General features: G+C 52.1%; 4 protein-coding genes across 11 annotated transcripts; 1 reads left to right on the top strand and 3 right to left on the bottom strand.

The window, feature by feature from the left end:
• Nucleotides 1–40,476: 40,476 nt before the first annotated feature.
• Nucleotides 40,477–62,545, bottom strand: Jag2 (jagged canonical Notch ligand 2). Of its 2 annotated transcripts, XM_076920986.1 has the most exons (26): nt 62,422–62,545; nt 61,880–62,230; nt 55,114–55,171; nt 53,392–53,643; nt 53,234–53,294; nt 49,927–50,057; nt 49,727–49,846; nt 49,446–49,559; nt 48,972–49,085; nt 48,703–48,816; nt 48,569–48,615; nt 48,281–48,454; nt 47,415–47,565; nt 47,184–47,336; nt 46,994–47,107; nt 46,674–46,787; nt 46,461–46,574; nt 46,253–46,369; nt 45,798–45,825; nt 45,634–45,719; nt 45,034–45,147; nt 44,827–44,942; nt 44,198–44,446; nt 43,512–43,643; nt 42,174–42,330; nt 40,477–42,007 (listed from the first exon to the last, which is right to left on the bottom strand). In XM_076920986.1, the coding sequence occupies exons 1-26, from the start codon at nt 62,485–62,487 to the stop codon at nt 41,511–41,513; spliced, it is 3,744 nt and encodes a 1,247-aa protein (XP_076777101.1). In that variant the 5' UTR covers nt 62,488–62,545; the 3' UTR covers nt 40,477–41,510. The 2 variants fall into 2 exon arrangements, with proteins under 2 accessions (XP_076777101.1, XP_076777102.1); XM_076920987.1 differs by lacking the exon at nt 48,703–48,816.
• A 4,983-nt stretch (nt 62,546–67,528) lies between these two features.
• Nucleotides 67,529–83,614, bottom strand: Nudt14 (nudix hydrolase 14). Of its 2 annotated transcripts, none has more exons than XM_076920983.1 (5): nt 83,324–83,614; nt 72,078–72,121; nt 71,571–71,635; nt 71,143–71,380; nt 67,529–67,844 (listed from the first exon to the last, which is right to left on the bottom strand). In XM_076920983.1, the coding sequence occupies exons 1-5, from the start codon at nt 83,597–83,599 to the stop codon at nt 67,604–67,606; spliced, it is 864 nt and encodes a 287-aa protein (XP_076777098.1). In that variant the 5' UTR covers nt 83,600–83,614; the 3' UTR covers nt 67,529–67,603. The 2 variants fall into 2 exon arrangements, with proteins under 2 accessions (XP_076777098.1, XP_076777099.1); XM_076920984.1 differs by lacking the exon at nt 83,324–83,614 and adding an exon at nt 74,696–74,856.
• Nucleotides 83,615–86,496: 2,882 nt separating this feature from the next.
• On the bottom strand, nt 86,497–138,316 carry Brf1 (BRF1 general transcription factor IIIB subunit). 5 transcript variants are annotated; one of them, XM_076920980.1, is made up of 19 exons: nt 137,798–138,101; nt 131,170–131,315; nt 129,955–129,959; nt 126,939–127,087; nt 121,784–121,815; nt 118,155–118,227; nt 111,705–111,854; nt 110,529–110,622; nt 108,605–108,731; nt 107,778–107,817; nt 107,605–107,697; nt 103,881–104,144; nt 102,020–102,081; nt 101,346–101,427; nt 101,214–101,269; nt 99,789–100,045; nt 94,975–95,026; nt 94,358–94,529; nt 86,497–93,828 (listed from the first exon to the last, which is right to left on the bottom strand). In XM_076920980.1, the coding sequence occupies exons 1-19, from the start codon at nt 137,979–137,981 to the stop codon at nt 93,791–93,793; spliced, it is 2,076 nt and encodes a 691-aa protein (XP_076777095.1). In that variant the 5' UTR covers nt 137,982–138,101; the 3' UTR covers nt 86,497–93,790. The 5 variants fall into 5 exon arrangements, with proteins under 5 accessions (XP_076777095.1, XP_076777093.1, XP_076777092.1 ...); XM_076920978.1 differs by lacking the exon at nt 129,955–129,959 and having other exon boundaries at nt 126,914–127,087; nt 131,235–131,315; nt 137,781–138,316; XM_076920977.1 differs by lacking the exon at nt 129,955–129,959 and having other exon boundaries at nt 102,020–102,078; nt 126,914–127,087; nt 131,235–131,315; nt 137,798–138,099.
• On the top strand, nt 114,798–117,268 carry Btbd6 (BTB domain containing 6). Of its 2 annotated transcripts, XM_076920981.1 has the most exons (4): nt 114,798–115,312; nt 115,389–115,479; nt 115,583–115,701; nt 115,849–117,268. In XM_076920981.1, the coding sequence occupies exons 1-4, from the start codon at nt 114,936–114,938 to the stop codon at nt 116,879–116,881; spliced, it is 1,620 nt and encodes a 539-aa protein (XP_076777096.1). In that variant the 5' UTR covers nt 114,798–114,935; the 3' UTR covers nt 116,882–117,268. The 2 variants fall into 2 exon arrangements, with proteins under 2 accessions (XP_076777096.1, XP_076777097.1); XM_076920982.1 differs by lacking the exon at nt 115,389–115,479 and having other exon boundaries at nt 115,179–115,312.
• Nucleotides 138,317–141,041: the final 2,725 nt, after the last annotated feature.

Raw genomic sequence — 141,041 nt, 5'->3', positions numbered from 1 at the left:
GTTTTGTTGTTGTTGTTGTTGCATGTGTGTCTGCACTGATGTCTGTGTGCTGTTCTGTTGGGTGCAGCTGCAGTGCCTAGGTTTTCATTTGCTTTGGCTTGACGATAAATGATGAGTTTCTTCCGACTGTCACTTGTCCCCTGCGTCCCCTCTCTGGTGCCATGTTTGTTCATATCTTTAGCCCATTTTGAAACTGGCTTGATTACTCCTTTGCTGTTGAGTTCTGAGAGGTCTTTATGTATTCTGAATAACGCCTTGGCTGGTTAATGGCTCATCCTATCAGCTTGTGTTTTATTATCTTTGACATCTTCCATCACCATCCAGATCTCTACTATATCCTATTTCATGGAGGGTTTTTTTTTAACTGTTGATTTTTATCTTTGTTTTTCAATTCTCTTGGGAGTCAACCTACTTCTTTGCCCTATATGTGATCTTTCAAATCTGAAGTATAAATTTAAACAGTGAAGTTCAGCCCCATCCAGTGCTGAACAGATGCACCCAGGTGTGCATTCAGTTGCCACCTCTCCCCCTGTGCCAGCCCTAAGGACAGGGACCCCACACTTCCCAGTCCTGAGGCCCTGTCTTTGCTACACACAGCTTGGAGCTGTTTCCCGATGCTCCAGTCTCGCTTCGGCCGCGAGTCTGGACATGCGGTGTGTTTGCTGCGATTCTGTTTTCCATGTTTTATGTTTTTATGACCTCTGCTTTAGCTCGTGAGTTATTCAGTCCTGTGCCTGCGTTCTCGAACGTGACGTTAAAAGGATCATGCAGCATGAGCACGAGCTCCTGCCACTCATGGTCTGTAACTACCCATTTCCAGTCCCTGCCCTCTGACCTTCTTCATTTGCCAGTCCAGTCCATCCCTCTACACACCTGCCCACCGCCCCCTCCACCACCACCCCTGTCCACCAAGTCACCCTCCTAAATCTCTCTGTACTCAGCGCTCCTCCACTCCATCCGCCTGCCTACCCCCATCTCTCTATTTGTATCAAATCCTCAGGCAACCCCAGCGTCTGGAGTCAAACAAGGCCTCCAGCCTCACTCTGCCATTTTCCATGACAAGCATAACTGGGCAGAGATACTCAGGAGGAAGTTGGAGGTTTCCTAGGACATCTCCCCCTGACCTCCCTCCAAATCTCCACAGCAGCTCAGCCTTCCAAACTCTAAGACTTGATTTCCCACAGCCTTTGCCCCAAACTACCCCTGAAGACCAGCAGCAGGCAGAGGTATACCGACTGTACCCAGGGCCCTGACACAGCTGAGTGCATTCATCTGTAGAAGACTTTGCTTCTGAGAAACAGTGGGCTAGGTTTAGGGGTGCTGCCCGACTGAAGAAAAGGAAGCAGGTAGCTGGCAGCATCTCTGGTGAGAAAAGACCACTTTGACGCCAAGCTAATGGCTGCTGCTGCACCTTTAAACCAGCATAAATGAGGGGGCAATGGTATGCTTGTTTCCTACTGGGTATACTGGTAAATGGCAAGTAGCTTGGGGCAGGTTGGGAGGTCTGGTTTATTTCCTTGTTTTTTTTTTTTTTTTTTGAATAAACTTTATTTGCTGTGCATTGGTGTTTTGCTTGCCCATATGTGAGTGTGAGAGTGTCAGATCTCCTGGAATTGGAGTCACAGGCAGTTCTGAGCTGCCATGGAGGTGCTGGGAATTGAACCCAGGTCCTTCAGAAGAGCAGACAGTGCTCTTAACTGCTGAGCCAGCTCTCCAACTCCCTTATTTTCTTGTTTGAGAAAGGGCCTTGTTATACAACCCAGGGCAGGCTTTGAACTGGAACTCTCTGCTTCCACTTCCTAAGTGTTGGGATTATAGGCATTTGCCACCATGCAAAGTTAGGATAGTTCCTTGATACAGAGACCTCAGAGGCCTCAACCAGAAACTTTCTCAGACCATGGTGACAAACATTCTCCCAAACCCAAGCTGGAGTATTCCAGGCCTCTGGGGCTTGTCACAGCTCCTGGCAGGAAAGCAGCTAGAAGTGACTGAATGTCCCCTCTACAGGGAGATGGGTGCTCAGTTCCTGTGTCCTAAGCCTCCAGCCCCATCCCTCCAGGGTCACCTCTTGGTCACCTCCCTTGACAAGCCCAAGTGTCTAAACAAGGAGGCACATCCCACCCAAAGGAGTAGCAGACCAGTGTGGTTGTTTGAGCATGCTCAGTGGGGTCCCTGATGCTTCCCAGGTCCTGCTGGAGGATGTAGACTCTCAGTGTTCAGTCCCCAAAGACTCTTGACTGGCTGATACCCACAACCCCTGCTCAGATCTTGGAGCTCTGGTCTCATGTCACCTCTTCCTGGGCCAACCATGGGCCAGCTCTTCTTTGGTCCAGACCTGTCAGCTTCTTCAGATACCACCTTCTCCTGGGGACAAAATGTTGAGCAACCTGGGAACACTCACCACCCGCCCATATAGTCAGGTGTTCTTTTAAGAGCTAGAATCATCCAACTTTAATAGCGTACAGAAAAATGCTAATATATATTTATTTATCTATCAATAATGAGAGCACATGGGGTTTGTAAAAAGGGGGGGCTGTGTTTCTATAAATTGGGGAGGATTTGGGCACTTCCACACAGGCACAAAATGAAGATAACTGTGTCTGGGTTCCTAGGAGAAGAGCTGAGGAGACACCCAACCCCCAGCCCCTCCTGCACCCCAGCTGCTCACCCCCCTATCCCTCCACAGCCCACACCCTCCCCAGCTTTGGGGAAAGGGAGATATTTCCCGTTTATCTCAAATGCATCCTGTGAATAACATTTTTAAGATTTATTTATTTATTTTATTTATTTATTTATTTATTTATTTATTTTATGTATGAGTAGCTGTCTTTAGACACACCAGAAGAGGGCATCAGATCCCATTACAGATGGTTATGAGCCACCATGTGGGTTCTGGGAATAGAACTCAGGACCTCCGGAAGAGCAGTCAGTGCTCTTAATCACTAAGCCATCTCTTCAGCCCCTAAAAACTTAAAAAAATAAACCCCAAAAAAACCAAAACAGGGTCTCACTATATGGCCCTGGCTGTCCCAGAAATCAATGTATAGGCCACATTGGCCTCGAACTCACAGAGATCTACCCGCCCCTACCTCCCTAGTCCTGGGACTAAAGCCACGAATAACCACACCTGGCTTCTGGGCAACTTTCTATACACGTTCACCAAACCCTAGAGGCAGAAATCTAAAGGAAACACCAGAGAAAGAAAAGGAGGAGTGGGCCGCAGGGGGAGTGGGCCGCAGGGGGAGTGGGCCGCAGGGGGAGCGGGCCCGCAGGGGGAGCGGGCCCGCAGGGGGAGCGGGCCCGCAGGGGGAGCGGGCCGCATGGGGAGTGTCTCCAGTTTCGTAGCTTCTACTTCCCTAGAGGGGAAGATAAAAATCTGTGAAGACACCTTATCGCCTGTCCCTCTGTCATGTGACACCAGACCAGCCATACTCCTCAGTCCTTCCAAGTGGACAGGTCCAGTACTTGAGCTGGCTGAGTGGCTACACCCCTGAGCAGCCCTCGGTCACCGTCTCTTCTCCAGTATCATCTCACAGGGTGCTCCAAGTCTAACTGATGTTCCAGCCATCTGCAGCCCTGCCCACGAGTGAGCACAACTCTTGGACTGACAGCTCCTTGTCCACCAAGTCCCATTTGCTGGCCAGCACCCATACCGGGCAGGCCTCCCTGGAGGCTCTGCTGATCCAGAGTAACTTCACCTCAGCTTCCTCTAGACACTCAGTCTTCTCCGAGATCTCCACTAACAGCAGACCGTCTGTCCAGTGGGTGCAGGGGTGACGCAGAGGTCTGAGCTTCTCTTGACCCTAATATCACACACTTGAAAGGTGATTCCAAGAGACCCTGCCACGGGCGCTCTGAGCTCAGTGTTCAAGCCTTTGGTGGAAACATTCTGAGTAAACTCTGAACATGAGGCGGTGAAGGAGGAAGGTCTTTCTAGCCTAGTCCAACCCAATGACCACAACATGCAGGACCTTCCATTAGTTGCTGTCCTAGACAGCCACACAGCCTTACCAAGCCCGATAAGCTCTCTCTGCCTTCATTTGTGACTCCATGAGGCTTCTACCCTGAAGGAGTGTTGTAGTGCAGAATGACAGATAGACCTAAGATATAATCTGTTTAGGTTTCCAGCAGTGGCCAGATGGCCTGCCACCTGGTGGCTATGACAGTCCTTGCACCTGCTCATAGACTAGCCAAGGGCTCTTTGCCCGGCTCCAGCCCATTTCCCAAGTCCGCCTCGGCCTCAGGATGGATCATAGGGAGCACAAAAGTGCTCCCACACACACCTGCTCAGCCAGCTTCCAAGGCTTGCTTCTGCCCCCAGTACTGTCAGTGCTCCCCTACCAACTCTTCCGTGGGATCACAGCATCTGAAAGTTCCCACAGCGCCGCGCCCCCACCAGACACACGCAGACATGGATAGCGATTTTTCTTGCAGCTAAAAAAGATTTCCCCAGCCTCCGCGGTCCGGGAGACTTTCCTTCTCATCCAGGATCTTAAAACTTGCTGCTTCTTCTGGCCCGGATCCAGAGTGTCTTTAACCCTCAACCCCCACCCCACCCCTACGCGGCCCTTTGAACTGGAACTTACAGTCCAGTCTCTTTTCAATGGGAATGTCACAATTCGCTCCACGACCCTCCCTGCTCCACATGCCTCTGGTTCCCGAGCTGGGTACTTTCCCTCCTCCTCTGCCTCCTGGGTAGGCTTTTGGACGGCTGGCAGCCTAAGGCCAGAGTCTGCTCCCACCCATACCCTGGGGGGAGTGGAGCACGCTGGGGCCTGCCCTGGCGGCAGCGGGGGAGTCCGCAACCCCGGAGCGAGCCTCGGCAGGTAAAGGGCAGAACACCGTCTCCGCCTTCGCTGTCTGGAGCGAACCTGCGTGACCCGCTCTGACTTCCTGCGGTTCCCGCGCGCCCGCGTCTGGCAGACCAAAGCCTGATGTTCCCCGCAGAACTGGCACAAGCGCAAAGTCTTCGCCGATGTTGTATTTGCTCAATAACCCGATGAGGTACGGATTGCTATTGTTCTCACTTTGCAGATTCCGAAATCCTTTTGTAGCTCATTCTCACCCCGACGCATCCCTCCCAACATAGAGCATAGAGGTTTGCACAAAAACCAGTTATTCGTGACCCTGGAGACTTGATGAGTTGCACCGGTCTGTGGCAAGGCAAGGGGAGGGCAAGACCAAGAAGAGGTGAGATTCCGGATTGACCCGCTCTCTGTCCCTTTCCTAGGGAACATGAGCCTCCTAAGGGCTCAGGTGGAGTGAGGATAAATCTGACTCCTCTGCCCCCAACTACTTCATAGACCCAGCCCCGACGCCCTCCCTCCTGAGAGTCCAGTTCTGCCTGTCACGCCTGGGCTCATGGAGACCCTCTGAGCACATTGGCAGGGTCCTCTCAGGAGGCTTCATTGTGGTCCCCACAACCCCTACCCCGGGAAGAGATGGGCTCCGCCCCCTCCCTCCCCTCAGGAGATGCACACAAACCTCTGCCCTTCTCCTGGGCCAACCTCCTCAGAGTCCCTACACTGAGCAGGGAGGGGATCCATCTCTGCCAAAGATGCCAGGCGGGGGCTACTAAGCCTCACATTACAGCCACTAGAGAAAGACACCAGGTCAACGAATTGCAGCCACCGTGAACACTTTACCAAATGGTTTGTGCCTCGGTCTACCAATCTGTGCAAAAGGTTTTGTTTCCATATCACGATGGAACAGTGCCTGATGACTGTGTGTCATTGTCGCAGTTTCTGGGAGCAAGCCACAGGAGTCCCTACGCTGCCACCTCTCCTAAAACCCCCTCAGCAGCTGCTCAGTTGCTTTGTCATGATGCTCTGGGCTCTGGGAGTAAGAGAGTGTTGGGCTGAGGTAGATAGACAAGCACACGTGCATGCCCATTAGTCACCAAAGCCTTACCCACTTATTTATGTCCCAAACCATAGGGATGGCTATAGATGTCCAGTCCCAGAAGCCCTATGTTAGGTCCCTGTGGAGTTCCCAAATTTTGTGTCACGGCAAATGAAGCCTAGGACTAAAGACCTCAGCCCGACCCACACCTCCTTCAGCGTGGTCATCCAAAGGTTCAAGCTGGGTATGTTCTCTCAGCAGCCATGAGACCAGCTGGCCTCCTCTGGCACGTGGACATAGGCTGGGAAAGCTAGCCTAAAACCCAAGTCGCCACTATGGCCACAAGGGGGCACCCAGCTCCACAGATAAGGTTGGGGACCATGTCCCCGGAGCCAGAGAGGGCTCCCGAGGCAGAGTATTGGCTTTGACCCCACAGCGCGATCACAACTCAGGGAGGTCGTATTGTGATCCTATTCTCCCACTGAGGACACATGCCAGAGAAAGGGACATCACTGGCTCTGACACTTAGGAAGATTTGGGCCTTAGAATTTTCCAAGACTACCCTGAACCAGCTTGTGTCCAGCTTGCTGCAGTGACTCCAGGAATGTCACTTGACCTTGAGGTGATGGTGTGAGGAAGTGATAATTGGACCTTGGGACCAGGGGTCTGTCTTCAGCCAGCACAGGGGCTTCAAAGCTGCTATCTACAGGGCCTGTTAGTCAGGGGGAAGAGAGTTTGCAAAACCCCCATCTACTCCTACAAAGACCCCCTGAGGTGCTTCTAGGGGCCGTAAGGAAGCTGCCTTCATGAAGTTACCCCTCCTGGCAACAGCTTGTTGCAGGATGTTGGCGCTTCTGAGCGGGCCCTAGTGTGCCAGGGTCTTCTGCCCCGTGCAACTGTAGAACGCCCACCTAACAGTGTCCTCTCCCCACTGTGGACCTGCCAGCCCAGAGTCAGTTCAGGAGTCAGGAATGCCTACTTCTTCAGGCTCCAGAGGGCCAAATTTTCCCTATAGTGAACTGGCAGTGTGGACCCCCTTTGACGCTCCTGCCTAATGCCATCCAGGGCAGCCAGAGGGGGCAAGGCCACCGCCTGGGCCTGGCAAAGGTTGCCGTATGCCTCCCAGGCATCTGGAGCTGAGTGCTAGTAGCGCGGTCTTTCCCACGCTCCGTGATGCCAGTCTTGGCACTCCAGCTCCGCCCCACCCTTGCCTTGCTGGGCCCCGGGCACCCGGAATGTGGCTGAAGATTCTGTCCCCCGGGGCCACGGATTCCTGTCTCAGTGGGTGTGGGCGGAGGCCCGCTTTCCGCCCTTTGATCCCGGCCAACTCCAGCTAGCGGGCCACGCCCAAACCCTGCCAGCCCGGCCCAGGCGCTAGATGGGGGCGGGGCTAGTCTCGGCCCCCCAGGCTCTCGAACTCTGGCTCCTAGGCCTGCTGGTTCAGGCTCTACCCCGGAGTTCTACCACCAGCAGTGATCCACTCCTTATTACCGAATGTGCAGCCTGATGCCGGACAGGGCTGCAGCTGGACAAGCGAATTCGAGTCTGGTCTAGCATGGTTCCTCGCGTGGTCCCTGTGAGCTGGGTGGTAGTTTGCCCATCTCCAATCTCTCTCAACAACTAATCCTGGAACATGCGGTCGACTAGAGGGAAGGAGAGTCACCCTCTAAGCCCAGGAAGACAAGGGCAGCATCTCAGGACCCAAGTGGATGGGCTATTTTCGGAGTCCACCAGAGGTGATCTCCAGAGGTTATGGGAGCTCCTGAGATGCATAGCCATCTGGAGAGTTCACTTGCCTCAGTTTCCCCATTTACTGGATGGAATGACAGTAAAGAACATCCTGTTTCTACAGGATGGAGTGGGCTTTGGACTTGCTCCATCCTTCCAAGTAGCCAGTCGAGCCACGGAAGCCTTCTGGCATTGCCTAGAGCCTTGGAGGGCTGAGCCTAGGTCAACCTTGCTTCTGTGGGCTGTCTGCCTCAGGTTGGTGCCTGTCACTCCTCGTCAGTCCTTACTGCCACTATCTACCTGGCCACCGAGGGAGAGAGTCTTGCCGTGTTCGTTCAAATAGAGCGTCTGAGAATAGGAACTCCGCAGGGTCCTTTGCCTCCTAGGTTGTGGGTGAGAAGGACACAAGAAAAGAACTCTCAGCCTGGGAGAAGGGCTCCTAAAAGGGTCCACCGGCTGCAGGAAGTTTCCCAGGAAACACTGTGTGGCGGGACTCCTGATCCACTCAGGTCCCTTTTGGCCGCTGACGCCCTCGGGACAGAATGGAGTGGGGGTGAGGGGGAACGGGGCCGCAGGCAGATTCCAGCACGGGGGTCAGACAAGCCCGCGCCTGCGCGCCGCCCGCCGGGTAGGGCGCCCGAATTGGGGGTAGGGCGGGGAGGAGAGGACCCTGATCGCGACACACCCCCAGAGAGGGCGGGGAGGGACCCAGAGAGGCAGGCGGGAAGCGGACAGCGTGGGGCAGAGAGCAGGGGTGCGGCGGAATGCGCCTTTGTGCGCGGGGCCCTTGAGCTTGTTCTGGCGGGCCCAGCCGACCGCGCTCCAGCGTCCGCCCCCGGCCCGGTGCATACCTGGCGAGGCTGGGGTGCTGTTGGGCGGGGCTCATAGGCTGTCTCAGGTCTGTGCTGAGCCGCTGCGGGCTGGAGAGATAGAGGATCCCTTCAATAAGGACTGGACCCTGCCAAGAGCCCTTCCAACGGCTGTAACCCCTAAGTCGTGCTCCAGTTCCTGGCCAGCACAGGCATGGCCACCTATCGTGATGCAATGGACTGACAGGCCCTCAGAAAAGTGACTAGGCTAACCTAGGGCAGGGCTTCGGGGATTGATTCCCACAGTTATGGGTGTCTATAGCCAGGTGGCTGCTGCAGCTCGTGGCTGTAGAAGGTGACCAATTGGCCAACCGAGATCACTATCTAGGAGAGAATTTAGTGGCTTTCTCTGTAGTTCTGAGGGAAGAGGAGCTAGAGGCAGCCTGTAGATCCCAGGAACTCAGAGGTTCCTGCAACGGACACAGGCTGTGGGGAAAGAGACCAGTGCATCTAGGAGCATCTAGAAAGCTTGGGGATTGAAGAAGCCCATTTTAAGATTGTGTTTCTCACCCCCCCACACACACGTGACCATAGACCTTTCTAGAGCCTCCATCATTGACATAAGTGGTAGCAACCCTGCTGTGTCCTGAGGTAAATATACCCTCTCTGCTTCAGTGGGCTTGAGGGCTCAGCTGTAGGAAAACTGGTGGGCTAGGCTCCCAGCTGTCCTCTCCTTCCCACAAGCCAACCAGTGTATGACCCACGTGCAGACTTAGTTTAGCACTGGATGGATCAGTACCCCTCAGAGAGATCCTTTAACAGGAATTATGGGTGGCATTGTGGGTATGGTAAGGCACAGAGGAGGGAGAGGCAGGAAGTGCACATCGGGTGTGGCCTCTGGGTTGACTTAAAAGGCAGAGAGTAAAGAGTGACAAGGGTGGACCAGGAAAAAAATGTATGGAATCTTCAGGTGGAAATGGGGTGCAGGGTGGGGCCTGGGCTTTAACATCATCAGGAGGCAGCTGGGAGCCATGAGAGGCATTTGAACAGAGGAGCAAGGTCAGATCTGATGAGCAACACTCAAGCATTCCTTGTAGCCTGAACCCCTCTCCAGTCTTCAGGAGGGACCTTTGTGTATAGGAATGATCCCTGTGTACTGGACGTTTCCAGATTCAGACAGCGGTCTCTCACAAGGCTCACTGTGCATTGCACAGCAAGCCACTGAAGCCAGTCTCTAGGATAAGGATTGTCTGGTTCCAAGGCAGTCCAGACTGGCTTCAAACTCACTGTGACTTCAGGACTGACTGTGAACTTTTGATTCTGCTTCCATCTCCTGAATCCTGAGATTATGGGCGTGCAACGCCATTTCCAGTTATAGGGTTTCTTGAAGGGCATCTCCTACTGGTGGAAGGTAAACCTCTCTCTCTGTCTCTCTCTCTCTCTCTCTCTCTCTCTTCTCACTCTCTCTTGCGCGCGCGCGCTCACACACACACACACACACACACACACACACACACACACAAAACCATCACAGATACCTTCTTGGATTGTTGACTGACTTTTACATTGATGGTTTGATTTCTTTTAAAGATTTTATTTGTTTATTTATTTTATGTATGTGAGTACACTGTAGCTGTCTTCAGACACACGAGAAGAGGGCATCAGATCCCATTACAGATGGTTGTGAGCCACCATGTGGTTGCTGGGAATTGAATTTCGGACCTTTGAAAGAGAAGTCGGTGCTCTTAACCACTGAGCCATCTCTCCAGCCCCCAATGCTTTGATTTTTTTTAAACATGAATTTTCGTGGAAGAATAATAATCATCAACTCTGTCCCTCTGTGCTTCTCTGTGAATTTGCTCTGGTGCTGGTGAGCAATCCAGCCTGCTGAGCATTGAGTGTCATGGTGGTCAGCTGTGCACACGCACAGCCAGCAGCCACTAGGGCTCTCACTCACAAGCAGAGCAACAGCTTAGAGCCAGAGCCTGAGGTGTCAGGGTATTGCTGTCTCCTCCATGGTGCTTGTGACAGTTTGAGAAGGAAGAGCCCAGGGCCTCTGCAGTTAGAGTTGCTTTCTAGAAACCTGGCTCTGGACCTTCCATGGCCCCAGTAAGCCTTCACGGCGTGTTCAGACTCAGTGTCTCATAGCAGACACGTGCATGTTGCAACCCTCAACAAGCAGTGGCGTCCTCCTTGCCGAGAGCTGAGGTCCCATATGCCTTCCTCCCCGACTCTTGGCTAATCTCCCTCTCATGTCGTCTTCCACATAGATTTAAGCAGATGTGGAACCTGTAATCAGCGTGGAAGGCAGAGGCAGGTGTGGCCTGACTCTGGCCCTCACTGGCTGTGCCAGGCCTGTGGTAGCATTCGGGGCAAAGGAGAGTTGCTTAGAGAGTTTAGGGGAAGCTGGCTTGACACCACAGCTGTCCCTCTGCCTCCTCCACTACATTGGGCCTCTCTCTATCCAGCTGGCCCTATCTGGGCACAGTCCCCATCCATGTCTCCCTGGCCTTCTGATTTCCAGGGAATCTTCCTTATCCTCTGCCCCCAGACCATCCCTCTCTTCCTGCAGCTTTCTTACCAGTCACCTCCCCTAGAGGCACTGCTAGGCCTCAGCGCTGGCCCCTACATTGGTGCTAACAATGCTTACACCTTTATCCCCAGCCCTGCCTCCTTCTGACCAGTGAGTCTCTAAGTGGCTGAATCTAATCCCCATGCCCTCCAGTCCTTCCCATTTAAGGCATCCCTCCCAGGCATCAGGCTAGGGCCGTCTACCTTCCCTTCCCCATCATCACATCAGCCTCCTAGGTATATTGCCCACTGAGCACATGGCTCAGCCTTAGCCGCCACCGTCTTGCCCTGATGGACTCTAGGCTCCCACTCAGCCCTCCTGCATCCTGCTGCTGAGTATTTTTCAATACCTCTTCAGCTTTGGAGCCAGCCTCACTGGAGCATGACTACACCCTACACCACGATGTCCTCCCAGGGTCTGTCTCACACCGGAATCCAAGCCTAAGAGTCATGACATTGAGAGTCATTGAATCTGAGAGTATGACATTGACCTTCCTCCAAGGGTGCCTCAGGCCCCACACTCCAGATCCACAGCTCCTCACTGCCCCCTGGCCGGTGTGTAGACCAGCATAGCAACCCTGGCTTCTTTGTCCTGTCCTTGCTCTCCCTCCACTCCTCACTCTTGCTATGTTCTGCCTTCAAGCTCATGAAAAATCTTGTTTGTCCCCAAGTATGGCAGGGGAGGCGCTTGCTGAGGGCCTACTGGATGAGAGCCATGTCCTGTGACACCCAGTGTCCTGTGGGTGGGACACAGCACTCCCCCCACCCCAGAGGGACTGCCATGGTGTCACATAGCGTATCACACAGGGCCAGATGACTCAGTGAAAAGAAGGAACCCCCTGGAAGCTGAAGACAGGCCACTCCTTTCCTACTCAGGGAAGAGCTGGCTTTTACTGACTGTCCCCCTACACACACACACACACACACACACACACACACACACACACACGAGCTATGCACCTTGCCTGAACCAGGTAGAGGGCATGCTCCAGCATGCCTTGAATTCCCGCCTAATGGGCTGAGAAGAACTCAGGTAGGCCTGATCACCACCTGATGTCTCAGGAACTCAGGCCACAGAGGGGTGGACAGAGGCTCCAACACAGCCCATTGGCCTGTGACCCAGTACACAGCAGGGACTAGGCCAGTAGCTTAGTCTTAGTCCCAAGACCACATGCAAGGGCAGCCTAAGAAGGACCTGGGAGTGGCTAGGTCTGAGCACCTCAGTCAGGAAGGCCCTGAGCCCAACCCATAGGATCACCAGGCACGAGGACAAATCTCTCCAATGAGGCATCTTGGGTCAAAGGCAGACCCACAGGACCAGTGGTTTTCTTGTTCCCAAGCCTCCAAAGCCACAGGAATTTGGGCAGAGAAGCCAGCACACTTGGCTAAGGCACCGGTAGCCTGGAGTGCACCCTGGCAACCTGGCTCCATCCACTGAGGAGGGAGAAAGGTGCTGTCTGTTCCAGCCCTCTGCCATGGGCCTGGACAGAGATTTTTTTTTTCATTGTTTTGGTTTTACGTTAGGGGTTGTGGGGGGGGGTCTGGATTTTAAGTTTAATTCCTTAACATTTTACATTCTGTTTCTTTCTGAAAACAGTATCACTTACACGTGTATTTTAGTGCGCTAAAGTGCTGTTGACTTGTTTTTAATGGACAACCTTACTGAGACCTGATGCATTGATGGCTAATCTCCCAGCTGCTTGAGGCTTTCTGTGGAAGTTAACACATTTACTAAGAGGTCAGTAAGTATGGAGGTCAATTCTGTTTTCCTTCCTCTGATTCCTAAACTGCTGAAGTCTTTCTCGTGTCTTGCTGCATTGGCCAGGACACCCGGAAGGATGCTGAGCACTGAGTGCCAGCATCATGTACACCTGTGTGTGATGCTGGCCCAGGGTTGTTCCCATGGGAGCATTGTCTCCACTGCTGATTCTCTACAGTCCCTTTCAGAGTCCCGTCTATGGAACGTCATCAAAAGCTTTATTCTGCATTGATGAAATAGTTTTGTCACGTTTCTTCTTGAACCTGGTGAGTTGCCATGTTGTTTCTTTTAGGATTTATTTCTATTACTTTTAATTCTGCACATGTGTCTGTGTGCAGGCATGTGCACATGAATGCAGGTGCCCATGGAAACCAGAGTTGTCAGGTCCCCTGGAACTGGAGCTACAGATGGTTGTGAAGCTCCTGGTGTGGGTGCTGGGAATTGAACCCAGGTTCTCTAGAACAGCTGCAAGTGCTCCTGGCAGCTGAGCTGTCTCTCCAGCTCGACTTTGAGGTATTTTTTTAAATAATTTTTTTTACATTGTTGTTGTTTTGAGACAGAGTTTTTCTTTGTAGGCTTTGCTGTCCTGGAACTCACTCCATAGACCAGGCTGGCCTTGAACTCACAGAGATCTGCCTGCCTGCTTCTGTTAGGATTAAAGGCGTGTACCACCACTGCCCAGCACCTTTGGAGTTTTTAAAACATCACCAGGACTGGTTGACAGCTTTGCATTTCCCTCCCAGTTCTGTACTGGCTTCGTAAAGTGGGTTGGACCACTATTCTCTGTACCGGTCCCTTTTCAGGGAGCAGCCGGTGTGTATACACAGTATCCGTACACAGGGGGTTTGGTAGACGCACCTTGTAACGCCTACAGGGCTGGGGCTGTAAAACATATCTGTCTCTATGTTGTAGTAAATATTTCACCTTAATTTGAGGTTTCTACCCCACCTTTGAGCATTCAGTTCCCAGATAAAGGACACACAACTGTTATATTTTAATAAACCTTTAATGCACTAGAGCTGGGCAGATAGCTGCCCTCCAAGCTATTAGAATCTACTTCCCCATCAATAACCCTGAGTTATAACTTGCCATGTTCCATATGGGCAGCTCTTAACTCCAATTGGCCAGCCTTTATGGCCATGTTTCCAAGGCTCACCTACCCCATGGTCTCTTCTCTTCCCTCTTTTGTGGTCTCTTCTCAGACCACAAGCCCGGCATCTTTGTTCAACCAATAGTTTTAAACTAAGGAGCAAGGTCACACAGTATCACATTGTGTATGTGAGGATTCTCTCATCCCTGGGGGCAACCAGACCTTGGGGGCCAGTATTCACCATTACAGTGCATAGAAAATGACCAAAACTCAACATATGTAGGTCTGCATGTCCATAAGTATCTGTGTGTGCACATGTGTGTTATTGGGAGGGGATTCACTCCTTAAGTGAGGATTAAACCATGTATATTTAGACTTCGTTTCCTAATCTCGGCACCTTTTTTACCCTGATTTTTTTTTTTTTTTTTTTTTTTTTTTTGAGATGGGTGTTTTACAATGTAGCCTGGAAGTCATGGTGTAACCCAAGCTGGCCTTAAAACTCATGGCAGTCCTCCTGCCTTAGTCTCTCAAGTGCCAGGATTATAGGTGCGTCGACGTATCTGCACGTAGCGTTTCGAAGGAGTCACCTGCCGTCTGTGATCTCCTGGCTGTACCCGTTTCCTCTCTGCCCTGAATTTTGTTGTTTGTTTTTTCTCCTGAGACTTGAAATAAGCCTTTATGATCGTTGGTTGTACACTGTTTCTCTTTACCCCCCTTCTCCCCCTCAGTGTATATCTTTATTTTTCTTTTCTTTTCTCTCTCTCTCTCTCTCTCTCTCTCTCTCTCTCTCTCTCTCTCTCTGTGTTTGTGTGCGTGCATGTGGAGCCCAGAGGTCAACGTCAGGTGTCTTCCATCTCTCTTCACTTTACTTCTGAGGCAGGGTCTCTCACTGGACCTGGCATTCACCAGTTGGACAGCAAACTTCAGGATCCACCTGTCCCACGTCCCACTCTTGTGGGTTTGCAGATGTGTGTAATCACGTCTACCTTTTCTATGTAGGTGCTGGGGACCTGAACTCGGGTCTTTTTCCATTTTGCTGTGGTAAAAGGGGTCCTTTTTGTGTCGTCATTCTGGCTACTGAATCCTCAAGTGTGATTATTAACGTTGCTCTAGTCCTGGTGTAAAACGGAGGCCATATTTGTAATATAAATTCTTCTTGCACTTTGCACAGGTTTGATTGGGTCTTCTGAAAGAGTGATGGTGCATTTACTCCCGGTTTGTCTGTTTCTCTGTTTAACACGGGGTCTCTCTATGTAGTTCTGGTTGTCCTGGAGTTCACTATGTAAACCAGGCTGGCCTCCAATCACACAGATACTCCTGCCTCTACCTCCTGAGTTCTGAGATTAAAGGGTGGGCCAACGTGCCCAGCCTCTCTCTCTGCTATTTTGGATGTTTCATTTCTTCCCTCAGAGAAAATAGCAGATGCTCCCCACACCTCACCCCCATCCCTGTTTGGTGTCACGGTGTGAGAGAAGCAAGCTGGGCATGGTGGTACATCATGGAGGTGGAGGCTGGGGGATGGGCCTCAAATACACAGAGATTCACCTTTCTCTTCCTCCATAGTGCTGAGATTAAAGGCACCATCAGCAAGACCAGATCTAAAGACTAGATTTGTCCAATATAAATTGCTTGCGTCCATTCTGATCACAAAGCCTTGTGGGAATAGGTTGGAGAATCGGTATTTCCACAGTGTAAAAAGATCTTAACAAAATCCTGGGTGAGTAATAAGGCCGAGAGGAGAGAGTTTATCTGTGTGGGACACACGTGGCAATCACGTGTCTCATAGGAGGATATACCCAGAACCCAGCTTGCCACCAGAGATGACCTAACAAAGATGTCTGCCTTGGATCTACTGGTGAGAAAGCTTTAGACCAGGTCAAACTGTAAACAATCTAGGAAGCAACTGACACTTTCAAGTATTAAGGATATAAAAGTCAAGAAAATACACGAAAATTTGTCCTGAGGCTGGAGAGATGGCGCAGCAGATAAGAGGACTGCCTGTTCTCAAAGAGGACCCAAGTTCTATCCCAGCACCCATAATGTGGCTCGTGGCTGCCTGTAACCCCCATTTTAGGGGAATCTGATATCCTCTTCTGACCTGCACTAGGACCAGGAATATGAGCAACAGTTATGCACTCAAGGCAAAACATTCGTCATGAATGTTAATAAACATGAATAAAAATGAATAAACTATTCATTTAAATAAAGATATAAATTAAAAAAAAAAAAAAAAAAGAATTTGTCCAGATAGAGGGCAGTGGTGGGGAAGGAAGACCTGGCAGAGGCTGGATCCCAGTGGGCCCTTGCTCGTACACGGTGGCACTGGGGAATCCGATACTCCTGCGTGGGATTTGAAGACCAGAACAGCGCCAAGTTTCCGGTTTTGATAGACATTCTGATGATATGTTGAAGATTCTAACCTGGAAAGTACACCCTGAATGTTTGCCCGTGATGGGCACTGGATTGGCAGTGAACTCTCAAGCGGTTCAGGAAAACATTAAAAGCCTTTCTGACGCCATAGGAATGCTTAGACACAGTGCAGTTTGTCCGTGTGACCTTATGCAAAACTTCAGCTGAACGAAACAACACGAGGCTTTCCAGCATCCCTTCAAACGCATTCTCTCTTAGCGGATTCCAAGAGTTGCTCCCGCTGGCCACATTCTTGGGAGTGAGTTTTCTCACGTGTCGCTTGAGTACTGTTCTGCATTTTAAAAGTTTTGTTTCACATTTATTTAAGAGAAACACTCTTAAACCAGAGTGTGATGGCACACGCCTTTGATCAAGACACTATGGAGACAGAGGAAGGTGAACTCTGTGAGTTCAAAGCCAGCCTGGTCTCCATTATCAGGTCCAGGAAGGGCAATATGAGAGACTCTGTATAAACAAACAAACCTTAAAATATGCAGAGCTCCTTACTGTTTTGTATTCCGGATAGTACCACTTTATATTGTGATAATGTGACATTCTTTAAAATGTACAGTATTCTGGAGCCAGAAAGACAGCTCAGCGCTTATGAGCTGGTTCCTGTTCTTATGGAGGATACAAATTCATTTTCTATCGCTCATGTCAGACAGCTTGTGGCCACCTGTAATTACAGCTTCAGGGCATCCAATGTCTTCTTCTGGCCTCCTCAGGCACCTACACTCTCAGGCACACACCCACACGTGAAAACACACACACACACACACACACACACGCACAATTTAAAAATAAAAACAAATCTTATAAAAATATGCAACATTCACGTGAAATTGTCTGGGTCTGACGAATTTTATGGGATTGCTCTTTGCAAATGGCCTCCTTAATTGGTATGCTTGAATTTTTTAGGTATCTCCAGGCATCTGCTGTAATGTAATTATGATTTTTTAATTATAGTATGTTTCTGGAAGATCATCTGTTTGAACCAGGCTTTATTTATTTGGTTGGCATTCAAAATGTTCTCTACCAATTAACCTTCTTTCTCTTTCTCTGATCATTTTTTTCTTTTATGTGTTTTAATGTTTCTCTTTCTTTCCTTGGGTTTGGTTTCCCTCTTTTGATTTTTGTTCCAAATAATTAGCTCTTAGATTTGTTTACGAGTTCTAAGCATCTTTTTGTCTTCAGATCCATGCATTTTTCTTTTATCTCTACTATCTGACCTTTAAAAAAAACAAAAACAAAAAACTGCCCAGTATCCCCATTGCCTACTTTGGTACCAGCATCCCCTCTGTATTAGCCCAATGTCCGTGATGATAACACAGTCCCTGAGGCTGAAAGCTTTAGAAAGAAAAAAGGTTTAGTCAGCTTACATGGAGCCTGTGGTTAGTTTTTATTTGGTTTGATTTTTCAATAAATGTATGTTGTTTAACTTTTTTATTAATTTTATTTATGGGTATGGGTGTTTTGTTGGCTAGTATGCCTGTAACCATGTGTTACAAAGGCCTGAAGAGGGGTTAGATTCCCTGGGATTGGAGTTACTACTTACAGTTGTGGGGCTTGTGGGTACTAGGACTCACACCTGAGCCCTATGGAAGGGCAGCCAGTGTTGCCTGCTGAGCCATCCTTCTAGTCTCCCGAGATAGCTAATTTTAATTGTCAGAATGACAAGATCTCCAATCACCTGGGAAGAGAGTCTCAGTGAAGGGGTGTCTAGAACAGGCTCACCACAGGCATGTCTGTGAGAATTGTCTTGATTGTGTTAGTTGCTATGAGAAGAATCAGTCTGAAAGCAGGTAGCACCATTCCTGGCTTGGGTCTGGGTTGTATAACAGCAGAAAAACTGAGCTGAGAGGTAGCATGAGTGCTTGTGTTCTCTCTCTTGACTACAGATGTGACAAACTGCCTTGACTTCCCCACGACGATGGGCTGTAACAAGAGGTTATATGCTGAGTGAATAATTTCTCTCCTGAGTTACTTTTTGTCTGGGTATTTTATCACAGACATGAAATGAAGCTAGGACAGAAATAGAACGTCTAGGGCCAGGCAGTCTTATGGACTGGGCCTTTGGTGAGGGTTGGCTTGGCTCATGCCATGGTGTGCTGTGCCAGGGGGGCACTGAGAGGTGGGATGGGGCTGGAGAGATCACAGAGAGCTAGAGTGAGAGATAGGAGCCCCAGAAGAACTGTGATGGCCCCTTCAAGGGGACATACCCAAAAAGACCTAAGAGCTTCCCACTGAGCCCCACGCCTTAAAGGGTCCACAACCTCTTAACATGGCCCACTGAGACCAAGCTTTCAATCCATGAGCTTTGGAGGAAAGACCACACCCAAGCGCTAGTGATCCCTAGACCCCACCCGAGGGACCTAGGTGTCAGAATGGTCAGGTGTTCCACACCCCTCTTCTTTGTCTCCCTGGAATCCTCTTGGAGCAAAGTAGGGGGTGAATGACTCCTCTGCTTCGGGCATCCTTCTCAAATAGGCCACGGCATCCCTGGCAACTCAGCCTCAGCTCTGGAGGTCACTGGCAACCAAGAAGAAAGTGGCAACACCTCTCCTCCTCTGCTAATTCTGGCTAACAGCATGGGGTGGGGGGAGGGGGAGAGGAGAGAGACAGAGAGACGAAAACACAGAGACACAGAGACATGCACACAGAGACAGAGAAACAGACAGAGGGAGATAGAGACAGAGAGACAGGGAGACAGAAACAGAAACACAGAGAGAGAAAGAGAGACAAAGGGAGACCGGGAGACAGAAACAAAGAGACAGAGAGACAAAGGGAGACAGGGAGACAGAGAGGAAGAGAGAGAGATTGAAGGCCCCCGGCCCACGTGCCCATCTTTCTGCCCACGCAGCCCCATCTTCCAGTCCTATAAATGGCAAGCCTTGCAAAGCTTTTGATGTGGAAGCCTTCTTTCCCCAAACTCGGTCTGCACTGATCCCCGGGGACATGCTGGGATCTGATGCTAATTGCAGGTTTGCAAGCAGTGAGGGTGGCGGCGAGGAAGTGTGAGGAGGATCCGCACCTGCTTGCAGAGTAACTGCATCAGGTGAGGTCAGGGTGAGGTCGCCTGACAAGCCAGGGCAGGCTGGGGGCTGGGGACGAGGGCTCTGCTGCCTCCCTTTCTCTCTCGGATTCTGGAATCCTCTGCCAACCAATACCCGGACTCTCCCCAGGAACTAGGGAACGGGGGTGTGTGGCTCAATCTGCATCAACCTTGCATCCTTCTTGCATATGCCTCTGGAGCCTAGGGGCTCAGCAGCCTTGAGCTGCCGTGACTATAGGACCCCACCTCTACCCATCCCTGCCACTGCGTCAGTGTCCTTCCTGACACTCAGTGTGGCTGAGCACAGCAGCCCACTCCTCAGCCTGAGCGCCAGTGTCACTGACCTGGGCTCTCCTCGTGTGTCAGGTACAGTAGATGATCATTTAGGTCACTGCGTCACCACTGGCGGCTGTAGGTTCCAGGAGCACTGTCATCTGCCAGCTGGAACCAAGCTAGTGAGCGCCTGCAGTCACTTCTGACTCTGCACATGGAAAGAGGGGCTTCCCTAGGGTCTAACACCTGGCCTCCCAGCAGTCTGTGACTTCCACATAGGGCAGAAGGGTCCAGGCTAAGACAGGCATAGGGGTGGGGCAGTGAGAAGAGCACCGTGCTTTCCCCAGCTATCCCTCAGAAATGGCTAATCACAAGCCATTTCACTACCCTTGAATAGGAACCAGTCTTGTGACCAGCCTTGTGAAAAAGACACATTTGAAGGAAGGAGAAGCAGCTGCTGCTTTTGGTGCTCCCAGGGGCTGGAGGCACGTGAGCAAGCACCAGCCATCCTCAGACAGAAGTCCCAAGGCAGTCCAAAGCTAAAGCCAGGCACCTAGCCAGCAAGAACCAAACAGAGCTCCCCCCCACCCCCCCAAACATATGACAGCAGAGCCAACAGTGAGCCTCTGATGAATACCCTGTGAGCATTGGAAGGTGCCCAGCCCATGGTCCTCAATCATCATTCCTGTCTGCACTAAGGTTTCAGAGACAGGTGTGATCTCATCTTTACAATGCATGTGACCCTCTAAACAATGTGTGTTTTTACTGTCTCCCACCATCAGGTACAGCCCAGTTTCCCACTTCTTGAATCTAGTGTGTGTACCCCAGAACTTTATAACAAATTTCAGCGGTCATGTCCTATTTCCAAGCCTGGACACTTTAAGCAGAAGCACACACAGAAAATTACATGTTGATGGAAGAGGCTACTGTTGTGTAACAGTTTCCTCAGATTGAAACATTTCAGCCTGCAGGGAAGATCCTTAAGCAGGAAGGCAAACAATTCTAATAGCTTCAGGAAGTCCCTGAAACTGACCAGATTCACTAGGGACCACCCTGCCAGAGTAACCAAGAAAAGCTGAGACTCCCAGTCAGACTAGAAGCAAGAACTCTCAGACAAGTCAAGCTTCTAAAAAGATTAAGAATCCTATGAAACAGAAACCAGCTGAGCTGTCTGGAAAATGTTTAAATCAGCAGGGGCTCCCAGAAAGGACAGTCTCCAACCAGTTGAACAGCCTGCAGGCTGTACAGTATGCTTCAGGTTCCCAGATTTGTGAATTGTCACTCATGCTAGAGTGGACTTTGGTGATACAGTGTCTTTGTGTCATCTCTGCTCCTGTAAGTGACCCCTAACCCATACTCCTGAAAATAACACCAGTAAAACTCATAGTTCACCTGGTTAGGCTTTGGTTGTATCTGTACTTTGATCTGTTATGGTTCCCGATCTGGGGTGAGTAGAGTGTGTGTGGTGTTTTCCCAGGAAAGGGTTTGTCACTCAATGGCGGCAAGGGAAACTGAGTGGAAAGGGACTTGATGTTTGCAGATTGACAGCTCCATATTGATGAAGTGTCAAGAACCCCCACATTCATCTGCACTGCATCACCACGACAGCCCCAGCCCATCTGCCCTGCATCATCACGACAGCCCCAGCCCATCTGCACTGCATCACCACGACAGCCCCGGCCCATCTGTACTGCATCACCACGACAGCCCCAGCCCATCTGCACTGCATCACTACAACAGCCCCAGCCCATCTGCACTGCATCACTACAACAGCCCCAGCCCATCTGCACTGCATCACGACAGCCCCAGCTCATCTGCACTGCATCACCACGACAGCCCCAGCTCATCTGCACTGCATCACCACGACAGCCCCAGCCCATCTGCACTGCATCATCAGGACAGCCCCAGCTCATCTGCACTGCATCATCAGGACAGCCCCAGCCCATCTGCACTGCATCACCACGACAGCCCCAGCCCATCTGCACTGCATCACCACGACAGCCCCAGCCCATCTGCACTGCATCATCACGACAGCCCCAGCCCATCTGCACTGCATCATCAGGACAGCCCCAGCCCATCTGCACTGCATCATCAGGACAGCCCCAGCCCATCTGCACTGCATCACCACGACAGCCCCAGCCCATCTGCACTGCATCATCAGGACAGCCCCAGCCCATCTGCAATGTTCAATCCCAGCTGGCTTTTTTGTTCATTTGTTTTCTACAGAAATTAACAATCCTAAAATTCATCTGAACGTGCCATTATTTTTCAAAATGAAAAATAAAACAGCTTTTGACTTAAAAACTTACTACAAAGGGGCTGGGGAGACGGCTCGGTTGATAAAGTGCCTGTCATGAAGGCATGGAAACCTGAGTTTGGATATCCAACACCCGTGTAAAAATCTGAGCATGGCAGCATGAAACTGTAATCCCAATAATGGAGGGGGGCAAGTGGATCGTAGAGGTCACCGGCCGAGCCTAGCCAACCTGACAGCTCCACATTCAATTAGAGATTTGTCTTAAACAGTGGTGGAGAGCAATTGAAGAGGACACAAAGTGTCTTACTCTGCCCTCCATATGGATGTGCAAACCTGTGCACACACACATGAACATATAGATTCAGACCACACACAAAAATTTTACTATAGTAAAGTTACAGTAATAGACACAGTGTGATCCCTCCCCCACCCTTCCCAAGTGATATACAGATCAATGGAATGGAACTGGGAGTCTGAAAATAATTTTACATTTATGGTCAGTTGATTTTCACGGAAGAATACCAACACACAAAAATGTAGAACTCAGTGATAAAAATCAAAGGCCAGGAGCTGGAGAAAAGGTTCAGCAGAGCATGTGCTGTTCTTACAGAGGATCTGAGTTCAGTCCTCAGTACCTACATTCACAACCATATATAATTCCAGTTTGATGGGATCCAACATCCTCTTCTGGCCTCCTTGGACACCTATACTCTCAGGCACACACATGTACACACACACATGTACACACACACATGTACACACACACACACACACACACACACACACACACCGAACATGTACACACACATACATGCAGGCAAGCATTTGTATACATCAGATAAAAATAAATAATCTTGCTTTCAAATGGCTAAGCTGGGTGTGGTGGTGTAGCTTTTAATGCCAGCACTTGGGAGGCAGAGGCAAGTGGATCTCTGTAAGTTCAAGGCCAGCTTGGTCTACATAGTGACTCTGGACCAGTCGGGACTACTTAGTGGGATTTGAACACACATGCAGATACTTTTAAATAGCAACATTAATAGAGAAATGCAGATCAAAGCACTATGAGATGCCACATCACCCTCCGGGGGTGGGTTTGGGAAGAGGCTGACGGTGAGTCTCAGGAGGCCGTACAGAGGCATTTGTGCTGGTGGAGGGGAAGCAATGACACAGAAGCCACTCTGAAGCCGTTTGCAGATCCTTCCAACGGGAAGCACAGATTTCCCACATGACCCAGCAATTATACTCCTAGATATTGAGAAAGGTGAGGTGAACATCTAGGCCTACATAGTCTCGTTCATGAACATTCTTAACTGTGTTATCAATGATCACCCAAGCTGGAAATTCCTCAAGTGTGCTTCTCCTGGTGATGGACAATGTCTGGTCTGCCACACAACGACATCCAACAAGATTCTGGTCCTGGTACCACATATCATTATCCCAAATGAAATATAAACAGCTCCCATAGGAAGAATAACAATGTCAACCAACAGACCCTCAAAACTCCCAGGGACTAAACCACCAACCAAAGAGTACACATGGGGAGACCCATGGCTCCAGCTGCATATGTAGCAGAGGATGGCCTTATCTGGGATCAACGGGAGGAGAGCCCCTTGGTCCTGTGGAGGCTTGATGACCCAGGGTATGGGAATGCTAGGGCGATGAGGCAGGAGTGGGTGAGTGGGTGGGGGAGCACCCTCATAGAAGCAGGGGGAGGGAGGATGGGATTGGGGGTTTGTGGAGGGGAAACTGGGAAGGGGGTAACATTTGAAATGTAAATAAATAAAATAACCAATAAAAATTTTAAAAAAGAAATATAAAAGACAATGATTCTGTTTATACAAAATGTCCAGAAAAGGCACATCCAGAGCCAGGAAAGCTGTTTGGTGCTTCTGGATCTGAAGGTGGGCACAGGAGTGATGGCCCGTGAACAGGCATTGCCTCTGGCTTGTGGAGAAGATCTGAGGTTAGAGGTCAGATTGTTGTTACCATGTACAACCCTAAATGGATGAAAGGTAATTTAATAATTGGATACCTCAAAATGATTAATTTTATGGTATGTGAAATATAGTTTGGTAAAACTGAGGAGGTAAGTGAGGAAAGAAGAAAAAGAGAGTGGAGGGGAGGGAGGGAATAAAGAAGTGCCTAGCAACCCTGACCTCTTCCCTCTCCTTGCTTAGCTCATGAGGACAAACCCAAGCCAATCTTCTGGAGGGTGGTTGAGGCATACCTGCTACCCAGCTCAAGGTCAACCAACTCCCTGAATTGAGGTGAGGTCATCCTCAATTCAAGAAGGTAGCAAGGGCCAGCCAGGCCTGTAGACAGCACAGCCCGAGCTAAGGCATACGGAATGCTTAGGCATACGCGCTCATCTATCGGGCCATGGTGAGGCCGTATGTTAGTGACACAGCACCAGATGCCTGACGCAGCCCCTGACAGTTGACTGCGTCTCTTTACTCCTGACACATGCAGATGACAGCTTTGGGGACTGTTCCCATCGTGATACAGGTAATCGAGGCTGTTCCTACACGTAAGTCTGATTGATGAGAACCACTCCAAGCAGAACAAAGTCTGGCTCCATTTCCGAAGTTTCTGACCACATCTGGTCCCTCTCTTCCTCTTTTGGTCTGGAACCTGAGTAAGCTAATGAAAAAAATCCCAACTGCTGGGCCCTCGGCAGGAAGTTAGAGCCATAGGAACTCCAATCTGAGAGAACTCACTCTATTCCATCAACAACTCCCTACCCCACCCCCAGTAAACATCACTCACCTCTCTACTGGAGCCATTCTGGACTTGGGTCTCCCTGCTCCCCCAGTAAAAGGCATCATGAAGGTAACCAACCACTGCATATATCTTGTCATGTACTGATGCCATTGCCAGGTTGGGCAGCAATGGTGCCAGGTGGATTCTGTTCCATAGACAACGCTGCTCCTCCTTACTCTGCCTGGTGCAGAGGAGTCAGTAATGGCTGGTTCTGAGGAGTTTGACACCAAGTTTTTATAGAGCTCAGGAGGCCTGGACATGCTGCCCTGGGACTTTCAACTGTTGGTAGCCACAAGGCCTACAGGAACTGAGCTGATCATGCCCACCCTGTTGCCCGGCGTTTGCAGGGGGAGGGGAGTCATGACACCTTTCCCTGTGAAAGGTCAGTCAGAATCTGGCCCCCAGATTCTCAATTCTAGTGCCACAGCCTGCCTCTGCGTGCAGAGGCCAGTGGGGCCGTGTGGTGAGGAGCACTTGGGTGTAACTTGCAGATTCCCAGACACTGGGTGCAGGTGAGTGAACAGAAACTTGTGCAGGCTGAGCAGAGATGTGTCTGGAATAAACCCGGAAGCCACACAGGCAGAGGAGAGAGGACACCTGATCCCAGACTTCTCCGAGGCTATCAATACTCAGGGCTCAAGCCCTTGCTGCAAGCCTTACGTCACTCTTCTTACACAGGCGATGATTGGCAGCAGGGGTGGGGTGGGGGCCCTACATATAAACTTAACAGCAAAGCCTAGTCCAACCCTGTGAAATCCCCGATTGCTCTCACCATGTCCTTAGGACACACACAGGGCTGACCAAGCTATGTTGGACAGTTACTCTTTTTGCATATGTGTGAGAGTACATTCTGGGAGTCTGGGCCAACTTCTCACCTGAACATGCAAACCCAGCCTGGCTCTACAGTCTGGACCAGGATTCCAGAAAGAGGGAGGTCCACAGGAAGCGACAGCAAGCCTTGGAGCCCCTTGGCTATGACAGGCAGCCGGTGAGGGAAGGTGAGGAATGAAGGTGGTGTTGAGTTGCCTTTTCATGGCCTGGGTCAGGCGATGCCAGAAGCTTCAGGGGCTAGGGAGAGCAGAGGTAAGATCCTCAGGCTAACACAGGACTTCCGGAGGACTTGTAATAGGGTGGAAAGCCACTGAAGAACTTCATTATTTCTGGAAGAGGTGAAGAGGTAAGGGTAGGGGGAGAGGAGGAGGAGTGGGGAGAGGAAAGAACGGTGTCATCAAACCAGAATAGACATCCTGAGGGCAGGGTCAGGCTAATTCCCGGGCCATGCTGACTGTCTAAGTGGTAGGTAGGCCAACCTCTTTCCTTCTTTGTACCCCTAGGGGCTGAGGGGAACTGGGGGCATCCCAGACTATGCTGGCTGAATCCCAGTTATGCCTAAGTAGAAGGAATCACACAGAATTGTCACTGCGGGGCTGTTTAGACTGGGGGGAAAAAAAGCAGTTTCACATGGTTCATCCTGACCACTTCTCGCCATTCCTCCACAAGTGAAAGGAAGCTGTTGGTCAGGCAATCCCAGTGCTCTTGTGACCCCCTAGATTCAGGCCATGCAGGTGGGGACTCTCTCCTGGCACTTCTCAGTCCTGCTGATGCTTAGGCACCCCACAGGGCTGCTGGGATGGGGGTGCGGAGGGCCTGTGACAGGCTCCAACTGGTTGGCTTAAGAGCTGGACTCTACTGTGTGCAAATCAGAAAACAATTTTGGAAGCGGTTTGGCAGCACGGATTCTAAACGCTCTGTGACCTGCAACCCAGCAATTTAGTGTCTAGGAATTTAAACAGCAAATTGGCCAGATGACTCAGTCTCCACCTCCACCAATGAAGCTCGCGCTGTTTCTCAAAAGCAGAGACAAACAAGAGAAGCTAGCAAGGCTGCAGGAGACAAGGTTAGTGGAGGTGACCCGGCCAATGGGTGGGAAAGAAGTGGCATTGGGGAGAGATTCTATGCCAGTAGTAGCAGGGGGACCCAACATGCCCAGGATGTTGTGACATGCTCTGCTTGTCAGTGGGAAAACAACAAAGTGTGAGCTGAGTATGACGAAAGGTGAGACTGTGTGACCTATGCCATGTAACCTTACATGGTAACAAACATGTGAAGAGAACAGAGAACCGAGCATGGGGGAAGCCCGTGCCCACGACCCTTGTTTCTGCATGGTGGCATGAGGTTCCCACCCCCGACACTCACACAGTCTCTGCACTTCTTTTCTGTCCGTTCACAATTCTCCCCAAATGAGCGAGTGTTGCTTTATAATTGGAAATGAGTGAGCTAATTTTAAAAATCAACAACAACGAGGCATTGCTGGGAGAAAGCCACAGACAGAGCCGGAGTGAGAGAGGACCAGGGCTTGCTGGAAGCTCAGAAGACTAGGCTTGTTACAGTGCCAGCTCAGAAGTTGATCTGTACAGAACACCAGCCCAGCAAGATCCCAGCAGGGGCTGCAGCCACTCAGGAAATCAACCAGACACTTCTCATAAAGCCAAACAGGAACTTCCTCCGACCAGCAGCAAGGCACTGACCAGGAAGAAGCAAAACCACTGTCCTGGAGCTGGGGAGAAGAACCCTGAAAATCAGGACTTCTCAGAGCTTCAGAACGTGGGAGTGGGGAAGCAGTTGTTGTTGGCTCCTCGGCCAGGACTCTGGCGCCTGTTGGGAGGATACCCCTCTTTCATGAACCTTTTTCTTTTTTTAAAAGATTTATTTATTTTATGTATATGAGTACAGTGTCGCTGTTTTCAGACACACCAGAAGAGGGCATCGTATCCCATTATAGATGGTTGTGAGCCACCATGTCGTTGCTGGGAATTGAACCCAGGACCTCTGGAAGAGTAGTCAGTGTGCTTAACCTCTGAGCCATCTCTCCAGCCCCTCATGAACTTTTTTCATCCAAGATTCACCAGGTTATGACAGCTTGTGATGGTAGGGGCTTGGGTTCATCACATCATAGACGCCCTGGGGGAGAGGGAAAGGCCATTCACAAAGTCCAGAGCATTGGGTCTTCCTGGGAATCTGCCCTCAGGAAGCAATCGCCAATCAGAGAAGTGCCCAATTCCACCCCCTGTCAAGAATTATAGGCTAAAATGATTCACCAAGGCCAAGGCCACTTGCTGGGCATCAGGACATGTCTTCTGCACCACGTGTCACCACCACAGCACTGATGGCTTGTTAACTTGCCTGTTCATCATGGCCAAGGTGAGCAAGACTGACAAGCCCGTCAAAAGGCAACACAAAGTCTACAGACGCAGAGGCAGCCTCAGAGCTAAGGAGAACAGAAGTGCCAGAGAACCAGAGAGGAGCTCCTGCGGTTGGAACCCAGCTGGGACACAGGCACTAAGGTCTCTTCCAATAGAGGAAGTGGTGAATGAGCCCAGCAGGCAATCAAAGTGTAGAGGCAGAATCCTAGGAAAGGGTCCAACAGAACACAAAGACCCAAACCATCCCAGAAGAAGTAAGGAATACCCATGACTGGCTGTGCAGTAACTGCACACAGCTGAGGAAAAGCTCTCTGAGCTCAGGGTCGTGACAATAGAAACTGAAAAGAAGCACCATGTTTGGTGGTGCCAGTCATCCTAGTGCTTGAGACACTGAGGCGGGGTGGGGGGGATCCTGAGTTCTGGCAACCCTGGGCAGGATGGGAAGGCTGGAGGAGGGAAAGGGGAAGATAAGCAAAGAGAAGAGAAGAGGAGAGGAGAGGAGAGGAGAGGAGAGGAGAGGAGAGGAGAGGAGAGGAGAGGAGAGGAGAGGAGATCCCATGGTATGGCTGATTGAAGGAGTGAACCACCTTTTTTTTTTTTTTTTTTTTTGGTTCGCCCGGCAAACCACCAATTTTGATGACCTAAGTTCCATCCCTGGGACCCACAGAGTAGAGAGAAGAAAATGATTTCCACAAGTTTCCTCTGACTTCCTCACATGTACCATGGTGTTCACATGTGTGCACGCACACACACACACACACACACACACAGAGAGAGAGAGAGAGAGAGAGAGAGAGAGAGAGAGAGAGAGAGAGAGAGAGAGAGAGAACCCTTAATAAAACAGTTGATCCAGGAACTCTAGCCACTTCCAAAAGTGTAACACCCACTCATGAGAGACAGAACAGAGGAATAAAGAAATGAGTAAGGGCCAGGCAGTGGTGGCGCACGCCTTTAATCCCAGCACTTGGGAGGCAGAGGCAGGCGGATTTCTGAGTTGGAGGCCAGCCTGGTCTACAGAGTGAGTTCTAGGACAGCCAGGGCTACACAGAGAAACCCTGTCTCGAAAAACAAACAAACAAAAAAAGAAACAAACAAACAAACAGAAGTGAGTAAGGAACTGTCTGATGCAGAAGCAGCTGAGAGTCCTCCATAATTATGTCAAACGATAAGCCATACCATCAGGAAGCTCAGAAAACTCCAAACAGAACCAGTGCTGTCTCAGTCACATTTCTATTGCTGTGACAAAACACCACAACTAACACAGTGTATAGAGGGGAGCATTTAATTGGCTTCAGAAGGTTAGAATCCATGATGATCTAGCAAAAGCGCTGCAGGAACAACTGAAGGAACACATCCTGATCTGTAAGTAGGAGGCACACAGGGAATGACCTGAGTCTTTGAAACTTCGAAGCTCATCCCAAGACACACCTCCTAATCCTTTCCAAACAGTTCCACCAACTGGAGACCAAGTATTCAAACCTAGGAGCCTACAAGGGCCATTCTCATTCACACTGCCAAGAAAAACACCTTCATTCAACTTAGAGCCTCCCGCTCTGGGAAAGAACGCCAAGAGTGTGGGGAGACAAGGCAGACTGCAAGATGCAAAAGCCATGCCTGCTGAAGGAGAGTTACCTGAAATATATAAAGAACTCCCACACACAACACTAACAGTTAGCAAGAAAGAAACTGTCCAAAGATCTGGACAGACGCCTTGACGAAGAGGACAGATTGCAAGCAGCATGCAGAGGGTGCGGGTTTCCATCACTGCTGCTAGTGAAAACTGGGGGACAAGAATATTTGTAGCTGCTGGGTTTATAATTCTAGAACCTGAAAGCAACTGGGGTCTTCTTAAAATACCCCAGAGTAATGGATGAGTAGGTGTGGTCCGTGCAGGGGGTAGACCACTACTCCTTAGTAGGAAGGAGTGAGCCATTATTCCTGGAAAACATGGAGGAACTGAAACGTATGTGACTACGTAGGAAGCCAGTCTGAAGAGACTAGACCCTGTGTGATCCCAGCACTAGAATATTCTTGTAAAGCTAGAAAACCTTCACAAGATCAGTGACTTCTGAGGGCTCAGCAAAGGTGGGGTAACTAGGGGATCCCAAGGGACTCGATACAGCGCTGGTCTACAAACGTGGTAGAGCAGCCACAGCAAAGGAGCCTCTGGGCGTGGACTTGCCAGAGGTTGAGGGGTCAGAGGTCCGTGGGAACTCTACTTTCAGTCTAGTTTTTCTGTAAATCTGAAAGTATCCTACAAATGAAATTTACTAATTTAAAGAAAAACTTAAAAATCCACTTAGCCTACAGCCCAGTGTTTATTCCAGAACAGTGAGAAAATACCGTCTCACAGACATGTGCACAGTAATATAGACAGGTGTTTTATTGGTAATTGTCTGGAAGAGGAAATAATTCATGTCCTTTAATTGCTGAACGAACCTCAGTAAGTCCACATAATGGCATAATACTCAGATGTAGAAAAGGGACACGCTGTCCACGTGTGCAGTAATCTGTGTTATTATTAATGACTCGAGGAAGAGAGCCAGCCTCAAAGGTTATTTATTGTATAATTCAACATATCTCTAGACTGACAGGATCATAGAAACAGCGGGTCAGCTTTCTGTCACTGTGACTTATAGAAGGAATCTGACTCAGGACTCCAGAGGTTCCATTGTTTTTAAGCTGTGACAAAGCAAGGACATGTGGCAGAAGAAAACCACTTCTCTCATGTCAGCCAGGAAGCTGAGGGGGCGGGAAGGGATGAGGCTGTCCTCTAAGATGCACACCCCTGTGACTCACGTCCTCCAGCCCAGCCCCAGCTTCTGATGACTCCTCCTCCATGACCTCTTCAGTTCACTAGCTCACTGATGAAGTTGCTGCCCTGTGAGCCAGTCAGCTTCACAGCTGCACCCTCCACCTCCTGCTGGAGATGAAGTCTTCCCCACAGGGGCTTTGTGTGTGACACTTTTGCCCAACCCACAGCGGCTGTCAGTGCCTGATGAAGGGGTGGAGAGTGTGCCCTGTGACTGTAAAGGACAACAATGACAGTCTCCTGTCAGTGGCTGTGATCACATCCTGACACAGGGTTGGCTGTCTGACTGACTCTACGCTCATGATAAAATGTCACAGAAACCTGTTAGTCTGAGAACTGGAGGATAGTGACAGGTAGTTTGTAATAGTGTCCCTTTCTAAGGAGGGAAAAGCCAAGGGTGAACCCAAGGTTGCAGACGGGCTAGAACAGGTTTCTAGGAACAATTGTTTGCCTGTGCCATGAGCAAAGCCTTCCTACCCTTTCTCATTGGATACTACCCACTAGGAAAGTACTCATTTGATTCTGAGCAGCTTCAGCTCTGGCCGCCACACTGTCTTCTAGTTTTTTAAATAAAATCCTTTTATCTATTCCCAATGTAAAAAAAAAAAAAAAAACAAAAAACAACAACAACAACAAAAAAAAAAAAAAAAAAAAAAAAAAAAAAAACCGACATAGAAATACACAAATACAGGCCAGGAGACAAATTGTGAGGCCCCGGGGAAGCCTGAGAGCAGGGTGGGATGTGTCCACAGAGGATGGCAGGTGTATGCGTTGCTGCAACTTCTTATGAGGCATAATTATGTAAAAACTGAAAGACAGGGTGCTGGAACAATGGCTCAGTGGTTAAGAGCACTTCCTGCTCTTGCAGAGGACCAGGGTTCAATCCCAACACCTACATGGTGGTTCACAACCATGCATAGCTGCAGTTCCAGGCGATGCGATGCTCTCTTTTGACCTCAGCATATATGTGGTGTGCATACATTCATGCAGACAGAGCACTCTGTGCTTTTCGGGCATAGAAATTGGGAATTTGGCCGGAAAAGTCATACAGAGATGTAAATCTTCTAGAATGGCCAAAACAACTGTAACAGCAAAACAGAACAAAAAGCCCAAAACCCAGTTCCAATTTACCAACTTATGGTAAAGCTGTGGTCATCGAAACCACGTGGTTCGTCACAAGGATTCGTGACTGGTGAGTGAAGTCAATTTGAAGGAAAAGATTTTCAACAAATTACACAGTGATAGCCGTAGCCAAGCAGCTGTTTGTCACAGACAACAGCTAACTAACCTAACAACTAACTAACAACAACTAACAACTAACTAACAACAGCTAATCTAACTCACATGGGTGGTCAACTTAGGGGTTAACTAAAAACGGCCCCCCCAATCTAATTATAAAAAGGGGGGAAGCTGGGAATGGTGATGCACACCTTTAATTGCAACCTAAGGAGGCAGAGGCAGGAGGATCTCTGAGTTCTAGGCCAGCCTGGTCTACAGAGCTCCAGGAGAGCCAGATCTATGTAGAGAAACCCTGTCTCAAAACAGTAAATAAACAAAATAAAGTAAGAAGTGGGGCAGTGACGTGGCTCGGTGGGTAAAGGTGACCACCAGGCCTGGCAACCTGAGTTCAATCCCTGGGACATACATGGAAGAAGAAGACAACTGACCACTCACCTTATCCTTTGACACTTCTATATATACGCTGGTGTGTGTGTGTGTGTGTGTGTGTGTGTGTGTGTGTGTGTGTGTGTAAGCATACTTACATAAATAAGCATAATTTTTGAATTATAATTCAGGGTTGGAGAGGAAACTCTGTGGTTAAGAGCAGCAGCTGCTCTTCCAGGAGACTTGGTTACAACTCCCAGCACCCACAGGGAGCCCACAGTCACCTGTAACTTCAGTCCTAGGGGACTCAGTGTCCTCTTCTGGCCTCTGCAGCCGCCTGCTTGGTGCGTAGACATACAAACAGGCAAGACATACGTTAAAAGCCATACTAGTTCTAGAAAAAAGAACTGGTGATGGCGATTTGTGTGTGTGTGTGTGTGTGTGTGTGTGTGTGTGTGTGTGTGTGTGTATGTGTGCACATACAAATGTCTCCATAGATGAAACCTGGCTTCTGACAGCAGGAACACACCAGAGGCTTTGTGTTCCCAGACCCATAGACTCTTGGTGGTTGCTTTCAGGTTACACAGCTACACACAGCTCACTCTTTATTGGCTGAATGGTGTGAGAAAGGGTTCCTTCACCACCCAGCACAGTGAGAAGTGTCACTGTCTTAGGGACCTGCAGGCTGTTCAGAAAAATATCAAACAGCGGGTGCGGAGGGGGGTGGGGTTGCTGACTCCAGAGTCCCAGGGACACACACACACACACACACACACACACACGAGCACCTCTAGGCTGCGATGTGGCACTTGGGGACCTCAAAGCTCTGGCCCCTCAAGATACGTGCGCCTCTTTGGACATTGGTATCCCTATTCTTTGTCTGAAAGTAATGACATGACGCTCTCTGTGTGATTAAAGTGTCCCTGCTTTTGCTGGATGACTTAAGCCTGGAACTGTAACAAAATGATGTGCAGGTAGTTTGTGAAAAGAAAATAATTTTAATGGTCTAAATGTGGTTTTCTATATTTCAGGTTTCATCTTCATATAAAACGTATGGAAGTCAGCACCATGATCAAATCGCTTGTTTTTGTTGTTTGGAGCCAGGTTGGGCGTGGGGTGTTTGTTTGGGCCTGAAATTCACTATGTAGCTCATGCTGGCCTTGAGTTTGCAGCCATCCTCCTGCCTACGCATCCAGAGTGCTGAGATCACAGGTGTGAGCCAGCAGCACCCAGCTCGGATAGCTTCGCGGGAAGCTGTGCTGTGAGTTCACGCGTAACAGCTTTGGGGATATGCATATGTCAGCCTTTTGCCTGTCTAAAGTGAAAACTGGCTAGGTTTGTCATGCATTCATAGAGTTGAGCGATGCTCTCGAATGTAGAAGAGCTCTCTCCACCCCTCGCCTGAGAAGGAAATCTGGTACTCAGTCACTAAGCCTGCCGCTGACTGGACCCTCGCCACCTGCTAGCTACTCTCTGCTTCCTCTCTTTGCACATCCCCTCCCAACTGCTCTTGAAGGATGGTGTAGTTTGCTTCTGTTGCTGTGAGAAGACGTTGACTAAACCAACCAGCGGGAGGAAAGGGTTTATTTGGCTTACAGATTGTAGTCTCTCATCAGGGAAGGACAGAACAAAGACTCAAGACCGTGGAGGCAGGAACTGAAGGAGAGAGCACAGAGGAAGGCTCCTCATGGTTTGAGCAGCCTGCTTTCTTATACAGGACAAGACAACCTACCCAGGGGCAGCAGTGTCCACACTGGCCCGAGTCCTCCCACATCAATCAAGAAAATGCCCCACCTACATCCCCACAGGCCAATCTGATGGAGGCAGTTCCCCAACCTGATGGAGATTGATTCTATTTTGTGTGAGTCCATTTCGCGTCAAGTGCAGTGGCCTTCAGCTCTGGGGGCTCTCCCCAAGCACAGTTTTCCTCCCCTGCAGTGTGCTCACATCTGTTCCTTCCTCCTTTCTTATTCCGTTTCTGGATACACAGTACCCTCCTCATTTGCAGCAACATCTTCCAAGACACCTGCAACTGTAGACAGTATGGATTCCAGATGTTTTTACACCCCTGCGTCTGGGATAAAGTTGAATCTTTCAGGCACAGTGGAGATTTAGCAAGAGCAAACAGTAACACTGAACCACTGTAACAACGCACCGTAATAAAGGCTATTTAAAACTTATCAATTGTTTATTCTGGAGCTTTCCACATACTGTTTTCAGGCCACAGTGGACCATGCGTAACAGGAACTATACATGGATGAGAGGGTTTGAGTCATTATCTGAAACAGGGCAACGCGGCACTGCTTACATAATTGGCACCAACCAGGGATGCACACGTAGGCACCCATTTTCCTTATGGATTATCACCTAGGCTCTTCCAGACTACCTAGTGTGCCTTGTGTGTGCATCAGTTGAAGAATTGTTTCCTTGTCTTTTAAATATCACTTTACCACCAGCTGTGGTTGGTGCACACCTTTAATCCCAGCACTCTGGAGCCAGAGACAAGTGGATCTCTATGAGTTCGAGACTAGCCTGGTCTACATAGTAAGTTCCAGGCCAGCCAAGGCTGCATAGCAAGACCCTGTCTCTCTCTCTCCCCCCCCCCACTCTCTTTCTCTAATCTAATCTATCATCTATCTATATTATAGAGAAATATGACATAAATATATATATATATATGTGTGTGTGTGTATCACTTTACCAAACCCTTCTCCATTCTGCATAGATGTGGGTCCCTGAACCCCAGCTGGGAGCATCTGTAGGGAGGTGAGGTAAGTCTCTGCCTAGCCATCGGGTTCCTCCTTCTTGCTTGGTGGGATATCAGCTGCCGAGGCTGCTCATTGGCTTTTCCACTGTGTATTTCTTTGATAATTTGGTTGGATGGTCCTCTCCTCTGCAGATCTGTCACCTGCAGTAGTCATCATGCCTCCTGACCCAGTCACTCTCTGGCCAAGCACCTAAAGACTTTTGTCATCTCGCTCTAACTTTGAGGAGCCTGGAGACTGCAGAGGTGAGAAATGCACCATCCCCCTGAAGGTGATGAGGAACCAGGAAGAGTCAGGGAGGGTTGTTGAGCTCCCGAGAGCCTGAGGGTCATGGTGACTGAGATTTGTGTGTTAAGATGAAACAGTGGCTTGAGACTCTTCCTGGCGGGCCATGGGTGAGTGTGTGGCCTTCATGGGACTCTCCATGAATCCGCCCACCTAAGGACGGATCTTCCTGAGTGACCTTTAGCCCAGGTCCTTGCTCAGTCCATTTTTTCTTCTTTATCTGGACTCTGTATCCTCTGTATCCCCAGAGTGATCTGGGGACCCCAAGCCACTCAAAAACCAGAGAGTGATTTGGGTTACCTGTGACATTGGAACTAGTGACTTTGGATGGATATTGCTACTTTGGGGTTCTCTTGGTAGCCTCCAGGGCTTTATTATTTAATTTAATTTTTTGTTTATTTGTTTGTTTTTGAGATAGGGCCTCACAGTGTAGCCCTGGCTGGCCTGCAACTCAATATGTAGACCAGGCTGGCCTTGAACTCACCTGCCTCTGCTTCTCAAGAGCCAGGATTAAAGTTATGAAACGCATGCCCAGCCTCTGGCTTTGTTTTATATAAACCTTTCCATCCCGAGTTCTCTCTTCTGTGAGATAGTGTTGGGGTCCACACTAGCCCCACGTTGGGGTGGCCAAAATAATGTTGGAGCCCAGGCAAAATGTTGAGGCCCGGGCCAACCCACGTTTGGGTGGCCACTATATCCCGGCCCAAGCTGCCGCTCCGGTCTGCGGGTCGGGGTTCAGCAAGAGCGAGGGTGAGGGCAGACTCGAAGAATGGAGACAAGGTGTGATTCAATCCCGTTTATTCTTCAGTCTCTCTTCCTCTAAGTGTCTCCTGCTGTGTCTCCTCTGTCTGCTGTCTCTGATTCTCTCCTCTGTAGTCTGAATTCTGATCTGTTCTGTCTCTGCCTTTTATATGTCTCACTTCTAAGCCACGCTTCTAAGTTACACCTTTAATCATGCCCTTAGGTCTTGTCTCTAACTCTGATCTCTACACTTCTAAGTCATACTCTTAAGTCACACACCTTTAATCTCACACACCTTTAATCTCACGCACCTTTAATCTCAAGGTATCTAAACCAAGATTATCGGAGTGTGCTCAGCTGTTGTAGGCTATTGTAATCCAAGTCTCATGTCAGGGTATATGGCTCAAGATGGCTGCAAAGCTGATAGCCGCTTTCTGCTAAAAGTCGGACCCCAACAAGATAGAACTAAGCAGACACTTCTCTTCTTCGTTAACACCAGTTAAAAACCAAAACCCAGCACCTGAACAGACAAGCCCATGTGCCCAGCCCAGCCCCAGGCAGCTCCTCTCCTCTAGTGCCCCATCGTACAGAAATAGCACTGGAGCCCCTTGGAATACCCCCTGCTTAGTACTGCTCACTCCCTGCCTGCTGCTTTCCTCTGAGAACACACCCCATGGGGCATCTCTTTCCCAGGCTGTACCCTAGCCACCTCTGCCACAAGCTTCTGAGTCCTCTGGGGGTAGAAGCCAGAAAGAACATTGTAAGGCAGACCCCTTCCTCACAGGACCTCACTTTCCCCTTTGTGCACTGGTATAACCCAAACCCCAGATGCTGTCAACCTGAGATCTCCAGGCCTCACTGACCTGGACTCCTTGGATCACCAAGGCCAGGGTCTGGTGGAGAAAGGTGAGCCCAGCTGCATTTGGGAGAGGTGAAGTCCATCCTGAAGCCACTGTAGAGCCAAGCTAGCTGCCTACAGCTTAGCCTGCAGGGGTTAATGGGCCCAGCTACCCTGGGACCAGGTTCCCATGTAGACTTTCCTCACTGCTCCCTGAGGCTGGTTTCTTCGGAGATACAGCAGTCAGAGCTGTCGCCAAGCAGAATCAACTGGTGCGGTCCCTTGGGCCAAGTGCCAAAGCAGCCAGGATGGGGCCCTCCTGCTGCTCATGGCAATGTGAGAGTAAGTAAGAGAAGCATAGATTAATGACCTCAGACCTGTCCCATATCCACATCAGGCCTCCAATCAGGACTTGGTTCCCTGGGTCAGGATGGCAGCTGGGATACACCCCCAGGATCCAGACTGTGCAAACTCCAGATACGTGGGAGAGTAAGGGCAATCTGACCTCAGCTCTGAGGAGGGCTATGTTTCAGGTGCTGGGCTAGAGGCTTTACCCTGCTGTCTAGACTGCAGTGCCAGCCACAGAGTACAGGTCACCCTACCTAGAAACAGTCGTGGGAAAGCATGTATGTTTTGCTGGAGGAGTACCCACTGTCTACACCCTCGTCAGGCACCCCTTAGAATCCAGACCTTTAACCTTGGAGGCACACAGCCCATACCTGCTGGGATACAGGAAGTCCCCATGGGTGTAGGAAGCCAGTCAAAGTAATTCTGTTCAGTGGCCTGCCCCCCCACTGCTCTCTCCACTCTGCCTGGCTCATGTGTCCTTTCCTGGTGGCTGTTCTGAGCACAGCTATCTTCTCTTACTACACAACATATCGAATGTGATAGGATACATAGCCTCCAGACCCCAACAGGAAGCAGATCTAAAAGGCAAGGTACAGACTCTGAGTCAGTTCCAGAGGTTTACCCTGATGTGGGGACTGTGGAGCATAGCTTCCCCCCATCTTGCCCATGAATAGAAGCTATCTTTCTCAGGTTTCCGGTACTAACAAGTAAGAGGATAGGAGGGAGGAGGAGCCCATAGTTTCCCAGTGGCGCAGACCACAGTAGGTTCCTGGAAACAAGATGGCTGTAGGCAGGGAGCAGGTATGTCTGCCACTGTACCACAGTTCATTCCCAAAGGTCGTTTTTCTTCATCTGGGCAGCAGGATTTGTAGATGGGGGAATAGGAGCAGTGTCTCCAGTCAGATGGTCACCTTGGAGGCTGTGGCAGTTCCAGGGACAGACACGGATTTCTCTTCACGCAGCCAGGGAAAACCCAAGGCCGGTAACAACCTCCCGATGACAGTGTATGCAGATAGCTGAAGCTTAAGTGAGCTTTCCTCTGGTTGGCCTTCCTGAGGGATGCGCCTCTGTGGAGCTGACTGTTCAGCTCTACAGAGGGAACGGACTCCTGTAAGAACAGGATGGCCCTGGGTCAAACCCTTCCCCATGGGAAGGCTGGGATCAGCTGAATGGCCTACATTCCCCTTCAGTCGAGAGCAGGGACTTCAGATGGAGGGGACTGTGGAGTGAACTAGAGAATCTGGGCCTGTTAGTGTAGCTATCAGCACGGGCTGGCTGTAGCCAGCCTGTCCTCGTCCCTTCTGGGTAGCAGGTTACCTGAGTGGAGACCAATTCTCAGCTACTGACCAAGCCAGGTTTGAGCAGGATATAGTTTGTCAGAAAAGCCTGGAACCTAAAATGGACTTGAGACACTGGACGGTAGATGTGGTGGGAGGTGCAGGCCTGCAACGTGTGCATGTGGGCCTCCAAAGACAGCAGCTCTACTCACGCACTTGGTGTGCACACCACATGTGAGCCTCTCCCACTTCTGCCTGCAGCAGCACCTTACGTGGGCAGGCATATGGTAGACTTCATGCTACGAGCCCCACCTGGTCTATGGGGCCTTCTCTGGGACCATCTAGACAGCCATGAGCACACCACACACATCCTTTAGAAAAGCTTTAGCAGCACAGACAGACAGATATACAGACAGACACACGCATATACTCACGCCCCTCTGCTCATCCCAAGACTGTATTCTTGTGGTACCAGGACAGGCCCTCTACCCAGAACTCTTGGCTGCTGATACCGTTTTCGTCCTTTGTCCCCCAGCTGCATCTGGACTGTGGAGAGAGATGTATGGGTGTGCGTAGGTGCACACGCACTGTGAACACATATGGAAGCCAGAGGTCTACCTCACAGATCAATTCTCAGAAGCCATCCATCTTTAGTTTGAGGCAGGGTCTCTTGGTCGGTAACTGCCGGGACTGAACTCATCTCCTCTCATGCTTCTGCAGCAAGCGTGGTACCGACTGGGCTCTCTCTCTTCAAGCCCTGTCTATCTTCTGAGGATCATCTTCTAGTCCCACTGTATCTGTTGAACTTACGTGAAGTCTTCATTTGGGGCCCATTTCTTCACTGGGTCTTCATTGGGTCTTCCTTTCGGTGGGTTCTGCTCAGTTCCCGCCTGTCAGCTCTTGTGAGGCACCTGTTTTGAGCATGGCGAGTTCTATGGTTGATGATTGAGAATCCTAACGTGCACACAGGTGTCTCCACAGTCTGTCCTTCAGGCTGCCGATCACAGGCCAGGCTTCCTGTCGGTCTGAGAGTTTTGGCTGGAGTCTGCTCAATGACCTTATAAAGTCACTTATGAGACCGGTGTGTAGCATTCTAGGACTGGGGAAGGTTGATATTCATTTCTATCATGCCCTTGAGGGCCTCAAGTATTATTTAAGAAGAAACTTGAAGGCTATGGGGGTGCTTTTTAGCCAGTATAATGGTGGGAACGTAACTTTCACATCTTACTGAGCCAGGATAAAGACCATGTCTCCTCGGCAGCCTGGCATCTGGACTGCCCAGCGCCTGCATGTGTTCCTGCTGGTCTAGCTCTTCTCTGGAGAGGCTGGGAAGATAGCAGTACCGTGGAGACTCGTCATATACACTGCAGTACAGAGAACAGGGCACAGGGCATCCCCGGAAACAACCGTGGCAGGAGCCAGACGAGCTTTTTACCCAGCAAGAAATATGGTGAGAACCCCCTCCTCTCAACAGCCAAGCAATCTTTCTGCTCCTCGGAGCTATGGACTCTGGCTTTGCTCTTTGCCTTCTGCCAGTCTCTGCCCGAGGGGGCAAACAGCCTGTGCACAAGCTGGCAGGATTGGCTCTCAACACCAAGCCCCGAGGTCATCATTGCTTATTCCTTAGTTCCCACATTAGATACGAAGACAAGAGGACGCTGGCCAGAAGTCGATGGCATCCCTGGGCTTCCTTCTCTCAAACATGCGGTCCCTTAGAGTCTGCGAGTGCATCAGTGCTGAGCAGCGTCTACTTCATAAAGCCCCGTTTCTTACCTATGTTTAGAGGTAGGAGGCCAGGCACCCACAATCCCTATTCCCCAGGAAGGTTCCACTAAGCAGGTGTCATCTACTACAGGACTCCAGCAGCACCTGAGGCCCAAGTCACCCACTTCCCCAAGGTCGACAGACCCACCTGACCTCTAAGATGCCACATCAACATGGCCCCACACCCAGGCCATGTCCCACCTCTGCCTATGTCCCAACTGCACATAGAGAAAAGGAACAGCATCCAAAGAACATGGAGGCCAAAACGTTTAAGTTATTAAATCAAATATACAGAGTGATTCATTTAATATGTACATATTTACAGAAATGCACTTTCACAAGGAGGGTGGCCGGGGCCGGCAGGTGGGCAGCGGCCTGGTGCCCACGGCAAACGCTGACAGCTGGGAGGGGGTCTGTGTGAAGGCACTTGTCACAAGCTTCTATACTGCCGCCGTCCCGGGAGGGAAACCGAGCAGTTGGGAAGGGCACTTCTGAAAGCACAGTTGGAGATCTCTGGAGAGTTCTGGGCAGGAGGAAGCAAGGACGGCAGGCTGGAGGGGCTAGCTGAGGCATGGGCCAGGTTTGCTTGCCGGCCTTAGGCCACACCAGTGACCCCCGACCCCACTGACAACCACAGGCACCACCAACAGCTATGGTAACCAGCATCACACGGGCCACCATGGGTCCCACTGACAGCATGCCAGCCCAGCAGCCAGTGCCACTGACAGCCAAGCCACAAGCCAATGGCCACAGATGTTCCCAACAGCCACAGGTCCCACTGACAGCCATAGGCCAGGCCAATTGCCACAGGTCCCACTGAGAGCTACAGCTAAGACAACAGCCACAGTCCCACTGACAGCCTCAGGCCATACTGTCAGTCACAGGTCCCACTGAGAGCCACAGGCCACACTGAAAGCCACGGCCCAGCCCACGGGTCTCATGGGCTTTTGGGCCTTGAGCTAGAGAGAAACCCAAATGAGGAATAAAAAAGAAGATTCTGTAAACAGCGACAGCCTGTGGTAACAAACATTATACGATTTGGTGAGAACACAAAACACGCCCTGCTCTCCTGCCACAGTGCGTGCGGACACGGAAACTTTACAAAAATAGCAATGATCCGAGAATACTCCGCTGTTTTCCGCCCGACAGCCATTGAATAATTTATACAAGGTTAAAGAAACGTAAAAAATAAACATTTGTTTTTTGTTTTTTTTGGTTTTGTTTTTTACACAAAATAAAGAAACTATGCACACGGCCTTGGCCTCCTGTGGTCCGGCAGGCAGCGTGGTGCCGGCAGGCAAGGGTTCTGGGTGCTAGCCTGGGCTACTCCCTGCCAGCACAGCGTACATCCTTGGTGCTTCTGACGGCGCGGTTGTCCACTTTGGGCCCTGGAGCCCAGCAGGCTGGCCTTCCCAGGGAGCAGCTGGGGTCTTTGGTGAATTTGTGTGAGAGGAACTTCTCTGCCTCTGGGGAGTCCCCATCTCCACGGCTCAGCTCCTCATCCTCCTCGTCCTCCCCACCAGGCCCGTGGCCAGCTGGCCCGGGCAGTGCCTCGCCTGCCCTGCGGGGCGGCGGCGTGAAGTTCTTGCACTGATAGAGTACGTCCTTGTGGCCCCCAGTTCCCAGACCGCTGCTGCTGGGCCGCTCAATGGGGTTACGGATGGGATTGAGCGGGGCCCACTGGTTGTTGGCGCTCTCATCCCGTGGTAGCCGGCTCCTTTCACGTTCTTTCCTGCGCTTTCGTGTCCACCACACGCAGATAACCACACAGGCGAGCCACAGGACGCTGAACACGCTGCACAGCACAGGCACCAGCAGACCTGGGTAGAAGGAGAGGAGGTAAACACTTCCTGCCGTGCCCATACAGGACAAGCAGGGACTCTGGTTTCTAGAATGGAGCTAGGTGGCAGCAGACACCTCACCCCTCTGAGCAACTGCAGATTCCCACTGGTCTCGAGTCTGGGAGCCCCCACCACCCCAGCTTACCTGTGGAAGAGCCACCCATAACAACTGTTTCCACCTTGACCTCGGTGACAGCCAGCAGCAGTGAGCTATTTCCTCTCTGAGTGATGGCAGCCACGATGGCGTGGGCTGTGCTCTGGATCAGGCTGCTGTCAGGCAGGTCCCTTGCAGGGCTGAAAGACTGTGGCAGGGGATGATACTGGGGGACAGTCCAAAGGGACTCTTCCTACATCCCAGGAGCCTGTCCTAGCTACTAGCCAAACCCTGATCAGGTCCTAGCCAGATGTACAGAGGGCTGCCATGGGTAGAGCTGAATCAGGGCTGCGCTACACGTGGCAAGGACCTCAAAGGGCTTTGAGACCAAGAAATGGGGAGCTCCGGTGAAGCTAGATCTTGATGTAGCGGCATACCCACTGTCAAACCCCTGCATCCTGTATGGGGACCGCTGGCCTTTCTCAGTTCACTCAGCCCCCAGATCTGTGCCTGAAGAGCTACACAAACAATACCAGCCCCACAACTCTGTGCTGGCATCCAGCCTGCACCCAAGCCATCTTCTCTTCTCCCCTCTCTCTGAATACTGCACCCTGCCATCACCACATGTCACAAGGCTACCTTGATCTTCTGCCCTCCCCTCCCTTTTGCTAACCTCCACCCTGCCTGACCTAGGTGGTCTGCCCTCACCCTGACCTCCATGGCTACCACTTTCAGAGATCCACATCTGAGAGGTCCAGAGCATCCTCTCCTACGCTCCTTCCACACATGCCAGGCGGGGATCTCTCCAAGAGCCAATATCCACGGCTTCAGAAGCCAGGCAAAAGGAGTGACATGTGCTGTACGGCTGAGCCAGGAGTCCTGGAAGTCACTGGTTCATGCCACGTATGAAACCTATTTCCCAATAACTAGCCTGGTACCCATCCTGTCATCTCTGCCCTGGACCTGTCAATGCCTCCGTCCAACCCTACCTTCCGTAACACACAGCCAGCACTGCCTCACCACAACAATCTCCCTGTTAGTCCCACTGGGCTCTAGAACATTCCTCACGATAAAATACAAACTCACATCCTTGTTGCCTTCCCACCAAGCAGCTGACCCCATGGACTGTCAGTGACCACCTGAAAAGCGTGGTGGTCTTCTCTTACAGCTGTGGCCCTACCCTCCTGGTGCGGTCCATGTGGATACAGCTTCCCATCCAGCCCCACTCAGCTGGGAAGGTGCCCAGAGGGATGCCAAATCCCCGGGTCTGCATTTCACTGTGTAAATGCCTCCCGTCCTCAAGTCTGCCACTGTCTCGAAAGATGCTAGACTGTCACAGCCACTGAGGGTTTAGAGGCCTGTTCAGGATGGGTCCCCGCCCACACTCACCACAGCCACCTCCACGGCACTGGCCCCTGAGGATGAGCGATCACAGAGCAGCAGCAGGAGGCGGTCTCGTGCCGCTGCCCTGGTGGCAGGCAAGGCTCGGATTCCAGAGCAGATAGCGCCCACTGTGGTGCCCTGGGCAGGCAAGCAACAGGTTAGCGGGGCCGAGGGCCATGATCTGAGGCCACTCATCTCTCTGCTAATGGGGGGCTCCATCCTGGGAGCAGAAGAGGAATAGTGGGAGCCTACCCTGCTCCTGACCCAGTCTGTCTGAGGCAATGGGAGGAGCTTGGAGGAAGTAGGAGTTGGCGAACAAGCATCATGAGTTCCAAGCTCCTCTGTTCTGGGGAATGGGCAGGCTAGTTCGAAACACCCAGAGAATGAGGATGGGACACATCAGAAACTCGAACTATCCTTTAAATGGTAATCCGAAGTAGAGTGGCTGCCAGCACCCCGGCAGTATGTCAGCAGCCCAGACTGAACGATCTCTCTCTCTCTCTCTCTCTCTCTCTCTCTCTCTCTCTCTCTTTCGCCCAACAACATCTAGGCTCAGTGCTTTCTCGTGTGAGCCCACTGGTGGCCATTTCTCTCCATAACCATGGGCTTCTGGACCTACATGAGCTGAGCCATGAGCAGACTATCATTCTAGGCGTATGCCTGGGAATCCCGGGTCCCCCGGGATCACTCACCTGAGGCACTTGGTCACGATTGAAACGCAGCGTGAGACGAGCACAGTTGTTGTCCAAATGGGTGGTCCGTGGCAGGCAGGGGGTGCTGGGTGCCAGAGGTTCCTCCGCCGTACACTCCCCCCAGTTTTCACAGGGTGGCTGCAAGCACTGACCCACGGCTTTCTCCCGGCATTGCTGCCCTGGTGGGCACTGGGCACTCAGAGTGCTGGGCTGACCAGACAGCAGGCAAGGCTTCCGTCCACACCATACCTGGAAGAGACATGCCCAGGAGACACATGGGAATGAGAGGCATGGTCAGGCACAGGCAGCCCACAGAGATAAGACATGAACCAGTCAGTAAGTTTCAAGCCAGTGTCTCTACCACCTAGGGGCTTGAGGGAGGCAGGCAAAACTCCACTCCAGAAAGGACTTTCTGTCAAAATAGAAAGCTAAGCAGAGCCCGGGAATGGACCGAGAAGAGAGGCAGGCCCAAGAACCCTCCCAGTTCATTGCTCTAGGATAGCCCTCAGAAGTGGGTAGCCTTATCAACCTACACCCCCACCCCTGTACCAGTCGATAGCTGAGTAAGCCTAAAGGCTCAGATGACTCAGGGTCAGAGTGCAAGAGGGGTGGAGGAGGAGCTGCCCCACCTTGCTGCAATCCCGGTGGCCATCCAGGCAGCGGCAGCTGTTGCAGTCCTCTACCCAGGAACTCCCGTGCGGGAAGGACACGCCCCGGGACCAGCAGGGTCTTGTGAATATGACCACTGTGGTGAGAAGGAGGAGGCTCAAACAGAGTATCCAAACTCTGGAGGGTGGATGTGGTCCACGCCCTGACCACGACCACAGTCAGCCTACCTTCCTGGCATCTGGGTCCAGAACGACCTGGTGGGCAGCTACAGCGGTACCCATTGATCTCATCCACGCACGTGGCTCCATAGGCACAGGGGTTGGACTGGCACTCATCGATGTCTGCAAGGAGAGCGGCTGTGTTCTGAGGGCTGTGCACCCCACACAGGGACCAGCGTGTGAGCAAGGCGGGGGGGGGGGGGGTAGCTGGAAGGTTGTACCTCAGGCCACCTGACCCACAGCTACCTAGGTTGTCACTTTGCCAGCCTGAAGCCTTCTAACCCTCAGGCCCTTACTCTCCTCTACTGCCTCTGGGCTGTGCGCATGCAGGGAGCTCTGTGCTCTACTCTCTGAGGTGGCTACATCCACAGAGACATCCTCACAGTCAGAGTATGAGCAGTCCACCCTCTTCCCAAGATGCAACTGGCTCTTCAGGAAGGAACTAGGCGTCCATAGGACACAGACATGCAAATGGGAGGCAAGAGAGAGCTGTGGCCACCTCATTTACGAGGAGATGGATGTTTATATGCCCCAGCTCTTGACACTGAGGCTGTCAGGAGAGAGCCCTAAGCAAACCCCAGCCCCCTTCTATCCACCTAGGCTGCTTACTGATACGGCAGTCAGGACCCGCAAAGCCAGGCGCACACTCGCAGCGGAACCAGTTGACGCCGTCAACACAGATGCCTCCGTTATAGCTGCAAGGGAGAGGGTGGCCATAAGGGGTCCCCCATGATGGACCCTGCCCCCCACCAGCCTCCTGGGTCGCCACTCACCAGGGCAGAGGGTTGCAGTCGTTGGTGTCTGAAGTTAAGGGGAAAGACAGGGTGGTTATTTTCGCACACACTTGCCCAGCACACTTTGCAGCACATCTTTGTGTCTGAGGCTCGCGGGTAGACACCATCCTGTCCACCATACCAGCCTGGCACGGCCAGAGGAGAAGTGCCAGGAAGGCCTAGGACCCCAAGGGAAGCCACTGGGAGTGGGGGCTATAGTTGGAATGGGACCCGTGTCTTAGCAGCAGCCGTAGACTGCAGAGTGGTGGATCAGGGGAGGTGGAAGGACCCTGCAGGTCTGGTGTAGGGGCTGAATTAATTACAAAATGGCAGAGCAGGTCTCTGGGTGTGAGGTGGGTAGGCGAAGGAGAAGGAAGTTGGAGGAGGGGATGGGGAACCGAGTGAGGTTAAGCAGAACCCACAGGCCTCCCCCACCTGAAGCCCCTCCAGCTCACTATGTGTGCAGGTGCGGCCCTCCCAGCCATCCCGGCAGATGCAGGAGAAAGAGTCTCCGCTGCCCACACAGGTGCCTCCGTTCACACAGGGATTGGGCACACAGCTGCTGTTCTTGGCTGCAAGGAGGGAGAGAGGACTTCGTGTGATGTCTGGGTAGACCCCAACATGGCTGGGGCAGGCAGCCTAGGGCTTGGGTAGGGTGCTTACCGATGGTGCAGGTGCTGCCCTTCCAGCCTGGAGGGCACGCGCAGCGAAAGGTGTCGCCGCTGTCATAGCATGTGCCACCGTTGCTGCAGGTGTAGGCGTCACACTGGAACTCACCTGCAAGCACGCGGCCGCTCAGTGGGTGGGATGCACTGACCACAGCAGGGTCCTGGCAGGCAGCCCCTCCACTCGTTTGCAGGGACCCCAGGCACTTACGTGAGTGGCAGGTCTTGCCCTTCCAGCCATCGTTACAAGCACAGTAGAAGTCATTGACCAGGTCATAGCAGCGGCCGTGGCTGTGGCAGGGGTCGGGGAGGCAGTCGTTGGGATCTGGGGGGAGGACGCCGGTCAGCGGGGGTCACCGGCGCTGGGGAGGGCTTCACGGAGAAGAGCAAGAGCTGGGCCCAAGCACATGGGAGCCTGGGATTCCACCCCATGACTTCAGGCCCATGCACGCAGTGCTGAGTAGGACACAGGGGTGGAGCCAGGCCTTAGCCAGGGGGGCAGTCCAGGTAAGGTGGGGGGTGCAGACTCACTGATATCACAGAGCTCGCCTTCCCAGCCACTGGGGCAGAAGCAGCGGAAGGAATCCACTTCGTCAATGCACGTGCCCCCGTTGTGGCAGGGCTGGCCCATGCAGTCGTCGATGTCTGCGGAAGAGGTTAGGTGAGCTGTCGCTGTGGCTGGCCGGCTTGCCCCACCCCACCAACTCTGCACACCACTCACTCTCATGGCAGTAAGTGCCTGTGAAGCCGCTGTCACAGATGCAGGAGAAGTTTCCCCCAGGCAGGCTGACACAGTGCCCGTGAGGGCCACATATGCCAGAGGGCGCAACACCACGTGCCCTGGACCCTGCCTCGAACCCGCAGCCGTCGACCACTGTGGGAAAGAGATGGACAGGGATCGGACCCATCTCCACCTGGGTACCCACCCTGCCTGAAGGGCTGCATCCCTCACCTCTACATGCCCCTCCAGGGCACGTCTCCCTGGGCACGGAGCAATTCTTGCCACCAAAGTCTTCTGGGCAGGCGCAGTAGTAGTCACCCTCAAGGTTGTAGCAGCGAGCACCATTGAGGCAGGGGCTTGGTTCACAGAGATCTGTGTCCACCTGCAGGTTTTAAAGGGCATTTGTGAGTGTCTAGCTCTACACAGAAGCACTGTTTAGCATAGACAACCAGGCCTCTCTGCCTCAGACCCGGCAGTGCCAAGCTGAGCTTGAAGCTCCCGCCCACCCGAGAATGTCCGAGCACCATCAGCTGGACGGAAACACCTGTGGGCCACCAGCCCCCTCCTGCCGCCCTCGCCTCCACAGCAGCCAAGCTTCCTCTGGCTCCCACAGACAGCATCCGGCCTTGGCTCCTCCTGCCGGCAGGAAGGCCAGCTTCTGACCCCCATGTTGCCAGGCTGCCCTCAGAGCCAAGAGAGGTCCTTCCTACAGCCGTCACCACTGTATTCCAGGGACCCAAAGCCAGGCCTCTGCCACAGGCCACTAAGAAGTCCACAGGGCCAGAGCGAAACCATGTTTAGCTCAGGACAAGGGAGACCATCCAATAGGGGTCAGGGTAACAGCCCTGAGAAAAGTCACCTGCTTCTCCCCAGGCCCACCCTTGATCCATGATGACCCCATGTCATCAAATACATGATTCTGCCTTTAGGGGTCTTCTTGCAAGCTTCCCCTCTGTGTGGTCCCATAGAGGGAGTGAAGCATGTAAGATTGCTGAGACAAGGAGCAAGCTTGGCTTTGGAGATGCAGAGGACCCACCCAGATAGCGTTCCCAGCACAGTGTGAGGTAGCTCCCACAAAAGCCCCTCTCAGTTACTACCTCACAGTGCAGCCCAGAGAGGCCCCTCGGGCAGTGGCAGCGGAAGCCATCCACCAGGTCCTCGCAGATGCCACCCCGACTGCAGGGGCTGCTGGCACACTTGTCGTACTCCAACTCGCAGTGACGGCCTCCAAAGCCCCGTGGGCACACACACTGGTACCCATTTACCAGGTCCTAGGTGTGTGGACAGGTGGGTGGGTGAGCAAGCCTTGGACAACCCCACCCCCGATCCCCTCCAGCCACCCTCCACACTCCCAGACTTGGCGGGCCATGTGGCAGCCTCCTTACCTTGCAGGTGCCCCCGTGCTGACACTGTCCATGGCAATCGTTGATGTCTAGAGGCAGAAGGGCACGCGGGTGGGGTCAGTGGAGCCCTCTGTGCTCCCCAGCCCCACCCACCTGCGCCGCCCACCCATACTGACTGATGTGGCAGTTGCTGCCCTTCCAGCCCGGGAGGCAATCACAGTAATAGCCGCCAATCAGGTTTTTGCAAGAAAAAGCATTAAGGCACGGCTTCCCTTCACACTCATTGGCGTCTGTGAATGAGACAAGGGAGCTGTGGGGCTCGGGCCCCACTCACCCACTGGGCCCTGCACCTGGCACCCGCAGCCCCAGCAGTGCCAGCAGCAGCAGCCACAGCCGCATGCACAGCATACAACCCATGCACAGACAGCCCCCAGGGAGCCCTTACCCAGCTGGCAAGTAGCCCCCACCCACTGCTCCGGGCAGATGCACTCGAAGCCGTCCACCTGATCCACACAGGTGCCACCCGCTGCACATGGATTAGAGGCGCACTCATCGATGTCTGCGGGAGGGGGTGGGGTGTAGAGAGAGAGAGAGAGAAGGGTAAAGGTGTGGCCAGCAAATGGGAGGTCGAAGTCAACGGGTACAGGCCTTGGCCAGTCAATGTGGGATCATGTCTAGTTAGCCGAGACCCACGGACAGAGGGCATGGAACACGATGAGGGTAACTGCATAGCCGTCGAGTAGGGACACACGCAGTACACGGGGGTCTCAGTCTGCAGCAGGGAGGCACAGTCCCATGTAAAAGCAGCAAGAACCAACTGTCGTTTGGCCAGGGTGTCCGCTGTGCCGTGGATTCAACCGCTGTGTCCACACCCCAAAGTGCTGCCCACTCCTACCTTGTGAAGCCCCCAGACACTCACCGAGCGCACAGGTGGGTCCACTCCATCCCGATGGACAGTGGCACTCAAAGCCAGACGGCACTTCGTGGCAAGAGCCCCCGTTGGCACACGGGTTGGAGGCACAGGCGTGCTCAGCTGCAGAACCAGAGTATGCGTGGATTGATGCCCACAGAACTCAAGCACTCCTCCCCAAGTACACCAGACTCAGAGTTCATGGGGGTACTCAGAGTTCATGGCCCACTGTACGAGGCAGTGAAAAACGGGCTCAGCCAGGCTCCCTGAGAGACAGCATTCCAACGTACCCCGCTCGCAGTTCTTGCCCAAGTAGCCATCTGGACAGGCGCAGAGGTATTGGTCAGGCTCAGCGTTGATACAGGTACCCCCGTTGACACAGGGGTGGTGGCTGCCACAGTAGTTCAGGTCTGGGCACAAGGGTAGGGCTCTCAGGGATGGGCCCAGCTTCAGAGCTATGGCCTAGCCCTGCCCACTGACCACCATCTACCTTTGTCACAGAGCAGGCCACCCCAGTTGGTCTCACAGTCACAGTGCCAGGGCTCCACACAGCTGCCATGCACGCAGCCAGGGTAGGGGACACATTCGTCACAGAACTTGCCCTGCCAGCCGTAGTTGCACCTGGGGGACCGAGCAACGAGGTCGTGAGCTGGGCAGATGGGTAAGGGGTACAGGAGGCAGGCACAGAAGTGCAGGCCACCCCTACCGGGTCTTGGCCCTGGAGAACAGCTCTGAACTAAGCAGGGGTTATGGCTCGCTGGCCAGTCTCGCTGTCACGGGCATTCCCGGCCACTGGCCGAGATGGTCTGTCCAGCTGTCCCGTCACTCCCCCCTGAGCTATTCTAGGACTCAGCTCTGAGCCAGGCCCCACAAGCAGGCGCCTGGAAGGAAGGCCCAGCCGGGGGAGGCCCAAGGGTTTAGTGCCAGGTGCTGCTCACCAGGTGCTGCTGGGGACACAGCAGCAACCGGGATCTGAGAAGGATGAAGAGGCATCAGGAGAGATCCTGGCTACCCTGCCCGGTCCAAGGGCTCTGTGACCTTGGGTGCCGCCCATATCCTCATTGCTACTCAAGGGCAGATGCTTCTCTGACTCCTAGGAAAGTGCAACCCATGGTCTGCCTAGCCAGCCCTATGGGAGGGCCACACCGAGTGGGGCTGAGCCCAAAATGTAGATCCGAAGATCTCATCAGAGGCCATAATCTTAAACCCTGACTCTGACCACACTGTGGATTAGTGTTGCCTCTGGGGAGTCACTCTTGATCTAAGTAGGTGGCCAGCACAGAGCCAGCAGGTGAGAGAGTACAGGGCTCCAGTGAGCTGCCCTCTGGGTCCTGGACAAGACTCTGGGGGCCCCTTCCTTAAAGGCTAAGGTCCTGTGGGGCAGGAATGACGTGCAGGCCACGTCACTTCCACGCTGACACCCGCCACAGGAGTTATTTTTATAGAAGGAAAAACCACAGCCCTTCCTGAGCTGCTCTGGAGCCACGCACACAGGCAGTTATCAGCCCGGCTCACCCAGGCTCACATAGGGAAACTGAGGCTGGTTCTAGGATCCAGCCCAGAACGTCCAAGGCAGGTCTGGCCTCCCATGTCTACTTGGGTGTCTTCTCTCCAGGTGATACGGGGAGTCGAGACTGGGCAGTGACCAGCCTTGGATCACCCACCAAGGAACACCAAGGCTAGCTTTGAGCCCAGGCCCTGTGAGTCCCATGGGCAGGTTCTCCGCCCTGGGCGGGCCATCCCACACCAGACCCCACCTTGTGGCTTTCCTGCCAGCTTTCCAGGGCCTGGGGAGGGTGGCAGGAAAGCGCAGCCATCTCCGCAGTAGCATCCGGTTGGGGAGGGGTGTCCTCTGCTGAAACCTGAGCTTTGGACAGCAGGAGGCCATTTGGCCTCACCCTCCAGCTCAGGGAGAGGCGGGTGGCACTCACCTACTGCCCCCTACCCTTGCTTTCTTCCCCAGTGTTCCTGTCTGTGTGCCTACCCGCAGCCGTCCTGCACTGCAGGGAAGTCAACCCGTCTTTCATCTCCCTCCAGCAATGACCACAGTGGATGCTGGTACAGCCCACAAGATAACGTAATACACCTTGACCCACACGGTAGGCTCCTGTGTTTACCACTAGTGGGGTGCCTCTGCCCAGAAGCCACACCCAGTTCCAGCACACTGCTCAGAGCCAGGCTGTGTAAGACTATGCCGGGCAGAGAGCTATCCACATGGACAATTTCTGCTGCCTATCCCATCCCCACCCCCCTCCTAGGATGTGGCTCCTGGAGCAAGAAGCTAGCCAGGTACTCCTCCTCTCGCTACCTTGAGTCCTGCCAAGCCTGTCTGAAACCAGTGTGCAAGTGGCACCTGGGACGTCTCCACTGCACATCCATCTCTTTCTGCCCAGGGACCAGCCTAGCTGCTGAGCCTGTCACCACCCAGGGCAATGACACCATAGCCCCGCCCCCAGCACATCTCAAGACCCCACTCCCTGGCCATCCCCTCCAGACCAAACAGTACATGTGCCTCACTGTCCTCATCTGAAAACACACACGAGGCATACCCATTGCTCAGAGGGCACCTAGGGACAGCGAGAACAGGATGGCAGGAGGGGCTTGGCGGGCCTACTGCTGTGCCTCTCCCAGCCTGAGACACTCACCTCCAACCCTTTCCTCCACCCTCTACCCCCCAGGCCAACTCCCCAACTCACATACCCTGAGGTGTCAACCTTTGCCCCTCTCTGTCCTCAACCCCACTAACTTGATCTCACCTCCATAATACTTCACGAGACCCAATGGCTCCTATGCTACTCTAGGCTGCAAGATGGCCCCCTGTCCCTGACCGTGGACTGTAAACATACCTGGCTGCCACACGCTGTGTTGCCTTAAGCCAGGCCTGTCCAATGCACCCCCGTGCTGCACACACTAACTTGCCCCTCCCACAGCCATCTCTACCTCAGTCACCACAGCTCCACGGGTTAGTGAGTCAAGCTAGCAGGTTTGCTTGACCACACACTCTCACTCCTGTATCAAACTCATCATCAAATCCCTGCTCCTGAGAATGTCTGCAGGTCCAGCCCACCCTCCACCCCACTGGCCCATCGCTTTCCCATATCCCTTCTTCCTCAGAGCCACACTGTGTGTGTCCCCGCAGCCTCTCTCGAGAGGGCCCCTTTTCCCCAAAGCCTCTCTCTGCAGAATCATGTCAGTCTCTCCCACTAGCACACCACCGTGACCTACTGGGCACAGACTCCTCACATTTATATAGTGTTCATACATATATGCATGCATGCACGCCACATACACACATTACACACATGCTCACCACACACATACACACACACTTGCATGTGCACAAACACTTGTGCACACGTGCATGTACACAAATATGCACAAACGCACACACACACGGGCTTGCATGCGCACAAACGCATGTGCACACGCACCCACACGCTTGCACATGCGTGCACGCACACAAGTGTACAAATGCACGCACGTGCACACACACCCCTTAGCCTCTGCTTCTTGGTGATGTGACTACCTGGCCACCCTCCCTTGTCCCTTTCTAGCTGTCCCACGGAGAAACTGTCACGAGACATGCCACATGCTCAGGACAGCACTGCCCCCTTAGTGGCCACATGCTTTGTAAGGGCAGGGTTCCAGTCCAGCTCTCTAGCTTCTGACTTCCTGTGTGGCGGACACCTGGCATGAAGCACATACTCCATGGCCTACTAAAGCCCACAGGGTGCCCCAGCTGCTGCAGGCTTGACAGCAGCTCGGGTGAAGAAGGGAAGGGCAGGCATGGTGCTCACCTGCACTCCCCAGGCTCAGTGCATCCCCCGTGGAGCAAATTACATCCTTGTTTACACACGGCTGGAACAGAGGGGCAGAGAGAGGCACGGCTGCAGCCAGCCTGCTAGCCCTGCCCCGTGCCCATTCCCATCCCCACACTGGGAGACAGACCCCTCACCTTCTTTGCATTCCTTGCCCATCCAGCCATCTAAGCAGGCCTTATTGCCGTACTGGTCGCAGGTGTAGTGGCCGAAGAAGTCGTTCCGGGGCCGGCAGAACTTGTTGCAGGTGGCACTGTAGTAGTTCTCGTCACAGCGTACTCGGATCTGCAGCTCCAGGTGTGCCACGTGGCCGCTGAAGTGCAGGCTCTTCCAGCGGTCCTCGGGGTTGATCATGCCAGCGTGCGACACCCGCTCAATCAGCAGCTCCTCTTGGGGAGCAGCCGAGTTAGCCTAGCCGGAGGCAGCGGCTCCCCGGCAGTCCCCCAGGAGTCAGTGCCACATGGGCTCTACCAGGCAGCTTCAGGGGCAACAGGGAAGCTAGGCAGAGGAGGCTGCCACCCCTGCAGGAGCCAGGGGCAGAGGGGATGCAGTCTAGGCCCCCATGAGAAGGCTGGGCAGAAGCTCTCACTAGGACCCTGTAAGCTGCCATTCCTGCTTCCTCCTCACAAAGATGAGGTCAGGAGGGCGATACACCCTAAGCTTCCTTCCACACTCACGGGCACCACACGCTAGCCATGGACCACACCATTCTCTCCTTCCTGTTCTGCCAGGCTGGACTGTCCCATAGCTGGGCCTCCCAGTGCCCTGAAGCAGGCTAACCGAGCAGGTGCATGGCACCCGCCACTGCTGTTTGGGGTTTCCTGTGGCAGCCGGTCACAGAGTCCTCCTGCTCTACCTTTTATTCCTGTTGTATTAGTACAGGCCCAGCTGGGCACTCAGTGCCTTGGGGTGGAGCTCTCCCAGTGAGCTCTGTGCTTTTGTTAAGGCTCCTGATTGTCTTCCTTGGACCCTGGCTGGCCCCCTACTCCTGAGCTCCCTGCTCACCCATTCTTAGCGACATCACTGGGCCTGGGTTTCTGGGATTCACTGGGATGAATTCTGACGATGAAGGTCATCAGTCTCAAGGGTTACATTTGATCGGGTCTAATCCATCAGCGACCCTGTGCCTCTACCGTTCGAGATCAGCCAGAACGCCTCGCCCCTCACGCTGCCTAGTTCAGCCTCTTTGTCCTGATGCACACAGCATCCTCTTTGAGGGACTCCTTTTTGGCCTTGCAAACTCTTGTCCACACGCAGCCAGGGCAATACATGCCCTGGAAGAGGCCAGCATCCTCCCTGGCCCAGGACCTGAACTGAGCCTTACTGACTGCTTCATCCCCCAATCACAAGAACTCCACCCAGAACCTCAAATGCTAGCATTGATCCTGTCTCTGGGCCTTTGTACTCTGCTCAAGGAGCTTTCGCCATTTGTCCACAGAAAACCTCTGCCTCTCCACCCAAAGGCTGAGATAAACCCCCCCCCCCCCCCGCCACATACACAGACTGCACACAGAACAGCCAGCTTTGAAGTGGTGACCCTCAAGCTTCTAAGATAGAGAAAAACACCACAAAGCCAGAGAGCCACTTGAGGGTATCCCATTCCATGGTGTCACCAACATGGGCCTCAGAAGGCTGCACTGAAGACACCAGAAGTTAAGGAACAGAATGAGCAGCTCTGCGAAGCCACAGGTGTGGAGAGCTCCTTTCACAGAATAAGACCTTTCAGCCACATAAGCCATTGCCCTCAGCAGACAGAGGGCCTTGGACCTGGCCACAAGCACTCTGGCCCAGGGGACCAGAAATTCTTGCTGGCAGCCTCCCTCCACCCACCCACTTCCCCCAGTACAAGGCATACTCACCATCTGGAGTGGTGTCATTGTCCCAGTCCCAGGCCTCCACGATGAGGGTAAAAGAACGCTGTAGACACAGAGGAGAACAGGTCAGGTGCCTGAGGCTCCCTCCCACCTGCTGTTATTCAGGATGGGGGCAGGGTGCATGCCCCTGGCCTGTGTGGCTCCGGGCTGCTCAGGCCTAGCAGAGAGCTCTGCTCCATGGCTCTGTGGTACCCGCCCACCCCGTCCCACCCACGTCCCCAGCACTGGCCCATCTCTACAGACCCCACATATCCCAACTCGTAAGTGAAAGATTATCCCTGGCTGTTTGGCTCCTTGCTCTTGGGGTCCCCAAGGCCCAGTTCAGCTCCACCCTGTGCAAGCTCCTGAAGTCAGCAGAGGGTGAAGGGAGGGGTGCCGGCATCCGTGAGCAGAGCACTTCCACTGGGAATATATCCCTGCACTTCACTGAGGTCCGAGCTGAGGTTGAAAACTACCTGGTGCTATATACTTCCTAAGCCCACCTGAGAGGGCAGATCCTCTGGCTGCTCAACAGTCGCTCTACCAGTCTCGTGGAGGTGCTTACCCAACAGAAACAACAGCAGAGAGCACACAGTCAGTCTCCTAACTATCACCTCAGGACAGGGGTCAGGAAGGTCTCGCTGCACAGGTGGGGGATACTGAGGCTCAAGAGGTGCTGTGCTGGGCACAGCCTCAGTCCACAATCATGGCCCAGCCCTTACCATCTGTCCCTCCTGCCCCAGGCCATGGTGATGAGCGCTGCTGTGAGCTGTTACCTTGGCAACATAAGACCCGCCCCGTGAGAGGGTGGCCTGAGCCCACCATGACCTCAGGCACCCCTTCCTCTGCAGCTTGACTATGCTGAGAAAAATCTCGGGCTTTCCTGGATGGCTCAGAGTCACCGGCCATTCTTCAGCTTTCAGAACCTTGCCCCCAGACTCACTGGAGCCCCATCTAACATGGGCTAAGCCCTAGGTTTTCTAGAACTTACCACACCCCCTGCCATACCCAGCCTCACGGGCCTCGGGTTAGGAGAGCCTGTCCTTTCCCTGTCTGTTGGCACCTCAGCATGAACACTCTCACTTCCTACTCTTGTACCTCCTCTGAGCACCCATCGTCAGACATAGGCCATGCCACACGAGCAAAGCCAAAAGTAGAGGGTCATTGGTCCCCTGGTTCCATGAAGCCACTACCAGGTTTCTTTTTTTTCTTTTCTTTTTTTTTTGGGTTTTTTCGAGACAGGGTTTCTCTGTGTAGCCCTGGCTGTCCTGGTACTCACTCTGTAGACCAGGCTGGCCTTGAACTCAGAAATTCACCTGCCTCTGCCTCCCAAGTGCTGAGATTAAAGGCGTGCACCACCACCGCCCGGCTCACTACCAGGTTTCTTAAAACCATCTAAATCCTTCTTAAATCCTCACCCTGGTTCTCCTGCTCCCTGTTCCCACCCTAACTGCTCTTCTTCCCCACCCCCCTCAGCAAGCACAGCCCTATCCGCAGAAGCCTAAGAAATCCCCAGTGTGTACCTCACCTGCCTGGGTGCAGAGCCTATCCAGCGCTCCCTACACACCATCCTAACTGCGGGGTCCTCAGTCCCTTCCCTGCCCCTCCAGTCCTTTACCCGCCCACTCATTAGAGTGCAGACCTGCCTACAGTCCCTGTATCAACAGATGGAGCCAGAGAAAGTGAGGGACAGGCCTAGGTCATATAGCCCCAGGAGAAATAGGCTATAGCCCAAGGGGGGAAGCACTACAAAGAAGAGGAGGAAGAAGAAGAGGAAGAGGAGGAGGTAGAGGAAGAAGAGGAAGAGGAGGAGGAGAAGGAGGTAGAGGAAGAGGAGGAAGAGGAGGAAGAAGAAGAGGAGGAGCCAGAAAGGAGGCCAAGCGGGGCCAAGAGAGAGTGAGAAATGAGAATGGAGAGGGCCATAGCACAGGGCACGAGACCCCCAGCGTGGAATCACCACTGGTTCCCATCAAAACAAGTGGCCAGTAAGATCTGAGGCTATCAGCTGTTACACTTGCTCTGGTGCAGCACAGGAACAAGAAGCTGATGGGCTGTCAGAGAACAAGGCCAGGCTGGACCTGAGGCCACCGCCAGCACTGCTACTGGCCAAGCCCACCAGCTAGGTACAGAGGCAATGGCAGAGCCACAGGGCAGGCGTAAGATTCCCTGCACACACCTGCGCTTCGGATGATCCAGGAACACTCCCAGGAAACCCACGCCAGCCACACAGGTAGGGTTACCACCACCTCAGCCCGAGCACAGGGCTCCGGTTACCTGCTCCCGCAGGGACACGGCCCGCCTGCCGCCTGAGAGGGCCTGTCGCCCGCCAGCTGGGCTCCCTACACCTGGATGGTAGGAAGTCATCCAGGGAGAACCTGAGCCAGCAGGCAGGCGGCACCTGTGGCTTCTCCCCACCTGCCTCAGTGGCCCCCCAGCACCTCCCTTCCCCCAGCTTCCAGTGCCCTATCCCTCACTACAAATGGCCGTGTGCATCCCTGCCTGGGAAGCCAAACCCTACAGTTGACAGAGGGACGAAGGCAACTGGGCTGGATCCTTTAGGATCTCGGGGCTCTTTGGGGGGGGGGGGTGTCTGGGAGAGACAGAGAGCTACCACCTGCCCAAGGTTCCCCAGAAGCAGGGAGAAAATCCTGGCCCCTCCTCCTAGGGCAGGCCTCCTGGGCCACCTGCCTGACAGCCTCTTCCCAAAACCTGGCCCCAGACACACCCCCAGCCAAGTCCATCATCGGCTGGTCAAACTCCAAGTCTAACTGTAACCCCCTCACCTAGCGCTCAGACAGAGCTAAAAGGACAGCAGAGAAACACAGGAAAGGCAGACAGAGGACCAGGTGTGTCCCCTGGCCCCATAGCCAGGGGACTCAGCAGCTCGGCCTCAGGTATTCTAGCTGCCTGTCTTGGCCCCTGACAGCGCTAAACACTTGCTGCCAATGTCCAGAGTGCTAAGCACAAGACACATTTCCTGAAACCAGAGCTTTGGAGAAGTGTAGGCCGTAGGCCTCAGTCACCATTGTCACCCAAGGGATAACCCTCTTAGGCTCCAGGTCTCTGGACCACAGGAAGAAACAGTAGGCTAACCCATGCCCGAGCTTGGACAGGCGCACCCCACATCAGAGACTAGCCAGGGCCTAGTCTAGGTGCGCCACTCACACTGCTGTAAAACCCAGGGTCCCACTGTGAAGAGGGAAGCAGCCAGTGTGGCCCCTAACATGCCTCACGGTCTACTGCAGCTATCCCAGGATCAGGATGGATATGTGACATCCAGCTTGGGATGTAGAGACAGGGACTACGAATTCAGGCCTTTGCCTGGATCCCCGGGATCTCCCAGAGGCCTGGCCTATTTCCCATTCCGTCCAGCCACCATGACAGCACCTTTCCTGTCAACCCACACGCACAGCATCCACCCCTTCCCATCACACGACAGCTCTGTTTTCTATTCACTCCTGTGGGGCCAGGGTCAAAGGCCCCATCCACTTCCATGTCTGAATCCTCCAGGTTAGCACTTTCTGCCTCACAGGGTCCCCATGTTGCTGGCTGTGGAAAGACTATACTGCATACTATGTGGCCTTGACCAAGACACTAAACATATGAGGGAGATGGTCAGGTACAGAACAAAGTACCACCTGTCCCTAGCTCCAGCCACCAAGGACTCTTGGTCTTATAAGGATGCCGTGGGAGGCAGATGCCCTAGTGTGGGTTACGATGAAGAGGCCGGTGCCCATCCCATCCCAAAGGCACAGAGGGCAACGTGGTCCTTTGGTGTACGTGCAAGGCACACATTCTAGAACAGCCCTGTGTCGGATAGGGTCAGGCCCTCTCCTCTGTCCATGCTCCCAGATCCGTCCCAACCCTCTTCTGTGACTACTTATAACAACCTTCATCAGCTGTCTATCCCACCGGGACAGTCCTCCCCTGGCCACCTTGCCTTGCCTCCCTCAAGTACACATTTGGCTGTGTGCTGGACAGCCAGTAGGGGGAGAGGAAGGACTTATGCAGGACAAAGCTACATTGGGGACTTCATTATCAGACATGCTGGGCATCCTACAGCCTCAGCTAGCTTCAGGAGTCCCAGTGCAAAAGGCATTGCCTCCGTCTCAAAAGCGGGGAGCCAGGTTACAGAACTGCTGCCATCGGTTCTTCAAGCCTCAGAAACCAGGTCTGCCTCAGGCCCACCTCTCTCTCACTCACGACCCCAGAAGCACCCTGGAGCCCACGCTCTACCATGCCGCAAGTCTTCCAGCTCTGACGGTGGATACATCACTGGTCTGCCACCAAGGAAGGAGACTGGAAGAGGGCTGCACCCTGGGCTCAAAAGGCAAGCTGGTCAGGCAGAAGGCCTGTGGTAGAGACCTCTTCTCTTTTGGCAGCCTTTCCCAAGCTCTATCCCCTCTAGACAGGCCAGCAACCATCTTGATCACCAATTTAGCCAACGGGGACCTCCTGAATATGTCATCCACCAGACCCCAAAGGAAAGCTCCCGAGCGTCTCAGACCTCTCTGTCAACCACCTGCTCAGCCCACAGAGCTCAAGCATGCGTGGTGAACATGGCCTCCCCACTGCTGGGTATAGGCAGGCACCAGAGCCACTCCAGGGAAAACATACATCTCCTGAGGCCATCTGCCACACGCACAACCTGAGGGGGTTTGCTGAGGCTTTTCACATCGAAGAATCCACTCAGAGAGGCTCCGAGGCAGATGCAAAGCCACAGCTACCTCAGTGCAGGCCCAGGAGGAGCTGTGAGAAGCCTGTGCTTACTCTCCTCCACCTTCCACACCGACCCACGAGGCCCCCCACCAACCCAAGGAACCCAAGTCCCAGCTGGTTCTTGCTGTCCCCAGGAACCAAATGCTCCAGTGGGCACCTGGATTCCAAATGTACCCTGGCTTACGGGACAGAGATGAACTCGTGGCAAATCAAGCAGCATGGCCGCAGGGCTGTTGCCAAAGAGCGGAAATACCAGGGTACTGGCATCACAACACCAGTTCCATGCCCGGCAGCCAGGTTATACAGCAAGATGGGAGAAGGGGAACCAGAACTGCCCCCCAAAACACAAGACACCCTTTAACCTCCAAACTTTCATCCAGGCTAGTAACTTGCCTACCCCTGAGGGGTCTGAGGAAAGCAGCTGGGAACAGAAAGTTAAAACGTCCCCAAGACCAAGTACCAAGACACGAAGGAAGGCAAGGGCCTGTCCCATCCCGTTCCACACCAACCGGCTGGCCAGTGGGGCAAAGAGCCACAAGGGACACGCGTTGGCCCGCCACATTCCTCCAGGCTCTCCCTGCCCCCACACCCAGTGCTGCCAACTCGAGCAGAAAACACATCCTCAGGTAGCGATTTGGAGCCATGCTGGCTTGGACCCAAGTGCAGATGACAGGCTGTCGGCTCTGCTCAGACCTGCCTGCTGTGCTGTTGTGGGGGCGAGGGGGGGGCAGGGCCAATAGTAACTGCCTAAGGCCCCTCCCATGCCTGCCCCTGCCTTTTTTTATGGGGGGGGGGGATAAACTTCCTATCGAAAGCCCCCAGGGTCAAGGATACCTGGTTAGGTAAGGGTACCCTACATTTGGGGCAGGAGCCTAGGGAAAGGTAACGATGGAGGCGCAGGCTGGGTGGCCTTGGAAGAAATAGTTGTCTGGGGCGCAAGCAAGAGGAGAGCAGGGCAAACCCTACCCACCCGTGCCTGGCCCCCAACTGAAAGTCTCCGTCAGGACCAAGGCACCAGATAGACCCACTCCCATGGCTCTTGGTAGCTGGACCAACCGCAAATCCTCGGTCGGAAAAGCTCTTGGGTATCGCCTGATACCACACTCTACTCCCTAGTCCCAGGCCTCCAGACCCACCCTTACCAGCTGTTTTTAACCTGGTTCTCAAGGCTATGTCCATATTCACCTCTGCGCCTACCTAATTTCACACCTGCAGACAATCAGGTAAGGGTACGAGCCAGGTCCAGAAAGTGAATAAAAGCAACACCACAAGACTCCCTGCTCCCAGGCCTTTCCACCATAGGCATGAGACCTGTCTCCCGCAAAGCTGGATCCCCACCACCCTTCTTCCTAGCATGCCCAGGCTTGGGTTCCTGCCTGACCTGACCACCCCTAAACAGACAGGATGCTTCTCAATTCCAGAAACTCACAAGCAAACTAAAACATCCGCAAACAGCGGTGCCACAGAGGGTTACAACTTGGAGCCTAGTTAGTGTCTCTTCCCTTTCGGAGGGGGGTCTTTCCATCTGTAGCAGCTTCTGCCAACACACACAATCAGGCCATCCCTGCGCAGGTCCCAGGCGCCTGTCCGTGCCCCCCGGGCATCCAGGAAACTGCAGGGCAGGAGCAGGCTGGCCGCCGGCCCGGACGACTCCGCCAGGGCCTGCCCCGGACCAGCCCCAGCACGCGCAGCGCACATGCCTGCACAGCCTGCCGGGCCGCAGGCGCCTCGCACCTCCCCACGCACTGACACGCGCAGGGCGACGTAGGCACACTCCGAGGGCTCCCGTGCACGCGGACCTTGGCCACCCCGCCCCGCCGCGCCGCGACCCCAAGCCTATCGGCCCCCGGGAACCCCGCGCGCCCACGTGGCCAGGCGCGAACCTGGTCGCAAGAGCACGCGCCCCAGGCCCGCCCGCGGCGCGGCGCCCCCTGCCGGCCCCGCCCCGTCTGGGCGCGCGCGGCCCGCACCCGCGCGGCCGCAGGTGCTGAAGGGACCGCGGCGGGCGCCGAGGCGCGCAGGGAAGCTGAGTGCGGGGGAGGGGCGCACGTACCGGCCAGGCGAACTGAAAGGGAATGACGACGAGGCCCGGGTCCTGGTGGCCGCCGGTCCGAGACCGCGCGCGCGCTCGGTCCCCCGCAGCGCCCGCCGGCGGCAGGTAGAAGGAGTTGCCACCCAGCACGGGCGTGGCGCCGTAGCCGTAGCTGCAGGGCCCCGTGGGCGTCACCTTGGCCTGGTACTCCTTAAGGCACACGCGCACGTACGTGTCGCACTCGTCGCGGCCGCAGCCCCCCGCGCGCGTCGTCCGGCCGTCGCCGTCACAGCAGGCGCCGCTCAGCAGCTCCCCGTTCACGTTCCGCAGCGCGCTCAGCTGCAGCTCGAAATAGCCCATGGGCCGCGTCGCCTAAAAATAAGGCAGCGCAGAGTGCAGGGAGGCGCGGGCCGGGGTCGCCGAGCCTCCGCCCCGCCCCCACCCGCGCGCCGTTCCTAGGGCTCGGGACCGCGGCCGCTTGTGCGCCGCCTAGCCCGGAGGAGAGGAGCGGCCCGGCCCGGTGCGCCCCGTCCGCGCCCGTCGCCGCCGCGCGCCCCGCTCACCTGCACGCACAGAACCAGCAGCAGCAGCAGCCGCCGAGGCAGGCGTCCCCAGCCGCGTGCCCGCATCGCCGCCTCGACCCCGCCCGCGGCCCCGCCGCCGCCGCCGCCGCCCGCGCCCGCTATAGCCGCCGCGCCGGCCTCCAGCGCCCGCCCGCCCGCCCGCCCTCCGAGCCCGGCGGCGCACAGGCGGCGGCGGCCGCACAGGCGGCGCGGGCGGGGTCGAGCAGTGCGCGCGGGCTGCGCGGCGGGCGTGCAGGGGAGGCGGCGGCTCCGGCTTACTGCAGCCGCTCTCCGGCGGCCGGCCCGGCTCCCACCCGGCGGCGGCGGCGGCGGCGACGGCGGCGGCGGGTCCTGGCCTCGGCTCTGCGCGCCCGCGCTCCCGGCACCGCAGCCAACAAGTTCGGGACGAGACTGACAGCTCGCTCGCCCATTCGTCACCCGCGCACCTGCATATGCATGAGGGGGCGGGGCCTCGCGGTGGGGTGGGGCCGTGGGGGGGTGCTGGGGGCACCCCGAGCTTTAAAGGAGGCGAGGGTGCGGTCTGTGCGCGGGGCGGCGGGGCGCGGGGCCACCGGGCTGTGGCTTCTCCTGCGCCCAGGCTCGCTGAGGTGGGGCCTTTTCTGCTCCAGAATTCTCGCCCGGGTTAACAGTCTGGGAGTGAGTGGGGCGCCCCCTGAGGTCACTGCCTTGGTCCCCTCCCATCAGAGCGCAGCCACTCTCGCGCTGCTCTTGGTCCCAAGGGAGATGCTGCCTGCTGCACACATCAGGATTTTGCCTCCACGCAGAGCGGGTGGGGCCCTGGGACCCGAGTGAGCCCAACTCCTGGTGCGCCCCCTTCCCCCGAGGAATTTTGCCCCCAGCTCCGCAGCCTCCTGCCACTTTCACGCAGGCTACAGGGGGCGCTGCTCCCCTCCGGTGCTCAGCCCTCCCTTCCTCCAAGCGCACAGGTTGAGTAGCCAGTCAACAAACGCTCCTTCCTGCAGGCTGTTCTCAGTTCCAAACTGAGGTGGCCATCACCAGACTCTCTTATCTTCAAGGAACGTGCCGGAGAGAGGTCCAAATTTAGGGTTAAGAAAACGGGCATAAAGGATAGTGGTCCATGTCAAAAGGGCTACCCAAAGAGGGCTTTCCAACAGTCTGGGAGTCCAGGTCACAGGGCCTGGGTGTCCCAACCCTCCACTACCATTTCTTGACCCTGTTCCTAGGTGATCATTCCTCTTTCCACATTTCAATACCGAGGATTCTTTGTCTACAAGCTGCCTCTCTTCCACTCAGCAGGGCCCTTTCCGATGCCAGTGGTTACACTCAGTGATTGGTGATGTCTCCCCTTCAAAACCCCACAATAACTGGGTTGTCATGTTCCCCAAGGCTCCTCTCCCTAGTCTCCCTGACTGGACCAAGTCGCTGCCAAACAGGACTTCCTGGGGGAGGGAGAAGTTCTGACACTGGTGAATCAGAGGCACAGTAGGCACAGTAGAAGAAAAGTGGGTCAGGGGTACTACCCACTCTCCTGGGCAGTGCCAGGCAGCCTACACAGAGAGCCAGGCCATGGAAAAGCCTTGATACAGTTTCCCTGCCCTACCATTGTGTAATGGCCGTCCAGGATCTCCGGCAGGAGCGGTAGGCCTGAAAGGGTGAGCCAGCATCCCCCATATTTGCAGCGTTCCTGGCTGACTGCTTACAGTGCTCCCACTCCAACCTGAGCCCAGGGAACCCACAGGCAGGTAGGGTAGGTGACTGGGCAGACACAAGCCAGGCCTGGCTACACACAGAGTTCCCCTCCCCCACACCAAATAAGGAATTGGTGCATATTCAGAGTCTTCCTGTGGTCTGCATCCTTTAAGAGACATTCCCTTAGCAAATTCGGCTTCACCTTCCCTCTTGCCTGGAGACAGGAGGCCACAAAGGACACAGAACCTTAGTTTCCAGCTTGTCTATGTTCACCACCTCTGAGGCACTAGGCCAAGCTGTGAACTAGGCAGCCACAGTCCTGGTCCACCCGCCGGGGCCTCTGACTAAAGATGGCATAGACGTATCCTGTAGACCAGCAAACCATGAGAGTCCAAACCAGGTGGGGGCCCCCTGTGAGACCCAGCAGGTAGAGCCAGCAAGGAAAGGAGAAGGAGCAAACATGCCAAAGTTCTGGGGCTGAGAGAACCTGACAAGGGCTTGTAAGGACAAGACAGCCCAACCAAAGCGGGTGGCAATCCTGCAGTCTTCCTGCTGACATCAATGAGAAGTCACAAAGACCAGGGCTGGGACGTGCCACACCATGACTTACATTTTCACAAGGTTCCTGGCTGTGGCGTGGAGGGATGCAAGGGGAGTTCGGGGTGATGCTGCGGTGCTGTTGAGAGGCACCGGAATAGTCAGGATGATGACTAACGGGGCAGGGGCTAAGGTGAGGGAGTTTAGCATGAAGCTGCAGCCCTTCCCTGTGTACTTCTCTGTTTCCTGCTGTCAGCCAGCTGTAGGAGGACAGGCCAGCAGGCTGAGCCATGGTGTTCTGATGGGCTTCTGTGTGGCTGCCTGACTCAGCCTACCTGCCCCTCCTCCTGAGCTCAGAGCTGTGGGTGCAGTAGCCCAGGGGAGGATTCTTCCATCTGGCTAAGACACGAGATTCACCTTATACACTGGTTCAAGGCGGATATGCCACCAGCATACCTTGGAAAGCAGGGAGCTATAGTCTGCCTCTCCTAGTTATCCAGGCGCTTTGTGAGTGAGACCTGGAGCCTCTTGGCCAGAACAGCTGGCGAATATTAGGGCAGAATATTCAATATCTGGGCAACACCTGCCTTGTCCAGGTGTCATCCCCACAGTGGTAATGACAACCTCCTCTTTCTCTTCCTCTTCCTCCTCCTCCTCCTTCTGTCTCTGGGAACTACAACCTTGCCTGATGGTGACCAGAAAATGCTCAAGGTGTGAAAGGTGATCACTTGCATTGAGAGGGACCCTCCCATGGAAATCCCCTCCCCGAAAAGTTCTGCAGACTTTGGGCAGAACTGCTCTGGAAAACCTTTCAAATCCTGTGCTCTCCTTCATGCTGTTCCCAGTGTACTTGAGGACTCAGGATCCCTGACCTGACCCTACTGGGTCAGATGTTCTGCCTTCAGGAAGGCCTGCATCACCCACTGGGCACAACACCCTTTGGTCTCCCACCTGGTAGCTCTCTCTAAGACGCCTAGCACTAGGGGTCAGGGCCTTTTCTGAATGGGAGCCTAGCTTGAGCTGAACAGGCAGAGGGGCCTCGGGACCAGGCTGAGGGATGAGGCAGCCCAGGATTTGGACAGAGCTGGCTAGGCTCTGGAGTGAGCTATGCTTCCGCTCATGTCCTGTGATGCTAAATATAGCGTCCAGGGAGGGGAGTTTCCGGTTACAGCCCCCCCACCCCAAGCCGGGAAATCGATGCCAGCTCCATTAGGCCCAGGAGTGGTGCCTGCTGACCTGCCCGTCAGGCTGAAGATCTGAGTGAGGGACTGGACTCTACCCAAACCCAGGTGCCCTGACTCGCTCAACCCATCCTTCAGGCCAGTCCTCCCCCACTCAGTGCCTACTAGAAGCCCCTCTGACAGCAAACTTCCAAGAACAACCCTGAGAGCTACAGGATTCCAATGGTGGGCGTTGGGCAGCTGCAGAAAGTCAGGGAAGGGCATAGATGGTAGGGGGCTGGGTAAACTCCTGTCCCGGAAACATCAGGGTGAAGCTGGGTCACTGTGCCCCCCCCTTCCCCATATTTAGCTCCTGGATACACACTACACACCTAAGGACCCTTCACTAAATGCTGTGTTGCTTGTCTGACTGGGCCCCACCTAAAGCTACAAGCATTTGCATACAGGTGGTGCTAGGTGTGCAACCCTTGTTTCCCAGCCTCCTCAGGGTGGTGCCTCAATGTCACACCCACCTGGAGCACATAGAGAGGGTGAAGCCCGTGTCCCTCATCTTCCAGGGCAGGGCAGGGGACTATAAGAGGAGAGAGAGCACCCATCCCACCTCAGCATGCCTATCTCAGTGACTACACTTAGGACGACAACACTTCAGCTCCTGACCTCATATCCAAAGGAAGTCCTGGGACACAGAGCCTCAGGACACGCTCAGATAGCTCATCACCTGAGCTCCACTGCACTGACGGATGACGGATGACGATGACGGTAGGGAAGGATGCACCACTCCAGGCTACCTCACTGCCTGGGGAGGTGAGAGAATAGTAATCAGTGGTCCATGACCCAAGGAAGTCATACAAGATGCTGACTGGAGGGTTTGAAGCTGGGCCATTGTTCTGAAGCCTGACCTTATCCTGAGACAGGCCAACCAACAGATCCATCAGATGCTAGCCCAGCACACCGTTCACAGACGGATCCTAACTATGTGCCTGTGGCTCACGCAGCAGGGTAGGTGGGACAGGGTGCTCTTTTATCTATGCGAGGCACTCTGGGGACCTGTACAATGACTCTAAGCTATGCATGTAGCCCCACCCTCAGGCCAGAGAGCCTTAGGTCAGCAGCACTGTGAGCTGTCATATTCCTAAGGCAGTTCTGCACAAGAACCAGGCTGCCCACGCCAAGATGACTGCCCTGGATCCCCATGGTGACCTAGCCTACAGACATGACTTATTTCCTGCAGGCCAAGTGAGATCCCCTCCCAACTTCCTATGGCCCAGAAGTCATGGAGAGGGTACTAGAGACACCCGATACAGAACATCACCAGATCTGAGTTCCTGGGCAGTGGGAGTGTGGTTCTAGCCCAGCCCCAAGCATGGCAAGGACCCTGTTTCTGCCCAGATCAGGGAGTACACACTCTCCGGAATGTGCAGTAATGTGCCCATTTCCTCTCAAATGAGGCCAGCCTGTCCCCACTCTTGCAGACACAGTTCATGGTATGCATGTGAATAGTGGCCCCATTCAAGGCTGAACACCCAGCCTGGTCCACTCATGAGCTGGCTATTCTGTCTGACAATACCCCAGGCTTGTGCCAGCCTGCTGACAGCCATCTGCCTCCCAGAACATCATCCACTTGTGCCATCGGAGGACGAACAGAGGGCTTATATGGAGACCTTGCTACCCTCCGAGAGGTGTGTTCCTCACCCCAGGTCACATGTTCAAAGCCAGCGGACATGAGTAAAATTTATTGAGTGTGCAGGGCAGGAGTTTGAGTGAATGGGATAGAACTCTCTAGCCCTAGGGCCTCACTGGAGACTCAAATGGGGAACCACCTGGCTAAAGAACCAAGAGATAGCAAAGATAACACCAAGAGTCTTGGGGATGTCAGGGTTGTCTGCAAAGGCCTGGGCGTCATCCAAACTCAGATGGACCACTTCGATGAGTTCTCCCTCCTCAGCCAGGCCTCCACCAGGCCCCCCTCGCTGGGCATCTGTCACCTCTGCGTAGAACATGGTCTGCCTGGAGCCAGTCAGTCCTACTCCAGACCTGTCAGGTAGGACAGGGAATGTTGAGACACCACAGTGGCCCTGCCAGACACCCTGCTTCCATGCTTCCTTCTCTGGCTTTCTGGTGGTCAGAACCCTACTCCTGGTAGGTATGTCCAAGTAATCTGCCCCCTACCGTGGGCAAGCCTCATGCATGTTGGGTATGCCAGCTATCATGTGGCAGATGGTAGACATCAGGGGAGCTAAAATGATTTTTAAGGTGAATTTGGTAACAGGGCCGGAGAGGTGGCTCAGCCATTAAACTGTCAAGATGAATATGACAACTGACATTTAGAGGAACACAAAAATGTCAGAGGCATCTTACATATATCATGGACCCAGGACCTGTTTGGCTAGCTGACTGAATTCGTCCTGAGCGAGATACATGGATAGGCCTGGCCTGACTAGGTGAGCTCACAAGACAGCTTCATGCTCAAAATCTGAAGAGGTCTGATACTCTCTGCTAGCACAGAGACCAGACAAGCCGCTGTGCTGTAAGATGACGTGGCAAGGTACCTGCAAGCATCACTAAGATCTGAAAGTGGTTCCCAGCTAACAGCTAGTCAGGAAATGGCCTCTATCCCGTAGACCTAAGGACCTGCTACCTTTGCACCTGGATAGATTGTGAATGTGGCAGGCATCTCTGAATGTAGCTTATGAGACCCTGACAGGACGATCAGGGACCTTGGACACAGACTTCAAATATACAGAAGCCATGAGGTCACAAGCGAGTGGTATTAGAATTTGTGATAGGCCCCTGTCCAGGACTGCTGCTGCCCAACCAGGGCCTTCAACTTCCATAACTGCAAAGGCCCAAGCCAGCCCTATTCATATCAGGGTCTTCTGATTGTCTGGGGAGCCATGGATTGGATGTGGTGGTGGAAGGAGTTCATAGAGGGAAGAACAAGCTGGAACTACTCAAAGCCTCCCAACCCCCAAGAGGAGGACCCTCACCCCAGACAAACCATGACCAGCCACCTCTTTATCCCCACAGACCCCTACCTGATAACTCACTTTTCTGGTAGTCATAGCTGCACCTGTCACTGAAATCAGCCAGTCTGTGCAGCCTCTAGCCTCAGTTTCCCTAACTTACAAGGGAGACAGCTCCAGCCTGTAGTCTGGAGGCTACCTCCAGCTTAGGCTGGTTCTAATCTCATTTACATCACAAGGTAACCACAGGCACTGGGCTTCCCTGGGCCTAGCCATCTATGATTATCAAGAGAGTGGACTGGTTTACTTCTGGGTTTTAGGCAGGGACCCAGACTGCGCATATACAGAAGTCTTGAGGTCACAAGCAAATGGGTGGGCTCTGGTCTGTTCAGTCCCCATAGGGGCCACAGGGACAGGGGCTCTGATATCATTCAGCCTTACCCTAAATCATGCTTCTGCACAGCCAAACCGCCTCTTCAAAGCATAAATATGAATGGATGTTCAATGCCCAGAACACTCAGAACAGCTCTCTAGTATCTTCTTCAGTTACGACACAGCCAGAGGCCCTGCCTATGAAACCTCTCAAATGTCTGCCAGGACATCTACACAGACCTACACACACACACACACACACACACACACACACAGGCACATATACACACACATACACACAGAGACACACATACACACAGACATACACACACAGACACACATAGAGACACACACACAGACACACACAAGCAGACATACACACATATACACAGGGACACACATACAGACACACAGACAGACACACACAGGCACATACACACACATACACACAGAGACACACATACAGACACACAGACATACACACATACAAACACACAGACAGACACACACACAAACAGGCACATACACACACATACACACAGAGACACACATACAGACATACACACACACACAGAGAGACACACACAGACACACAAGCAGACATACACACATATACACAGGGACACAGATACAGACACACATACAAACACACAGATACAGACAGGCACATACACACACAGAGACAGGCACATACACACAGAGACACACATGCAGACACAGACATACACACAGAGACACACAGGCACATACACACACACACAGAGACACACAGGCAGATACATAGACATACACACACACACACGCACAGAGAGACACACATACACACAGAGATACATACAGACACACAGACATACAGAGACACACACATACACACAGAGACACACATATAGACAGACATACACAGACACACATACACAGACACACATGGAGACACACAAGCAGACACACACATATACACACACATATACACAGAAACATACATACAGACACACAGACATACACAGACACATACACACATAGACACACAAACACACACGGAGAAACACAAGCAGACAGACACATACACACACACATACAGACACACAGACATATATATACACACAGACACAGACACATACAGACTTCCCTCCTGCCTTCAATCCCTGTCTGTCCCACACACAGAACAAACTCCTATCATGGCCAGGCTCCTTAGATACCCCCCCCCGCCCTAAACACTGCCATGTTGGACCACTGGCTGTCCACATGGAGGATGCAGCATAGGGCACAGGCCAGCCTTTCAGAAGTAAGATAATGAACACTCTGGATCCAACATGGTCCAATCACAGCTTGGTGCTACAGGGTGAAGCCAGCAGGGATGAAGGCAGGAGGGCCCTGGCTGAGTTGAATGTGGCAGGGACTCTGGTCCTTTTTGGTTGGGGGTGGTCAGAAGTACACAGCCTTGTTGGGGGGTGATGGGCACCATAAGACCTTCTTTCTGCCCTCAGACCTCAGCAGGGGTCAGGAATCCACACAACATCCTGAGGCAAGGGGTGGCTTCCCATGAGGAAGGCAGCCCTGGCTGTCTGTCTGAGGGAGGCATGAGTGGCTGGCACCTGGGCTTCGGTAGGGGTAGTCCCTCCTCCTTCTCCTCCCCAGGACTTGTCCTTCCCTCATTCCTGAGCCACCGGCTGAGAATAGAGCTGTGCCTCACCCCACCCCCAGCGCCCGGTGCTTAATCCCACAGGAAGTGGGGCATCTGTCCACAGCAGCTGCCACCCGGAGCCCAACCCCACATGGCTGGGGCTGAGGGTAGGGGCACAGGGTTAGCATGCTCCAGAACCAGCCCAAGGGCCCCAGGTCTGGCCCAGTCTAGGAGCTGAGGCATGGTTCACCAACCGTCTTCCAGTCCCATGCCTGGACACCCTCGCTTGAGGACAGGGTTCTCATCCACTCCCTGACAGCCGCTCTTATCCCTTGGACCACACTTGACAGCATTCCACCCTGCCAAGCCTCCTTACATGTACGTGGCAATTCTGCGCAGATCAGTGGGGACCAGGTGATAGCCACATTCTTCCCAAGCCTCCTTGCAGGCCACTTCCTCCAGTGAGAGCTCAGGCTGGTCCACAATACCGGCACAGAGTTCCACCATCACTCCCGCTGAGCCAGGCAGTGTTTGCTGAAGTTCTTGGGGCTGGTCCTGGTTCACAGTTGTCAGAGACCCTGGGAAGTGACGCTCTACCTCGCCTGCATATACAGCTGGGATGGGGGGAAGCACAGCCACATGGTCATCACCCCGGAGTAATCTACTCTGGGCCAGGCATCTCTTGCTGAACCTCAGTTTCCCCTGCAGCCACCACTGTATCAGCATCCAGACCCTTAGGATCAAGGGCCTGAAAGCACACTACAATTCCCCACCCCCAATCCCTGTCCACCCAGCTGGTCTCACCTGGCCGGAACTGCTTCACCAACACCAGGCTTCTCTGAGAAGAGTTGAACATGAGAATAGTCACACTGTATGGGGGGAAAACAAACTCAATAAAGACACACACCCCTCTCCACAGAGCCCTGTTCTCATCCTCCTTTTCTCTCTCCCTTTCTTTGACAGGCCTTGCTCAGATGGGAAGACCACACAGTCAGGCCAGGGCCCTGACCTGTTCCAGCTCACAGGACAGGGGTAGGGGAGACAACAACTAGGCAACTGGGGAAGTGGAGGCCCCTGCTGGCCAGTTTCCCAACTGCCACACCCCCATGCTCTGTATCCTGAGGAGTAAGATCAGTAGATCTTACCAGCAGCCTGCCACCAGGGGCCTAGTGTCCCCAGCTACTACCTGACTTAGCCACCAGGTCACAGGGACATGAGGATCAGAGACAGAGCTGAGATGGAAGGTGTTTGAAGACACTAAGAAGAGCAGAAACTGGCGAGTTCCCCAGCGGCCAGGCCAGCCCCTCTCACCTGTCATGTGTCTTCATAAAGTCCCAGGACTTCTGGACACCGTCCTGAAAGAGAGACAGCGTAGCAACCAGGAAGGGTGAGCGGCGGCCAGCAACAGATGGAGGAGCACGAGCCAGACAGACCCACTGTAGCAGCTCCCAGCAGGGAGGCCTGCTACCTGCCTACACCCTTGAGGAATGGGGACTTGTAGCAGGTGGAGGTGGAGGAGACTACGCAGGAGGTCAGAACAGCCTGATGTTCTGGGAAGGGTAAGGCAGAAAACCTGGGCAAAGGGCAGGAAAGGCATTTCGTGAAGACAAAGGACTACAGAGACCTGTGCCGCCACCAAGTGTGGGAAGGAGCAAGGAGGAGTCAGGACGAGCAGATGTGCTACCCTTAGGCAAGGAGGATTCCAGGTGGGCAGAGCAGAAGTCACTGATTCAATGCTGAAGCCCCTGTGGGCCACTGGACGGCTTACACTGCAGTTGTGGATCTGCGCGTGTCAGATGGATGGTAAATACCTGCCCCACCCTGTTTCAGGCTCATGCTGTCTCTTACACATCCCACAGGCCTGCTGCTCCTGCATGTGGGATAGCACTCAAGAAATAATTAAGGTGGGCCCTGCAGTATGGAGCAGCCAGAAAGGATGTCAACAGTGCTTTGTATATACGGTTGGGAAGGTCCCACCAACCCCATCATCAAAACGCCACTTGGAAAGACAGGCTGCCTGGGGTGGGGTGGGGTGGGGTGGGGGGGTGGGGGGGGCGGAGCCAGCAGAGACATTCCTCCCTGAAGGGTCTCTGCTGGGGGTGGGGGGGCTGGACTTATCTATCCCTGCCCCCACCTGCTTAGCCTACCTCTGGGTCATTCATGAGCCCTGCCCAGCCCACAGAAGATGCCAGGGCTCCATCCAATCTGCATAAAAAGACAGGAGCCTGGGTCCCAGAGAGAGTGTGTTGCCAGGCAACAGAGAGGGAGGACACTGATAGCCACAGGGCTTCCATAGGTGGAGAAGGGTATGGAGTCTCACAGGTAAAGGTCTCAAATCAGAAAGGTTGACTTAAGCCTGCAGGCAGAGATATCCTGGGAGGGTAGCAGCAGCCTGTTTCCAGGGGGAGAAGAGAGCCAATGTCCTGGACAGGTCAGACTGCCCAGGAGGCCGCTGAAGCACCACCTCAAAAGGCGAGCCCAGGCCTGCCCGATATCCAGCCACCCAGGCAGGCTCCAAAGACGGCTACCCGCCCAGGCTGCAGTGAGCCTGTCTTGCCTACCCCCACAGTTTTCCTTCAGGTAACATCCTAGGTAACTTCCAAGGACCCTCCTGACTCAGGATCAAACACTTTGTCAGAGTTTGGGAAGGGCCAGAGAAGCTGAAACTGGCCTTGGGGGTTGAGACCGCTCTAAGAATGTAGCAGTGAGCATATGCTGTAGACGGCCACTGCCGCTCTCTACCCATGGCAAACACAGCCCAGCCCAGAATCCCTCAGCTCCTGAGGAAATGCTACCCCCACCCCCCAGCTATGACTATGGTGGGCCGCTGCCTGCTCAACTGAGCTCTGATTACCAATGCCATCAGGGGAAATGTGCTGATGAGCTGCCAGCCAAGACTGAAAAAGCCACCACACAGTAACTGCCAGGAAGTGAGGGAGTGAGGACTAGCCTGGACCATCCATCACCCACCAGAACCCCAGGTCCTGGGTATGAAAGAGCCACAGCTGGCCACCCCATGACAGCAGCCAGTGAAAGGGAAAAGGAGTGTGACCCCCCATGTCTCTACCATTGTTCTTCAAGGGACTCCAACTGCTCCCCCAAGCTTGTACTACCTCGCTGCACCCTGGGAGAATTCCCTATTCTCGGGGTCGGGGAAAGGACCTCTACACAGTAAACACACCAGAGGGGATTTTCAGGCTGGGGGCCAAAACACTGGTGAGAGTGGGATTGCTGGGCAAACGCCAAGCCCTGTGTGGTTTGATCTAAGCTGAAACCCAGTCAGGGCTACATTGCTCAGGTCAGGAAAACAGTGCATCAGACAGCACAGAGAACGGAAATGGGCAACGCAACAGGGCCTACTAGACAGGGCCATGCAGGGTAGAGGAGAGAGATCACGGGGTAAGAGGAAAGAGAAGAGGCAGCAAGTAGGTTCAACACATGTTTTCTGTGTGCCTACTATGTGCCCCGCAGTTCCATGTGAGACAGCCATGTATGGCCCTGTTGTTCTGGGAGACACCTGGGAGCTGCGAAAGGCTGAGCAGAGGCTTCTTCGTGGCAGTAGACTTGAGTAAGGCTTGAAGGAGGAGCTAGAAGGAAGGCGCAAAGGACGTATCTACAAATGTGGGGTTTCCCAAGAGTTCTTCCTGCCCTGATACCCAAAGTAATCAATGGTTCTAACTGCATAAAAGTATCGATGGGCGGTCAGAAATGGAGGGCCAGTCAAATCTTCCTTGGAGGAAAGAGAGATGCTCCTTGCGCGTCCTTCCCTGGCCATTCCGGCTTGACTGACCGGCGGTCAGGATTGCAGGAGGGCGGAGCTCAAGCTCTGAGAATCCGCTCAGGGCGGAGTCCTGTGCTCGGGGGCGGGGCCGGGGTCGCAACCTAGGGTTTGGGGGCGAGCGCGGAGACACGAGAATGGGGCAGATCACCTGGCGGTAGTGCAGCGTGAGAGGCCGCAGGTAGGGCGACTGGGTGCAGAGGCCCACGGCCACCCCCTCGATGCGCTCCATGGTGGCGCAGAGCAGAGTCTTCCGCGGACCGAGGCAGGCGGGCGCGTCTACGCACTTCTGGGCATGCCCAGTGCATGCGCGGGGCGGGCCGGAGGGCGGGGTACAGAGTCCAGGTAGCACCTGCAGAGAGCTGCTCGTGAGGGAGGCACTTTAGGCAAGTCCCCAAGTCGGCATAAAGGGGACGCGAACTGTGTAGGGTGGAGGGGGGCTTCGTGGTACATGAAGCCTCCAACGGATAGGAATCAGAGGAGAATCACCGGGGATGGTGAGCTGAGCGGGTGTCTCTGCTTGCTTGTCCCTTGTTAGTAACAACCCCACACCCTTCCCAAGTCTGGGGAGCCAGGGCGACCACTGAAGTGTACAGAAGGGGAGACTAGGAAGAAGACTTCTCTCAGAACAGGTTTGAAGAGAAAAGGCTGGTGAAGGGAGGCCCCAGCCACGTAGAGGCTGACCTGACCCTGTCTGAGAGAAAGTGCGACTTCCTGACTCTGACTGTTCTTCACAGAGGCCATGTGGCTCCTTTCCACGCTGCACACATTTCATGCCAGCTGCTCAGGGCCTCAGACCTGCTCCATCACAATGTCAATCCAGATGCATCCAAAGTCCCAGGCCACTCCAGATTCAAGGGGAGTTGACTTCATTATATGGGACACATGGTTCACAGAGCCATTCTTGAAGACTACACACACACACACACACCTCTCCTAAAATGCTGTACTTTCCAGCTTTGGCCTGGCCACCTAGTATCCTGGAGGTCAGCGTGACCACCAACCGAGAGCTCCTTTAGTCTCCCTCTCCCTAGAGTGTGTGTAGACAATAGGGAAGTCAGAGTTCTCAATGCTGTAACCAGTTGTTCAGGCAAAGGTAGAGGTTAAAGGGCCTAGTGTCACTAGCCGGGGGCTACCTGCGCTCACCCAGGAGGAAAACATGGAAGCCCCCACAACTCTACAGAAAGTCACTGTTAGTATAAGCTGAGGTGGCTAGGGTTTCTGGGATCCCTGGGTCACAGCAAAGGGCTACCTGTGTGAAGGAACAAGCAACATGTCTGTCCAAGGGGCTTTGGCCAGGGCCCAGAGTGGTGCTGTGAGGTAAGTGGTCATAGTCACCATGGGAGGGTGGTCACAGTCACCATGAGAGCAATGCAGGAGCCCGGATGGAGAGGGGTTTGTCAAAAGGGCTTGGGGTGGAGTGGGAAGGCACCATGCTGCCAGTGCCCAAGGCAAGAGAAGCCACCTCTATGCTTGGTTGGCAAGCCACTTCCCAGAGTTCCAAAGACCCCCATCGAACACACGTCCAGGACAGTGCAGACAGCACGAGACACGAGGCCACAAGTCAGCGTTATTCGCTTACACAAGACAGACTTCTGTAGAGTCAGTTCAGGATGCTGGGGCTCCAACACAATGTCCCTGTCTGGGGTTCAGGTGTCTCCAGACTTGCCCCTCAGGTCCTAGAAAGGCTGCCTCTGCTGTGTGGTCTATCCCTTACCTCAAAACCAATGTTGTTGGCTCCCTGCCCTCTGACCATTCTGCTGCTGGACTCTGGACTCTGCCTCCGTCTTCTCAGGACTATGATGCTATGATCACTAGGGCCACCCTCACCTCAGGATCCTCAAACAGTCACACCTACAACATTCTCTCTGCCTCTTTAGGCCCCGTGTAAACACAAAGCAGGCACACAGTAGGGCAGGTTCTATACCCAGAGAGCTGTTGGACACTGATGGTCTGACCTCTGCTGGCTCAGGGATGGAAGAGGCTCTTGGGCAGTGTGCAGCGTCTGGGCGTGTCTAGATGGGTGCTGGGTTCTGCCAAGGTTCTGTGTTTTTCTAGTGGGGTGAGAGGAAGCCTGTGGGTCTGGAGACTTGAGGATCCCAAGACAAACGGTGGCTGGAAGGACTGAGTCAAGAGTAGGAGACCAGGTGACTAGGGAACTCTGTCGGTTTGTAAACCGGCAGAGCTGAGGCCCTGTCCTTATCCTCCTGTGTCAGCTGTGGCAGAGCAGACACATCTGTGAGAAACAGCCACCCTCGGCTCTCTCCACACCACCCCATCCCAAACAAGTCACACCCCGCATCACTTGCTGGAGTGTGCTGTACAAGGGTGACCGGCTTGGATCGGCTTTCTCCAGCACCAGCAGGTTGCTTTGCTGTCTGTCTCCAGAGGCTATTTCCACCAACCTGTAGGCGCTGAAACCTTGACGGGACCTCACTTCTGTCTGCCACCCTTGTGCTGGACAAGGGTCTGGGTGCTGTGCTGGCTGGACCTTCCAAGTGCCTTGAGGGTGGCTGGGTTAGAGTTGCCAAGGATCTGGGGATGCAAGGCCAAAGTCAAAATGACTTCCAGGATGGAGAGAGGTGAAGTAGGGTTGGCCCCCCGGGCGTGGGTGGGGCTAAGGCTGGTGAAGCCACAAGCCTGTCCTTCCCTTCTCTCCTCTCCTCTCCTCTCCTCTCCTCTCCTCTCCTCTCCTCTCCTCTCCTCTCCTCTCCTCTCTTCTCTTTTGGTTTTTTCGAGACAGGGTTTCTCTGTATAGCCTTGTAGCCTTGTAGACTCTGTAGACCAGGCTGGCCTCGAACTCAGAAATCCACCTGCCTCTGCCTCCCAAGCGCTGGGATTAAAGGCGTGCGCCACCAGTGCCTGGCAAAACCTTTTCTTTATAATTCTGTTTTATAATATTTTATAAAACAGCTTCCACTCACTGGACCCCCTATTTTCTCAGTCTTCTCAAGGGTCCGGAACTCCTCACCCATTACCAGTCTCGCACGTGCTAGGATTACAGTTCTAAGCCACCACACTGGACGCAGAACACATTAAGGTGTTTGCTGTTTTGACGACGCAAGGCTGAGGACCTGTATTCAATCTTTGGATCCAGATAAAAGTAGGAGAGAAGTGACTCCAAAAGTTGTCCTCTGATACCCCAAGGGGCTGTGTGGCCCCACCCCACCCCCACCATCATGCACATACCTGTATGAACATGAGTGCCTCTCAGAGTTGCCGCTGTCTTCCTACATTCTATCTTCCTTGTTTATCTTCCTTCCCTCCCCAAGAGCTGCTGAGATTATAGATGTGCAACCTGGCTTCTGTGTGGCTGCTGGGATCTGAATCCAGGTCCTCATGTTTGTGTAGGGAGTGCTTTACCCACTGAGCCATCTCTTTAACCCCTCAGATTTCCAAGAGAAATGGATCTCTTACTACCAGCCTTGGCCTCAGCCATCCCGAGCACGTCTCGGGCATGCAATGCATGCGTACTCTCAGACAGGCTTGATGAAGACTTGCAGCAAGCTTCTTAGAGTTAAGAGTGAAGGACACAGAATCAGGATATTGCACAGGTTTTCTGGCCCAAACAGCTGGAAGGCAGCCAGTGGAGCAAAAGCAGGTTGTAACATTCTACTACGGGGTGGAGCCTGGGGCTTTGGCCTCTTCTGACTGTGTGGCATCTCAAGGGACATGGGTGTCTACAGCACAAGAATGGAGTTGGAGCCTTACCAGGCACCAAACACAAAATTAATTCAAACGGATCAGAGGCTTGGACAAAAGAGCTGAAATTTAAAATTCCAGGGGTGGGGGTGGGGGTAAGGAAGGATAGAGATTCATGACATTTAACTTGTTGGTGACAACCAAAAGGAAAACAGGCAGACTGGACTTCATGAAAATGTAAACTGTCTGTGCATCAGGATGTGACTGTGAATGGATGGTTGAATAGACAGTTGAGCACTGTGTGCAATGGTCGATCACTAGGCCTTCCTTATGGGGAAGGAGAGGAGACAGTGCCACACAGGAGGAGACTGGAACGAGCAGGCAACGGAGCCATGTGCTTCCATCCACGTCGGGTCCCTGGAGCAGTCAGATTGGCAGGTGCAGGAGACAATGGGGGGAGGTGGTTGGGAAGTCACAGATTGGGACGGTATTTTAGTTCGGGATGATGTCAGTGTTCTGGAAGTGAACATGTTGACACTGAGCTTAACGCCACGGAACTACACACTTGAAATTGGTTACAATACAATGCCCAGGCGTGGTGGCACACCCCTTTAGTCCCAGCCCTTGGAGGCAGAGGCAGGCAGATCTACATGAGTTCAAGGTCAGCCTGCTCTCCACATGAAATTCCAAGACAGCCAGGACTACATAGAGAAGCCCTGTCTTGAACCCTACCCCCCAAAAGGGGGATTTACAATGGAACCTATAATCCCACACAGGAGATGTGGAAGTTCAAAGCCAACATCTGCCACATGAGACACTATCTTAAAACAAACTTTAAAAATGTGATTATAATAGATGTTGGGTGTGCTTTAAAAAAATATAGTCTACAGTCCCAAGGTTACCCTTGAATTTTCAGCCATCTTCCCCGCAGACTTCCAAATTAAAGTGCTAGGATAACAGGTGTGCATCATGTAGGAACCATCAATGGTGAATGAGCTACGGAAGAAGTCACCAGCTGTGGGTTTATTATTATTATTATTATTATTGTGTACATAAAGCACGGCTTTTAATTTTGCTGTGGCATGTATTACTTTTTCAATTAGAAAGAATCACTCTAAAACACTGAAGATGAAGAGCACTGGCTTGGTGTATTTTACTGCCATGGAGACATTGGAAGAATGTGAGGAGGTCATTGTGTGGCAGGGTGGATTTTGTGTCAGAGGTGAGGCAGAAGATGGAGGGTGGGGGGAATCACAGGGAGACGTGGGATCGAGGTAGCAGGGAAGAGGTTGAGCAACACATTGCAGGAGGACCCCGGACACCTTGGTTGTGTCACTTCAGTTGTCTCCTCCATTCCCAAGAGGTAAGGTGAGGCTGCTGAGGCCTCCCCATCATACCCCCAGGGCACCATAGGTGGTCTCATCCCTCCTAGCATGTTCTAGCAGGCTCTCTTTGGGCAAGTGTCCAGCTCTGGGTCACTCTGTAGGGCCACCTCTCTTGGCGAATCTTTCCCAACATGGCTAGTCTTCTAGCCCATGCTGCTGCCCGCAGGGTCTCTTTTTAGGCCCCTTCAGTACACAGGACACGGTCCTGCTTTCCGCACTAGGACTGGGCTCCCTCCAGCTGGCCACCTGTTTCTGTGAGCTGATCTCCCCACATGTCACAGTAGACTCTGGGTCTCCAGGAGACAGCTGTGTTGTGGACTCTGGAACCAGGAGCCCCGGGTCTCCCTGCATGTTGTCTGGCTGTAGACGGTTCTCACCTGCCCTCAACAGCGCTGTTCTGTCTAAGGAAGTCTGGTGACACCAGAGGGGTCTAAGAGTGCTTGGGTGCACACCTATCACCTACACAAGTTAGGCCAAGCCTGCGAGTCTGTGTGGTGGTGAAAATGAACACAAGACCTATTTGTGCTTCTGACATCTTTAACCTGCACCTGAAGCAGGTCCAGGTTCTCCCTGACCAGGTTTGGAGACTCTCCAGGCAGACCTCGGTGGTGTGGACCCTGTAGACAGGTGGCCAGGATCTGGGCTTCACATGAAGTTTAAAGGGTAGAGCTCAGAGAGGAGAAGACAGGGGTGTCCCTTACCCTGCTGGGATGCGCAGCCAGAGGAGAGGTATTGGGGTAAGGGATCAGGCCACCTGGCTCACTAGTTACTTCTACCCTGCACTGCTCCAAGGATGTTGACAGGGGGCGCCAGCATCCCCAACTTTCTATGAGGCCTTAAGTCTTGTGCAGTCTGTAAGTCACAGGTGAGCACCTGAGGACCAGGTGACACTACTCTACTCTGCCCCTCTTCCTGTTAAGTGCCCAGCTCCATCTCACAGCCATTACAGGGTTACTCCTCGTCACAGGGCCTGGGCAGACTCGGAGCCAGAGTGAACAGAGGCTGGGGTCTGCAAGACTTCTTGCAGCAGGCAGGAGCTGCTGGACAAACTGCACAGTATGGAGGGAAGCCCCTGCTTCTCCTTCATTCCTGAGTTCCTCTCCTGTGTGTCGGCAGCGAAGTGACCTAGGCCCCCATCCCACAGGGCACCTTCCTTGTGGATGTGCTCCTGCTACCTCAAGCTAGTTGCTGGACCAAGGCCCCACATTCTTAACCTCGAGGTGCCCCTGGGTCTCAAAGGGAAGCAGTTCAGCCCAGCGCGCTAGCCTGCTGGTTTCTGCAGGAGCCCACCCGGAAAGCACTGGCCGTGAACAATGCCTGTGTGTGATGGGCTTTCCCTCAGTGAGAGAAAATAGTTCCATAGAATGGCAGTTTCCTGCATTTGTGCCTGGGCCTGAAGGAGTGACTCATGTTATGGTCCAGCAAGAGATGGCCCCAGAGCTCCTCCCCACCCCCAGCTCCTAGGCAAAGCAAAGGTTCATTTTTCCCTGTAGCCCCTGCCATCTTGGGCTTTGACTCTTATCCCAGCACCATGAATTGCCCAGGCTGGCAGATGACATAGGGGCTTCCTAGTGGAAGCCTAGATTCAAGGGCTGGGGGAGGGGGAGGTCTAGGGAGAGAGGTCTGTGGCTCCAGCTCCTGGTTCTGATATGACCACTGGTCTCTGGACAGGGCCCAGTGATGAGGACTAGCCGTGGTCTGCATAGAAGAGAACAAACAGGGCTCTTGGAGTGTGGACACCCTGTGACACAGGAAGGGTGGGCAGTGGCAGCCAATTAGGACTTCATGCGGAGTCACTCTCTTCCACAGAGTCACTCTGAGTGGCACTATTGCCCTGAGATGGTTTTCTGGAGCAGTGTGTGCCGCTTCAGGAGAGCTGACAGCTACTCCAGTTCGTGGTGATACAGGGGAGTCTTTTCAGACCAGAACTGTGAGGACACAGCATGAAAGGATACCTGGCTCTTCTATTGCCATGTGACGGTTGTCACGTGGGCAGCCACACTTTGCCTCCCAGCATACTATGTGCTCTAGGAGACCACGAGCTCTGGTTCAGTCCTCAACCCATCAGGCTGCCTTCTCAGGTCTATTGCTAGTGTGGTGTATAGTCTGTGGGAGGAGGGTAAGGGACTCGTGCTACCCACCTACTGTCCCTGCCTGGCCAGTCCCACTGGACCACCTACCTCCCAGATTCTCTGAAACCTCATCTTAGCCCTCCTTTTCTTCCAATTCTTGCCCCTCTCCTAGGGGCTCTGTAGTACTCAGAATCGATGGCTCCAATCTCTTCTAGGCTGACAGTGATCCCATGACATGCTGCCTCTCCTCTCATTTCCAAGGTCCCTTGGCTCAGGCAGGGTTCTCCCAGCTTCTCCCTAGCCCCTCCCCCTTTCTCTCTCTCTGACCTTGTGACCTCCAGCTGCTCACATTAAACGTTTCCATGCTCCATTTACGGGAGTCAGTAAGGTAGGGCTTCCGTCCATAAAGGGTCCAGGCCTTTGAGAGTACCAGCTGTTTGTGAAGGACCGCTAGACTGTTCGGTGGGATACTGTTTGTCCATGCCTTCTGTCAGCACAAACTAAGCTAGACAAGACATGCCCAAGGCGTAAGGATCTGGTTGGGGCTGGCAAGGAGCTGGTTGGATGCCCACTAGCTCACCCTGAGCATTCTCAACCCCTCTGCACTGAGTAGGAAGTCTCTTCTCATCCCAGGGAAGCCTGCCATCCCCAGCTACTTGCTGTCGTTTTGTGACATCCGGGTGTCTAAAAGAATCCAGGACGAGCACAAGTGTTCTGGCTTTCTGGACAGTCGGGCTCTGCCCACTCGCCTCAGCCCGTTGTTGCCAACTCCTTGCATAAAATCCCGACTTGAAATATTAGCGTGCGATCCTGATTTCTGAGTGGGGACTGAGGTCTGGAAGAGAAATGCTCAGAGAGGAGGGCAAGAACTGTCTTGCTCTACACTCGGTGGTCACGGGCAGCTGAGTAAGGACTACGGTGGACTGTGGACCAGAGAGCTGATGCCTCTCTTCCGCTTGCCTCATAGTCCAGGTGTGGGCCCTCAAAAGAAATGAGCTGTCTATCTGACCGGCAGGACCAAACCAGCCTAAGAATCCCCACAAGGCCCAGGAGAGGGAGCGACAAGAGGACTCCATGCCACAATCCCTTTTCTAGTTGAGTCCCAGTGTATTCTTCCTGCAGAGAAGGCAGTGGGAGTGGAGTTTCCACGCCCGGATATCTGAGTTCCACCCGAAACAGCGGCTCTTAACTTCTCTGAGCCGGTGACCCTGTGCCCTGGAAGAGCAGGAGGCAGCAGACTTGGAAGGGGCACCCCAGTCTAGGGACCTTCCTCGGCCCCTCCCCCAGCTCTGTAAGCTCTGATCTCACGAACCCAGCCCCCACTACCGCTTCTCCAGGAGGAGAAATTCCGGCTCTCCCATCCACCCAACAGGCTGCGGACGGAGCCGAGCCCCCAAGACAGGACCCCAGGCAAGGCTGGCCTCCGCATTTCGGTTTCCTGCCGCCCGCCCCTTTCTCGGTCCTGCAGGAAGTGGCCGCCTCCTGAACAAAGGGGCCGGCGGACAATGGCCATTGAATTGGGCTGGGGCGCTCGTGCGGGGACAAGCCGCCAGATGCCTGCGCTGATAAGAGCCCGCGCGCCGGGCCCAGTAAGACACGGAACCGTGCGCGCGTCCCTTCCCACCATGCGCTTCCACGACAGCCCACAGAAGCGCGGTGCGGCAGAAAAACCATGCTCACCGAGGCCTGCGCGTGGGTGGCTGGGGACCAATGGGAGGTCGGCGCGCCCCGCTTTCCGACCAATCTCGGGAGCGCGCGGAGGAGCCGCCCCGCCCAGAGCCTGGCATCGCTCGCAGCGTCGGCACCACCTCTTCTGGATCCGCCCCTAGGACCACTAGTGAACGTCTCCTCCGGTGCTGCCCGGTACCTCTGACCAACTCCTGGCTCCTGTGTGGCTCTTAATAACTGGTGTGATGTTTTGAATTTTTTTTTTTCTCCCAAAGCCTCAGACGTCATCAGTGTTGATGCTGGGAAACGTCCTCGCAGGGCTGCGCTTCTCTCATATTGTTTTGGGTGGCAGGCAGTATCATCAGGTTTTCCTCAAAGGTTGAGGAGCCAAGCTAGCGGCTAAGACTCCAGGGGTAGGCGCACAGCAGTGGCCATGCTAGAACAGCACCGGCTCCAGACACTTCCTTTCCTTGCCACCTTTTACCCTTAACGCGAAAGCAGGGCCAGCCATCAGAAGCCAGGCCAGATTCCTGCTGAGGACTATCCAAGTAGATGCTGTGAACCCTCTGGGAGCATACCTAGAAAAAACACATCCTTGGGCCTTCTGCTTTGGAGGCCTGGACAGCTCACACCAGAGCCAACTCCAGAGGGGAGGGCAGTTGAAACTGCGTTTTTCCAAGCCCCAAATCCCCACCCTAACCTGAGGCGGCTCTAAATGAGCCCACAGAGCTGTGATTACTATACGTGGCAGGCATCTGTTGTACTTGTCAGGAAGAGCTCAGCTGTCCCAGAATGACAGAGCCATGGGGGAGGGACAGAGGTGGCAGCTGTAGGGGCCAAAGCCATAAATCTGGGGAAACTGAGACAGACTTCCATTCCTGGGTAGAATTTGCAGTCTTGGCCGACCCCAGGCAGATGGGACAGAGAAGGGGCTGCTTCCCTTGGCACTGCCCAACCCACAGAATTTCCTGCTTCCCCTCCAAGAGCAAGCAGCCCCTCCCCTAACAAGTTCCCTTAAAGCTGGCTGCTTTACCCCTCCAAAGCAAAAACAAAAACACCTGGAGAGCAGGATGCAGTGGGTGGGGACATAGGGACCCTCAGAGTCTGCTGAGATCTGAGAGGGCTCTAACTCAGCTCTGATGGAAGCAAGGTGTCCTGACCACCAGATGCAGAGAAAAGATGCAGCAGCAGCAGCAGCAGCAGCAGCAGACTGGGTTCAAGGAGCCAGTGCTGGGGAAAGGGCAGCACACAGGAATGGCACAAGGGTGTTGGAGTGCTAGGGGGTCAGATGAGACAGTCTTAGCCCATCTGCTCTACTTTTTGTATTGTTTGAAGCCATTATGTTGGCAGCCCTGGGAGAAGGGCAGCCCTGGCTGGGAGCATGCCCATGTGGTGGTAATCACCTGCCTGGGACCCCAGGAGCTGGATGGGAGGGACTTAAGACATGGTGCCTGGAAGACAGTGCTGGATGTGTGGCCCTGGTGAAGCGAGGACCAGGCTCAGCAGTTCCTCTGTGGCTCTGTCAGTAGGCAGGCTGGGTGGCTGTGGCCAAAGCATGGCCACGTGCTGAGGATGCATGGGCTGCACTTGTTGGGCAGCACTGAGGCCAGCATAGGTAGGACTTTGGGTGGGGCTCAGTAGACATCATCTGCAGTCACACCAAAGACTGGGTTACTAAGCCCTTCCAGGGATCGCCGCATCTCCTAGGTACTCCTCATGTAGCCTGGTTAGTTAGATACACCTGCCATATTCTTCTTTTGCCTCCTTGGCCCAGAATTATCCACTTCAACACTGCCCCTGATTAGGACCCTTCTCCTGGATACTTTGCACCTGCTAGTTCTCTTGTCACACTATTCAAAATTATAGTCAGACAGATCGTAGAACAAATGTGTCCTATTTTACGAGACATCCAGGCCAGGCTGTAGACACCTGGATCTGCAAAAGCAGATGCCCACAGGTCTCCTGGCCCTACCACTTAGTCTGCAGGAAGTGGGAAGCCCTTGGCTTCCAACCCTGCCCTTTATCAGCCTTCATGGCTTCCTGCCATAAAAGTGGCCGGCTCCCCCACCTTGGCGCCAGGACGTCGGGTCGGTGGTGACTCACCCATTGCCCAGCATGAGGACGCCTTGGGCCCATGTCCTTCTGCCTATCTTCACAGCACTTGTGCCTGGCCATTAGGTCTCACTCACAATAGGCTGGCTTCTCCAAGGCCTTCACAGCAGGGCACACCTCTGCTTCTGGGCCATGAGCTTAGGTCTGCTGGTCTGTCCCACTCCGCACCTCCTAACCAGAGACCCTTGCCATCCCTTGTCATGGGGTCCTGCCCATACCCCCGCCCCCCCCACATACACACTGTACAGCTCCATCGGCCTCACCCTCACATGCTTTCTGTTGCCACCCGAGTCCCAAGTATGTGGAGACCTCTCTTCTAAGACTGTTGTGCCCTGTTTTGGCCTGGCTCTAGGAAGATGTCCCAGTGTAACTCCTACACACATCCCACTTCAGGGCCTCAGAAGTCTCTCCTAGCTCCTTTCCACCCTGTGTGCTCCATCCCATGGGCTTATCTCTGAGCATTAGTGCACTGTTGGTAGCACCCTGGCAAAATTGATCCTCCCTTCACTGAGCTGTAGCCTTTGGCCAGCAGAGCTCAGGACTGGAGACTGTGTAAAGATGGGAGTGACGTTGGAGAGAGAGGCCCTTGGCCCCTACATCCAGAAGGCCAGTGGCAAAGTGGGGAAAGACAGGATGTTTGAGTCGGCTTTTGCCTACAGGGGAAAGAAACATTTCTCTCCTTTGTACAGGCCTTGTGTTCACCATAGAGTTCCTTATTTGTATGAGCTGTAAACCCCTTCTCAGGTCTTCCTGCCTCTGCCTGCCAAGCTGGAGTGGAGAAGGTTTGATGGTTGCTAACTTGACACAACCAGTCACCTAGGAAGAAGCAATGTTAACAGTAATTGTCTCCACAGATTGGCCTGTAGGCTTGTCTACAGGGTATCTTCTTGACTGTTGTTTGATGTGGGAGGGCCCAGCCCACTGCAGGCCATGCCATCCCTGGGAAAGTGGTGCTGGGTTAATTAAAGAAGCAAGCTGAGCAAGCCTTGGAGAGTACAGTGGTGAGCAGTGGTCCTCCATGGTCCCTACCCTCAGTTGCTTCAACGGTCAAGTATGATCGATCGATCGGGGAATGTAAGCCAAAAGAACCTTTTTATTCCTCCCAGGGTGGATCCCCTCAGCATGTTTAAATCACAGCAACCGGCTGGAGAGATGGCTCAAGGTTGAGAGCACTTGTTCCTTTCGCAGAGGACCCAGGCTCACTGCCCTGAACCCACATGGTGGTTCACAGCGACCTGCAACTCTTGTTCCAGGGATCCGATTCCCTCTTCTGTCTCTGCAGGCACTGAGTATGCATGTGGTACACATTCATGTTTGCAGGCAAAATGTTCACATAAAATTAATAAATCTAAAAATTAAAAGTCCTGAGAAAGCGAACTATGACTAGGGGTAGAACACCCATCTTCCACCTGGCCTGAATATGGCTGTGTACAGCCTGAGCTTGTGACAATGCTCCAAGTTCTCATTCTGAGTCACGGCCAATGGGCTGGTAAACCTTGCACATTAGCAGGAACATCCCCCAGAAGCCACCATAGCCTGGTAAGCCTGATTCCACCTCATCGTCCTAGAGACTTTTTTTTTCTGTTTTATTTGTGGTTTTTTGAGACAGGGTTTCTCTGTGTAGCCCTGGCTGTCCTGAAACTCACTCTGTAGACCAGGCTGGCCTGGAACTCTAGATATTTATTTTAAGATGGTTTTTCTGTGTGGCCTTGGCTGTTCTGGAACTTGCTATGTAGACCTGGCTGGTCTTGAACTCAGGGATCCATCTGCCTTTGCCTCCTGAGTGCTGGAATTAGAGGCATGGGCCTCCATCACCCAGACATCCTGGACTTTTCTGTTCAGAGACCCCTGTCCACTTTGCAGGCCCCTAAACATAACCCTACCAGAACCCATTTCTCCACTTCCCCATAACCCCCTGTCCAGATCCTTACTTGGGAGCAGCCCTGGACTTCTCCACCCCACATCCTGTGCTTGTGCAGGGTACTGCCCAGCTCTCCGGCCCATTCTGTTACTCCCAGAGGAAGGCCAGCATTTATGTGCTGGCACTCAGGTGCTGCCTGGCTATCTAGCATGGCCTCATTTCTCCCCCGCTGGCTTCTGCAGAGCTCCCCCTTTTCTGCTCTGTTTCAAACAGTCTCACTCTACAGCCTAGGCTGGCCTTGAACTTATATTAATCCTCCTGCCTCTGCTTCTAGCATTGTCCTAGGACCACTGACATGTGCCACCATACCAGTCTGCTTGTTAGATTTCTGTGTCAATGGATACATCATGTGCTAATCTCTCCCACAAGCAGCCTGGAGGAGGGGCTGGCTGTCCTCTGCTGTATCACTGGCTTTACTCTTGAGGCATGACCAGTGTCAGCTCTGTGAGTAAGTTATAAACGACTGAGAAATGTCTATTTTTTGAGTCTTTTTTTGTGGTTGGAGGGACTCAGCTAGTGGGGGGATAAAGATGATTGGGGCCTCAGGTGACCCAAGCAGCCAATCCAGCCTCTTAGCTGGTGACGAGACTGGGATGGACTTCAGTTTTTCTATTACACTTGTCATTGAAGCCTATGTGTGTGCAGACAGGGGAGACAGGAGAAAACCCCCTGAGGCACCTGCTTTCTATTATTCATTTATTTATTTTTACTTTTTAAGACAGGATTTTTTTGTAGCCCTGGCCTTCCCGGATTTCACTCTGTAGACCAGGCTGGTCTCAAATACAGAGATTCACCTGCCTCTGTCTCCCAGGGTCTAGCTCATTACCCATTTTTTTCCCTCTAGCCAGAGTACACTGCTCTCCAGTGGAGGGCACGTCTCTGTGGGTACTGAGGGTAGTGGTGCCTCGCTCTCCAGGAATCGGGAGGTGGTGCAGACTAGTTTCTGCAATCACTAGCACGTGCTCTTTAGGTGACTGTTCATCGGTGCTGACATCTCAACAAGCCTAAGCCATTTCTCAACACAGGGCCTGAAGAGAGCAGGCGGATCCTGCTTAACCTCTGCCTCCCAGCCTGCTCTGCCATCCACTACCAACACTAGGGTGCTTCTGCAAGGGCCAGTTCAGCTCCACTGGCCAGGGAGGCTGGGCACTGCCCAAGACATTCTGTGTGACTAGGCCATAATTTCCCTAGGCTCTGCCAGGCAGATAGCTACCCACAACTTACATATTGGGGGACAGTTCTATCTGCCTTCGGCTTACCAGACTTCAACCTTGGACTAAGCTAGGGCCTCCTGGGCCTGCCAGGCCTCTACCTAAGCAGCAGGGCAAGCCTGGGGGCTCAGCTTTGCTGCCCAAGGCCAGTAACACCTTCTCCATTCCGCTGCCTTCAAGCTGAGAGGGACACGAGGTACATTCTGCACTAGAGCTCTTGGGGATGCTTGGGAGTCAGCTCCTCTATGCTCCTCCCCAGCCAGAGTGAGCAGGAAGGGGAGGATGGCAGAATGAGGCTCAGGGCAGGCTGGATCCAAGGTCAGGTTGAGGATTTTAAAAGTGGGTGATGGTTGAGATGGGTTGGGTCTCACTAGTTTGGGGCCACTGCCCTCATGGGTTATAGCCAGGCCCATTGTTTGGGGACAATGGTTCCCCTGAGCTAGGTTCCTCTCCCAACAGGAAAACCATAAAGTCTGCCCATTACCACTGCCCACAGCCACTTTGAAGGCCCGGGAAGGCCTCAGGTGCCAAGTACAGCTTGGAGCCTGGCCCCACCCATCTGTACCCCTGCCCCAGCCCAGGCACCCTAGGGACCAGTTAGCTAACCCTTCAGGCATGTAGCTCAGGGTACAGACATAGGTTCTGACCACCAAGGAAACATGGCCCACATCACTGGGTAGAGCCCGGGAACGTGTTGAGGGCTGAGATCTCTCTCCACAGAGCTTACTCTTCACTGAATGGAGACCTCCAACCACTGTACCTAAAGCTGACTTGACACCTTGGTGTCCCCTAAGACGCAAGGGCATTCTGCAGAGTGGCTGAGTCCTGTGAATAGGGTAGATAAGGGTTAGGAAACTGGTTCTCAGCCATCCTCATGATGCAACCCTGTAACACAGCTCATGTCATGCTGACCCCCAGACGTAAATCATATTCACTGATACCACATAGCGGTAACTTTGTAATTACGTAATTTTATAAATGTGAAATTTGTAACTATGAATCATAAATCTGTGTTTTCCAATGGCTATAGGTGATCCTTGTGAAAGGGTTGTTTCACCCCTGAAGTTCTGACCCACAGGTTGTGAACCACTGGGTTAGAGGGTGTTGACTGTAGGGTAAGAACCTTAGGGCTAAAGAAGCCTTGAAGCTGTGTTGCTCCAGGAGCTGTGTGCCAGCCCATACCTCTGCCAGTCCTCTCACTAAGCTTGGCTGGTTCAGGGGCACTCCTGTTTATGGGACTGCAGGGTAGGGGTGGGGCCAATCTGCTATTCCACCCAAGCAGTGAAAGCCGCCCCCCACGCCCCCATGGTCAGCTTTGACTAAGTATATGTCCAGCAAGGTCCTTCAGAAAGTAGTGCTGCACGCAGCCACCAGAGGGCGCAGCCCAAACCAACCACTCAGGCTTCTGGCCAATTACAGCAATTCACTGCACGTCACTGATGTATCAGTAAGTCCTGTACCTCTGAGGTTCAGTCCCAGTGTCTGGCTTCTCCTCCACTTCACTGTGCCCCACCTACTTCTGCTCAGCTGCCACCCCCACCCCCAGTGGGGTTTACTGCCCACGGCAGTAGAAGCTAAAGGCTTGTTGGCCGTGGGCTCTGGTCTATGACTCACAAAGCAATGGTACTGAATATTAAACTCCATCTAGGTCAAGACAGTAGAGGCTCAGGCAACTACTGTCTTAAGTGTACACTCTCACAAGTGACTAAACTCATGCTTGCCTGTCTCTAGGGTAAGGTACACACCTTATAGGTCATATGACAGCCTTAGTCCTGACAGGGATAAGCAGATTTCCAGGACCTCAGGGAGCAGGCTACCTCTTCCAGGGTGCTCCCAGGGCTGTTTTGAGTAAGCCTGTTGCCCTTGGCTGGGCCCCTGCACTCGGAGGATGCGGATATGAGTGTGAAGGGCCACACCAGCTTCCAAGGAGGCTTGAGTAAGCTACAGAGCAGGACAGGAAGGAAGCCCTAATAGGTAACCGTGGGGGCACCCTCAACAGACAGCACCACAGCCATATGCAACACTAACCTGTACTGCACGTGTATGTCACTACACCTGGGTATAGCCACCCCTCACTCATGGGGTACAGAGACTACCTTTGTGGCTTCCACCCCAGCAGTCACAGAAATGGGCTGGACTGGGGGAAAGCCAAGCAGGTGTTTTGTCTCAGTGATCACAAAGCTTCCTCTGTCAGACACTCCCCTCTACACTGACTTAGGTAGGATACTGGGGTAGGCCCAGAGCTTGTAAGGGTTGTGGAGGGGCTGTAGGTCTGCAGGGTTGGCAGCCTACAGCAGATTACAGCTCCAGCAATCCAGTGGTGTTTAGGTGAAGGATAGCTTCACTAAGTCAAGGCCTTCCAGAGGCTGGCCCACGCTTGGCTCCCTAGACTGGAAGGACTCCCAAGAAACCACCCTAGACCTAGTTCCAGTTACCGCCTAAAACCCCTTTGTCCACGGCCCCTAACTTGGCCTTGGAAAGGGAAGGAGGGAAAGGAAAGTCCATTGGATCTGTCTGGTGTGCACACGTGAGCACTCAGAGCTCCACTGCGCTCTGCTGAGAAGACAGCAATCAGAGCCCAGGTTATCCATTATGCAGGAAACAGTCTCCAGGGGTACTGAACAGTCTCCCTCAGTCCCCCTTTACCTAACTCCTGTTTTACACTCTTAGAAGGGAGACCAGAAAGAAACTGGGTCTAACAGGTATCCTAAGATGCATGTACCCCCATGTACGACTATACTCCCTCACTAACACCGTTGAGGCCTTTCTTCCCTGGTCTCTGGAGATTCTTGTAGGGTACTTGCCATCTAGAGATACTCCAAACAGAGGCAAATATATCGAGCTGGGTCCACGCCCATTCCACGTATTCTTTCCTACTGGCACGGTGTATCCGTCCCTGGTCCTAGACAGGGCAAAGGATGTGCCAAACCCCAGTCTCCATCTTCTAACTAGGTATAAAAGGAGTGCCCCTCCCCACACAGGGCTTACCTCACTTCTCAGTGCTCAGTAGTGTACACCAGGACAAAGCACCTGAATCAGAAAATCCAGGTCCAGGGTAGGCTGGACTAGCTTCTCAATGGGCACAAGAGCCTTGCATGCCTATAACCTCTCACTCTGTGGCCCAGCTCCTGAAAGCATCCCCTAGTTACCTCTAAGGACAGGCACACACTCTACCAGGCCTCACATGTCTAGGTTTATCAGGAACCTTGCTGACTGCTACTGCATTGCCCCAGTGACCACCCAGTTTGCAGAGGATGGTGGCAACCACTAAATACTAGGTTCCTCAGTTTAGGGGGCTGGCAAGAAACTTGGATGGTACGTCCTACATGTAGTATCCCTTGCACCCCCCTCCCCTGGCAGGAAGACAGAAGACAGAAGAGGCTGGGAGATGTGAGCTATCTGGTCTGTTCAGCACTCAAGTGTGCCCACCACACAGGTCTCAGTCTAGAATGCAGGATCCAATGGACCCCTCGTCCCCTCCTTCCCTTTTCTAAGGTCCAGGGTAGTGAGGATGCTTCTGCCCAGGAGGCTACCTGAGGTAATGCTCTGCACTCTGAGAAGACTCCAGGCAGGGGGATTCTGGTGTGATAATCCCAGTCAGAAAAAAAAAAAAAAAAACACACAGAAATGGACTAACTGCATTCATAGTGGGGTCACACAGACCCAGTGCCTCCTTGAGCCTCACACTGGTGCTGCTGGTAGCTCAGCCACAAGGCTATGACCTCAGCTTAGAAGCATCTTACCCATTTCACGGCTGCCCTCTACTGGGACCTTCCTTCTCAGCACCTGGTCTCTCCAACCATGTGACCAAGGATTCCACATTTCAGGACCCTCCCTCCCCCCCACTTTGCTACTCACCTAGTAGTGAGCAACTCAATTACTTTACAGGGGCGCTCTGGCTTTCCCAGCCCTTCTCATTTCCCAGCACCGGCCTCTCTTCCGGCTGTCTCTGGGGCAGACAGGCACAGCTGGGGAGCAGGCCTCAGGCCTCCTCTCAGGGTCATTGTTTCTATTTCCCAAGTTCCTACCTCCCACCCCTCACCCTGGACTCTCTCCATGCCACAGGCAAGTCCTGCTGTATAAAAACAACGTCCTAAAACTATTCTCCCCTTCCACAGTTCTGAGCTCACTTCTGGGAAGGGCCTTTGAGTATGGCTCCACATTCCCACAGAGAATCCCAAAGCATCTTGTAATATTTCACCAAAATCACTTCCTACCTGTCCGGCCCATTCACTCTCATCTGCAGCTGCCCCAACTCATCACCTCAGGCCTGGTCCCCACCTCTTGATCTGAAAGTCAAGTAGTCTGCATCCAACGCTGCATCCAGGAAACAAGGCCAGAGTTAAATGCACCAAGGGTACTCTGTGTACCTTCTCATGAAGAGGCCCAGGAGAGAGCTTGCAGGCTTCTTGGCAGAGGGCTCTGTTCAGGCATACTAAAGGTTCATTCTAACTGATGGGGCAGGGCCAGAACTCCACATAGGTTGTGCTAGACATCAACAGAAAGCTGCATACAGGTGTACATGGTTTGCTGGTCTCCACTTTCTCGCTGCTGCTGCTAAACTTGACTAATAAACTTCCTGGGTCCACAGCGTATGAGTCCTAAGCAGGAGGCTGAGGCCTAGGATGCTCCTGGTGGCTCAAGACGGTGAGTGGACACTGGAAATGGCAGGGAGCATCCTGTCTGCAGGAAGCTGGTGCTGAAGTTAAAGGCAGAGACTCCAGACTATGGTCGCCTAGTATAGAGCAATAACTGCCACATGTCTCCTGCTTAACATCTCTCTCCAGGATGGGAAGGACAGGGCAGAGAGCACTGGCAGCAGGCTAAGAGCAGGGCTCTACCTCTTGACTGAAGCCCTTGTGCTTCAATTTCCTTGTGACGGGAGGACACAGTGTCCGCCTGAGGATCCCTGGTAAATAGTGACTAGTAGGCTAGCCCATGAAGTGGGATCAGACCTGACTACTCTCTACCATGTTTCATTACACATAAACACACAGCTAGTTTCCCTTGCCGGGCAAAAATATCCCTTACATTGCTCAAAACATGATTCCCAACAGTAAGTACAATGGTCCACAGTGCGGCCATGGGAAGAGAGCTGCAAGTAAGTGGGCAGTGCTTGACTGGTCGAGTGTCAGAAACCATGCTGTGAGCCGTGGCCCCAGGGCCCATCTGACACCCATAAAACAGATACACTTGGAGTCCAGCACCAGGACGCCACCTGGTCTTGAGTTCCACTCAGTAGCCATCATCCTCGTCACCATCACAGCCGTAATCTACAAAACAGAGGACAGCGGTGGATGTTCCGCCCCCAGCTCCCAGCACCATCCTCACTGCTCACCTCACAGGCCCCACCAACTGAAAACACCATTTCAATCTATCCCAGATGCCCTTAAGGATGGTGGACTGGCATGTACCCCGTGGGGCAGCCTTGGCTCCTTGCTGGGCACTACAAATAGTATGGCTAACCCATGACACTACTACATTTCTCTACTGGCTAAGCAGCCCCCCCCCCCCCCCCGACTCCCAACAAACCCAGAAAGCATGCCTGATTCACAGCTAATGCCTCACTTCCCTGTGAGCTGGCCCCTAGCCTCTGCCTGGTTCCTCCTAGCATATTCAAGAGCCTCAGAATCAATATGGCCAATTTTCAGTGTCCTAGTTCAAATTCCTTCTTTTGCAGAGAGAAACCTTGTAGCCAATAGGCTCGTATTTGGAAATTACTCAGGTAAATGGCTATGTCTCTTTGTCTCTGGATGCCCTCACAGTTCCTCTACTGGGCCCACAACCATGTGGCCTACCCACCATCGCCACCCATCATCTGCAAGGCGCTGACACACGGCTCTCCATCCTCCTCCTCGGCCTCCTCCTCATCTGCATCCTCCTCAGGATGGTACGACACAGGGCCACTCTCCACCAAGACTGCTGATGGCTTGACAGGCTCAGCTCCCAAGGTGGGGGAACTTAAGAGCAGGGCCTGGAAGAGAGGGCAGGGCTCTGGAATGAAAGCAGAATATGTGCCACCCTCCTAACTCTAAGGGACCCTCAGGCTCTCTCAGTCTGGGCATGGACACTCCTCAGGGTTTCTGACCCACACCTGAGCTGGGCTATGAAGTCCCAGCCCTCCTTTCCCCAAAGTTATCAACTGAGGGAAGATCCTGTGGTATGGAATCTAGCCTTTGCCCACTCTAGTCCACAGTGGGAATTAGCTCACCCTCAGCCCCAGAATAGCAGCGGATAACTGGCCTTTACCACCTGCCTGCTCTACTTCTGTGACCCAGAAGCCCTCACCCTCCGAGCTTCAGGATTCTCTCCTGGAGCCCAGCCAGCACTGGAGCAGCAGCCAGCTGGGCCTCTCCCTGCCAAGCCTGACGGCAATTTGTGCTCCTAAGGCCTTGCCCTAGCTGTGCAGGACAACATACCTCTCCCACAGCTGCCTTCTTAGCCGGCGGGGCAGACACCAGAGGCCTCAATCTGAGAGAAAGTATAGAAACAGCTTCAGTTCAGTCTGGTACGGAAGTGAGAGACACGTACGTGTGTGTGTGTGTGTGTGTGTAGGCTCAGAGTCTAGCCTCAGTTGACCCCTGCTTGCTTGCTGACCATTGCTGACTGGCAGGACTGAGGGCCCTGCCCAGGCAGCTACCCGATGGGAACCACCTTTGCACTCTATAGGGTTCCCAGAGACAGGACTTTCACTGTTCTGCTAGTTTCTCATCATGGTGGGCTTGACATCCATTCAGGACACAGGAAGAACTCATAGTGTACCATCCACATACTTAAAGATGCAGCTTTGTGCAGTGTGTCTCTAGTAGCATGGCTAATCTCTCCTGACTGGGTCCTTGTCCACTCCAACACATCTACCGTGGCATCTTACCCCAGTTTCTCTTCCCACCCTCAGGCCTCCTGCTGACTTTAGGTCTCACCTGCTCCTCAGTTTGCTACCTGGACACCATTACTGCTGTGTCTTATTTGCTTCATCAATGCCTGCCATCATTCTTCCATCGACGGGAGATATATAAACAGTATAAAGGCAAGCTCTACCAGGCCGTATGCTGGGCACCCCAGGCCAAGGCTCTGCACTGTCCTCCCTCCCCCTTTACACAGATATCAGAGGCCATGGGCAGTCACCATGAGCGAAATTCCACAGGACCTCTCACTGGTCAACATTTAGACCCTGAGAAAGCTGAGGACAAGGGATACACAGTTATGAAGAGAAAAGAGGTGGACAAACCCACACCTGCCCCCGCCCTCTCCACATGGCCCCCCATTACTTTGACCAGCAGTACCTCCATCTCCTCCACATCCTCTAGGCCTTCTGAACACAAAACCACCTTAGACATCTATGTCACAAGAAATAGAAGGGAAGACAAGCCACTCATGCCAGAGGAGACAGTCACAGTGTCGTCCAGGCCAGTTTAAGTCGGCTCTGGGCATGGTGAGGGCCAACACTCTTTCCTTCTAGGGCACAAACTGTGTAAGTAGGTACTGACCTACTGCTGCTGGGTCCTCTGAGGCTCAGGCCTGCCCAGCTATGACGTGCTACGTAACCTCCGATGATACCGGGAAGGGAATCTCATAGCAGGCAGATGCCACACGACACCTTAGCTAGGGAGCTGAAGCCTTCTTAAAAGTGCTCATGGCCTTTCTAGGACCCATGTAGACCCAAGACCAGTTGGCAGGCCTCACAGAAGGTCTGTGAATGCCGAGGGATGTGTTTAGCGTGGTGTTACTCAGATCACAGCTTCCAGGATAGTCCCTACAAGCCACAGGCCCAGGGAACCTCACTGCTGCCAATCTCCCAGCCTTGACCATAAAGGCTACATGGTCACAAACATGCCATGGCCGCTGATCTCTAACCAGGACACTTCCTAAAGGACAGCCACATGGTAGGTAGGGGCTCTGTGTGGGGCCTGGGCACTGTCTCTACTGAGCTGAACTGTCTGAACCTGACCTGGGAAACCCAAGAGCCTTTGAGTAAACCTAGAGACACTGGATCCATTAGAGGTAGATGCTGAGTGCTACAGCACCCTCAACAGCCAGCCTGTGCTGAGAAGGAGCTGTCTCTGGTAGTGAGTAACATCTACTAGAAAAAGCTCAGATCCTAGAGCCATGTGGTCTTTCTCCTGTCCCTGCTGGAGCTGCCTGAACTGGCCATTCTGAGTAGGGACGTAACATGAGTGCAGGGGTAGGGGCACTCTAGCCTTGAGGCTTTATAACCCTCTCAGGATATCAGATATCAGATATAAACTCTGACCCTATCAGGGTTCCATCCAGGTGACCATGTGACTACTAAGGGTCAGCACTGACAGCACTGACCTAGTTGAGCTTCAACTTGAACCTGTGAGTGCTCAGAGCCATCACTCTCAGGGTCTGTTTCCAGCGGCAGCTAGACAGATAACGATGGGGTACAGTAAGCAGAATAATAAGCAGGACTGAGAATGCCTTCTGGAGGACGGAGGCAGGGTTAGGAGGTTAGGGAGGGCCAAGCCCTGGTTTCTGCCCCATCTCACCTACTACATGTGCAAGGAAGAGCTATGGTGGGATTCTCTCCACATCTCTCTACTTAGTAATCTCAAAGAAAGAGGTTCTATGACCACACAGGAACTGAAAGGGGAGCTGAAAAACTCAACTCCCTTCTGAGGAAGTTGCCTCATGAGGACTCTCTTCATACTTAGTACAGTCAGCATTGATGGGTGACAGAGCAGCCAACCTAGGGCAGCGAGGGGTCAAGGAAGGCCTGTAAACAAAAGGACACACCCCACTAGTTCTGGAACAATGGACAGAGGAAAATTCAGGACCTGCCCATATACAGAAGCAGCTGGAGGCAATCATAGAAAGATCCTACAGAGGAAGAGAAGACGACAACTGTCCCAGCACCTGGGGCTGGGAACCTGTAAGGACAACCCTGTGCCTATCAAGTGGTCAGAGTGACAGGTATCTCATTCTTGGTTCATGGAGAATAAGCAGGCCACATACAAAACTGTTCTCAAAAGTTTGCCCCACCAATTAGCACTGGGCTGTGCAGAGTAAAGTAAACAGCAGCTCAGTGATGGCTTAGGTTACCTGAGCCAAAACCATAGGACGGGTCTTAGAGACAGACCCTGTCCACAGTATCCACCCAGAAATTTAAACGTGGCTTTCATCTTACTCCTTTGCCAAAGTAAGTTCTAGCTGGACAAGACTTATGATATAAAAATGCAGAGGTAAAAACAGCTGGAGTAATGGGGCACACTCATGAGGTGGAGGCAGAGTTCAAACCAGCACGCATGCACACATCACTTATGGGTAGAGTCTTCTCCTTTTCTTCCTCTGTCTGTCTATCTGTCTGTCTGTCTGTCTGTCTGTCTGTCTATCTGTCTGTCTATCTATCTATCTATGGATTTTAGGCTTAAAAGTCCTGTTTCCTCCTTTCTTAAGACATGGTCTCACCACATGGCCTAACTGACCTAGAATTCACTATGTAGACAAGGCTGGCCTTGAACTCAGAGATCCATTTGTCTCTGCTTCCTAAGTGTGAAAATTAAAGGCGTGCACCACCACTCCTGGTGGTCTCTTGCTCTCACCCCGCCCCTAAGACTTACTTTTATTTGTGTGTGTGTGTCAAGCATGTGTGGGTACTTGTGGAGGTCAAAAGAGAACATCAGATCCCCTGGAGTTTACAGGAGCTGACTGACATGAGGGCTAGGAATTGAACTTGGGTATCTCTTAATTCATGGGGGTTAGGAACTGAACTTGGGTATCTTTTAATTCATGGGGAGTAGGGGCTGAACTTGGGTATCTCTTAATTCATGGGGGGTAGGAACCGAACTTGGGTACCTCTTAATTCATGGGGGGTAGGAACCAAACTTGGGTACCTCTTAATTCATGGGGGGTAAGAGCTGAACTTGGGTACCTCTTAATTCATGGGGGGCAGGAGCTGAACTTGGGTATCTTTTAATTTATGGGGGGCAGGAGCTGAACTTGGGTACCTCTTAATTCATGGGGGCAGGAGCTGAACTTGGGTACCTCTTAATTCATGGGGGGCAGGAGCTGAACTTGGGTACCTCTTAATTCATGGGGGGCAGGAGCTGAACTTGGGTATCTCTTAATTCATGGGGGGCAGGAGCTGAACTTGGGTACCTCTTAATTCATGGGGGGCAGGAGCTGAACTTGGGTATCTCTTAATTCATGGGGGGCAGGAGCTGAACTTGGGTACCTCTTAATTCATGGGGGGTAGGAGCTGAACTTGGGTATCTCTTAATTCATGGGGGGCAGGAGCTGAACTTGGGTATCTCTTAATTCATGGGGGGCAGGAGCTGAACTTGGGTACCTCTTAATTCATGGGGGGTAGGAGCTGAACTTGGGTATCTCTTAATTCATGGGGGGTAGGAGCTGAACTTGGGTATCTCTTAACCACTGAGCCATCTTCCCAGCCAGTTTGTGATTACTGGGGACTGGGTCTCACTATTAGTCACGGCTGGCCTTGGCTTCACTATCCTCCTGCAATGGCTTTATATTACTAAGAAAACAAGACCCCACCCACAGCAAAGGGAAGCAGCAATACAGAGCCATGCAGATGTCTGCTCCATTAAGATAAACTAAAGCACGTCGGGCTCCTCCATGGACAAACTATGGTTAATTCAAACATGGAGACATGGAGTAGTCAGCACCTTACAATAGGCTCAGGGCGGATGGATGCTAGCCACACTGGGTGTCCAGCTTATCTCTAGAGCTAAGAAAATGAACTCTTGAGACCTCATCGAAAGTTGGCAGCTACCACCTAAGAGTTCATAAGGAGGACCACACATAGCTGAGCAACCACAAACATCCCTTTGTCAAGCTGCAGAGCAACAGTGACCCAGCACACTGAGGCTGACCTATGCTGGCCCATATCTGGTTTCCTGACCCCAGCAGAGGGGTCATTGTGGCAGCTTCCTCCCTCCCAGCAGAGCCAATGGTACAGCACGTAGGATGTAAATGTGGCAGGACTGGAAGAGTCCATTTCCACTTAGTGTCCAACTGCTTTCTGGGGATGGAGTAGGACCTACCAAAAGCTACCAAAAGCCTTGCAATTCTGGGACCCAGAAGTGGGGGTTTGAGGGAATCAAGACACACCCACATCTGGAGATGGCTTGTTAGCATTCAGCAGACAGTGGACCAAGTGTGGCTCCTGAAGCTCTGGCTGGAAAACAACAGCCCAGATGGGAGAGCCTGGTGTTGAGCAGGCAGACGCCTAGTCCAAAGGGCAGGACAGTACCTCTTCCCCATGCTTGTGCCAGGATCAGCACTATTCTTGGTAGCTGTCCGTTTCCTCCGTGACAGCTTCTTAGTGCTTGCATTCTCTGGGGGCTGCGCATCGTCCCTGGGCGGACTGCCGCTGCCCTTGCTGTTAAGGTCCCGTAGCACACTGTAGTTGATCTTGCTGGAGATTTTCTTCTGTTCCAGCATCTTCTCAATAGCCTCCCCAGCTGTGCTGGCTAGGATTGGCTCCCGGCGTTTGCAAGACTTCTTGGGCTGAATGAAATACAAAAGTAACTCCTCCTGTCACATGCTAGCTTCACAACTGCCATTTACACTTGGGCCACAGCTGTGACTCATCAAGGGGAACAGGAAACTACTTTGGTCATCTTGGCAGCAACCAGCCATGGCACCTGCTACCCTTACTTTCTGTGAATCTACCTTTCCAGCTAAGCCTTGCTTGTGGAGAGAAAAGTGTTTCACACAACACAGAACATGATGCCTGGTCGCATGGAGTTTTAGGACCCACTTCCCTGCCCAAGTCTCAGTCCTCCTTTGAGGTAGGTACCACTTATTCTCTGAGCCTCCATCTTGGACCCCAAGAAGTTTTGCCAGCATCATATCTTCTCATCGGCTCCTGAAAGGTTCAGCCCCTTCCTAAGATAACAACTACTTGGAGGCTGAAACTCCAGAGGGAACAACTGAGCCAAGACTACTTGCCTGTTATCAAAGAATCTAGGCATGAAGACAGGGGTTTTTGTGTGTTCAACAGGACCTCAAGCACAAGGACCTGAGTCCAGCCCTGTATCTCAATTCTGTCTGCCATAATCCCTGTGCTGGATACCTCACTCCAAAGCTGGGGGCACAAACCATCTGTGAAGGAGCACGCAACCAACATACAACCTGGCAGTCAGGGATGAGGGTCCTATGGCTTCCACAGCCTGACCCAGGTGGGTGCCTACGGACTCCAGGATGTCGTGGGTAGCCCTGGCCTTGTATTTTGATGCTAATTCCACTTTCCCTGGAGGGTCTTCAGATGAGGAGTGAGTCAGTACACTGGTGACTTCTATTGAACCTTCTGTCCATCTTATAATTTGTAAAATAAAGGCTAGAGCCAATGATTCAGCTGTAGAAGGGGAGATGGAGCAAAAAGTTTGGGGGAGGACAGAGGAGAAAGACATGGAAGGACAATGGAGGAGAAGCAGGTGGCCGAAAAACTCACAAGTTATAAGGAATCTCATAGCTGGGGAATAGAACAGTGTAATGGTGAATCTGCCCAATCTAGGTCTGCAGTTTGTATTCATAATTACTGAGTTGCATTTTCTTTGACCGGGCTTATTTGGGTTGGAGATTTACTGCAACAGGGGAGAGGTGTTCCCAGGTTCTTCCTCCTGTCAGCCGACACGAAGGCTGAGCTAGGCTGTGGAGAGGCGCCCATACCTACCTTGTGCTCCTTGTAGATGCCAAGCTCCTTCTCCTTCGCTATTCTTGCTTCTTTCTCTGTAAGGTGAACAAATGGCGGGCCTCAGCAAGGGACACGTCCTGGGAGCTGGGCAGGTGGATAGATGGTACTTACCCCTCTGCTCCCGCAGGTACTCAGCATTCTCCCGCATCCACAGCTCAGCTTTTACTCGGGCTTCTGACTCGTTCAGGATGTACTGTGGGGAGCACAGAAAATGACGTCAGCACTCTGAGGTTGAGCTCTCAAGTCTCCAAGGTCTTTCAGCAACTAGCTTCCTATTTATATCCTCAAACTGCTAAGGAAAGGATGTGGGAGAGTCTCCCTTCAGCAAAGTGACCTGTCACTCCTTTGTCCCTCTCTGCCAACCTCACTCTGCAGCCTGAGCCAGTACTGATAGCTCCTAGGCCTTGTCAGGCAGATCTCCGAGACACACAGGCAGGTGTTAGTCTGATATTTGGGGATTAGAGATGGACATTTGTGACACAGCATGAACGAGAACTCAGGTGCAAGCCAGGTACAGAACTCAGGGCCTTTCCAACATGGTTCTGATGGGGTTGCTCGGGGTTTCAGAAGGTCACATGACACTGAGGCTGCCTTAGAGTGGAGTTTGGAGGAGGGAGTCCAGCAGATGTCTGCACTGCAGGAACTCACCTTGAGAGCACTCATTCGTCAGGGACGTCTAAGGGAACACAAGGTAAGTGATAGGCCTGAAGCCACGAGTCCAGCCCCACTTTAGCCTCCTTGAGTCCCAACCACCACTGGGGACAAGGAGGCCCAGGCTGACTTACTCTGTCAATCTCAAGGTCATCGATGCCACTGAGGTCCAGTTCCCCGTCCCCTGAAGACTCTTCTAGAGAGAAGAAACCCAATCTGTCACCGAGGCTGCCCTAGCAGACATTGCAATCAGTGTCACCAAGGCTGCCCCAGACGATACTGCTCACCGTGGGCATGCTTAGGGTCAAGGCTGGGGCAAAGGGGGCAGCCCACACAGCCAGGATGTCTGAGGTGTCTTCTTCAGCTCTTAAGGCTGAGGCCCTGGGGTGATCAGACCACTTCTGGAGGCTCTCTCAAGTCCGTCCCACTTTCCTTGCTTTCTGCCCTGGGCTGCCTATGCTCAGATTGCCAAGTCTCTTTGTATTGCTTTGAGTCAGTTGCTCCCTCAAAAGCAGATACCCAACTGTCCTCTATGTACTTGGCCCACAGGTGAAGCATTCTGCCTCCCAGCTGAGAGGTCTAAGCCTCACATAGGTGCCAACTTTCAACAGTTCCACCTGTAGGAGAGGACCCACCCTCTCAAAAAAGCCAAATCCTCACTGGGTCGGGGGCAGAGCCACATTACAGGAATGGGACCAGTTACCCTTCCAGAGCCATTGGTGTCTCAGCCCTTCTTCAAATTGACTTATTTATTTATTTAAATTGTGTGTGGGTGTTTTGCGTGCATATATGTCTGTGCATCAACATGTGTGCAGTGCCTCCAGAAGCCAGAAGAGGGCATCAGATCTGGAACTGGAGCCACCATGTGGGTGCTGGGAATCAAATTCTGGTCATCTGAAAGAGGACAGTCAGTTTCTTAACCTCAGAGTCATTACCCCAGCCCTCCTCCCAGTGTTTTAAAGGTGAACGGCAAGAAGCTGTAGAGATCTGGCAGGGGCAGGCAGGGTGGCAGGGGCAGGGAGGGTGGCAGGGGCAATTGTTAATCTTTATGTTCTGTCCATCTTCAGGCTCAGCAGGTGACACTGACAGTGATGATGGACAACCCAGGCTTTCCCAGCCTAGCAACAGGGAAGGATTAAGAATGGCCTGCTCCGGGCTGGAGAGATGGCTCAGTGGTTAAGAGCACTGACTGCTCCTCCAGAGGTCCTGAGTTCAGTTCCCAACAACAAAATGGTGGTTCATAACCATCTGTAATGGGATCTGATGCCTTCTTCTGGTGTGTCTGAAGACAGATAGTGTATTCACATACATAAAATAAATAATTCTTAAAACAAACAAACAAAAAGAATGGCCTGCTCCTCCTCCAACTGCATGACTCCAGGCTATGCCAGATTCCCTCTCTTAGTCATTTGGGAGCCCCTGAAGTTCAGCTATACCAGAGAGCTCACAATGATAACAGGCCAGCTGGCATCTCAGTATGCTGGTGCACACCCAACTCTTTACCTTGTATGATATGACTTAGACATCAACTTCCACAATTTACAATCATCTTCGAAGAGTCTCAATGGAATAAACATCTTTATCAGGTTTGTCTGAGGGCAAATCTGTGAGGTGCTACCTTGAATACTAGTTGATACAGAAAGACCCAGACTGTTGTGGTAGCACTGTTCCCTAGGCAGGGAGTCAGTCCTAAACTAGGTAAAACAGGACAAAGGAGCAAGTGAGCAATGATGTGTTTCTTTTCTTTTTGCTACTGTCTGTGGCTGTGAGTGATTTTAGTTGTTTGAGTTCCACCTTGTCGTCCCTGAAAGGATGAACTGTACCCTGGAATTGTGAGGCTGAGCTGCTCCCCACAGCTGCCTCTGACAAGTATTTATCACAGCACGACTATTGCACAGGGGCCTAGCAGTGCCTCACCCCAGCCCATCATATTTCTGGTCCAATCTACAGCAGGGGCCATTCAGATGTAAACTTCCCTTGTCCCAGGGCACTCACTGGGATCCCCACTTGGGGAGGAGATGCACTCTCGGATGGAGTCGGAGATGCCCAGGCTGGCTGCTGTGGGCAGGGGCCCAAGTAGGGACTCCAGGGCGAGGGGTCTGTTCCCCCCATCAGGGTCTTCTGCTGCCTCTGGGCCGCCATCCTCCCCCAGGAGCTCTCGGTAAAAGTCCTTGTTCATGTGGCTGGCAGCAGCCTCCAGCTCTTCATCTTCAGTGTCTTCCTCACAGAATGGGCTGGATGTGGCGTCCTCACCGGAGCCTAGGGACACACGATTCGCACACCACCTGTCAACCAGGCAGAAAGCCAGAGAGAACCCACTTTTGTAACAGAAACATTTTTGCAAAGCTGCAAAATAACCAAGAACACAAAACTACCAAAAAGCATGACTTTTTCTGCAGCAGAGAAAGCACAGTCCTGGCAGCAAATGGTGTTGGTTGCCCACGTGCAAGAAAAACCTGGCTTATTCCTCATGCTCTGTGCAAAACTGGCTTACATGTGGTATCTCAGAGGGTAAGAATACTCAAAGACAAAATGTCTGTGATCTAGGGTTAGGTCAAACACCTCAATAACACTAAAACAGACCCCATAAAGCACAGATATATTTTGAAAGAATCATGATTTAAAAAAAAAAAAAAAAAAAAACTATAATGCCTGCCCTGTGAAAGACACTATAAGACAAAGGTGAGTCATGGCTTCTTTCCAGGTGACGTCTGAAAGGACAGTGTGGACACAGACAGTGCCTGCACTCAGCAAACAGAACCCAAATCTAAAGAGGCAAACAGAGACCAGCACAGAGAACACCTGAAGGGCAGAGGAGAGGACAGAGCCATGGAGCCCTGACACATACTCCAAGTCAAACCAAGTCAGAGAATGAGAGCTGCTTCTACCGTCAAAAGACTGCTAGGAACTTACAGCACACACATGGGTGACATCATCAGAGAGGAAGGCAAGAAAACAGGGCGACTGGCTACATCCATACTGACAATGTTGTGAAGACTATTTGCCAACACCACCTCCACCAGGCCCAACAATTCCATCTGCCCAGTACCACAGAAGTGAGTATCAAATGAGACCGAACACAGGAGTATCTAGGACTGATGCAGGTGCATGGACAGGAGTGCTATGCTCCTCACCACACCTACACCAACTACCAACACAAAGGGCCACGCTGCCAATGGGCAGCACCAAGACCATGCTGAGGAAAGGCAAGGGAACACACTGTGTCTGTAAAAGATTTCTGCACAAAAGACTAGAAAAGACCACTAATTCTGTGACAGAAAGTGGCCAGTGGCAGCCTGGAGTGGGGAGGAAAGGTGGGTGCCATTACAAAGGACACAAAGATGGGGCAGGGACAGATCTCAGTGGCAGAACACAGTGACTGTGTGCTGGTCTCACCTGACACCAGGGCTATCCACAGTCAATGCTCAAAAGCCAAAGGTGCCTGCAGTGTGTACATCATGCCTTTCGGTGTTTGATCTGAAAGGCACATCCTGCCCCTAGCCTGGATGGACTGACCCAGAATGTCCAGCTAGTTGTTTGCTGCTGTGCTCCAAAGCCATGATATGTGGAAGAGAGACACAGGTAGGATTCAAGAAAAAGAGGAATAAAAAATTACACAAGGGATGTTAGAACAAACAGCTAAGACCAAGAGAACTCTAAAGGCTTATTAAGTAGACAAGTTTACTTCAAACCACTAAAGAAGGATGCTTCAGATCGGATCAAGACCGCAAACATGGTCTCTGCTGTGTTAGAGAAGTCCCCCAGGTGAGCATAAAATGAAAGAGAAGGACAAGCGGAGACTTACTGACACCTGGGCCCACGTGTGCCCCAAGGGATAGGCTCTTGGGGGTGGCGAAGAGCCTCCTGTAGAAGAGAAGAGAAGCCTTGGAGATCCTAACAAGGCAGTGGCTATCTCTGTGGATGAGGGGCCACTGCAGGAAGGCTCTCAATATCTATCAATAGTGACAGTGGGACAGCCTCACCTCTGTGTCAACAACACAAGGTACCCCTCTACAGTGTCCATGGAAACTGTGTGCCCCCAGGAGGGACTAATCAGCACTTGCTTCTGATCACTGTACAGCAAGGGCAGGAGTTAGTGACCGTAGCAGAACACGCCTTACCCCCAGAATTTCCATAGCTCTCTCACATGTGAAAGAGAGGAAATATCTTGAGACTAAGAAACTGCAAACAGGACAGTTCTCACAAGAAGTCCACTGCCCCAAATGCACACAGCCAGCAGACTCAGAACAGAGAAGTCAGGCAGGTAACCTGGAGGCGGAGTAAGACTGGAAGGAGGAAGCCAGGCAGAAGTGAGTGGCTAAACAGAAGGCAGCAGAGTATGAACATGCAGCAGATGCTTACTCAACAGTCAATAATCTAGGTACAAAACAAGACTATGCAAGTCAAGAAAAGATCACAAAGAAAACCACTACACAGAGAAATCAAAAGTAGCAAACCACTCTGCAAACATACAGACCTAAGCCCTGGATAGGTATGAGTAGGGCAGCTACTAAGGCCCAAATGACGCCCTCAAGGAATGAGGGAGAACCCAGTGGTGTGACTGTGAGGACACTGGCTCATATTCACCCATTGCACGATCTCCTGTGGTCTCCCGAGATACCATGGCCCTCTGAAACCCTCGTTTCCACGGAGATTAAAAAAAAAAACAACTCGACAGCAGTGCGTGGGCATTTACTCACCATGACAGTGTGCCCGGCACGTGCACTCGAGTCCATGGGAGCTCAAGTGAGGATATACGACTGTCCCAAGATCAGCAAGATGCTGCGGGGTCAGACAGACGTAGGGAAAAGGAAGAGCTGGTAGAGAAGAGCAGCAGAATCACTGTACGCAGACGACAGCATCAGATACCCAACGGCAAAATGACTGAAAACTAGTACAGGTAACGAGAGAGTTCACACTGCACAGGAGGAGGCAGTACACAGAGGTCAATGCTATTGTCAAGCTGCAAGTTGCCATGGGAACCAAAACCAAAGGAAGAAAGATGCTACTTACAACAGCCGCACAGAAGGCAGCAGCGTGGTACGAGCACGGGCGCAAAGCCTAGACAGAAGAGAAGCTAGAAGCTAGAGAAGAAGAGAAAGACAAGTTGCACAGCTTCCCCCACGCTGACACGTGAGACAGACAGTGGGCTGGAGTGGCATAGACAAGGTAATCCTAACGTGGACATGGAACATAAGCAAGTGTCGGCAAACACAAAAAGGACATTCACATTTGCCTGGCATGGCTCAGGATGTTAGCACACCACCAGTCTGACGGGCAGAGAGCACAAGAGAACAATCACAGGGATGCCCAGAGAAGCTTCCCCAGAACAGGCGCCAAGGAAGGAGCAGGAACTTAGGCTTTCAGTCTGCACAGCAGAGGAGAGCTACCCAGCAACACAAAGTTCATAGCAACTCAGAAGAGCCCACAGCAAACCACACAGGCATATGTAAGAGCACCCCACAGTCATGGCCTTGTCCTGTGAGCAGCTGGGCTGGAGAGCAGGCTCCCCAGGATGGCACAGGCAAGGCTGAAGCTCCTCTACAGCCAGTGAATGGCTGGGCGGGGAAGGGCGTCCCTGCAGTGACTCGATATGAAGTTAGTGCTTCAGTGTACGCAGTGACAGAGTAGCCAGGGGTGGGTCATGGGTCAGTGAGTAGGGAGGGTTAGGGGTGCTGGCCTAGGGCCCTCATGGCCCATAATGGCAGGGAGGACTCACCATCCTTTGACAAGTTGGCGAGAGCCCCTTTTGCTTTTGGTCGGCTGTTTTCTAGCTCAATTTCAATGGCATCCTGGTAAGTGGATATTTCACCTAAATGTGTTAAAAGCAAAAAATAAGCATGTCCATTTCCTACCAAAAAGGAAGTGTGTGTGAGAGAACTGGTTAGTTACCTTCAACTTCTTCTAGCTTTTTTGACAGGACCTGTTCCAGCTGAAAGACAAAAGGGTCTTTGGTGAGGAGTGAGTCAAATGCTCAATATGTCATTGGTGACAAGGCTGTGGGATGCCATCAGAATGGAGTTGTAGGCCTGGCCCTCTCCTTCCAAACAACATGCATGTTGGCCTGGACAGAAGCAGCCTTTCTAAATGCCCAAGAACTTAAAAGCTAAACCTCCACCAGGCAGTGGTGGCGCACGCCTTTAAGGCAGAGGCAGACAGATTTCCGAGTTCAAGGCCAGCCTGGTCTACAGAGTGAGGTCCAGGACAGCCAGTGCAGCACAGAGAAACCCTGTCTCGAAAAAACAAAACAAAACAACAACAACAACAAAAACAAAAACAAAAAGCAAGCCAACTAACTTGCCTGGGCAGGGTCAGGTTTGTCCTATCTGCAGAATGTACCCCCTATAGTCCCCCAAACTCAGCTGCAACCCACCTCTGGCCCTCTGCCTTCCCCTGCTGAGTGCAGTCCCAGCATGAGAGCAAAGTCACAAGCTCAGTGACATGAAATAAAGGCTGGCTGCAGTGGCAGCTGCCTCGATGATAAGGAACAAACCAGAAACAGAGCTTGGCTGTGAGGATGGCTCAATGGGTCAGGGGAGGAAACCCGCCATGAGCCTCAGGGTGGCCAGGAGGTTCCCTCCACATGCAGCACATTCCTAAGACTCATTCTCAAGGCCCACAGAGGAGCAAGTCAGCAGCCCAGAGAACAAGAGATATGAGGATGTCGGCGAGCAGATGCAGAAAACCAGAGTGCTAACGGGAGGCACGCATGCAGCCACCTGCTTCATGCGCAGCTTCCTCTGTCCAGCCGTGTATGAGGGGGGGTCACACTCCTCCTCCAAGTCGATCTTCATAAACTCGTCAATGGTAAGCTGACTGGTGGGAGTGTCTTCAAACTCTGTGAGCCTAGGACAGGAAAGCAGAGGAGCCATGGCACCATGCTTGACACCTCCGAGCCTCAGACATCCCACAGGGAAGGCCCAGCTCTACCCGACCAACAACTTGAGTAGGCCCTTCTGGACAGCCAACAATTTAAATCTTATCAACTTCTCTCTGTTTTCTTTAAAAAATGTAGTGCACTTATGGGAGCGGTGCTCATGTGCCTATCGTGCACGGGTGCTACAAAGCACAAGTGGCTCAGACGACTACTGTAGGCTCAGCTCTCTCCTTCTACCGTGTGGTTCTGCACATTGAACTCAGGCCGTCAGGCTTGGCAGCAAAGGCAAATGCTTTGACCTGTTGAGCCACTTTGATAGGCTAGCCTTTGACTCTTCATCTGCAGGCCTCCGCTTCACAATCACTGTGAGCATGAGCACATACTAGTGGATAACGTGTTTGCTTTGGGTTTTTTTTTCTTTTAGAATGTCATGTAGCCCAGGCTGGCTTTGAAGTTACTATGTAGCTGAGGAAGACTTGAACTCTTGATCCTCCTGCCTTGAGGTCCCTAGAGCTGGAGCACAAAAGTGCGTGGCTACAATTTTTAATAAAATAATAAAATAAAAATTTAAGTTTAATAAGATGGATCCGCAAGTAAGGGTGTTGGCTGATACCTGAGTTTGAATCCTGGCACCTGTGTAGTTAGTGAAGGGGAAGCAATCCTGGCAGGTTGTCTTTTGATCTCCATACACATATCTGCACACACCATATTTTTTAAATGTATTAATTTTAAAAAAAGGAGGGGCTAGAGATGGCTTATTAAGAACACTGGCTGCTCTTCTAGAAGACCTGGGTTCAATTCCCAGCACCACATGACAGCTCACGACTGCCTGTAACTCCAGTTCAAAGAGTCTGACACCCTCACATAGACATACGTGCAGTCAAAACACCAATGCACATAAAATAAAAATAAACAAAATTAAAAAAAAAAAAAAAAAAAAAAAAAAAGCGGCTGTGTGGTAGCACAAGCCTTTAATCCCAGCACTCAGGAGGCAAAGGCAGGAGGATCTCTGCAAGGTTAAGGTCAAGGACAACCTTGTCTACACAGCAAGCTCTAGGTTGGCCGGGACTACATAAAGTAGTGTATCTCAGAAAAGAACATCTTAAAGAAGAGCCTGTGAGACTGGCTTAGCAACGTGAAGGACCTGAGGACCACAGAGCAGAGGGAAAGAACTGGCCTCGGCACATCGTCCTCTGACCTCTACATGTGTGTGCTGTGGATGTGTGTACATGTGCATATAGACACGCAAAAAAAAAATAATGGAGTAGAAACTTTTGAAAGTACTTTTAAAGATACTAGAGGCAAAATACAATTTTCTGATTGCTTCTAGAAAGTACTATGGCAGATCCCTTCAGCAGAAACAGTCATCAAGCATTAAAGCCTGTGACACGTGTCACCTAGTGGGGTCCCAGCAAGTCCTCAGCATGTTCAGTGTGCCCAGGTTAGCCAGAAGAGCTGGGCACAGAGCCTTGGCCCATCAGAGACATAGGGAGGTTTAACCAACTCTAGCAACAAGTCACTTGGACCTTCAAGTCCAGAATGGACCACAACAAATGGGACGAGGCTGCCTCTGGTGATATTCCAAAGCAGCTTTTCTGCCTGGTTCCAGTTTGTGAGGTGGGAAGCCTCCATACATAACAATCTACTAGACTCAAGAGACACTAGGGTAATAAGCCAAGCTCTTCCCAAGGGTCAGGCAACCCAGGGCAGAAGTCGCTCCCACACACAGACGGGCAGCGGCCATCACACAGAGCCCACGCGCTCACCTCTTCCGCAGCGTGGACTCACACACTTTGACTACACTGATGACCTCTTTGACCGTTCTCCGGAAGTCATGCATTCTGGCTGCAACCAAAAGCGCTAGGAAAGAAACAAGAAAGAAAGATTACCAGACAACTCCTATAGAGATGAAAGCAAGCAAAAGTCTGCCTTAACTCTGGCCAGTGACAGCTGAACAAGTGTGTGCAGGATGTGTCTGCTGTGCCTTCCCTGAATAGACCTATGGTGTGCACAGTCCTGGGCAGTGGCAGTCCTCTTCTTATTCTGGGTTGAGGCTATACTGCATTCTACTGTTAAACATACAAGAAACTGAAACAAGAAACTCAAGAATTTCTTAAAATTCCTCAAAGCACATGAATTAACTTTGAGCTGTGTTAAAACATGAAACCTCCTGGTTATGATGGAGGAGGGGATTCTGAGGATATAGTAAAGCTGGGAAAGGCTGGTCGAGGATTCTGGCTGACAACTGTAAATTACGGCAATAGTGAGTGAAGGGGCCCTAGGATCTGCAGTGGAAATGTGGAAATCAGGTTTCAGATGCAAGCAGTCTGAGGTAGCATCACCCTACCACTGGCTGAGTGCAGATGTGGTACCAGGCTTTACAGAGAGATAGAAAGATGGATGCTACAAAAGAACAGGCCCCTGCTGGTCTGGACTCTTCCTGAGTAGGGACCTCTCAGTCTAGGACCAGGTCCTTACAGACACAACCAGAACAGCCATGCTGCTGGGCTAGCGAAGGCTCAGCGTCTCAGTGAGAGGCCATATTACTATCCATGCTCAAAGAGGCAACTTGCCATGAGTGGACGGACGCCTGGGGTGGAACTAGGGCTGCCACTGTCATCTCACCCTCTGAGGTGTTTTATCTCAGAGCCTGCAGAATCCAAAAAGGGAGGACGTGCCGGAGTCCTGAAGGAGTAAAGAAGGCCAGGCCAGCCCTGGGGTTTATGACACAGCTCTTATATAAGGAAGACTCTGCAACTACAATCTGGAACTACTCATGGGCTTGACAGCTTAAAGGCTCAAGACAGATGACTACAGTTCAACTTACCTACTATGCACTGGGCCTGAAATTTGACTGCAATCACCCTCCCACACACATGTGTGAACTTATCAAGTGTCAGGATAGAAAATGCTACCCAAGTGCCGTATGGCCCACACTGTACCTGCTCCACAGAGGCCAGAGGGACGCCGGCCCGTGTGCATCCAATCCCTTTTCATTCTCTGCAGAAGCCTCAGGGCTGTCATGGATACCTCATGGTTCTTCTCCCCAAACTCCAGGAGATGAGCAAAGCGTGGAATGTACAAGCATGGGTCTGCACAGTAGACATAACACGACAGTGTTTATAAATTGGTGTACACACAGCACTAAGCAGAAGCCCACAGTTGGGTGACTTTACCCACTTCTCCATGTACACAGGCTCTGAGGTCGCCTCCCCTGAAACACAGCCTCTGGGACCCTTAGCTGGCAGCTATGTTTACTGTGCCTGAAAAACTGCTGCCCTCACATGGTACAGTTCTGGGCATGGATAGCAGAGGTGAAGGGGAAAACGTCCGCCTTCTCTCAGAGAGTGAGGCGTGTCAGAGGACAGGACAGATACGGGCTCTTTATGCACGGCACCCTCTGAATTTCCCCAATGTCCTGGCCGCTGTCAGCTCAGCAGCTTACAAAGCTAGCACAGTGGGCACACAGGTGCAGCATGCATTCAGTTGCTTCTTCTTAGTGCCTGGCACTCTGCTGAGTACTGAAACTGTAGTCACAGGTTTATGGAGTTCACCAATGGGGCCAGCAAGAACAACCAAGTCACTTGAGGAATTCAGTTCATCGTTACCACACCATTAGTGCTGACAAACAAAGCCACCGACTAGGGATCAAGGCGCTCTCAGGCCGGAGAAGCATGCAGCTTGGAGAAGCACGCAGCTTGGAGAGCACCAGCAGATAACGGGGGGGGCGGGGGGGGGGGGGAAGGGGTCTTGGAGAAACTGGGGAAGCAATCAGTCAGTTCATCTTGTTTTTCCAGACAGAAAAAGGGAAAGAAAGGGAGGTGAGCTGAGCTGCTGACTGATAACCAGCCCTCTGCCCAGGCCAACTGACCTTTACAAAGTGACTGCATGAGACCACACATATAAGGGCCCACTCCAGCTCACACAGAGACTCAGACTCTGGCTTATAAATGTACCTGAGCTACCGGGAAGATGAAGAGGGAGGACCCTCAGGTTCTAGAATTTGAAGCCAGCCTAGACAACACGGATAGACCCCACGTCTTACAAGGGCAAGGAACTAGAGAAGGACTTAGGGAGGTTTAAGCGGACAGGGAAGATGGAGGTCCTGAAGCATCCTGCTTTATCTTCTTTAAGGAGTGGAGTCTGTCTGCACATGGGGACAGAGCTGGAGTCATGCGATGCAAGAAACACTGAAAATACAAATGTCTAAACCAAAAAAAGGTGAAAAAGAAGATAAAGTCTGGAGAACGGAGTAAGGTGGAAAGACAACACTGGACTACATTTACTAAACAGACTTTAATTCTCTGCCTCACAAAGTGATCCTTTCACACGGTCTGTGGAAGTTATGAAAATGGTATGTATATGAAAGAACAAAGAAACCAAGACGGGCCTGACGACTCCTGCGTGTAATCCCAGCACCTGGGAGGCAGAGCCACATGGATCTCTAGGACTTCAAGGCCAGCCTGGTCTACATAGTGAGTCCTAGGACAGCCAGTGCTGCATAGCAAGACCCTGTCTCAAAAAAAAAAAAAGCCAACAAACAAATGAAAGGGGAAAAAAAAGACACAAGTGTAAGGGTAGTCTCTTCAGCAAACAGGCTGGGAAACAAGGTTTACTGTCACATGTAGTACTATGACCAAAGAGACCAAAGATGTACACATTAAAAAGACAACAACAACAACAAACAACAGCAAAACCACAGGGACAGAGCAATGCTTCAACACAAGCAAAAACAGACAAACATGGTAACTTCAGATGGCAAAGAATCAACATAGCAAAGGAGTCTGTCCCCAGACAAGGCAACCACAAAAGAGGGAGAAAACATCTGTACTCAAGAGCTCAATGCAGTGAAAAAGCCAACTGATTAGAAAGTGGGCAAATGACTTGTGCAGATACTTCTTCCAAGAACATATACCAATGACCAAGAAACACGGAAGGGTGCTTGACATCAGCAATCGAGATACCACTTCATATCCACTAACACAGCCTCTACAAAACCCAGCAAATTATAACAAGGTTTAGCAGGATGAGAGGAAAGAGTCTGTGCACACTGTGGGAGACTGAAAAAAATAATACAATCACTAACAAAGGCCGCTGCAAAGTTGGCTCAAAAAGGTAAATGTATCTGTACAGTGGTAGTGCACACTTCTAATCCCAGCATGCAGGAGGCACAGGCAGGCAGATCTCCGAGTCTGAGTTCCAGCATAGCCAGAGCTACACAGAAAAACCCTGTCTCAAAAAACAAAACAAAACAAACAAACAAACAAAAACAAAAAAAAAACAAAAAAAGAGGGGAAGGACGAAGAGCTGGATATGACTGACTCAGTGGTTAAAAGTGCTTGTTGTTCTTGCAGAAGAGCCTGTACCCATCTACCCACACCTCACAGTTCACAACCATCTGTATCTCCAGTCCCAGGAGATCCAACACCCTCTTCTGGACTTTGCAAACACCAGGTACAGACAAATCATCCATATACATAAAGTAAAAACACATAGAATAAAAACGGTAAATGAAGACGACCATTTTATCCACCCATCTGACTTCTAGGTAAAGACCCAAAGAATTGCAATTAGGATCTGGAAAGGATAAAATTCCCTTTCTATGATCACAACAGCTGGGATATGGAGTCCACTTTGGAGTCCACCCTTCAGCTAGATAAACTGAAAAACAAAATGTAACACACTGGAATAGTTAACTTAAAAAAGAAAAGTCTACATAGAGAGTTTAAGGCCACCCTGAGGTACATGAGGTCCGGACTCGTGAAAGAAAAACAAATTCTGACATAATACAACGTGTACGGCCCTTGACTTTATGCTTCCTTAAAGAAGCCAGACACAAAAGGGGAGATCGATCAAGCCTTGCGTCTGAGACTCATTTCGTCCACGGAGAAATTCTTTTTCAAAACCTGAGCTGTTGACAAGGTCTCATTTCTGAGTGATAGAAGATGCAAGTACATCTCGCCCTTAAACCTGGGCACCCGGGCGGGGCTTCAGCACATACACACCCAGGGGCGGGGCTCTGGACTGAGAAGCCGCGTCTTGACGCACGGTGACGAGAGACGCCGGCGCCGCAGCAGTGGGTACGGGCGGGACGGCGCCCCCTGCGGCCGGGCCGTGGGCTCGGCGCGGGGTGCGGGGTACTGGTGGGCCGCGGGCAGGGCCGGCGTGGCCCCATGCTGCTGCCGCTCGCCTGCCTGCATGGGCGGGTGGCGCAGTGCCTAACCTCCCTGCTGGTGCTCGCAGAGCCGCTTCCCAGGCCCCGGCGCAGCGCGAAAGCGCGCGGCGCAGCACCGACCAGTGCGGAGCCCGCCCCAGCAGGAGCGAAGATGGCCGCGGAACTGTACCCGCCCGCCAATGCCTCCGCAGCTACTGCCACCGACATCGCCAACAGCAACGCGGCGGGCGCGGCCGAGAGCACGAAGGTCGGCCTTTGCTGCCCGCCCTGCCTGGCACCCGCCCCGCTGCCGCCCTTGCCTGCGCCGCCCTTGCCAGACAACAACAATCCCGAGAGCCCCAACTGGCAGTCCTTTCATCCTACGCTGCGCGAGAGGTGAGCCGCCGCCCGCCCCCGGGCTCTGGAGCCCGGGCGCGCGCCGTTCCAGCCCGTGTGCCTCTGCCCTTTGCAGGAATGCGCTCATGTTCAACAACGAGCTGATGGCCGACGTCCACTTCATCGTGGGGGCTCTGGGGGCAGCCAGGCGTGTGCCCGCCCACAAGGTGGGTAGGGGCGCAGCCCTGTCCCCTGGTGGGCCTGGCTAGGTGCGTCTCCCTGGGCCTTGTTTACTGCCCTGTAGCTCAGGTGGTTTTCTTTCCTCCACAGTATGTCCTGGCTGTTGGCAGCTCCGTCTTCTATGCCATGTTCTACGGGGATCTTGCAGAAGTCAAGTCAGAAATCCACATTCCCGATGTGGAGCCTGCTGCCTTCTTGGTCTTGCTAAAGTAAGTGCTGTGCTCTGGGTCTGGAAGGATGGGGTGGTTACCTTCCAATAGTCCCCTTCATGTTTGCTACAACCCAAGAGGTTGTGCAGGGAGCCCATGAGCTCCTCAGCCCTTGCAGCTCCCCAGGAGAGTCCCTGCCTTACCCAGGTACATGTACAGCGATGAAATAGATCTGGAGGCGGACACAGTGCTTGCCACTCTGTATGCTGCTAAGAAGTACATTGTGCCTGCCCTAGCCAAGGCCTGCGTCAACTTTCTGGAAACAAGTCTGGAAGCCAAAAATGCCTGTGTCCTGCTGTCCCAGAGCCGACTGTTTGAGGAGCCGGAACTGACCCAGCGATGCTGGGAAGTCATTGATGCACAGGCTGAAATGGCCCTGAGGTCCGAAGGCTTCTGTGAAATTGACCGGCAGACACTGGAGATCATTGTGACCAGGGAGGCCCTCAATACCAAGGAGGCTGTGGTCTTCGAGGCCGTCCTGAACTGGGCGGAGGCAGAATGCAAGAGACAGGGCCTCCCAGTCACTCCTCACAACAAGAGGCATGTTTTGGGAAGAGCCCTCTACTTGGTCCGGATTCCAACTATGACCCTGGAGGAGTTTGCCAATGGTGCTGCCCAGTCAGATATCCTGACCTTAGAAGAGACCCACAACATCTTCCTTTGGTACACTGCTGCCAAAAAGCCCCTCCTTGACTTCCCCCTGACCAAGAGGAAGGGCCTTGCTCCACAGAGGTGCCACCGCTTCCAGTCTTCTGCCTATCGAAGTAACCAGTGGAGGTACCGTGGGCGCTGTGACAGCATCCAGTTTGCGGTGGACAGAAGGGTGTTCATTGCTGGGCTGGGCTTATATGGGTCCAGTTCTGGGAAGGCGGAGTACAGCGTGAAGATTGAACTCAAACGGCTAGGGATGGTCCTGGCTCAGAACCTCACCAAGTTTGTCTCAGATGGCTCCAGCAACACATTCCCAGTCTGGTTTGAGCACCCAGTCCAGGTGGAGCAGGATACCTTCTACACTGCCAGTGCTGTCCTGGATGGCAGTGAGCTCAGCTACTTTGGGCAAGAAGGAATGACGGAAGTGCAGTGTGGAAAGGTGGCCTTCCAGTTCCAGTGCTCCTCGGACAGTACCAATGGGACTGGAGTTCAGGGTGGACAGATTCCAGAGCTCATCTTCTATGCCTGAGGTGTAAGGGTTAGAGTGGACTTGCCACCAGGCTCTTCCTCCATGGAGTCCACCCAGTAAGTGCAGTGGAGGTGCGGGACACTGCCAGCTGCCTTACTGACACCATTAAAGGCTTGGCTTTACTATCTCAGCCACCGTCTGAAACCTGACTTTTCACGGCCAATGTCCACTGACCCTAGATGGCATTCCACAGGTGGAAGACGGACTTGGGTCCAAGGTAGTCCCAGATCCCTGTCCAGTGACACCCAAGCTTCAGGACCCGCCCCCTTTGGATTCTAAGTGGTTCCAGCCTACATTGAGGCAAAGCCACAGATTGCTGAAAAGTCACTGAAAATAGCTCCATCCTGTTTAAGTGAATTTTCGTAATAAAGGTTTCACAGAACACGAGCCACATGTAGATAGATGACTGCAGGAACTAACTGGGGCACTTTCTTTCTCAGTTCTACTGAAAAGGACATCTTGTCTGTATGAGTCTGCATGCAGAGCTCTTAAAATCAAACCGTATCTTAGGGGAAGCTCATCTATTCCTAAGATGCCTGTGGCTTCTGGGCTGTCTTCCTCTCAAGGGCTGGAGAACTCTGCAGAAGGGTGTTTCCTTTGTTAAAAGTGCCTCAGGTTCTACTGCAGGGTAAGATTTAAAGAGTGGGCTGTGCTCGGCTGCCTACTCGCTGTGGGTACTGGGTAAAGCAGGCTCCCTGGGCCTCAGTCTCTGTCCTCCCTTGCAGTCGTGTTGTCCTGGGAAAGCAGCTGGCCTTCAAAGGCCCACCAGCAGGGCAGTGGTCTTTGGGGAGAGAGCATGCGCCTTGACCCAGTGTGCCTAACACCAACGCTTGGCCCTGCTGGACTCAAAGCTCCACTCCCAGACCCTCTGCTTTAGCCTTGTGCCGTGCCTCTTTACCATACGTTGATGTGTCAGAAACCATACAATCCCCATCTTTGCATATGGCAAAGACCATGGCTACAGGGCCCCAGTTCTTAGGGCTTCCCTCAGCTGTGAGGCGGCCCCTGCCTTTCTCAAGGCACCTGCTTCACACAGCACGGGTTCCCAACAGGAAGCACTGGACTCTTTCTCTTTGTGTCCTGGGCCACGCCTGACAGGCACTGGCAGTCGTAGCCTTCTGAGTTTGTACCAACGACAACAGCCTGCTGGCTGTATTTACTACACATTTTAGGAGACCTTTTTTTAAAGCCTTGGTGTTCTCTACTTTGACCTGACATCCCTCTACTCTGAGAACCTTAGCACATGTTAGTTTCCTGTCGGAACCCAACCTACCTATAGCTGGTGCATTGATGCAAAGCTCCCTCGCCAAGAGCAGAAACGTCTTCCCCAACACGTACACGTTAACCTGTGGCAAAAAGAACACAGAATTGGTATTCAAGAAAACATTTGCTGCTTTTTTCCATTCTTTTTTTAAAATAATTTCTGTTGTTTTTTCGAGACAGGGTTTCTCTGGGTAGCCCTGGCTACCCTGGAATCAGGCTGGCCTCTACCTTCTGAATGCTGGGTAAAGGCAAACACCGCCACACCAGCTCAGCTGCTGTTTTCTTTAAAGTACCTGTTTCATTGTTCAGTCTTCAAAGAACCAGAGACCCCCGCTGGGCTATCTTAAGTCCACACCAGTGCCTCCTCTACTGGCTTCTACACCAGGAGGGCCCACCCCCTTTCTGTATGGCTGCCCAAACTCCCCTAATCCTTCTCGACAGTTGCTTAGAAAAGTGCCCACTAGAGTATGGCAAGTAATGCAGTAGAGTCAGACTTAATTCTGAACCAACAGAAGAGCAGTGCACAACACAGTGGCCACTCTTCCTCTACCTTACGGTCCTACGGGTCTGTTTCCTTGCTGGAATCCCAGTTGTTTCCTCCAATACCCTCACCTCAAATCCTTATCTGCCATGAAGCCTGCTGCCCAGATTGGGCCACCTGCCATAGCTCTCTCTTCTCTGCCACAGGAGGTAAGCAGTGGGAATAAGTCCATCCCAGAAGGGCTGTACCAAGGGTTGGAGTGGTAGGAGCACTGTCAGTTGTCAGGGAAGCAAAGGTTTAGCCAGTGTGCATAACCCCTAACATGCAGTTCAGTACCTCAGTGTAATACTGTAATAGATTAACCTGGGACACTCAGGCCTGCCCCAACCCTAAGAGGCCCCTCCCATCCTCAGCTCCCTGAAAACCTCACTGCACTCATGCTAGACCACTCCTGGGACTTGTGGGCCTTACACATGTGATTGGTCTAGCCTCCTGCCTCTGGCCTCCTGAAAGAAGTTCCTTACCTGTGGGCCTTTGCTAAGCCCCCTTTCCTGGCATGAAGGTGAATAGATGTTTGCAAGACAGTCTATGGAATGATACACAATGGTGTCTTCATGTACATGCAGGACTAAAGGGGAGTTTGTGACTTGTCAGCTTAGTGAGCCAACCCAGCTGAGAAGGCCAGGTTTAGCCACCATAGCAAATTAGCAGTGGGTTGGTCACTTTTCACCCTGTGGACACAGGTACTATCTTCCTGATGTCTTCACAAAGACTGGGGGCTCACAGAGCACTTTCTGAAGTAATTCTTTATCTTCCTGAAGTCTCAAGGGTTATCTACAAAACTATGGTGTGCATGACTATATGGCCTATGTGAGTGAGTGTACTTGTAAATGGCATGTAAACATGCGGGAATGTGTGATGTAAGTACATGCATGTGATGTAAGCATGTGTTAAGTCTGCAGTCTGTGTGCTCCCATGGGAGCACTCTTCCCGAGCAGCCTCTCAGGCCCCTCCAGATATCCAGGTACTGGTAGACATGGCTGACAATGAGACCTGAACGCTACAGAAAGAAAGACTTCTCTGAATAGACTTCAGATGTAAATTTAAAAGTTTTAACAACACTTTCCAGGGGTTAGAGAGTTAGGGCTTAGGGGTTGGCTCTATGGTAAAGAGCACTTGCTTCTTTGGCAGAAGCCTTGGGTTTGTTTCCCAGCATCCCCACGGTGGCTCACAACCATCTGTAACTCCTGTTCCAGAGGGTCCTAAACCCTCTTCTGGCCCACACACATATATGTAGGCAAATGCTCATACAAATTAATCTAAAACAAAAAACATTTTAAAATACCTTCTAGAGAGGGCCTTTGTGTACCACGACACCTGGCTTCCAGGCATCCTAATATTACTATTAGTTGCCACACTGACAACTCATTTTGTGCTTGTGGATGAAAGCTACCTACCTTTGCCGTCTATGTGGAACCAGGGAAAAGTGAGGCTTTAGATACAGGCTCTCTGCCACTTGTACTTTCACTGATTTCTTCGGAGCAGCCAGCCCCATTAGAGGCCTTCATGGACATGGGTATGCACCCCACGAAGATAAGAGCAAAACTGTCTTCAGGTCCCAGGGAGAACGTGCCATGGACACCCCAGGACGGGGACAACCTTGTACAGTTCTCACCTGCAGTCCCCCTTAGGCCCCCATTTTGGCACTAGAGCCATACCAAACAAGAGTAGTCTGTAGTCATCCAGCTACACAGCTGGCCCAACCTCAGCCCTTCCTGTCAACGTGTCATCTTCTATCCTAACAGGCTGGACTGTTCTCCCATTTCCAGAACTGTGACGCTAAAGCTGACTAGTGCGCCTCTCTTTTCCTCTAAGAGGTGTTCAAGCTACTTCTGGAGCTGCCTGGCCCTGGCCCCCATATTTCCTGGGAGGCTGGCTATAGTCATGTGACCATGCTCTGAACTGAGCACAACACATTCAAAGATGGAGTCAATGGATTATCACAATTCCAGCAGGTTATTTTTAGCTTGACCAAAAAAAAAAAAAAAAATGTAAGTAATAGCTGCTGAGAGATGCCATTTATAAAGACAGCTGGAAGGACAAAAATACAAGGCACCCTCTGACTGGAATGGGACCGTCAGTCTCTGTGGGCACTGATGCATAAGCAAACAGGAACAGTAATCTGGCCTGTCGGCTCTCAGAACCCCTGGCAGGCACCCAGATCAGGATTTCCCTTCAGGGCAAAGCTTCTGGGCATTCTGCTTCCTACTCCACAGTGTCAGTGTGGACCTCACGGCCTTGCCACAGCTCAGGGTGTGGCCTGGAGACCTCTCAGGGAGTCTCCATCCAGCCCTCTAGCACAGCTCTATCAGTGGTGTGACAGTGCACTCAGGATGTCCCTCTCTCCTTCACTGCCTTTGGAGGTCCCTAGCTGCAGCTTGCCATGATGTTCAGTTATTTACAAGTGAGCAGCACACTAGCCGTGCAGTGATGGAGCACACCTTTAATCCCAGCACTTGGAAAGCCGAGGCAGGCGGATTTCTGAGTTCGAGGTCAGCCTGGTCTACAGAGTGAGTTCCAGGACAGCCAGGGCTATACAGAGAAACCCTGTCTCGAGAAAAGGAAAAAGAAAAAACAACAAAACAACCAAGTGAGCAGTGCACTGGTCACTTAACCCCAGCACTGCTCACTTAACCCCAGCACTTCAGAGGCAGGCACATTTCTTCGTTCCCAGCCAACCAGGGCTACATGAGACCTGGAATTAAACACAAGCAATGCAACAAAAACCTACTTTATCTGAACCCAGAAAGGTAATGACCCTAACTAGGCTGTGCTTATGAGGGGTTTCCATAGTTTGAAATACATGCATGGGTCCAATATTCCCTTTTTAAAAAGAATTTGCTTTACCTTGGAGTAAGTTTCACAAGAGTTTCTCAAGCAGTTCTAAGGCTGAGACACCAGTCCTTGGATAATGCTGTGCCTGTGAGCTGCCCTCTCCTGCTGAGGTCCCAAGCTCTGGCCACACAAAATTCATCACCCTGAGCACAGGCTACCTACTATGGCAGCAGCATAAACTGACTTCCAGTTTGTGTATGAAAGCACAGCTATGGCTCTGTAATGCCCAGGCCAGGAAAGACTTAAGAAGGAGAGTGGTCTACCTGGAGCAGGTCGCTGAGGTCCAGGAGCATGTCTGCAGCTGGAGTTAAGGAGTGTTTGCATGGAGGCTACCAGGGCTGCACACCAGGTAGCCGGACCTCACCTGCCCGATCCAAGCTCATCATCTGACCAGGCCCTGAGAGAGCCCTCTCAGAATCTACTTCAAGGACAGAAAGTAACAAGGAGTGGGAAACAGGGTCAGGGAAATGAGAAATGGATCTTCAGCTGTCTACTGTACAGTATCCTCAGGACACTTATCTATAGATACTAACTGGCTTCAAAGCCAAACAGAACAGATCCTCTGGGCAGTTCCTAGTGACTCAGGGGATCTGCAGATGTACTTCATTGGTCCATCCCACTGGACTGGTCCCTCGTTGCTCCAGCAACCACCTGTGCCTACAACTGAGGTCTGCTCTATGTGGCACACCTCAGACAACTGACACATTGACAGAATATCCATATAGCATGGCACTGCCAACATGCTGTCTCAAAGCCTCTGCCTTCAAGACTGAGCCTCCTCCCACCAGATCCAGAGATGCCAACTACCTGCTTCTACCTGCTCCAGCCCACAGTCTGTGCCTTACCAGTTGTGGTGCAGCAATACTAAGTCAGTTTGCACTCAGATCCCACTTCTGATACTTGTCTCTTCTTCTCTAACTACTGAAGAGACACAGAGCTTAAGTGGAAGCTCCAGGAGCCCACTGTGTGCTCACAGGACAGCAGCCGGGTACAGTTTAGTCATCTCTTCAGTCTGATATTGGTTCGTCCTGCTACCAAGGACAGCTGAGGTTAGGAAATCTGGGTATTACTGCTCTTCTACTCTGAGGGCATCAGGGGCTCTGCAGAGCAAAGACAGGAACGCAGCAGTCTGGTGCTTGCATACCTAACCAAGAGTATAGAATCTGAAGTTCAATGATCTATCAACAACCAGAGCTGACGTATCAAGTTGCCCAAAGAAAAAGTAGCCACTTCAAGTGAGTCTACCCAATGTGCACAGGATCCCTTAAGGTAATGGCCAACCTGTACTGCCCCATTGCTAAAGCTGCATGCCACACGAGTTCTTACAGACACAGATGCCCTGTCCCAACTAGCCTTGCCTGCCTCAGACAGGGAAAAGCACTTAATATCTCTTCAATTTCCTAATAAACACTCAAAAAAAAAAAAAAAAAAAAAAAAAAACCCACCCAAAACCAAAACAACAACAACAAATCAAGTATGGAAATGAAAGAGGGGGTGGGGGAGAACCAACCAGAAGAGAGCAGCCTGCTAGGCTTGACACTCATATACAACTAGGATGCGACAAAAGGATTTACTGATTACCACACACAAATCTTGGCACGCACATGCATGCCCATGTTCACAAACACACAAAAGTAGTAAATAATTTTAAAAATTGACATTATTAATTTTAGGAAAATAGATGACATACTTGCTTTAATTTTTAATTTTAGTAGATAAAACTTGCTTTAAATTTGAAAACCAGTCAGAATGGCTCTGAAAACAGAATCTGAGGTCAGTTAGAATAAAAGCCATAGTAACCTTTCCTTTACTATACAATTAAATGCTCAGCTAAAAATATATTCATTAAGCTTTAGTGACTTTTTTTAATGTATGTGAGTGCTTTGTCGCTTTCTCAGACACGCCAGAAGAGGGCATCGGACCCCATTCCCTCTGATTGTGAGCCACCACGTGGTGGCTGGGAATTGAAGTTAGAACCTCTGGAAGAGCAGTCTGTGCTTTAACCACTGAGCCATCTCTCCAGCCCTTTAGTGATCTTTATAAATAAACCCTTATGGGAGGGGGGCTGGAAGGATAGCTTAGCAGTTAAAAGCACCTGCTGTTCTTGCAGAGGATCTGAGTTCTATTCCTAGCACCCCCATGGTAGCTAACAACTGTCTGTAACTCTGTAACTTCTATTCCAGAGAATTTGATACCTCTTCTGGCCTCTACTGGACTTCCACTCTACACAGATTAATACACATACACATAAATACATTTTTTTTTTTTTGAGAAGTGTCTACCTACAAAACCCTGGCTGTCCCGGAACTTACTATGAAGACAAGGCTAAACTCAAACTCACATAGCTACCTACCTACCTCTGCCACCAACCCTGGCTTAAATTAAATCCTCAAAAACAAAATCTTTCTGGGCGTGATCTATATAGTGAATTCCAGGACAGCCAGAGCTACATAGTCTCAAAACAATCAAACAAGCTAGGCATAATGGCACATGCCTTTAATCCAGCACTCAGGAGGCAGAGGCAGGAGGATCACTGTGAGTTTGAGGCCAGCCTATTCTACAAAGTGTATTCCAGAGCTACACACAGAAACTGTAAGACAGCAGGTATTTTTTTTTTTAACAAACTTTTGATCATTCTGGTTTAAGCCCACTGTCCTTGAAGAATGATGAGTAGTGGTTGATGCTCAGCTATAAGTGGCCCAGGAAGCCTAGGAGAGCTTGTCCATCATTTTCAGCAAACCATATAATTGGATACCCAGAACTTAAAAGGAAGGAAGGAAGAAGGAAGGAAGAAGGAAGGAAGGAAGAAGGAAGGAAGGAAGGAAGGAAGAAGGAAGGAAGGAAGGAAGGAAATCTTGAAAGCTGCTGCAAGCCTACAGAACTTGCTGCTGACCTAACTGCACATGGCCCTGTAGTGCACAGCTAAGAGGCTTCTCCAGTGTAGTGAAAATGCATGCAGAAGCCAGTCAGCTCTGGAATACACCCTGGGCAGATTAGTACTGCCTACCACACAGAACCATGTAGGCTCCTTGGCCTTCTCCCGCTTGGTGTCAGCTGTAAGCATGAGTTCCTGGTTTAGATCCACGGCCTGGGGCCCCTCTGAGGTCACTGGTCCCGTGTAGATCTACTGTAACAGCTTGAGTGTTCCAAATAAAGACAGCTGCAGGCAAAATCACCTCTTCCATGACTGTGTCTCACACAAATACTGCAGGAACTAATCTGGACATATAACTCAGTCTTCTTGACAAGAGCAACGAATGTCTCCTTGAACTTGACAGTTCTACCATCACACCTAGCTGCTGCCTGAAACAGTTCAGACCATTCTCAGCCCTCATACCCCCACAACTTTCCTCTACCCTATGAAGAAAATTTAGGCCTGGCTCCTACACAGCAGACTCAGTAGGTCTCAGGCCCCCTAGGGGTCAGGGATTAGAGGTGCAGGCTGGCAGGCTGAAGAGGGCAGGCAAGGGTCCTGGGTGAAAGGCCCCAGCATAGCCTGCTTTCTGGGTCACAGTAGACACCATTTTGAGGAGATGGGCAAGATGGCAAAAACAAGCTTGAGTAATAGTAAGTCTGTTCCTTCTGCATGAGGACATCTTGTGATTAGTCCCACACCCAGGATTCCACTTTTGCTAGTGAGTTAATAGAATGACAAGAGAATCCCAAAAGGACCTCAGCACCATGACCTTCTAGCACAGGACTCTCCCAAGTACCACCTTAGGCAATCAGATAAGGGCTGAGATGGGGGAATGCCATGCATTCCACAGGTAGCTTGGATGAGACAGGAGGAGATAAATGCCTACCAGAACAGATGCCTGTCATAACTGCATTGCCACACAGGAAAAGAAAGTCAGGACCACTAGAGCATAATAGGCCAGCTGAGGGTAACAGACCCAAGAGCTCAAGTACCACCAACACCACTTCCTAGGAAGTCAGGAGATGACATCTGCACAGAATGGGCACAAAAGCAGAAATACATGAAGCACACAAAGTGCACTAAGAAGAAATAGGAGAGAGGCGTTAAGGAGCCCTGGGCCTGGGGAGATATCTTAGTATGTGAAGTGACCGATATACAAGCATAAGGACCCGAGTTCAGACCACAATCCTTACAGAAAAGCTGGGTGTGGAGGTGAACATCTGTAGCCCCCGCACTAGAGGGCATGAACGGAGATAACCATCCTGGAGGCTTGCTGGACAGATCATCTAGACAAAATGACAAACGTCAGTGAAGTACCCTGACTCAAAAAACGAAGAGAGGCCAGGGAGAGAACTCAGCGGCTAAAGGTGCTTGCCACCAAACCTGACAACCTGAATTTGATCCCTGGGACTTACACGGTACAAGAGGAGGACTGACTCTCAGTGGTCATCTTAACTGACATGTAGCTCTGTGTGCAGCATGTGTGCGCCACATACATACCCCAATCAAAAATAAATAAAAGTCTAGGAACTACCTCAAGCCAGAAGGGGGAGTAGGTGGATGAGAAGGAAGCAAAGCTTCCCTAACACAGATGGGACAGGCAGAGGAGACAGGTAGAAACCAAGTGACCTAAGACAGATTCAAGGTGGGAAGTGGCCAGAGGGAGGGACCTACTGGAGAGAAGACATCTCATGTTTACAGTTAGACAGAAGCACACCAAGGTCCCTGGGATGAGGGGAGAACGACTATAAGCAGCACGTGCATGACAGGAATGGGTGGCGGATGGTACCAACGGGAGTGAGGAAACACTGAGGGATGAAGGATGGATCTGGTGATGACGCGCATGCCTGCAGAGCTTAGTGCTGGTGCCTGGGAAGCACACGGGAGAACCAGACCTGAAACCTCAACAAACAAAGCTGCAAAGGGAGGAAACAAAGCCAGAAGTCATGAGCTATCCTCTTCTTCTTCTGCCAAAAGTGGCAGGGACTTAAGAGTCTAGCCTGACTCCCCACTTTGGCAGCTGTGGGAGTTTGAATAAAAATGGCCGCAGGCTCACAGGGAGTGGTATTATTATTAGAGGTGTGGCCTTGTTGGAGGAAGTTTGGGGGGGGGGGGCAGTTTCAGAAGCTCAAACCAGATCCAGTGTCACACTCTCTTCCTGGTGACTACTGGTCCAGATGTAGAACTCTCAGCTCCTTCGCCAGCACCATGTCTGCCTGCACGCTGCCATGCTCCCTGCCATGATGATAATGGATCAAACCTCTGAACCATAACCCAGCCCCAATTTAATGTATTTTTTGATAAGAGCTGCCATGGTCATGGTGTCTCTTCTCTTCAGTAGAAACCGCAACTAAAACAGCGCTTAGAGAAGGAGCCCTGCATCAGCTGGGATAGGACATCCAATAAGGACCTGTCCGCAGCATCGACACCGATTCCTACAACTCCTACATTTGAGTAATCACCCAACAAAGGATATGAGGTGTGCCTTCAGTTCGGCAAACCAAGTAGAGGCAGGCAGCAATCACATGGGCCATCTTCCGTCCTCTGGTAAGATGCTTGCTTACAGCCATCTTGAAGAAATTGAAGGCTGTATCCAGGCAGTGCTGGTTCAGTTGCAGCTGGCTCCCCAGGTGGTGGATGTGGCGCCGCCCTGTGGAAAAATACAGAATGACCTTTGGCCACAACTTAAAATTAAGTATCATAGGTCTACCTTACAATTTAAGATTTGAGCAAAGCCTGTTAGTGCAGGCATATAATTTCACTCACTTTGGAGACTGAGGCAGGAGGACCACTATTTCAAGATTAGCCTGGGCCAGGCATAATGACGCATGCCTTTAATCCCACCAGAGGCAGGCAGATCTCTGTGTGTTCAAGGCAGCTTGGTCTGCAAATGAATTCTAGGATGAGCAGCGTAACTTAGAGAACCTATTTCAAACAAACCAACCCTGGGCTACAGAATGAGTTCAAAGCTAGCCTGGAAAACTTGACTTGTAAGTCAAACTAGGGACTAGAGATGGCTCAGAGGTTAAGAGTACTTCCATACAACTTAGATTCAATTTCTAGCACCTACACGGTACACAGCTACACACAGAAGCACAATATCTATGCACATGAACAACTGTGGAGACGGAGCTCAGTGGCAGAGGACTTGCTTAGAACACACAAAGTGTTTAGGTTTAATACTCAGGAATCCAAAATAAGACAGGTAGACAGACAGACAGTGTAGATTATCTTTGCCTTAAGTTTTTAATTTAGTCTGTACATTGCAATCAATTTTCATTATGAATGCCAAAATATTAGTTTCCTGATTTCTTACATGCCATAAAACCCTGTTCCTGATACACTGTATTTTGGCTTGGAGCAATATACAGTGGCTGTATCTCTTCTGGAGGTTCTGAGGCCTGAAGTGTCTGGCAGTAATGGGTCTCCCACAGCACAAGACTCATTCTTTCCAGGATGGCATCTCTACCTAGTCCAGTCCTGGACAACCCCTAGCTAGGCTTCCCTCTAAGAGCCAGCTTCTTGGCTAGACAAGTGGACAGCCTAGTGAGCTGCTCCCTGCACACCGGCAGAAGGAGCAGCGATGGCAAAGGCAGGCACACACTAGCAAGGAATCTGAGGGCACCGGGCCCTTTCAGGGACTACAGAAGCACCTGCGGCCAGGAGGCTGTGTCTGTATAGTCACTATGTTGCAGACAGGACACTCAAGGTCTCTAGCTACAAGTGCAAATACAGAGCAGCCACCCCAAAGTCCAGCAGTGTGGATCTAAGAGAGCGCTGCTGATACCAACTCTCAGTGCAGACCAATGGGTGGACACCAGGGATTAAGACACAAGATATACCCTAGGAAATGCAGAGGACATGTAGATGGTAAGAACTGTTACCAGACATATCTAGTCCTACTGCCATCTTCAGGACCGCAGTGCATTCCTCTGACAGTGTAGGCAACCTCCACCTCATCCATAAAATGTTAAATGCTGGGTTCTCTGATTCTTTGGTAAGATCTGAAGGCTAGTACACTACTCAACAGCCAACAGTAACAATAACACATTTCAGGGTTTGGCCAACATGCCTGACCAACTGCACAAAAATTAGCTCCTCTTTCTTATCAGCACACAGTAGTTAACACACCAGAGCCAGCAAAGGCTACTCTAGGCCCAGAAACTGATAACAACAATCTGCAGACAGCAGACTACGCTGAGCTGGAGCCTGAGGCCCAGTAGCTATGTAGTGTTTAGAAAACTCCTCAATTAAAGTAAGATCGTTTCTTCTCTTGAGTCCCCTGCTCAAGGCTAGGGCTTGCCAGCACCCACAGAATCCATATGATCACTGCAGTAAATATTAAGTATAAGTAAGAAATGACACACTTAATGACATCATTCCTAAGAGCAAAACACTGATCCTTTCACACCGAGGTCAGCAATGAGCCAAAGCCTACCCAGTCTCAGGAATTCTGGGGAGCCTAGCCAACACAGGACCAAAAATGCAGCATAGCTTTGCTATGAATAAGTAAGAAGACGGTGGAAAGCAAGGACCAGTGCTGTCTGCTCACAGCCTGTGTGGCTGCTGTAATAAGAAACTCAATACAAGATCACAGTTTCAGGTCAATATATCAAGTTCCTATAATTTGATCTAGAAACAATGTAACCCCAAGCAGAATCTGGGCAGGTTTTTCTCAGTAAAGTTAACAAAATAACTCCAAAATGAAACTCTAAAGGTTCAAATCAATGACAAAATAACCCCAGAAGACTCAGTACCATTCAAGTAACTATGCTCCCACAATCATCTACAGATTAAGACAATCCCTCAAAATCCCAGCTGATTTCCTGGCAGAAATCAAATACAGACTCTAAATTCATACTGTGATTATGGGATACAGTAATACAGGCCTTGTAAGCCCAACCCTGGGTGAGTCAACCCTGGGATCATGAGCTTTAGGCTAGCCTGGGCTATACACAGCAAGACTGTCTCAAAAAAAAAAAAAACAGAAGGAAAGAAGGGAGGGAGGGAGGGGATGGGAGGGAGGAAGCAGACAACACAGATCAAGAGACTTAGAATAATCAGCACAGCACTAAGAAAGAATTCTAAGAAAGTATACACATTTCCCAATTTCAAACTTAGCACAGTGCTAGGACGCAAACAAAAGCATGACATGTGCAGTCTAGCAGAACAGAACCGAGGGAAGAAGTGATTCTCAACAAGGGCGGGTACCAACTGGGGGACTATCTTTTCTACTCAAACACTGGAAATGCACATAAGACGAAAGCTGGACCCAGTCTCTCATCACTTGTTCTAACTCACAATGACCAACCCCAAAACATTACAGGAAACTCAGATGGTCAACCCCAGAGAACTGCACTTTATCTTTCTGAGGTAGTCTCTCAGGAAACCTGGAGCTTCCCATTTTTGTTAGAGTGGCTATGCACTGAGGCCGGAGAATCTCCCTGTCTCTCCAGTGCCAGGATTACAACAGGCTCACATGCCCATGCTTAGCTTCTTATATATTCAACTGGGGACCCTAACTCAGCCTTATACGTGGCGGGCACTTTACCCACTGGGCTGTCCATTTGAGCATCAGTGACTGACCAGATAAGGCATAAGATATGCTGGGCACTGTCTCAGTGACACCACCATGGAGCTCGAGCGACAGCTCGGCTGCTTAGTGCTCTTGCAGAGGACCTAGGCTCAGTTCCTAGTGCCTGCATGGTGGCTCACAACCATCCTAACTTAACAACATCTTAAAGAGAAACCCTCTTCTCACATTCATGAGCATCAGACACATGCATGGTATACATACATACATGTAAATAAAACACCCAGATACATTTCAGAATACGTCTTCAATTTTATAACATCAAATCGTAAGAAAAAGAAAAATAGTAAAAGATAGCTCATGAAACAGGAAATTTTTTTTCTATAACATATATCTGGTAAAAAAAAATTCATAGAGGGTGGCAAGATAGCTCAGTGGGTAAAGACACTTATTGCCAAGACAAATGATTGGACTTCAATCCCCAGAATTCACATAGAGGAAAGAGAGATCCAACTCCTGCAAGCTAACGATAAACGTGCCATGGTAAGCACATACACATACACAAATAAATGTACATATATAAACATCAGACATATATTTGTGTGTGTGTGTGTATATATATATAAAACTTATAGCTAAAATGAGGTATATTGGGGTATACCCTTAAATCTCAAAACTTGGGAAGCAGAGACAGGCAGATCTCTGTTGAGTTCAGGGCCAGCCTGGTCTACAAAAAGAGTTTCAGGATAGCCAAAGCTACACAGAGACCCTGTCTAAAAAACAACAAGAACAATAAAAACCTTGTAGCTGAAATATATATATATGGAACCTTTTCAATTCAATAAAGGCAAATAACTTAATTAAAAACAAGGATCAGAACAGATATTTCTCTACTCTGATGTTTTTATAAAACAATGAAATACCACTTTTGCATGTCAAACTATTACACACTGGTTCTATGCCTATTTACAAGAGACCAGGAACAAGCAGCCGGTACCATCTCAGGACCCTTCACTAAGGGGGCCTACCAAGATCTACAGAATGCCTGGAAGAAGGGGCACACTCAGGAACCATCCCTCCCAGAGTCCTTCCGGCTCTGGGTTATAAGGGTGGCAAAAAGTAGGAGGTCACAAGGTAAGACACAGGCAGGGCCATGGGCTTTGCAAGGCAGAAGCAGCAGTGAGGTCTGCTCTCCCGACCCCAGCATCCTGTCCCCTCCCTCTCCTGTCCCACCCACGGTCAGCAAGGATGAGGTAGGGAATACCATTTTGTAGGGTCTGCGCTCTTGATTCCTTTCCCAGGTTCACATGAAAGCCACCGCCTAGGGTTGGGGTTTTCCCAGCACCTGGAAATACAAAACAGAGAGGTTAGCCAGGGCCTAGAGAGAAGCCCCACAGGCCTGTCCACTGACTGTGAGCAGAGCAGGACCCAGCGTTCCCACAGGGAAGAGCAACAAGCTAACTTTGCTCTGCGTAGCCAACAGATGTGGCCTTGACCAGAGGTACCCAAACCTTTAAAAGTAAAACAATAGGGGTTGATGGAATGAGTGAGTAGCTAGGAGCTCTTGTCAACATGCCTGATCACAGGGACCCACACAGAAGGGAGAACTGACTCTACACACATGCACCACAACCCCCACCTCACCCATAAATAAATGCAATAAAACAAAACCAAAGACAAACTCCTACTGCTCTAAGTCAAGTGGACCTGTGCTTTTAGCACAGCCAGTCACGGGGCCTGGGGGACGGGGTCAGCAGGTAAGAGACGGTGCTGCTCTTCAAGAGCACCCAAGATCGGTTCCCAGTCACACAGTCCTCAACCACTTGTGAGTCCAGTTCCAAGGACAGTTGACACCGCTGGTCACTGTGGGCACCTGCACTGATGCGCACGTGCCCACACACAGATGCACACATAATTTAGAATAATGAAAATACGATCTTAAAAACATAAAAATTCCGCTACATTTAAAAACATGGTGGCATTAGTCATGCTAAGCATGGTGGTGCAGATCTGTAATTAGGTCTAATTAAGGTAATTAGAGCTGCAGGATAATGTGAGACACAGAGCAAGACTTTGCCTCACTCTGTCACCCCTACCCCTACCCTCCACCCCGAAAAAAAGAAGACTTCCACTTCAGTTGAAACCTTACTGCAGGTCCACAGCACACTGCAGTCACCAATCACTGCCACTTCACAGGCACGGCCCACCTGCCATGCTGGGAACCCACACTTGTGCTCGGGCAGTTCCACCTGCACTGGCCCTAGGAGCTGCTTCCGACTCTGCTCCTGCCACCCCTCCTTGTATGTGCAGCAGGAGGAAACATGGTGTTAATGTCACAGCAGGTTAAGGTGCTAGCTAACTCAGGCTCCCTCCCCTCGAGTGTGAAAGAAGAAAGGCCAAATGTGACCTCTACATGAAATGTGACTTCTAGATGGAGCTGCCGACCTCAACTTCACCTAGACCTTCAAGTCTCAGATGTGCTCTGCTTGTAAAGACACCAGGTGTTTTGCTTTTCTTTCATTCCTTCCAGATAAGGTTTCACTATGTAGCATCAGCTGACTTAGAACTTTGCCTTCCAAGTGCTGGGATTACAGATGTGAACCATGATGCCCAGCAGACATCTGGTATTTTCTACAAGTTTCTGTAACAACAAACTACAAGCTGGAAGTATAGCACAGATGGGCTTTGAAGAGTCTACCCCCTCAGGGACAATAGGGATTATACAATCACAGGCCACTTGGGGAAGAGCCTCTGATTTAGCAAAGGGCACAGAGAGATGAGCCCAAGACAGCATGGTTATAAAGAGACTGAAAATGCCCTGGAACGGACAGTGCCGCCCTCGCTCGCTGGAGCAGACCTAGGAGGAGGCCAAGATCCCTCAGAGCCCTCAGAGCCCAGCCAGGCCTGTCCAGAGCACTGTCCTTCATTCTCACAGTGTCCACATGGACAGTTTTATAACTGTGTGGGTTTGATATAAAAGGCTAGAGATTCTAAGGCCGGCCTAGGCTAGATAGCAAGACCTATCCTTAAAAACAGTGTATGGCGCCGGGCTGTGGTGGCGCATGCCTTTAATCCCAGCACTTGGGAGGCAGAGGCAGGCGGATTTCTGAGTTCGAGACCAGCCTAGTCTACAGAGTGAGTTCCAGGATAGCCAGGACTACACAGAGAAACCCTGTCTCGAAAAACAAAACAAAACATATTGTATGGCAGGTGAGATGGTTTAACAGCTAAAGAAACTTGCTATTAAGCCTGACCACCTGAGTTTGACCCCCAAGAACCTGCATGGTAGAGGGAGAGAACCAACTTGCAGAGGTTGTCCTCTGACTTCTATACGTGCAGAGTGGCATGTCCATACACATATAAATAAATGTAATAAAAACCTTAAGTTCTGGAAAACTGAAGAACAGAACTCAAGTGAGCTACAGCCAAGATAGAAGCGACCGAGATGGAGACAAGTCCAGGTCTGCCCTGCAGGAGAGCAGCTCTGGGTTCACCTGTGAGCAGTTCCAGGCGCTAAGAAAGCACTGGAGACAGACCCCAACCCCAACGAGGGGACTCTGGAGGCCTGGCTGATGGCACTCACACTGACAAAAGGAGACATCAGGGTTTGGTTCCATTATCGAAGGCGTGAGATGGAGCTCAGGCGGTTGCCCGGGGCCCACACATCTGAGCTGCAGTCAAGGGACCATACCTTTGGGTCTCACCTTGTTGGAAGCAATGGGTCAAAGTTTGGCCTAAGAGTTAGTTTAACGTACCTTTGGCACAAGGATTGGGAAGGGTACTCCATACCCATAGGTTCTACCAAGCAAAACCCCAAGGAGTTCTCCCAAAATGACCCTGGACTCCCCTAAGCCTCGGAAGCCTTGAAGAGTCTCACACCCTTCTGGGTACCAGGGCAGAGACGGCACGGCACAGGATGTTTTTTCAACATCCTTCTGGGGCAGGGGGTTGTTGTGATTTATGTCTATTGAAGGTACATTAATAATAAAGCTTGCATTCATAGAAAAAAAACTTAAGTGCTGACCAAGTGGGTTGGAGAGTACCTGCTCAGCACATGAGGCCCTGGGTTCCACCATCAACACCACAAGCAAGACCTCTAAGACCTGATATAGTATAGGGCGATACGATTCGTTTCCATAGCCAGGAAGCTGTGCTGCCATGAGTGTGTCCCCATCACTCACTGTGGTGTATTAGGCACATTCTGATTACTGGAGGGACCTCAGGAAGGCTCCCAGCCTACCGATGAGGTTTGCTGCTCCCAGGATTGGGGAGAATGAACCCTAAGAAGGCAGGTGCCACAAGCTGCCTGGTGTATGGTCTCTCTCTGCAATTCTAAGTGTAGTTCCAAGCCTTGAGAAAGAAGGATGCAGAGGCACAGGGGTCTCCATTCACTGACAAAGGGAGGCCTCGGAGAACCATGGCACATGCTTCGGAGTGTGCATTATGGGGAACTCTGCTCTGCTTCTATCATCTGTGTTCATAAAGTAAGCCCAGACTCTCATGGTGTGACTCAAATCCCAACTTTGCCAGCTACCCACTGCCTTGCATTTGGAATCTAAGCCTGAGGTCCTGATGCCTGCTACCTGAAAAGACCCCTAAGACCTGATACAGGGCGATATGTTTCCATAGTGATTGTCCCCATCACTCTCTGTGGTGTATTAGGCACATATCTAGAGCTTAGGTTGCTATACACAGAGACACCTAGGAAAGGACAGACACTAACAAGAGGACAGCTTTACGGCAAAGCTGGAGGACAGGCAGGAAGACGGATGCGGGTCTTGGGACAAGTCGTCTGTCTCCAGTCCATGTGGTCATGCTGATTGTGGGCGGGGTGAGGTAGCTACCTGAAAGATGGCTGTTCAAAGCAACTGACACCTCCCTCCTATATAACCTGTACTTCCTACCAAGGCTACCAATTCATGGCCTCACAATGCATTCCCAGGGCCTCCAGGGCTGGTTGCCGGAGTGCTTCTCTCTGGAGAGATATCTTGATGTCACCTAAGAGCCTATCTGAGCTTCTGCTCAATGCCTCTGAGCATGATTTCCCAGGATACATGGTGAGGCCTCGATCCACCATGGCTCCACGCACTGTCCCCAAGTCGTGGATGCACCTAGGCAAACGCTTCCCATGGAAAGCCCTAAACACCTGGTCCAGCAATGACCTGCTATTACTGCTCTTAACACTCCAGCAGGCATCAACATCTTGGCAACTACTTAGGAGGCTGTAATAATGTGAACCACTGTCATAGCAGTCCTGCAAACACCCTTGGGTCACCATCTACAAAGAATAAGAACGTATGTGACATGTGAAATATACCACAGGAACAAAAATGCAGAAGGGAAAAGTCAACCCAAAGTCAAATTTTTTGAAATATCAACAAAACTGGTGAACCAGCCAGAAAGGCAAAAACGCAAGACACCAACATCAAAAGGAAAAAGGGACTTTGCTACAGTCCCTTGCAGACATATAGAGCATGGGCTAGGTAGGGAGAAAGCCCAGATGCAGACTACTTGCTTAACAAACATGAATTCCACAACTAGATGACCCATTCCAAGAACAAGTTAGAAACTATTTGAAATGTAACTACAGCCACTACTATGACAGAAGCTGAAAAAGAACCCCTAAGACCAGCTGACTACATTAGAGAAGTCTACCTAATATTCAAGTAAGGAAGGATGCAAGAAGTGGCAGGCACACACCTATCATCTTGGCTGTTAGAAAACTGAAGCTGGAGCATCATGAGCTTGAGGCCAGCTTAAGTTTTATAGGGAAACTAGGAAAGAGAAAAAGAACGGAGTGCATTGTTTGTATATAGTCCCTTCTAGAAAGTAAGGAGGGGCAGGGGACACAGCTCACTTGTTTCAGGAGCACATTAACTTGACTGGTAAGGCTGATAGATGTTAAACTACAGACCAATACCCCACGTAAGCAGAGATGAAAATCCACAAGCACGCCCAAAGAACAATACCCCAAGTACTACAGACCAATATCCCAAGTAAGCAGAGATGAAAATCCACAAGCATGCCCAAAGAACAATACCCTAAGTGAGCTTACTTCTAGAACTTGCAGCAGATTCAAGAGTCTGCCGCATGGGCTGGGGAGATGGTCCAGTGAATTAAATGCTTGCTGTGTAGGCATGACCAAAGTTCAGACTCCCAGAACCCACATAAAAGCAGGTCAGGTGTGTCAGCCACTTGTAACCTCAGCAATTGGGAGGCTGAGAGTGGGAATCCCTTGGGCAAACAAACTGGCTAGCTAGAGTAGCCAGGAAAGAGGAGCTCCAAGTTCAGCAAGAGACCCTGACTCAGTGAAGTGTAGAATTATCAAGGAGGGTACCTGATGCCAACTTTGGGCCTCCTTACTCATGTGCCACACATACATGTGTCCCTGCACACATGTATACACACACACACACTCAGCCACACAAGGCATGGTGGTACATGCTTGTAATCCCAGCACTTAGAAAACTGAGACAGGGCAGACTGCTAAAAGTTCAAGGCCAGCCAGTCTACACAGGGATACCTTGTCTCAAAAAAAAAAAAAAAAAAAAAAAAAAAAAAAAAAAAAAAAAAAAAAAAACACAAAAAAAAAAAAAAAAAAACAACAAAAAATTGGGTCTGGTAGTACAGGCTCATAATTGCAACTTAGGAGGCTGAGGCAGGAGGATTCCAAGTTCAATGCTTATCTGGGTTACTGATTAAGTTCAAAGCCAGCCTGGACAACTTGTCAATAGGCAGAGCACCTGCTGAGTGTGAGCAGGACCTGGGTTCCAGCCCCAGAGCCATACACACACACACATAAACACGTGAATACACACACTGACACTACAACCCAAGGGAAAGACATTACAAATGTGCAATTCTGAAACAAGATGGCAAACGACGGATGGCTCACAACTCTTCATCTCAAAACAGTAAATGTAAACAAAAGGTAAGGATGAATGCACGACAGAACCCAGAAGCAGACGCAGACCCACACAGGGACCATACAGTGATCTCTGCTAAACGAACAACAGTCACTCCATACAAAAAAAAAGGAACCCTTTCAGCAAGATGTGTGAAAAAATGGTACCTCCACCCACAAGAAAGGAACCTAAGCCTGCACATCCCACTTCCCACCAGGCTTAACTCAAAGTATGGACTAGGCTTCTATTGACATACAGATCTGGAAACTGTTTAGTATGCCAGAGTCCCTGGGTCGGATCCCCAGTACACAGAAAATAAAAACAAAACTACATAAAAGTGTAAACAAGAACTTTTAGAAGCCAAATGTGGTGACTCAAACAAAGACATTTTAGAAACGGCGACCAATTGGAATGCTTCAAAATGTAAAACCTTTGGTCAAATGAGTAACTTTTGCTTCGTGAATCATATATACAAAGAAAGACTTGGAAGTATAACTCACTAAACTCGACACTCAACGGTCAGGAAACAAACCCTTATTTAAAAAAAAATAAGGACTTAGGCGACTGGGTAGAGAATTGAGGCTGGGCATATCCTCTTCATAGCCCTTAGGGCTATGACACCTGTCAGAGTGGACAACCGGATAAACGGAACCTGCATCAGATTCGAGCCTGAAAGTCAAGCCTGGCAGATTTCGGGTCCCAGCCCGACGACCTCCGTTGGACCAGACCGCGACGCTTGGCGTACGGGATACGGAGAGAACCTGGCTGCAAGTTCCGGCCGGGCCCTGCCTCAGTTTCCCTGTCCGACTGCCCACTGTCTGTCGCAGGACGATCTGCTTCCGTTTCCCCGCCAGCCTCGACTCGTCCCTCATCTCGCACACTCAGCCCTGCCCGCCCCCCTTTACCGAGCTGCAGAACACACCGTCCAGCGACACGAACTGGCCGACCGCCGACGAGCCGCCGCCGCTGTTCTCCACGAACTGCACCTCGGACACGATGATGTTGTCCTCGAGCACCGAGCCGCAGCCCGTGCACACCGCATCGCCGCGCGCCGCGTCCAACTCGATGTCCGTGCCGCCGCAGCCGCGGCAGACGCGGCCCGTCATGTTGGAGCTGCGGGGCCCCGCCGGCCCCCCGCCGCTCAGCAGCCCGCTCTCCGCCCGCGGCCCTCAGCCCGCAAGGCCCTTCGCGCCGCCTCCGTCTGTGCCGCACTCTCGCGAGGCCGCGGGCGCCACGCCCGCCGATTCGTCGCGGCAGATTCGCCTCGCGCGTGCGGGCCGCGCCGCCTCCAACGGACGCGCCCGCGGGCCCAATAAAGGAACTCAAGAATCTTTGGGACGCTGGGACCGAACCAACGACCTTCCGGGCGGCCGGAAGCGAAGCTCCAAACCTGGAGCCCGCGGACCTCGCGGGCCACAAGGCAACAGCGGGGCGGGACTTGCGGGCGAGCGAGAAGGGCGGGGCGAGGCGGTGAGCCCAGCCCGGGCCCCGCGGAGGGCCGTGGGAGGAGCCTAGAAAGGGACAGGGGCTTAGGGAGGAGCCTGGGACATGGGCGGGGCTTAGCGTGACGGGGCCTGGACTAGGCCCGTGGGCGGAGCCTGGGAAGAGACCCAAGAGGTGTAGGAGGAGCCTGGAGGCGGAGCGGAGGCCAAGGGGCGTGCGGTGCGCGCACCCTAGGGAGAGCCGATTGTCTGTGAGAGGACTCTGGAAACAAAGTAGTGGGATGTGCTTGTGGGCGGTAACTCAAGTGAGGCCCAGGCCCAGCCCAGGGTTACGGTGCGGCCTGCATTGATTGGCACAAAGGGCTTTAGGAAAGGCCTGAAGGCTGGATGTAGTGGGCGGAACCTGGGGAGTAAGCAAGCCTTAGGGCATGATCAAGGACTGCGGGCAGGGCTGAGATTTGAGAGGGACCCGGGACTGTTCTCCCAGACTCTGCTGCAGCCCCCTACCCCAGTCCCAGAGAGAACACTTGGTCCCCTCAACGCTGAGTTCTCCTATTTCCTGCCAATAACGGGTCTGGGTAGGGTGGTGAGCTCTGGGTAAAGTGAAGCATACACATAACCCTCTACATCTGCAGGCGCGGCTCACAATCTTAGTCATACCCATCAGTCCTTGGGAAGTTTAGCAAATCTTTTGCGCCACTACAGGTAAGAAACTCCAAAATTAGACTGCAGGATGCCACAGAAGCTCAAGCTGAATTAGAAAGCGTTCTTTCCTGAAGCATTGTAAATATGCAAGCTTCCGATCCGCTTGCAAAACCAGTGTAAACCCAAGTGAAATAGCAACATGATTTAAAAAAAAAAAAAAAGTTGGAAGAAGTCGACTGTGTTGGCTGTTGGTGCACACCTTTAATCCCAGACCGGGGGTGGGGGTGGGGGGCAGCCTAGTCTACAAAGGACAGCTAGGGCTCTATTTTACAGAGTAACCCTGTCACAAACAAAGAAACAGAACTTGGAAGAGATCTCCTCAGAACGTAGTAAAGGAAAGGCTGGGGAGATTGCTCGGCAAGTAAATGTGCTTGCTAGGCAAATCTGACTGCCTTGATTTCGATCCCAAGAACTCCGGTAAAGGTGGACTGAGAGAATTTACTCCACACAGCTGTCCTTTGACCTCCTCCACACGTGTGCCCTCTCGACATCACACGCACAATACATTTTAAAGTCAAAGTGGCAAATGAAGGTTTGAAGGCTCTGGCCTTTGAAGGCTGCACAGTCCCTGTGCTCTGGAGCCACCCCAAGGGATCCCAAATCAGCTTGTCATTGAATGCTTCAGATCACCAGGACAGCCAATGGTATGTAGAGACCCCTAAGAAGCAATGCGCCAGGGGCTGGAGAAATGGCTCGGTGGTCAAGAGCACTGGCTGCTCTTCCAGAGGTCCTGAGTTCAATTCCCAGCAACCACATGGTGGCTCACAACCAACTGTAATGAGACCTGATGCCCTCTTTTGGTGTGTCCGAAGAAAGCTACAGTGTGCTCATATACATAAAATAAATCCTTTAAAAAAAAAAAAAAAAAGTAATAGGGCTGGAGAGATGGCTCAGTGGTTAAGAGCACCGACTGCTCTTCCAGAGGTCCTGAGTTCAATTCCCAGCACCCACATGGTGGCTCAGAGCTGGGGGTTGCTGTAGTTCAGCAGGAAGTACTCCAAAATGCTTCATTGTGGAGAAGTATCGGGCGTACCACAAAGGAGCTAGAGTGCCTCCGTTACACCCTTTACCCTACACCACTGCTCTATCCCCACCCTCCACACTCCATCCTCCGAGCCACTCATGAGCCTTGCATCCTTCTATTCCCAGGTTTGTATGGGAAGTCAAGCCTTCCCACAAAACAGCCCAGCACACACATTTCCTCAAGTTCAATTCTTTTTCTGTTCCAATAAAAATGTACACAGAGTGTATTTGTCTGCTAAGGTTACCAGAACAAAGTGCCCCAGACTTGGTGGCTTAAAATTGTCTACTCTTGGAACTGGAGAGATGGCCTAGAGGTTAAGACACGTTCTTTCCGAGGTCCTGAGTTCAATTCCCAGCTACAATCATCATAGTGAGATCTGGTGCCCTCTTCTGGCATGCAGGTATATATGCAGACAAAACACTGTATACATAAAAAATAAACCTTAAAAAAAAAAGAACTGGTGGCTGGAAAGATGGCTCAGTGGTTAAGAGCACTGACTGCTCTTCCAAAGGTCCTGAGTTCAATTCCCAGCAACCACATGGTGGCTCACAACCATTTGTAATGGGATCTGATGCCCTCTACTGGTGTGTTTGAGGAGAGCTACAGTGTACTCATCATATACATTAAATAAATAATTTTTTTTTTTAAATTCTAATCTGATGATCTAAAAGCTGGAAGTCAAGATGTGAGCGAGGTCATTGCTCCTGAGGTCTCTTGCCTTCTGCCTCAAAGGGTACTCTGTGTGTGTGTGTGTCTCTCTCTCTCTCTCTGTGTGTGTGTGTGTGTCTCCTCAACTCCGGTTCTTTTAAGGACACAGCCATAGTATAGTAGATTAACGCCTTTCCTAATGACTTCATGCTACCATAATCAGTGGAATGCTCAGGTCTTTCAGGAGCCCAGAGAGCATTAACAAGTGAGCTGTCGAGGTGCTGTGCTTGGTGCCTCGGTGGTTCTGTGGCCATCAATGCACCAGGTGAACCTATTTATTTCTCAAG

Source organism: Arvicanthis niloticus, chromosome 23 (genome assembly GCF_011762505.2).
Source record: "Arvicanthis niloticus isolate mArvNil1 chromosome 23, mArvNil1.pat.X, whole genome shotgun sequence".
In the NCBI taxonomy this organism is placed as follows: Eukaryota; Metazoa; Chordata; class Mammalia; order Rodentia; family Muridae; genus Arvicanthis; species Arvicanthis niloticus.
Note: the sequence above shows the minus strand (reverse complement) of the source record. Positions and strands in the feature narration are given on the sequence as shown.

Excerpts from the sequence above, each read along its gene's own strand:
- Brf1 (XM_076920980.1), bottom strand. The coding sequence starts at position 137,981 with ATGACGGGCCGCGTCTGCCGCGGCTGCGGCGGCACGGACATCGAGTTG. Across the intron at positions 102,082-103,880 it reads CTCCCCAAGTGGGGATCCCA|AAGAGTCTTCAGGGGACGGG; the intron begins GTGAGTGCCCTG and ends TCTTCTCTCTAG. Across the intron at positions 101,270-101,345 it reads GTACCTGCGGGAGCAGAGGG|AGAAAGAAGCAAGAATAGCG; the intron begins GTAAGTACCATC and ends TTCACCTTACAG.
- Jag2 (XM_076920986.1), bottom strand. The coding sequence starts at position 62,487 with ATGCGGGCACGCGGCTGGGGACGCCTGCCTCGGCGGCTGCTGCTGCTG. Across the intron at positions 47,337-47,414 it reads CCCTGGAGGGGCATGTAGAG|TGGTCGACGGCTGCGGGTTC; the intron begins GTGAGGGATGCA and ends TCTTTCCCACAG. Across the intron at positions 46,788-46,993 it reads AGGCGAGCTCTGTGATATCA|ATCCCAACGACTGCCTCCCC; the intron begins GTGAGTCTGCAC and ends TCCTCCCCCCAG.
- Btbd6 (XM_076920981.1), top strand. The coding sequence starts at position 114,936 with ATGCTGCTGCCGCTCGCCTGCCTGCATGGGCGGGTGGCGCAGTGCCTA. Across the intron at positions 115,313-115,388 it reads CATCCTACGCTGCGCGAGAG|GAATGCGCTCATGTTCAACA; the intron begins GTGAGCCGCCGC and ends TGCCCTTTGCAG. Across the intron at positions 115,480-115,582 it reads GGCGTGTGCCCGCCCACAAG|TATGTCCTGGCTGTTGGCAG; the intron begins GTGGGTAGGGGC and ends TTTCCTCCACAG.
- Nudt14 (XM_076920983.1), bottom strand. The coding sequence starts at position 83,599 with ATGACGTCTGAGGCTTTGGGAGAAAAAAAAAAATTCAAAACATCACAC. Across the intron at positions 72,122-83,323 it reads CCACCCACGCGCAGGCCTCG|GACGGTGTCCAGAAGTCCTG; the intron begins GTGAGCATGGTT and ends TCTCTCTTTCAG. Across the intron at positions 67,845-71,142 it reads CGCAGAATTGCCACGTACAT|GTCTGGAGTAGGACTGACTG; the intron begins GTAAGGAGGCTT and ends CCTACCTGACAG.